Below are 139,910 nucleotides of genomic sequence, written 5' to 3'. Positions count from 1 at the left end.
GTAAGAAATACATGATGTTCTGTTATTCAGTTCCGATGTGCGGATCGATCCCAAATAAGGATAGTATCGATACCAAGTTGGTGTCAGTATTGGATCGACACTAGCACAATGGTATTGATATTTTCGCTGTTCTATTTCTTTACCACGTTCCAAATGAAATATAAATACTGCTCCTCACAAATTAAAGCGACTCGGTGACGTCACAGCAGCACTCACTCTCACACACTAGTTTTTTTTGTATAAAGCATCAGTAATGGTTGTTTGCGGATTCGATTGGTTGATTCGAATCCTCATGGTGAACGATTCAAAAGACTCGGATCACTTGGACGGAATCCGGTAACGTTGTGTTGCGCATGCGCACACGTGTGACGCCACCGGAAACGGGAAGCGAAGTGGCGGACGTTTTGGACTGCTGTTACCGTGTGGCTGGCTGACCTGTTCAAATGATATTTTTTTTATTATTAACCGGTATTTGCTTATTATGTAACATCAGCCCCACCTCACAAACATTACATGGGCACCCAAGAGGGCGAGCGCCGCGTTATGAATGAATTTGAAATAATTTAAACATCCGACACTTGTTCCACATGAACTGTACAGCGTGGTCGTCAGACGCAGCAATGCTCATTAGATTCCTGATGAGCTGTGCTGTCTTCATTCGTTGCTTGCGTGCCTGGGGTCCGGACACCCACCGTGGCTGTGCGCTAGAAGAGCCTTTGTGTGGATTAGTTGTCTGAAATATGGATGACTCGGACCAGGACTTCGCGGACCTCTGTTCCAGGCTCCTGAAACGGAAGGTGCGGAAGAAAGCGGGCGATTCCGGAGAAGAGAAGGAGCCCGAAACCCAGTGTCCCCCCCAGAACCCGCTCCCGGTAAAGAGGAGACGGAGAAAGGATGATGTCGTCACGACAGGTTCTGCAGACAGGGAGGTGGAACAGGAGAGAACAGTTGCAGATATCGTGTGCAGCAAAATGCAGCAATTCAGATGGCTCAGTCCACAGAGGCTGCAGCGCCAGGACCCCACCGCCCTGACCCCTGACCCTTACCCTGCGTCTGTGCTGCAGCGGCGTGAAGGTTCGTGTTGACCCCATTGCATTGTTACAATCGGTGCGTTTTCTTTTCTCAACCTTCTTCGTGCATGTGTAGAGCCTACCGGTGACACGGGTGGGGACGAGGAGCTGGCCCTCCGGCTGCAGCGAGAGCTGGACAGCGAGGCAGACGAGTCTGGTGGCCCGTTCCTCTGCCAGCTTTGCCAGAGGGACCTGTCAGCTATGACCCCACAACTCCGGGCACAGCACATCAACAGGTCTGGTCTGTTCTATATTTTACTCTACTGTCATAGAGTGGAAATATGGTACGTGTCAGGGAATCAAATACACGGCATAACAGGAAGTGCATAGGATGTACAGCACAGCACACGGTGACACAATGAAATGTGTCCTCTGCTTTTAACCAGAACCCTTGGTGAGCAGTGGGCAGCCATGACAGGTACCTGGGGAGCACTTTGTGGGGACGATACTTTGTTCAGTGGCACCTTGGTGGCACGGTATTCGAACTGGCAACCTTCTGATTACGGGGCCGCTTCCTTAACCGCTAGGCCACCACTGCCAAGAAATTACCTAAATACCTAAATTCTGTGAATTTCATCATTAAAAATTTTCATGTTTCGACCAGTGCACAGAATTAGAGATTAATTTAATAAACTCTGTGATTATTTGGGTATTTTAATGAATTAAATCAGTAATTTAATACCAGACAACCGAAAGAGTTGTGCATGTGTGCAAAATATCTATTTATTATTGTTCCTTACACTTACTGCTCAGGGTTTTTAAGGGTATCTTCAGGCTATAATGCTGGGTTCCTGGTTTCTGCATTTTGTCTGCTGTGTGAATGGAATTGGCAGCTGGAAAGCACAAGCTGACTCTTTTTCCCAAAAGGTGCCTGGATGAGAGTGAGGGCAGCGGCATCCCTGCTCCTCATTCTCGACCCGTGGTCCATGAATGTCCCATCTGCGGAAAATCCTTCAAGTCCCTCAAGAGCCGCGCTAAGCATGTGAAACAGTGCTCTGCCGAAATGGGAGTGCCCACAGCCGTCCTGCTCCAGGCTCTGCAGAAACAGACCCCTGAGGTCACGGGTGAGGGGGCAACTGACCCACAGTGAGTGACTGCAGTATCTCCCAAATTTTCTCTGAAAAGCACTAATTTCATGTCAGGGCAGGAAAAAAAAAACAAAACATTAGTTTGTACAAACTATAAGAATCAAAATAAGTGAAATGTGTTGGCAAATAGGTGTTTATGTGTGCAGGTAATGAGAGGTAGTTTATATCAAAATTCCATGTTAATTTCTAAATATTTAATATTCAATAATATTCAGAACTTTATTTAGGATTGTCAGCATACTGTGATTCAGTTGTAATGTATATGATAAAAAATATCATAAGATACCACATTATTCACGTTGTCACAATGGCTTTACAAAAAAGTGTAGACCAAATAAATGGCAAAAACAGCCACTCAGAACTGTCCAGTGTCATTTTCTGAAATAAAAGTATTTTGTTTTTAACAGAACTCAAGCCAAAGGACAAAAGAAGAATAATAAGAAAAAGAAACATGGAAGGAAGGCCGAGCCCCTTGATGAAGACACCATGGTGGCCCTGGCCCTCTCACGCTCTCTAGTAGAACAGGAGCGTAAGGAGCGAGGAGGTCTGTTCGAAGGGACGGATCTTCAGCCTGATGCTGGACCAGCCTTACAGGCCAAATCGGTACCAGGTAACGTTTAACCACTCGGCGATTGTCACATGTGATACACAGCAGCACAGCACACCTCTGCATTTAACCCATCACCCTGAGTGAGCTGTGGGCAGCCATGACAGGCACCCGGGGAGCAGTGTGTGGGTTGTTCAGGAAAGAGCAGGGCCGGCCTGTGGCGTAGACAATATAGGCAAAGGGCGCCATGCATCCAGGGGGCACTACAAACTGAGGAAGTGTAGCTTTCCAGTATTTTTAAAAGTAGTTGGTATTAATGTGTTTTAATATGAAAGGAACATACCACATGCATTTATCTGCTGCGTAGCAAAGCCTATTAAGTAGTAGTAACTCCTGGACGGTCATAATAATAATAATAATATGTAACTTTCTCCCCTGTCCTACACGTAATCATGCTAATAATAAAACAGTGTATTTATTTATTTATTTTGGGGGGGTTCTGGGGTAAAAATCTAGAAAGGAAACAGCAAAATGTTTCCTGAGATTGATCCCACAACCTCTCGGTTACAAGTCAGCTTCCTTACCCACTAGGCCACCGCTGCCACTGTGTGTAGGTGGTAGTAGCCTAGTGGGTAACACACTCGCTTATGAACCAGAAGACCCAGGTTCAAATCCCACTTACTACCATTGTGTCCCTGAGCAAGACACTTAACCCTGAGTCGCTCCGGGGGGACTGTCCCTGTAACTACTGATTGTAAGTCACTCTGGATAAGGCATATGGTAAATGCTGTAAATGTATAAGGTAAATGTATATACTGTATATGGCTATATGTACTTATAAATGACTTTTAGGTAAAGGGAAGAAGAGAACAAAGAAGGGTGCTGTCGACGTCCCCCCTCCCCTGCTCCTGAGACAGAGCCTGGAAGAAGCCCTGAGACGTCAGCAGGAGCGGGTTGCCCTCATCCTGCTGTGCCCTCGGGCTCCCACGCCACCTGCTAACATCATTTTGGCCACCAACGCCCTGCTGCCCTCGTCTGCAGGCAGCGACGCTGCCCCCCTGTGGCACAAGACGGCACTCCCTGCAGCTGATGCCCACAATATGCATGAATTCTACGCACCTGAGCTCCAGGCCTTCATCCAGCCCTGGGTGAACACACTGGTGAGTGTGCTGTCTGTCTTACAGATAATGCAGAAATGCACTGGTTTTGAACCACATCTTTCACACTTTTGATGTTTGGTCCTCCCAGAACGCCCCTTTACCCTGTGCTGTGCAGTCCCCAGCAACGCTGCGGTTTGATTCCCCCTTCCTGCCACCCACTTCTAGTCTCTCAGACTGTGGTTCAGAGCCCCAGTTGCAGACATGCTCCCAGTCATCATCAACCACTGTGCAGGGCAGTCAGAGATTGTCCAATGTGCTGGAGGCTGCTGACCGGGGTCCACCAGTCGGGGAGTCCGACGGCGCTCCTGGTGAGTCCCACAGAATATCACTGTCTGTTTAAATGTCCACAAGCACACATTAGCTCACAAGCCCACACATGCTGCTTCATAAATGTTCAAAATTGAACATTTATATGCTCAACATTTGCATCGTTTCTTCTACTATTAAGTGAAGTGAACTGAAGTGATTGTCACATGTGATACACAGCAGCACAGCACACGATGCACACAGTAAAATTTGTCCTCTGCATTTAACCCATCACCCTGAGTGAGCAGTGGGCAGCCATGACAAGCTCCCGGGGAGCAGCGTGTGGGGACAGTGCTTTGCTCAGTGGCACCTTGGCGGATCGGGAATCGAACCGGCAACCTTCTGATTACAGGGCCACTTCCTTAACCGCTAGGCCACCACTGCCCCCTATGGATGATATTAACTTTTAATATCTAAGACACTCATACAGTTGCTTTGTGGTCTTAATATAAATGGAAAATATCTTTAAAAAGCTATTGATCTTCAGGATTATGAGCAGATTTGTATGGGTATGATAAGTAAGAATGGGTGTGGATGCAAGTTTTTTTTTTTTTTTTTGATAGCCCAGTTTATCCATGTATAGTCAGTGTCATGGTTAAGTATATGTTTTCCTGAAAATGTGATGTATATCGTATGGTAAAAGCACAGTTTCTTTACAGAACAACATTCCTTCAGCCTCAGTGGCTTCATCGCGGCTCCCTCAAAGCCCAAGAAACATGCTGAGAGCTTCGTGAGTAACCCTCGGCTGCCCCTCTCCTCATCGCTGGAGTTCACCTCCACAATCAGGACTGGGTTGTCTTTATCTATATGAGTTGTGACCAGCAGTTACAACTATGTTTGTGTGTATGTTGTGCTTCTTTCCATGTGAACAGATTTTTGTGTTGATCTTATTGGATTTGGCCTGATGTTTTCACTCCCATCCCTAACCTTGATTTTTGTGTTGCAGAAGTCCCTTTCCAGGCTGTCTGCAGACCTGGGGTCAATGGCGAACAATCCTCAGCTGAGTGATGTCCAGCTGCAGGTGGACAGCGGGGATGTCTTCTTTGCCCATTCCTTCATTTTGTATTCTCGATGCCCCCTGCTGGCTGAGCTGGTTAGTGCATGTAGAGCGGATGCACCCAAATTCAACACAAACCTTTTCTCATTATAGAGTAGGTAAAACATATATAATTACTACAATTAAAATGTTTTAATACATTAAAATAAACTGTGTACATGTTCTACGAAGATACATCATAACAGGATCGACAATATGATATACAGTATATAGCATGTATGCTGCACAAAGGTTCCAGACCAGGATGTGGATTTATTCAGTTTGCAAATATTTTTTTTAATAAAAACTGATGAAACATGAAACAATTATTTTCAGAATTCCCATTTGTAAGGCAAATAATACTATGTCAAATGTATTATTTAATTATGGAAGACTTTCCTCATATTACACAGTCACTGTTTTTAATTCTGTAATTCCTGTTTAAATTTGTTAATTTTTAAGACTGCTGAGATTTTAGATTTCGCAGCCATTATGTTTCATACTGGAATATTTATTTCTATTTGTTGTATTTATGCGCAGGTGAATTCTTCTTTGTTTCTGTCTCTGCACAGGTGCATACCAGTGGCTTTGGTGTGCAGGAGGATGGGATGCCCTCTGCTCAGCGGGTGTTAATGGGAAATGTTCCTTCTGATGCACTGCTGGCCCTGCTTCAGTACCTCTACACTTCCCACTGTCTGCTAACACCCACACTGGCACCAATTCTTCAAGACCTAGCAACCAGGTCAGCATTTCTGGCCTTCAGAACAGTGCTTTGAATGTCAGACAGAGGGTGATGATTCACTCTACCTGCCACCAACCTACAAGAGTTGTCGTCCATGAATTCTGAAGAGGTTGTTTATGTTGTATTCTCACAGATTTTGCTTGGACGAGCTGCAGGAGCAGTGTGAGTTGTACATAAGGGGGGAGGAGACGGAGGACATGAACCAAGAGGATGAGGCGTGGGATGAAGAGGAGGAGCAGAACGACGCCCAGGCAGAACAAAATTTCCTGAAACTGCTGCGCTCCATGTGGAACCATGAAGAAGATACAGATGATTCTGATGAGGAGGAGTCAGAAAGAAGAGAACAAAATGAAGGTATGAAGGAAGATGGACATGAAGGGGAGGGCAAAGGAAAGGAGGACCATGTTGATGAAGAGGAGCTGGAGGAGATCTACGAGTTTGCTGCTACTCAGAAAAGATCTGAGCCAGAAGATCAAGAGACATACAGCAAAAATGAGGAGGACAACTGCGATGAAGAAACACCTGACTGTCCTACAGTGGCTGATATTTGTGATTGTGGACCAGAGGAGAGCTCTGCTGAAGAAATACCTGACTGTCCTACAGTGGCTGATCGTCATGATTCAAGGAGAAGTGAGACAAGGACAGAAGAACTGGGCGAGGGGCACATTTCTCCCCACTTGGAAGTGGCTGCAACTCCAAACAGGGGCTACAGCTGGCTGTTCTCTCAATCCTATGGGGAATTCAAGGAACCTTCTCAGATAGCCAATGCAGGAAGCCCTCGTGGCAGTCCAACTCACCCAACCAGCAAACATCTCAGACCACAGCAGGATGCTGTTTTGCAGGCTGTAGAGGATGAAACCATTGACTTGTCCATCAGCCCCCCCTTACTTCCTGAGGTGTCCGTTGATGTATATTTTCCACAGACAAAAGATCTGCAAGTAAAAGGACTTGCCACTGGGAAAAGGACTTGCACCACAGGCCAGCAGTTCATGGTGATTTCTGACTCTAGTGATGAGGAGAACGTTGCCCCTGACGACCGCTGTGTGCTTCAGCAACCTTCGTCTTTGCAAGCATTTACCTCCATCCGAGATTCAGAAGATGCAAAAGGCTTCAACACTTTGAAGGGGATGTCCCAGCTCTCTCAGTCTGACTCCAAAACCACTACTCCAAGGGTGCAGACTGTCCATGTTGAGTCTCCCAGTACCAGCCTCTGGTTTGAGGAGAGCAGAGACCACTCAGGCCAACTGGACACCTCAGACAAGGTGTCCTGGTTGATCCCAGCCACACCAGTTCTCTCCAACAAGTCAGGTACCATTCAGACAAGCCTTGCTGCAGATCACCAGAGCATGCGCCGCAAACAGCTCTTCACCATGTCAAGCTCTTCATCTTCCTCATCGTCAGTTCCTGGAGCTCTGAAATCCAACAGCTGCCTCCTCAGAACCAGTCCATGTCAATCAGACATGGCTTTGAACCACAAAGCAGCTTGTTCTCTGACCCAGTCTAGAATTGCTAGAACTTTGGGGGTAGATTCATCTGCTCATCTGACACCTTCCAGAATGGTCCATCTGGGAGGCACCATCCATCATTTCTCCCAACCTACCAGCAGCACTCCTCTGCATTCAGGGTCAGAAGCGTCTTTGAGTTGTCCTCTGGGATCCTCCCACTTCAGTAAAGCAGAGAGGAGCAGCTCCTCTGCATCTAGCCCAGAACGAACAGGGACACAAGAGCTGGAAGGCTTCAGCAGGACTTCATCAAAAAGCCTTGACCTCCAGACAGAGAAGACTGAGAGGATAGAGCAAATGGAGGGGGAGAAAAGGTCGTTGTTTGATAAAAGTAAAACTAAAAGCTCCACGGATGAAGAGGAGGCTGAAGACTTTCCACAGCAGAGCGTCTGTTTTTACGATGAGCCGCCCATGGCGTTTAATGACTCATGGGGTCTGGACGCGCCCTGCCAAGAGGTTGAAGAACGTCTGCACTTCACCCTAAATGTTAGCGGTCATTCCAGCCCCTCTCCATCAAGCCCACCGAGCCACACAAATCCAGCGCACCCTTCACCACAGACCGCCACCAAAGACCCCTCTGGCCAGTTGAGCAGTAGCCTGCTCAACTCCAAGATCTGGAATGACTGGGAAGAAGAGGAGGAAGCGTCAGCTCCTCTTTCTCAGAGGCTGCAGCAGGTTGCGCCAGCAAAAAGAGTGGCACAGCTTCGGACTCCAGGTACCGACTTAATGCAGGAAGCAGGATTTTTCTAGAACAGAGGTTCAAATACCGCCATCATGCACAATTATTATAGTACTGCAGTCAAACACACAGCACATGAGGCTAGTAACTGTACATTGTAGATATTAAGAATAAGAACAGAATAAGAATAAGAGGGGGTGGTAGTAGCCTAGTGGGTAACAAACTCGCCTATGAGCCAGAAGACCCAGGTTCAAATCCCACTTACTACCATTGTGTCCCTGAGCAAGACACTTAACCCTAAGTTGCTCCAGGGGGACTGTCCTCTGTAACTACTGATTGTAAGTCGATCTGGATAAGGGCGTTTGATAAATGCTGTAAACAGACTCAGAGACTCCCGGTGTACAACCAGTTTGTGCCATGATTATCCTCACTCTGCCCACAAGTGTAGTGCTCTGTATAATCCGGCCCTTTAAAAGATTTTGAGGTTTGGTTAAAATTCCCTTTTAGCTCATTTAATCATTTTTTTCTTGTTTTTAACGTAAACAGTGGCATCTCACAGGAAGGACCTGGGCCCTCTGGTGTCCATCACGCCCATGCCAAACTACTCTGTCATGGAAACCCCTGAGCTGAAGAATAGATTAAACAGGTATGGAGGAAGGTTTTGTTTTTTTTTGATGAATGTGAACCAACAGATGACCATGGGATTTTTCTGAGCTTCATCACTGTGGAAATGATCTGTTATATCGGTCAGTATTATGAATCACATCTCTGGAATTACTGGGAATTTTTAATTTTTTTTTTTTTTCTCTGATTTCTCGGTTTCTGTAGCAATCTCACCAGTGTGTGTCTTTGCAGGTTTGGGGTTCGTCCCTTACCCAAACGCCAGATGGTGCTGAAACTGAAGGAGATCCACCAGTACACACACCAAGTGCTCACGTCTGACTCCGAGGAGGAAGAAGCAGCAGCCACGCTGGGCTGTTCTGCTCTGCCTCTGTCTCCAACTCGACCACAGCTCCTCAAACAGCCTCAGGCTCCCTCGGCCACGTCCTCCCAGGGACAGGGTCTCGGCCAAGGTGACACAGAGACTCTGTCAGTCTCCCAAGGATCTAGCACCAGTGACGACACTCAGAGGTCAGGGTTTTTATGTGTTTGTGTATGTGATCTATACTCAGGAACAGTATGCGTTTTTGAAGAGTAATCACAGAACGAACACTGTAAATATTCTATTTATTTACGAAGACAGTACTTGCTGCCCTTGGTTACGGAATGCCGTCTTTCTGATTGCTCGTCTCAGGTCGAACCCGGAGCTGCCCCTGACTGAAGACTCTTCGGGAGACGAGGAGGGCATTACCTTGTCGCAGGCCGCCACTCGGCACGCGGACAAGCTGAAAGCCGTTCGCAGCTTCATCCTGTCCGACCCAGAGCTGTACGGCCGCGTGCTGCAGTACCGGCCTCTGGTGCTGTCGCAGCTGCAGGCTCAGCTCAAGGCTGCTGGCATCCGCCTGGGCGCCGCGAAGCTGCTGGATTTCCTGGACTCGCAGTGCATCACCTTCACCACGGCCAGAGCCGGGCAGAGCGCGCCCGTGCGCAGGAGGGGCGCTGGCACTAATCGACCTGCGAAGGGCGCTACGAGAGGAAGGGGCCGGAGAAAGGCTGCAGCCCAAAATCCCTGACTGGGAAGATCCAGAGAAACACACGATGACAGAGACATTTCACGGTGTCATCTGAAGCTTGAAATGGAAGCTAATAAATGAATTCAAGCTGTTGAATTTTATGTTGTAAAAATGATAATGGAATGTTTTTTTTTATGTCTTTGAAATGTTATTTGATGTACAAAAAATTAACTTTTAACATTGTTAATGAGAATTTTATTACTATAAAAAAAAGACAATATTGTGCTGAAATGTATTGGCAACATGCTCACCACAAATAAAATCTTTATTGCTCTAATATAAAGAGAGCTAAATACATCCTTTCAAAAATGCTGCTGAATAGAACTTTTTGAAATTTGACAACTACGCGGCTTAGTGGAATGGCATTGAGTCTTTAAAGAATAAGTACAAAAGCAACTCAAATGAAAATGATTTTAATAATGAATGCAAAAATTCACATAATTAACACATACCCATTTCATTTTTCATTAAATATATTATGGAGATTATGTCTATTGCATACATTTTAAAAATAATTTACTGAAACAAAGCAATGACGAGATTCTACGTGGATGGTAGTTATTGATAAAATACCCTTTTTTGTTTCAGGAACGGTTTCACTTGCAGCAGCTATTCAGTTTCTTCCATTTATTGCTGTTCATCCTTTATCTTGTGACAGGGTTCACAGTTGAATATTCTATGCACCCACAGTCATAGTAAAGGCTGAAATAAATAATAATAATAATAAAAAAAGCCTTAAACTGAGAACTAGAAGTTATCTACTATTACAACATCCTAAGAGGTTTCGTTCTTAAATAATACATTCACACGGTCAATTACGCTTAATCTGAAATGCTCCTGGCACCACACATACAGAAATATAAAAATCATTTAACGTTTTACACATTAGTGTCAAGTACGACTGAGTGCACCTGTGAGTTACAGTACAGACGATATTCCGATTTCCATTTCATTTCACTGCAGGGATGATTTTTTTTTTTTTTTTTTACACCATTATGCCCTTCTGCAGCAAACGTGTACAGGATGTTCCTTGGCACTTGAGCATTTCAGTAGTGTGGACTGCAATCTTCCTTCAAGCTATCGGTGATGTAGTTGATCTTGAGCAGTGACTGGAAGTACTGCTTCTCCACAGCAGAGTTGGTTGTCCAGGCCACAACCTCCACGCCCCGATTTGCCCAATATTGCACATAGTCTCTGTCAGGGAAAGACAAAGTTTCGTGAGAAACGTAAATTGTGCAAGACAAGATATAATTAACGAGACAAAATGTATATTTTAAACTAATTTGAACAATAAAAAAATGCATATTGGATTACTGACAATTAGGAATTTGAAGGTGTCAATACTAATCAGAAATTAATCTACCACTGTGTCCCTGAGCAAGACACTTGAGTGTCTCCAGGGGGACTGTCCCTGTAACTACTGATTGTAAGTCGCTCTGTATAAGAGTGTCTGCTAAATATAAATATTTCTAGCTCATCAGGGTTAATAAAACAGCAGCAAATAAACATTGTTCAGAGTACATAAGGAATGAGGAATTGTTTCATTTGTGATGCTGCCACGTAGCACTCACATTGAGACAAAGTTCTTCTGGACCAGGAAGGCCGACACACCGCAGAGGTTCCAAAGTACGTGGTGGTGCGCCCAGTCCAGCAGCACATCCAAAACCTGGTAGAAGCTCTTCTTCCACAGAGAGGAGAACCTTGGCGTCCCGTCACCAAAGTGGCTAAGGCTCCATGGCCGGTGTGTTAGAGCAGTCACCACCGCAGGGTCAGCCTGCCTCATCTGGGACGCGGAGAAAATTAAGATGTTACCAAGATTAATACCATCCTTTATTTATTATTACTTGCATAATATTTTCCATAAACCTGGTTGTTCAGTGCAATGTCTTACCCTGTAGATGACTTTCGGCTCAAAGGAGCAAACAATGCTACTGTTGTAGAGTACTGGGTGCTTCTCATAGAGCTTCTTCAAAGCAGTAGCCGCCTGAAGAAGCATTATGAAAATATGATTGTGACAGGAAAAGAAAAGGCTTTGTGGCTTTTAATCATTTTGAAAACCAATGGCAGAATATTCACAGGAGGCCCAGTGATGTACCTCATCTGGATGACCTTTGACATCAAAGTAGATGATCAACTGGAGCTTAATGCATTCCTCCACGGCCTCATGTAGAGTGGGGATCTTCGCCCCACGGAATTTATCACTAGATGTATGTGGCAGACAAGATTAGTCAGGCAAGTTTTCGGTCCAACCATTGCATAAACCAAATGAGGCCAAAACACTCCACCAGGGGGCACCAGGATCTGGACTGGGAACCTAGAAGAAGGTTTGGGATGGACCAAAACATGAAAGATGCTCTTCATCTTCATAAATGCGTCACCTGAGTCTGTGTTTGGCCGCAGCATCCAGCTGGCTGAGTTCCGAGAAGCGCAGTTTGCTCAACGCTCCTGATCCGTTGGTGGTGCGGTCCACGGTCTCGTCGTGCATTAATACTGGAACTCCATCCGCTGTGAACTCCAGGTCCAGCTCCACAGCTGCTGCTCCATTTTGGCTCGCCTGGACAGGAACAACGCTACAGTGTCACAACGGCCACCAAACACTGGACATGCCTTACAACTGCCACCCTTTATGACTCATGATCTGGTGGCATTTCGTAATGTCAGCAAATATTATAAAAGAACCTTATTGTGTACTTTTATCGCGCTTCTCCACTATAAGGGCGCCCATTAAAGCACTCGCTTTTCTTTATGCCTATTAGAGAACAGGTGACCGGTGACAGCACAGTCGCCTGGAGTCACCAGGGTGGTAGTAGCCCAGTGGTTAACACACTCGCCTATGAACCAGAAGACCCAGGTTCAAATCCCACTGACTACCATTGTGTCCCTGAGCAAGACACTTAACCCTTAGTTGCTCCAGGAGGGACTGTCCCTGTAAAATACTGATTGTAAGTCTGCCAAATGCCTTAAATGTAAATGTAAATGTCACAGCCGTGACCCACCTCGCGAATAGCTGCGATCGTGTTCTCCGGGGCATCGTGCCCTCCACCCCGGTGCGCGATCACCGAAACGCCGGCGCTCAGCCTCGAAGGCCGCAGCACCTGCTGTGCGCGACCGGCCGGCACCTGGGGGAAGCGGAACGTCGCCACGAGCACGTAGAGGGACGCGGTGACGGCGGCGGGCCACACCGCGCTCCGCGACACCAGGAGAACGGCGACGAACACCGCCGAGCAGCAGGCGAGGCCGTCCCCGAGCTGCAACATGCCGACGACGACGGAGCTGCAGACGCCGAGGATGATGCGCAGAGCTCATCCAGAGGCTCCCGCGCCGCTTCCGGTGCAGGCAGCCGCAGGGGCGTCACGTGACGCGCGGCCGCGGAACACGTGACCTCCTCACGAACCTGTTCAAAATTAGAGTCGCCAGTCATTTACAGCATTTATCAGACGCCCTTATCCAGAGCAACTTACAATCAGTTACAGGGACAGTCTCCCTGGAGCAACTTAGGGTTAAGTGTCTTGCTCAGGGACACAATGGTAGTAAGTGGGATTCGAACCCGGGTCTTCTGGTTCATAGGGGAGTGTGTTACGGCGCACTGTCAGTCGCGGCGCACTGACAGCTTTGCGGTGAAGGAACCTGAATCAACACCTTTCCCACGTGACACCGATTAGCTGGCTGCCTATGAATAATATGTATTATTGTGCAAAATCGGTCTTCAAATAAATCACATATATACCCTATCACATATTCTTATGCTTCCGGGATATGATGGTTTAAATACAATGCTGCTCCCGGCCGAACGTCAAACTTTCGTAACGTTTTCTTTTTACTCACAAATAATTTGGTAAAGTGCGAACTTTCTGAACTGGTTGATGACGTCACGTCTCTGAGCAGTTTTCTCAGAATACTCAAGTTCTGAGTTGTTGCTGTTTGGTATCTGATTCCTTTTGTTTGTTGTTATTTAATTCCCAGTTATGTCCACCAGAGGTCATAAAATACTTTTTTTTTGTTACCCTTTACATTACATTTATGTCAATTAACAACATAACTGTTAGTAGAAGCCCGCTATTTCACTGTTCATATATGTTTTTATGTATTTCATCCACTCTTTATTAAATGTAATGTTGGTAAATGAAATAATTATTATTTTGTTACAATTATCAACCATTCCCATGGTGTTAAAACAGATTTACAGAACATTTGTTCAACTCCTCCCTGGGCCCTGGGAGGCAGTGGTGGCCCTAGCGGATAAGGAAGCGGCCCTATAATGAAAAGGTTTCCTGATCTGCCAAGGTGCCACTGAGGTGTAACTGAGCAAAGAACAGTCGCCTGTCATGGCTGCCACTGCTCACCAAGGGTGATGGTTAAAAGCAGAGGATACATTTCGTTGTGTCACCCTGTGCTGTGCAGCAGTGTTTCACAATCACTTCACTTTCTTCTTCCTTCAGAGGGATAATAAATTCCCTGAAGGTGGGGCATTAAGCATGTGATTGCTTACCACAGGAGCACCACCAATATGCCATGTGATGTTTCATATTCTTCTTACTGTCATTCATTCATTTTTCATCATCAGGTCACATTGAACGTTCACTGAAGAAGCAGACACTGTTTCTCAGATGCTTTTCACAAAGGTCTAATGCTTTTTATGACAACTCAACACACATCTTGTTTTGTAGATACTATGGCCACCAACCTTCTGGGAAAGCTCTGGAATGTGTCATCCAGAACAGCATTTGTTGGAGAAGAAGGCCCGGCCCGACCTGCAGTCTCTATTCTAGGTCATCCCAAAAGTGTTCAATGGGGTTGAGGTCAGGACTCTATGAGGGTAAATTCCACACAAAACTCACCCAGCCATGTCTTTATAGACCTTGCTTTGTTCGCTGGGGCACAGTCATGGTGGAACACAAAAGGGCCTTTGCCAAACTGCACCGAACTATCCAGAAATCCTTGATATGTCAGAGTACCCCACCCCTCTCCCACCAAACTTTCCATTTGGCACAATGCAATGCAGGTAACATTCTCCTACTATCCACGAATCATATTTTATACGTGTCTACATTAAACATCCAAATTCAGGGATGAATATGTGTGCACCAATATGGTCAACAGAGGGTTTCACATTGACTTTAAGGCTAATATTTCAGTGGAACCTGGATTTTTATTTTTCCTCAAAATGCATTTATTGTTCCTGGTATTTTAATATGCTTTCCATGTCCTCAAAAGCCCCCGAGTCCCTTGTTTGCATAGGAAGCACAGTGCTTTTTATTAATATTTTCTATCGCCAGTCCGCCCAGTCATTGTATCAGGGACCAGCTTCCTTTGATCAACAATATTGCATTGACCTTGACTGCGCGGCCGAGCTGTGCTCTAATGAATACAACTTCCCGTGTTTCTCCTCTCTTCAAATGCATTGGGTTCCTGTGGTATTAATAGCCTATTTGCCACACGTACTGTATTTATAATCCATGCCACGTTCCGTGCTAATTAAGGTCCCCTGAGAGCCTCCTTGCAAGAGCTCCATGTGCCAACCCATGTAATGTTTCCATAAGGCCAGGCACCTTCTAACGGTTCTGCTGCATAAAAGGGAAACATTCCTGTCTACTGAGGATTTCCCCTTGTTTTGAGCGCAAGAACAATTTATCCAAAATAATCCTGCAGCACAGTCAGCCGCAGTCATCCGTTGTCCTTCAGATATGCATGTCGCAGCAGTGTTGTCAGTTGTGGTGACTGTCACTTCGGGCAACGTGGGAAATCATGAATCCAAAAAAACAACGAGGGTGAGAATTTAAAATGCACTGCCAGGGTTTACAGCCACGTTCAAGAACATATATTTACATTCATTTTCAATACCAGCCTCAAGGCTGACGGTGCTTGGTGCCATAAAAGAGCACTTATCAGCTAGAACACTGCTGTGAAAGTGGCAAAGTAGGCAGTTAGATGGTTACTCCAGGGGTGACTTTACACTCTCATTAAAACCCCGTGTTCTTTTTATTATAAACCTTAATTCAGCTCAAATTTGTCCAAGACGATAATGAAACAGAATGTGGTGTTTCCAGACCATGTGTTGTTCTGATGCTGTTCTGCTTTTGTAACCCCTGGGCTGGGAGGAAACTCCACTTTACAGTATGATGACCTTAACACTGAGCCCTAAAATGCAAACAGCAGTGGGGCTGAACACCGGGGCCACGCCGCAGAAGCGGCCCGCCGAGTCAACTCTTATAATCAGAAACACACTCTGCGGAACCGAACAAAAAAACAAACAGAGAGGGACGGATAACACCTCAGACAGGCATCAGCTCAGTAATTGTGCCGCGGCTTTTCCAAGTGCACCCCAGAGTGCAGCGCTGACTGTACCGGGAGGAAAAAAAGGGACTGGATGTTTTGCGGCTGATTCATTGCTGTAGCATGCCGAGATGAAATATTAATCTAGCTCTGCCGCAAGAGCTCATCTTGATTTTTTTTTTTTTTTTTTTAGAAAAAATCAAGATTTATGTACTGTAGAGTACATAAGATACAAAGATGCACGGCAGCGCTGACCCTGCATTGTAATGGATACTGAGTGAGTGAGTGATGCTCGCAGCACAGTTGATTTGAAGAGTAGCTTTAGGGACATCAAATAATGACATTCGAATATCCGCACAAAGTAAAATAAGATCTGAAGCCACTGTTTTTCTTTTGGTTGTTTTGGTTGTTGAATTAGAGGCAGTTAAGTAAAACGTAGAATCAACCTAAACAGAGATTTTTCAGCACGGAATATGGGTTTGCTCCATGTATTTCTTTCTGTGAGTTAATTACTCATATTAATAAGTTCAAATAAGGTCAAACTTACCAAGCATTTTTAAAAGCAAAATGGGGCAGTGATGGCCTAGCGGTTAAGGAAGCGGCCCCGTAATCAGAAGGTTGCTGATTCGAATCCCGATCTGCCAAAGTGCCACTGAGGTGCCACTGAGCAAAGTACCGTCCCCACACGCTGCTCCCCGGGCGCCTGTCATGGCTGCCCACTGCTCACTCAGGGTGATGGGTTAAATGCAGAGGACAAATTTCACTGTGTGCACCGTGTGCTGTGCTGCTGTGTATCACATGACAATCACTTCACTTTCACTTCACTTCATTAAACACTGAACTTCCTAAGCAAGGCAAGATAACACAAGAGTTTGATTGGAAAAATTAAAAATTTGAATAATTTAAATTAAGTATGTAAGTTAAAATTAAAATTAAGTTAATTTAACTGAAACAGTATTAAAAGAATAATAACGAACTAAAGTAATTAGTTAATCAAACTATAAAAAACACTTGTGGTATATATATATATATAGTGGAATTACAATGGATCAAATTTTTTTTTGCAACAATCGTGGGGTATGGGTTCGAATCCTGACTCCAGCTTTGTGTGTGTGTGTGTGTGTGTGTGTGTATTTTGCATGCTCTCCCCGTGTTGGCGCAGCTTTTCTCTGAGTTCTCCACAACGGAATAGTTCCTGCCACCATTGTTGCCAGTTTTTACTCAACTGTAATAATGTATTTATATTTTACAGCTGTACTCCTTTTAATTCCTTGTGGAATCCATGCTTTGAGGGCTTAGAGCAATTTACGTGTCACAAAGGGACTTACACAATATGAGGCAGGTGGCTTTAATGTTAAGGCTGATGGGTGTAAGTGATGTCATGCCGTCCACACCACCGCTCTCTGTTCCCAGTTCAGCCTAAAGAGGACCTGTGCTTCTCTGTACATGTGAACTCTATAGTGCGAGCCAATGGCACAGCAGGGGTTTTTACGAATGAATAGAATTGGCCCGGCTTTGTGAAATGTCTGAGCGCGCAGGATGGCGGCGGAATGAAGTCCCAGCGTCACAGGTGTTCCTGCTCCTCGCTGCAGAGCCCACCGCCATCCGCCCACGAAGAGGAGGCCGCTGATGTGTGGTATTTGGCTTGGCTCGCAGCCCTGAGACAACAGGTCTCCATTAACAGCTAATAGGGATTTCCAAAATACCACGGCCATGAAGAGTCAACAATACCCGCAGTCGAGTGGAAGAAAGGGAAAATACCAAGGTGGCCACTGTTAGTGACAGACGTGTGGTCATCAGTGCACTTTTACTCTCAACAAAGAGATTTTTACAGTGGCTTAGAATTAGTCAGTGTGTCGTTGTATTATATGTATGTATTTTATAATTTAAGCCTAAATTTACAGTGTGGATGTATGTGATCAGCCCATAAAAAGGTAGCTTCTGGCATAGTACCCATATTTTTACAGAATGTTATATTCATCAGTGGTTTTCCTTTCAACACCCTCCCTCTGTTTTGCAAAGGCATAAATATAAGTAAGAAATATAATGTTGCTGAGGTGCAAATTTGGGAACAAAGTGATTATAAAAAGTGAAAGACATGATGGCAGTAGGTATATTTTGACCTGTGACATGATCCATCACTAGGCTACCACCTGTCCACCTTTATCCACCAGTATGGTGAGAAACTTTCACTTCATTAGTCCAGAGGTTATCTTACATCGACAAATCTAATCAAGTCTGATGTCCTTGAAATAAAAAAATCATATTAATATTAAAAAAAATTTAGAAATAGTCTGAAATGGAATATAGGTGCACCCATTTGCCCTAAAAATACCTGTGTGAATCATGCTCCTTGTCCCTAATGTCAGACCTTTGTCATTTTATGGTGCATTTACAGCGCTGTAGGGTGCTAAGAGTCTCCAGCCGTGTCTCATGGCATAATGGAGGTTCCTGTATTTGTGTATGTTCCTGTCTCCCGCTGTCACCGCTTAGTCGTCGCCATTGTTTCCGCAGCGCCACGCTCTTCCGCCTGTGCTGCACCCAGTCTTTGGATGCAGGCCTCAGCTCGGAATCGGCTGTCCACACACACCCGTCACACACACACCCGTCTAGCGGACTTATTGTGGAGAAAGCCTGCTGTTTGCTGGTCTGTCTCCAAAAGTGAACACAATGTTACAGCGATCGGGGATGTCCCGCCGCAGTAAACACACGTCCAGGTAAACACCCTGCTAACGTGCCAGATGTCAACTTTCACAGGACCATGAAAGCAATACCTAAAATAAATACACACCGAGTGACCATTGCAAGCTCCAAATAATCATGCAACCAAATTCAGGTCTGACCTTTGACCTATTCAAGAAACCAAGCAATTTTCCAAGCAACACATTTGGTCCAAATTGTTGACTGTGTTCTTTGGGATACTGGCCTGTTGTGTTATATTTGATTTTGGTGTTGAGAGCCACTGAGCTCAACTTGAACCATTTTTTAGGTTCTGTCAGTTAACATGATCCAGGTGACAATGTTGACTTCTGGTTCCCTACAGTGAATATGGAAACTATTCAGACCCCTTATGTTTTTTTCACTCTTTGTTATTTTGCAGTTATTAGCTAAAATCATTTTAGTTGTTTTGTTCCCTCATTAAATGTACACACAGCACCCCATTTTGATAGAAAACACAGAATTAACAAAGGAAAACTGAAATATCACATGGTACCATGTTGTGAAAGATGTTTTTTGTGAAAGATGCCACAGGTTTTTCACACCTGGATTTGTGGATCTTCTGTCATTCCTTCTTGCAGATCTTCTCCAGTTCTGGCAGGTTGGATGGTAAATGTTGGTGGACAGCCATTTTTAGGTCTCTCCAGAGATGCTGAATTGGGTTTAAGTCACGGCTCTGGCTGGGTCATTCAAGAACAGTCACAGAGTTGTTGTGAAGCTTATGGTACTTGTCTTGTTGGAAGGTAAACCTTTGGCCCAGTCTGGGGTTCTGATCACTCTGGAGAAGGTTGTCCCTGTACTTGGGATATTCATCTTTCCCTTGATTGCCACCAGTAATCCTGTCCCTGCAGCTGCAAAACACCCCCACAGCATGATGCTGCCACCACCATGCTTCACTGTTGGGACTGTATTGGACAGGTGATGAGCAGTGCCTGGAATTACGTCCAAAAGGTTCTATCTTTGTCTCATCAGACCAGAGAATCTTATTTCTTTCTTCCTTAGAGTCCTTCAGGTGTTTAACAAACTCCATGCAAGCTTTCATGTGTCTTGCACTGAGGAGAGGCTTTTGTTGGGCTACTCTGCCATAAAGCCCAGACTGGTGGAGGGCTGGGGCTCAGCCGCAGTGATCTTTGGGTTCTTCTTTACCTCTCTCACCATAGCTCTCCCTTGATAGCTCAGTTTGGCCAGACGGCCAGCTCTAGGAAGGGTTCTGGTCATCCCAAACATCTTCCATTTAAAGATTACTGACTGATTTTATTATGAACCTTAGGCAGAATTTTTTTGTAACCTTGGCCAGATCTGTGCCTCGCCACAATTCTGTCTCTGAGCTCTTCAGGCAGTTCTTTTGACCTCATGATTCTCATTTTGTCCAACATGCATTGTGAGCTGAAAGGTCTTATATAGACAGGTGTGTGGATCAAGTTCAATCAGTATGATCAAACAAAGCTGGACTAGAATCATCTCAAGGATGATCAGAAGAAATGGAAAGAACCTTAGTTAAATATACGAGTGTCACTGCAAAGGGTCTGAATACTTAGGACCATGTGATATTTTAGGTTTTCTTAGTTAATAAATCTGCAAAAATGTCAACAATTCTGTTGTTTTCTGTTAATATGAGGTGCTGTGTGTACATTAATGAGGAAAAAATAACTTCAATTTTAGCAAATGGCTGCAATGTAACAAAGAGTTATACAAAACCCAAACACACACACATGCACACTTTTGTCTCTCCAGCTGTTGCATTTGTGGCATTACATTGTCAAAAATGTTCTGACACAGGAGACAAAACAACCAGTTGTCTTTCAGTTCCAGTGTATTTCGGAGACCACTGAACCACCAACAGGTTATGTTTAATTTGAACGAAATGGTTTATACCCGAACATTAAATAAGTTGTCTGTGAATCACCTTCCGTGAGTAAATGGTCAGAATGGGGGTCAGAAAATGAAGTATTGTGTGTTAATGTGTTCTAATGTGTGCAACTGTGATGTATTTGTGACAGTGATGCTCTCTGCAATAAACCAAATCTCCTTTGTGGACCTGACCCTTTTTTGAAACCAAATGCTCTGGTGCTCACCAGAGAGCAGCCAAGGCTCACTTGTACTCACCGGGTCAGTATCCGTGGTGTCAGTTGGTGCAGTCACCATGGCGTTTTGGAGTTTTTTTGTTCCGATCGGATTTTCTGTTTCCAGCAGTTTACTGACTCACGTTACCACTGATTCGTCTAAGCTCTTTTTTCTGAAGCCTCAGAGGTCACGCCCTTCGCTGGCTCGGTGACAGGCGAAAATCATGAAGAGGCTCTTCCTCCCTACATGTCTGGTCTTTTTCAGCAATGACCTTGATCCCTGATGTCCCCACAGAGATCCATTAGTTTTATTTGTAATCCTTTTAAAAATGATAAATAGGGTTGGAGACGTTGGCAGACAGAAATACAATTTCAACACACCACTGTACGATGCACAGATCGACCATGGAAATGGTCATTTTTAGCTTGATGTCCTTCGAGGGTTTGAAATGTGCCCCACAGGCCCACAATCACCTTTCCCTGCGTTGTCAAGGAAATGCAAATGACGAACATGAACTTTTAAATGCATCAGCCACAATGGCACAAACAATTCTTGGTGTTTTCCAGTGTCTTAACAAGGACACACTGTAGGTTTTCTGCAAGTGAACTGGTTGCAGCCAAATAGAGTTCCAAGTCCACTGCTTTTCAGAAAGTAGACAGATTTAATGTTATATTAAAATACCGCCTTCGTCTTGAATGAAGGTTGCAACATGAGACCAGCCTCACCGAATCTAAACATTCTGACACTGCAATCAGCCCCATTTGTAACGTGTCAAAGACGCGGACAACAAAGATCAAAGAGTCTTCTCCCGGCTCACGGGAGCTCCTTGCTCGAACATTTCGCCAAGTCATTCCTCTCCTTGACACCCTGCCCTTCAACTTCAGCCGATCCCCCCCCCCACACACACACACTTTACAAAAACACGGCAATGATGAACCACTTAAAAAAAAAGAAATTCCCATTTAGCTTTATCTTGACGGTGACCTCGCAAAGGTTAAAGCAACATTGTGCCCGCCACGACTAATGGATCTCAGGACACTTTAGATCTGTTTACATTTAGGCCCGGCACTCTTAAACATAGGCAGGCACGATGAAGCCCTCCATTCAGGCCACTGCTGGTGCTCTTTACCCGATATAGCCGTGGGTTCTGCTCCACCCTCATCATCTTATTGTGCACTTCATTTATTTGCCCATTGCTCTTCTAATATGCATTTTGGCCATTAAAGAGAGAGTCATTTATCCACGCAGACTGTATTGAAATGCTCCATGCCAATCTGGTGACAGCTAATTTTATTTGGCATGTCCTGATATGGAAATTCCTAACCTATATCACCCTGTTGTGTTGAATGATAAAAAAAACAAAAAGCAGGAAAATGCCCTGATTAATTGAGGCCATTTTTATCGTGTGGAGGCCAATAATTCAGGGAAATTGTACAGGCGTTGTGTTTAAACAACATGTGTCTGGGAGGAAGCGTTGCAGGAAGTAAAACACAAAACCGAGAGAAAGGCATGTGTGTTGACCCTGAGCGATCCTGACAGTAACTGACAGGATCTGTGGCATTGCTGGTCAGATTTCATCATGAAAATCCAACATAACATTTTGTTCTAGCATTAAAAAGGCTTTCCCTTCAGTGTTCACTGGTCCCACATGTTTTCCATTAAAGACATATAAATGGACCCTGGCTTCTAGTCCTTCAGGTCTCTATGCTGTGGGGCCTAAATCATACATTATTATTCTCTGTCCCAAGAGCCTGAACCATATAAGCAATGGACTGTCCAGCTTGCTTGTGTTAGCCATGTCTGAAGATCCGATCTGACGGCCTGCAATTAGGTGTGAGGAAACGTCTTGATTGTAAATTTGATACCGGATTTCATGCTTGACAAATATACTTTTTTGAGCTGCGTTAATCCTTCCACGAGTGGAAACTAGGTTCTCTGAAGCTGAAAGCACTTTCAAAATGAAAGGTGGCTGTGGTTACCTTTGTCATGTCTGATGCGCAGGGGATTGTGGGTCATGTTGCTGAGACTTATTTTTTTATATTCCATGAGGTTGATCTTGGACGTTTGGTGCCCTCTGTTTTCGCCCCCAGCTGGAACTCCTGAACCAGGTCCATCAATCTCCTCAAACAATATGAAATGCTAAACCATGTGAACCTATTTCATCTCTCGTCGTTCAGAAATCTTCTGCTAGTGTGAACGTAGTCTAATACGAGCCCAGTGGAGATGGAAAACTCTGGGACCACGTAGTCGATATTCTCAGAATAACATTTGAAACAGAACCGATTCCCAGCAGCTGCAGATCCGTGGTGAAATTGTGGCCATATTAAAAGCTGGAGCTGCTTGTTAACTCCTTTCTAACGACTTTTTTCTCTGTCGCAAGGGTAAGAGATCGGTTCCACCATTTGTTTTTTTTTTAAAGAGACATGGTCAAGTGTCAACTCACATTATTAACAGCAATAAAACAGTCCTGTGCTCTCATATGGCGTTACAAAAACACAACATTTTATAGCCTTTTTTTCGTTACAAACAGGTTTATTTAAAAAAAATCAGTGATTTTGCAAAATGTAATGAAGTGCATGTTAACAAACAAGTGAAAGTACAGAGCTTTAAAAAAATACAATATAGCACCCAACTTGAAGATTGCATTTTTTAAAAAAGCACTATATATCCCCCCTAAAAAAACAAGATTCTGCATGGCTTTCCATCCATGAAACAGCTTAAAACATTGTTGCTCAACCTGCGACTGGTAAAAGTAACACGAGAACAAGCTACTCATGCTAGGGGCCATGATGCTAGAAGTCTAAATACAAAAAAAGGAAATACTTTTACTTCATATTTCATTATGTCTATAACAGCAAGATGGCTGGAGGCAAGAACCCCCCGACCCGTATGCTGCTGCTTTAATGGGACCTAATAAATACTCGGCAACACTGAAATATAATAGAAATACACATCAGCCAAGTGCCCACTGGAGCAGCTTGATTAAAAGCAAATGCAGAATATGATTCCCTGATTTTGCTCTGAGGTACTAAAAAAAAATGAAAACAAAAAGAAATGTTCACTGACGAAACTACGGTCCAAGGATCCAAAACATTGTTTCAAATTTTATTATGTATTTACCATGTGATTCATTTACTAGGCATCTCACACTGCATATCATTTACTTCATTTAACATCAGGGAGCAAACATTTGTCAAATTTGATTATTAGCATTTATATTTATCTGATGCATTCTCGCTTGTGTGGTTGTTCTGCATCTGGTGCATTATCTATGTTTGAAATGCACTATTTTAAGCTGAATGCATGAACTGATTGGTGCAGACCTTGCTGTTACTGCGGCCATTGAATTGAATAAAGAAATACAGAGTTCAATGACACTGAATATAATGTAATAAATGCTCTAACCAGACCCAGAGCGCCACTGAAACTAAAGAATTATAATAATTTCTTGTGCTGAACTGAAAAAGTTCAGTGCCAATTGAAGTCAGTATGGCCTTCCTTGTCATTCTAAGCACATTCGTCTTTCAATATTGCTTCACAGTCTCACACAATGGTGAGGGCTTGACATTCAATGATTCAGGCATTTTACACAAAGCTTGAAAACTGGCTGCAGTAGTGCTAACGGCAGAAGTAGAGGCAATTAGTGAAGAAGGCTTTAAACCGCGTGTGCATTTGCATCTCCTGAGTGTCTCATTAGAAAACGATGCTGTGGCTTTAAAAACCGTCTGTGCAGAACTACAGGGGTGGGGTGGGGGGGGGGGGGGGTCATTTTAAGCATTAAAAAAAAAAAGTGATCAGATGCGATGCATGGTTCTCAATGTAGGAGACATCAGTGTCAGATCTGCATGCTCTAATTTTTTTTTTTTAACCTCCCGGTGGTCTACATCATGTGCCACCAACATGTCCCTTAAATGTTGACCACATCCTGGCTCAGGTCCTCGTGCTTAGCAAGGCTGAAAGAGTGAAACCAAGTGCCAAACTCTGTATCACACGAACTGACTAAAGTTCTCTCTGTCTCTCTCTCCCTCACATACACACACACGCACACACACACATACTACATGCATATACACATATGCATTCCGACATCCCATAATGTTTCAGAAAGGAAGATTGTAGCTGAAATGGAGACTAAGAGTCATCAGCAGGTTCACCGCTGGCGAGGTCACAGTCTGGCGCTGGTGAGGTCCTTTGTGTGAGCGATCCACAGAGTGAGAGTGAGAGTGAGAGTGAGCCTACGCTTCTGTGTGGGGTCCAGGCCAGCGGCTTTAATCAGAACGCTTCCTCGACTTCTTAATCCTAAAGCGGTGAAAGAGAGAGAAAAACATTTCATCAAAAATGTATTATATCAATAAATCAAACAGCACAGGTTCTAAATGTCTTCACGCCCCCACACTGGAAAAATCCTTTAACTTGTACCGTTTACTTTAAAGAATGGGTTATTCCAACCTAGATGCCTTTTTATCTGATAGATTGCAATATAAAACAGATATACGCAGAAATAAAAAAATTAAGTAATTAATATTGGAAAGATTTGTGTCAGGTTAATAATTTGTCGAAAATGTGAAATTTTTTCTGCATATTTTCCATCTGGCATGTAAATAAGCTCAGCAAATGGTGAATAGAGATGAAATGATTGTTGAAATTAAAGAGAAAAAAAAAGAATGATTTTCCATTTGAGAATGATTGGATTACTGATGTGAATTAGCTACTTTACAACACCCCACTGATTATAATTGTTTCTGAGGGCAGCGCTAAGAACCCCTTCTCAAAAATGACCTTGTTTCTGTCTCGCTCTCTGCATGTATTTCTAATTGCTCTGACCTCTGGCACGACCCATGACTAAGCTTACAGTAAAAAAAAAATAAAAGGCAATTATTCATAATCATACTGATGCAATCGGGAATGGAATAATCACAATCCGGTCTGATCCATCACCCCACAGTGCAACTGTGCCGCGATTAAAGTGGTGTGTTTGGCATTCCTCTGTTCAGTCTGGCTGTGTTTAATTTGACTGAGCATGAAAACTAAATCTGGGCTTTGATTGCAAGGTGACTACCTGAATTTTGGATTACTGAAAACTTCATTTTTATATATTTTTAAATCATGCACATTGTCAGGTAAACTCTTCTACTCGGTTTCCCCTCCTTACTTGCTGATGGCGTTCTTCAAATACTGCTGAAGCCATTTGGTCTTGGGGTTGATGCAGACCTCGCGGTTGTTCTTGAGCTTCGCTCTGTGTGACAGAGGGAGAGGTTCATGTCTGTCGTCTACACAGCGCGAAAGCATTTTCCGGCTCCCTGACTCTCTGAAATGCGCTTATCAGATACAGAGTCCTGGGCCTGGTGTACATTTCAGCCTATTAACTCTGTCCACACTGTACATGAGGCCAGAGCCTCGTGTTGGAATGTTTTATTGAGAGAGGAAATCGGGGTGGACCTCGTGAGATCCCCCTGGTTAAGTCGGGTTAACCGCACGCGCACACCTTCTGGGAAAGCGAGCGGCCGTGAGTTCTGCTAAATCGCATCGCTCTGAGAGCCCCGGCCGGAGTGTTAGCGAGTCGCCTCTAACAACCAACGCAGACATGCGAAATCCCACACGACGAATCGGCGGCTGGTCCTTCTCCTTTTTATTTGCTTTGAACAAATGCGCCCATGAACAAGACACCTGTTTCTAATAAATCGACCCTGTTTCCTGCAATAAATAAGGTCAAAAGAAAGCCAGGGCGTATTCGACCACGTGCGGTTTTTGGTATTGGGAGTTTTTGTGTGTGTGTGTGTGTGTGTTTTGAGGGGAAGCATCTCGTCTTATCTGTGTTGACTGAGCCCACAGATGCTTTGGTGGCCCACGTGGGAAGCAGCAGGTAGTAATTAGGTTGTGATGTGATGCCAAATAAATGAGCTTCAAGTCAGAGGGGGGGTTAAAAGTTTGGAGATGGTCGGGGTCGATCCCGTCCTGCTTTTCCTGAGGGGGGCAGGGTGTTAGAATAAACGATCCCTGCCATTCCTCGGGGGGATTTTAGAGGGAAAACAAAAAGGGAAAATTTCCTCCGGCCAAATTTGGGTGGCTTGACACTATGACATCGCATAATTTAGAACAGGGAGAGTCTTTAGGGACATACCAACACAACAAGAAGCCACGCTGCTGTCTGATTCTTTCAATTCTGAGCAAAAGAAGTGCGCCACACCAACGTGAAGTCATGAAAGAAGGACATTTGGCCCCAAACTTGTCTCCCTCTGACCTGGTGAGATAAGCCATCGCGCCCCCCCCCCACTTTTAGCCACTTATCTCTTTTTCTCAGCAAGTCCTGACCGATGCACATTACCGCTCGGCAGGGCAGCGCTGTCACTCATCCACTCACATGACTTGGAAGGGGCAGTTGGGCGTGTGGAGGAACTTGATCTCACGGATGCTGCGCTGGGGCACGGTGTGCAAGGTGGAGCGACACCAGCAGCGCTCCACCAGGCTGATGGGCTTCGCTGCAGCGGAGAGAGAGCAGAGAGAGAGGGTCAGAGGGGTAAGAAAAACCAAATGCAAAATTCGACGCCAGTTCAAGGAAACTGATGAATTATTAATCTCAGATGGGACGGTTGTCGCCTTTTATTACCAGAATAATAATTCAATAAAGAAAAAAAAAAGAAGTGATCGTTATTCTTTTGGAGAAGAAGATTGTCATGTCACACATTTTCTCGTCATGATAAATGTGCCCTCGTATAGATTTTTTTTGCCGTGGCATCATTAAAAAAAGATTAGGCAGGGCCAAGCCTCTTTTGTTCATTGTTACACAGCAGTGGTTCTGCCTTTTTCACTCTCGGCCATGCGAATGAAAGACATTTTTTTTCCCCCCAGAAGGGTCCTCAGAGTTAGTCCTCCTCTCCCTCTTCCCGACCTGCCGCTGCAGCTCAAGCATCTTCTTTCAGTGGTTAAAAGTTGCAGACGAAACCCCCCACCCTCAATTAAACATATTAAAGAACTACTTCAAATGTGTGTAATGTACATGCCATACTTATACTTCTCAGTTACACAGCATTGTGGACATCATTAACCAAGCCATTAATCAGCACTTGTTCATTTCCTTAAACCAGATCTAAAATTAATAAATCAAATGAAACAAGCAGCAATTACTTAAAAAAATTACAGAGCGTAACACTCGGTATGGATTTTTGCTGCAATCTTGCTGAATGCAACGGCAGACAGATCCCTCCAAAATTAAATCTCCGCGCCTTTACTCATGAATGCAGCATCGAATGGACACGTGTCATCCTGCCTGAACGAGTCTCTCTGTACTTATTAAATAATAAGGAATTAAGGAATAACATGCTGGATACAACCTCACATTTAAAGTCTTGTTGGTGTAAAAGAATAAAGGTTATATGACCTTGTCATTAAACTTTTAATTGGCTTTTCTGAGGCCATTGACCTACTTGTTTTCTGTTTTTTGCTAAGTACATAGAAATTAGATCAATGTTATCTCGGCTTATGAGCTATTAATTAACATCCCGTTAAGGGCTTTTGAAACAAACACCAATGCAATTTACTTTAAACTAGTAAACTTAACTTTTGGAGATTTTTTAAGATTAAGAAAAGTTTAAAAAGTTTACCTACAGCTCATCACGAGAACATTCACATGAAAGATCTGTGAGAGGCAGCTGGCAGAAAGACCACCTAGGCGCTGCAGCAGGGGGGAAAATCCACTCACCAGTGTATCTTGGTGTGTACAGGACCATGGTTAGAAGGGCCAACAGGGCCAGAACTTTGACGTCCATGACGGCCGTGGGCGAGGGACGTGACTTTGCGTCAGCGCGGGTAGATTCCAGGGCAGTGTGGTGTGCTGAGCTCAGAGTAGCGTTAAATGCGAGGAGACTGCCGAGGAAGCAACTCCCACTTTCTCTCAGGAAAGAGGGTGGGGGGTGGGTCGGGTTGGGTTGGGGGGTGAGTGAGGAGTCCCAGTACAGCCTTCATCAGCATGACAACAACTCTTCCCAGATAAAAATAAATCAGCTTTTATGGAAAGATCTAATTATCACGACCCTGTTATTTTTCCCATAATTAGATTTTACTACCAATCTATCTATCTATCTATCTTTCAAATTTGAAATACAGATTAATCAAAGTAATCAAAATGAGAAGGTCTTATTCTCACTTCCCTGTTTTTTTCCCCTGATATTTTATTTCACTATATTTTACTATCTACCTATACACTAACATGTGTGTTGGAATCGAATTTGAAATTTAGAACGTACTCCAACCTTTTTTTTTATTTTCAGGATCAAGTGAATTTTTTCCACCCAGCGAACTCCTTTAAGTTTTAATTAGTTAGCAGAACGCTGTGATTGATCTGACGTTCTCCAGCCTTCCTTCCCATCTTTTCACACGAGTCCTTACAGCCTGTTTAGAGAGCAGCATTCCTGCTGTTTGGCTGAATATTGTTGTATTCAGCCGAGTGAGGTGTTATTGTTTACCGCCTCATTTACTCCTTCTGGTCTGTCGACTTTCTACTATTTTTCTCGGCTTCGCGTCTTCCTGTCCCTTTTTTCCGTCGAGTTCTTACATCTTTTCATTTTGCTGATCTTTTTTCAAAGCCCCTGTTACACTCCTTATGTCCAGACCTAATCCTTTGTGTCGTTGTACTTTTATCCAAAGAAAACTTTCGGGCCAGGCAAGGGGAAGCACATGGTTGCTTTATTTGAGGAAAATTTAACCAGAAATCATATCCTAAAGTAGGTGTAATAGAACACAGATGTCTGCTTTTTCTCATTTTTTTTTGTATAAGCCGACATTTATTTTTGTTTCCCTTCACAAATTGTCACATTTCAGACTGGCAATCTAGTCTGTGCCATGCTGGGGGAAATGGAGCCAGACGAGTGTTGTTGATGACATGCTGAAGACTGCAGGGAGAGAGAGAGAGAGACTTCATTAAAGGGAAGACAGTATTGCAGTACAGGACAGAGAGCGGTAGTTTAAATGGTCCTGGAGATAAGCAGTGCTGCACATTGTCATTCGTGTTTAAATTTAAGGAGCAGGGGGAAAAAAATCATACGTTCATATTCCTGCCAGAATCCTGAAACTGGGATAGGAACCAGTTAAACCTTCAGAGAAGAGACATGGAGCCCAATGTAAAAAAATGCACGCCCTCAGCCGTATAAAATATTTCACGTTCACAAATTGGCAAAAATATTTCTTAACTTTTCTATTAGGTCCAGAGCATGTCCAACTCATAAATGCTGTCCAGTTCATCACTGTCTATACTCCTGCATTAAATTTGATGTATTAAACATGATTGCATCAGTCTTTGAAAAAAAAAAGTCCAGTGTTATTTGTATCCTGGAGTGATACCCTGTGCACCAAAATATATGATAAATATGACCATATACAATCTCTGTATGTAATATAGGAACACTAAAAAACTAGGCAAACGGAAATGATGGTGTTAATATATTTATTATTTTGCAGTTACCTTCAATTTTTTATAAGATCCGTCTGCCATGAAGTGTGCCTTGTGAAGTTTAGAGGCGCGTTGACACATTTATAGCCTTCCGCACACAGGAAAAAAAGGGGAAATTTGGACTATTTTTTAAAAAATGAAATTTGGAATTAGTTAAATGTTTCAGAGCCATTCCTGATTTTGAGACTATAGAAATGAAGTTGATGTACCTTTGCACAATTACTCAACAAAACATTTTTTTTTTTTTTTGCAGATTCGAAGTAGCTTTTTTTTTGTGTTATTCTCCTGAGGGGCTTTGTTGGGGGTTAGAATGAGGGGAGAGGGGTGTATTGGGGACATTTTCTTTGTCTTTGTTCTAGGAACATCTCAGGATGACAGCCTACTATTAAGATGTGCCCTGATCCCTGGCATGTGGCTTCACTAAGGGCACTTAGTTTTCCTCTATTCAAAAACATTATTCTTGAGTCTTTCATTCCAAAAGTGTGCGGTTCTGTCTTCACTGGCTCCTTAACTGTGCATTTATCTCGTTTTAACATTAATGCTGACAAATCCAAAAGGAACCAGAGGAAAATAACACTTTACAATAATATACACTGGCAATCAATTATAAATGCAATAATATACAATAAATGTGAATGTGGCTTAAAAACAACATAATTCTATAAGCTTATATAGGAGTTCTAGATTGTCTCTATCTGCCTTCACATGCTGTAATTTCCATTTTCAGGCCAAGAGCTTAATGCATTTACTGCCTTTGCGGCGAACCTCTGATGAAATACTGATATGGAAGGTTTCCCCCTGCTGGTCCCAGCTGTGCTTTATGAAAATAGGAAGTGCTGCGAACCTCTGAGAACAAAACCGCTTTCCTCATTCATCATTTTAAAAGACAACGAATGTGAGATAATAATATTAACAAATATTATTATGTTATATGCCGTAATGCTGTGGCCAAAGGAAGTAGACTCGTAAACAAAAGGTTGCCGGTTCGAATCCCGATCCGCCAAGGTGCCACTGAGCAAAGCACCGTCCCCACACACTGCTCATGGATGCTCACTGCTCACCAATGGTGATGGGTTAAAAGCAGAGGAGACATTTTGTTGTGTTGTGGATTTTAGTGCATAACCAGGTCATTGGTATGATTGGGAGTGTTTTACAATCTGTACACTAGTGGGGAGGATACTGCCTTTTAAACTGAACAACAGTTTCTGTGAAACACACGCGTGAGTCCCCTTGAGAGACGCACATAGAGATGGTGTAGTTCAGTTTCCGCTGGTCCGAACTCACTTGTGGAAGTAAGTGTAACGTGGTAATGTGTCGAAGTAGCTTTTTTTGTGCGTACCTCTACTCTCCTACCTTATATATTCGATAAATATGAAACCAATACCAACATTGTGAAGATATTTCGAAACCGTGTTTATGATAAGAGTCTCGTTCCAAAAATAGAATAGTAAATTTCAATACTTTTGATACTTGAGTACATTTGAACATGACATTTTGTGCTTTTACAGGAATAACATTTTACCGTGGATTTTAACTGTATTTCATCCACCACTGCATCATTGAAAAATTGAAACGCAGTGTTCAAAGATTCTGGAAACTTCCCAAGAAATTGTCAGTGGATGCTTCTTCTTCCTTTCCCAACCATCCCAGCACGTATGTTCAAACATCCTCAGACCCCGATTATTTGTCAAGAGCATAGTTTGTATTGAGGGTGGTCACCATGGTCCCCCATTCCATGGCAGTCGAGGGGGACCAAGGGTCTCTGTTTTTCATCTTGCCCAGTTTAAGGGTCTGGGAGGGGTGGAGCTGTCTCTCACGGGTCCCCCCTGTATACCAGCTGCAGAGGTCAGGCTTGGGTGGGGGGCAAGGCGAGTCCCACTGATGGCTCGCCAAACAATGCCGGGGAACGGGCACGTTCCTGTCCCACAGAGAGAAATCATAGCTCGTGTTTTGTGTTCTGCTTGAAGCCCCTTGGCAACTGGAGACGAGGATTTGACTTTACGTTGACTAGTCTGGTTTGCACAAGTCAATTGTGTGAGACAGGTTTGGCATGGATTAGGAATATTCCACAAGAGGTGAATTTGAGCAGCTGGGAAGCTTCCCGTATTGAATATCTCCCATTAGAATTTTCCAGCTCCAGGAAAAGTTTTGTTTTCTTTTCTAAATGCATTTTCCAAATCTTAAAACTATCGAACTTAATACCAGTCAAAACATTCTTGCAGTTTGACGTGAAAACGAACTCTTCAAACAGTGTGTGTGAAGAGTACTCATTGTTTTTTTTTACACCAGACAAATAGCTGGTGTCCAGGGACATCTTGAAAATTGGTGCAGTGCGTTTGTGCCTAAGGGTCATGACCTTTAGCAGATTTGTCATGATCCCAGTATAACCCCAGCGGGGTTCAAACTTCTGTCTGTCTCTCTCATACTTCACAATACGGAAAAGGTTGGCGCGGTACAGGGTGGTCTTACAACAATCAGAACAACAACAGAAATATCTCCCAGATGAAAGTGGCGACATTCAGCAGAACCCAGAGAGGGAGCGTTAGTAGGAGGGAGCAAAAGGACATACTGAAGGGGCAGATGAACAGGCTGAGAGATAACAAGAGACAGACGGTTTGCAGTTTTAGAGGAAGGGGTTTGGCTGACAGCAGCAATCCCAGAGTGCAACAGCATGGTTCAGCAGTTCAGCAGAGCCATGGAGCCGGCATGAACCTTTCCAAATGACTCCCAATGGGTGCCTTCAGAATGCCACACATCTGAAAATGCCACGGCAAGTCACTCAGATATGGACAGGCCAGTAGATGCACTTTTCACATCATCTATGAATAAAACAGAGAAAATGCTATCAGACGACACAGTTACAATCATGTAGAATGTATAAGTGCTCAAATGCTCATAAGCATAAAAATGTTCACATTTCCAGCTACAACGGGCCAATTGTGGTAATTTATGGTTACTTCTCTTGCTGAAGTTTGATATAATGAAGACACATGGCTCCTCCACGTATGGAAACCAATTATAAATCAGGAGCATTGCTGAGAAATTGCAGCACTTCATATTTATTAAAAAGAACCCAATTAATCACTCTGCATGGAATTTTAAGGGAAGCTTTAAAAAAAAGTATTTTAGCCTATTTCAGATGCATTTTTTTTTATCACAAACATTATGTGGTGTCACTTTCGAACACTGAATGTCCTTATGGCCTCAGCCACACGCAGTTGTAATTCCTCACAGCTCAAGGAGTAATCAGAGAGGGCCCTGACAGAGCAGGACTGACTCAGTGTCTGCATGGGCCTTTGAAGTGGGAAGGGGTCATGTGGTGGTGCCATTGTCCGCTGGCATTTGGAGTGACCTTTTACACTCACTTCTCAGATGGCGCAAGTTAATATTAGCAGCTGGTTGAGAACAGCATCAAGTTAGACATGCATGAAGAACGGGAATAAAAAGCTGTCATCTGAACATTTGCCTTGCTGCGTGGCCAACAAAATGACTTTTGATATTTGTTATGCCTTTCGACCAAAAATGGCTCTTCTCAAATCACTTTTCTGCATCAGTTTTCATGTGTGATAACTCCACACACCTCCACATCAGGTCCAAAAAACCACGGTGCAATTATGGTTCCTGTCAACATCGATTAAATGAAGCTATTTAGTGTTAAGAGTATGTGAAAGTGCCGAGACATTAAAATGTATTTACCTTAATGTTTTATGCACTTTGTAATATTTTGCTTTTCTTTGGGTACCGAAATAAGCCTAAAGTGCACTTTATTCACAAATAAAGAATATTTAGCGATACTGGTAATCCGTGATTTTTGTGGCCTGCATTGTTATTTATTTGGAAAAAAAAGTCCACAGAAGATCCTGCAAAACCCTGGCCTGATCAAAGCCCGAGAGGGACATCTTAGACTCCGCCAGCTCTCAGCGGCTCTCCTCACCGCTGCGCCCATGCCAGGGCTTCTAAGTGAGGCACAGCCTGCCCACAGCAGGATTTTGTAAATGTGTGCAGAAGCTGGCCAGGTTTTGGGAAGGACGGGCCGTTTGTTTTTCGGTTTTGGAGTAAGTCAACACCGTGAGGGTGGTGTTGGGCTACCTGCTGACAGCAGGAGTCACCACAGTTGGGTTAGAGGGTCACGGAGGTTAGGATGCAGAGGGTGTTGGTTGAGTGACCAGAGGTCCACCACCCTTTAACGCCTCTCAACCCCCCAAGCTAAACCTGGAGGAATGCAGTCAACAAGCAGCCAAGGACAAGAGAAGGATGCAAAAACAAACAAGCCGAGACCCTGCCAGACCCTGAACAGATGAAGCTTTCTAATTTCCTCAATGTACACACTGAAATAACACGAGGAACATCCCAGAGCCTCAGCAAGTGATGTAAACGCTGCCCATTGCCCCCTTTTGCAGGAGAAGGGACCATCCCACCCTATTCTACTGCAAAGCTCCAGCAGCTGCCTGAAGGTCAGTGGGACAGGGACTGAGCAAACCGCAAAATTAGTTTGTTCTGCCTTTGAAAATAAACGCTCTGAAACGAGGGCATATTGGCTCAATGTGTAGCTGTCAGTTGTGACGTTTTGATTGTAGTCAGAAATTCTTCCACCAAGAAATTGAAATAGAAGTTGCTCAGACTTAATTGCAGCAATAACAGCACATACACAAACTGAGAAATATTAAAGGAGTTTGTAATTTTATTGGACTCTTCAAATGTAATCTCCCATGGAAGAGAAAATGGAAATGATCAGGTGTCTACAAATAACCAACAAAGTGAAGAATGACTGAACAAAAATTTAACAAAGCATTTTGTTCAATTTTGTGTATTCCCTACAAGGAATTTCCATATAATATTCTTGACACGAGTGTTCAAATGAAACTATGCCTCATTCTGTTTATAGCATGAAGAGTGCAACGCTGGCCAGTATAAATAATAATAACTTAATAATCATAATAATGTTCTTAATTGACCCTCCTGGTTAAATAAACAGCTATTGTGTTATGTTAAGGAAGATCATGGTGTCGCCCATATCGCCCCATAATCTCATCATGACGGAGCGGCTTCGGCTCTTTAACACCCAGACCTGCACAGCATGGCTCCTTTCACAAGCAATCATGGGAGGCTGTAAATTAGAGGCTACTTTGCCGAACCTGTGTTTGTCTTTGAGTGAGTGCGTGTCTGTGTGCTGTTTGCCCTCTTGATCTGTGCAAAGATGTAGTGAAACTCAAAATACAGTTTGTCTTGCGCAGTGTTTGATTTTGAGAATTTTTATACCTCTTTCCTTCCTTAAATCAGACACATGATAATCTCATTTGGGGTTTTAGTTCAGTTCACATCAAATCAAATAGAAAATAAATGGAAATAAAATGCTTTTAAATGCTTTTGTGAAAAAATAAAAGATCAATGATACACAAACGGTGACAAGAAAGACAACTTTTCAGTCTGACTAGACTCATTAAAACCCAATAAATCTTCATTGCCAACAGCCCTGCAAGACAGGCAGACAAATAGAAAGTGTCCGCCGCTCGCTGAGCGTCTGCCGTCTGTGGCGAAGTTCCGCGGCACTTTTACAAATCCTGTCATGCCTCTTAGGGGGGATTAGGCCTCTATTGGCATGCAGGCTTCTATTCTGTTTCCTGTCACCCCTCTGTTCCCATAGACACTTGGCTGGCTGCAGTGACCCCCCCAGACCCCATACTGATCAAGTGACATCCCAAAAGCTGCGTCCTGTCACCATCACCACGTAACAGCTTCATCAAGCTGCTTTGCTAGTGTTAAAAAATTAAATAAAACTTGATAAATGAACAAATGCCTAATAAATTCGTTATTAAACTGAATCAATTTTTTTTATCTTTCCTTTTCTCATGTTAATGTAAATTAAACAAATCTTTATTATCTATTTTAAAGGAAAAGTAGAATTATTGTAAAATTATTGCATTTTATGTGAGACCACTATAAATCTTTATTAAACACACACAGAAATTAAAAACACCACATAATGAAGTTGAGAAAAAGACCAACGACCCTGAAACTTTACTTTACTCGACTTTAACTTTACTTTACTCATTTGAGACGTAAAGAGAAGTAAAGCTGCATTTTACAGCCTGGTCTGTGAGAGGCACCTGGTGAGGACACTGAGGATCTAGTTAAGGACTTTCTCAGACTAATTATGGGCTTTTGAAGTTCCAAGTGTGAAATTGTTTGGAATTTTCTCTTGTTGTTTCACAGATCCCCCGAACCATGATTTAAAAAACAGCCATACCCCAGCCAATCGCAATACGATTGCTGAGATATTTTTGTTTGATGAGAATTGGTCTTGCTGCTTGGCACGGAAAATGTTCCGGTTCTGAAATGGTGAGCACTTTAGTAAAATGTGAGGCTCCTCTTTCCATTTCTGCTGGTTCTTCACATTCAAAGGCATCTGGTGCATGAACACCCAGATAGATAGCGAGACAGAAATTACATTTGGGCTGAACTGAGGTCTCATCAGATACCCAGATGTCACTGAAACTGTGATAACATCTTGTGTAGTCCACTTCAAGGCTTTGCAGGGTTAAGCTGTATAAGCCAGGCTCTTATTGGGGAAGGAGCTGTTCATAAATTGTACTGATAGCAAACCATGATACCATGACAGCACTGTGTTGTTTGCTTTTATCAATTTTTCATCATGCAGAAAACACATATTGTTTAACAGATGTGACTTTGTGACCCTTTACCCTGTCGCCAGAGCAGCAGTAGTAGGCAGATTCACAGTCACAGATCATGAACAAAATAGTTTTTGCAACTGATAAACGGTGCAACACATTTTTGCAACAACTCATAGTAAGCAGTTGTTGAACCGTACCTTTTTTGTTTTAAACTTTTTTATCCTGCTGTTGTTGTTGTTTGATTAACACAAGAATATTTCAGAAATTTGAAAGAAAAAAACTGACAAGCTAAGACAGACAGAATTATTTCTGTACGAAGATTTCTTATTATGGCTGACTGCAGTTCCATATCTGACCACAGATTTGTTGTGCATAAATGGTGGCGCTGTGGAGTTTCTTTAGGCAGAACAATCCGCAGGTAGTGTGCCAATATCTTGTTTTAGGATATATGCAATTACTGCAATGACAGAATTTTGGATCTTGTTTAAGTGAGTGAATTTTTGGATGACCATATGGATGAGCCCAATCTGTGTCATCGTCAAAACGAACCTTTATTATATAACTGGATCCTGTTTCACACTAAACAGGAGTTTCCCTCTGAGATGAACCACATGGGAGACACGCTGAGTCTCCTTTCCTCACAGCACAGAACGTCCCACCGAGGCAAGTCATGTTCTGTAATTCCAGCGACGCCACTTAACACAGCCAGGCTAAAACAGCACAGTGGCCCTGTGGTAATCAGTGAACCACACAATTTGGAGCTCATTCCTCATCCCGCAGCACGTCGTGACGTGAACTGTACAGAGTCCCCTATCATCATCCAATTCATATTTGTACAGCTGCTGACACAATGAGTCACAGAGCTTTTGGGCACCCGAGTGCAGTCATTAAAGCGCAATTAGTTAGAAGAGCTGTCAATTGCTCTTGCTGTGTGAACAGGAGAATTAAATCATTACATGTGGTTAACACCAAGACAAATAAAGCAATAAGCACATCTAGGGAACTTGTTATCATCTTGCACGTGACGTTCATTGGTGCTGTGAGGCAGTACTGGGATATGCACACAGGTTGTAAAAATAACTTCTATCAGATTGCCTTTAGTTCCTTGTGTATAAAGAAATTAATTTTCTGGACTAATATCTGAATTTAATTTATCCTTGTTCAGGGTAAATGTTATGGTCACCAAATGTTAGGTTCAACAAATACTTTGTTACCTTGACTTATGACTCTCTTTGGTCCCCTGTCCATAGAGAGGAAGAGTTGTCCGTTCCTGAGACGTCCTGCGCACACTGTCCTGCTGGTGATGGATGCTGTGCTGAAGCAGCCACATCACCACAGGATTAGATATATGCATGGTACCAACCCGGTTGCGATGTTTGTGGTTTTATCTATGGACCATATTCAGTTATGCAGGTCTGATTCAGCTCAGCAGGAAACGCAGTGTTTGTCTTCTAGCACAGGTTTCACAGGTCAGCCACCATAAACTGACCATGGCACGCTTTCAATGGTGTGTTCCAAACACGTGTGAGGGGAATGGGGTTAAATTTAGGGTAGCATAAATGTTGATAAATTTCACATCTTTGTGTAAAGGATCCGCTGAATTTACTTCTGTAAATGCCTAATTTGGACTTTATAGGCTCTTGAAGCAGCAGCAGGTTTGGAGTATTAAGTGGCACTTTAGTGAAGAAAGGACAGGAGCCCCGGGCTTCTGAAAGTCAGCAGTCCATTATTAGTACCATTAAATCCCCCCATGATCTGAGAATGGGTGGGTGGGCCATAGGCCATTAAGCCTAGGCTGAATGTGCGCGGGATGTTGGCCTTCTGTTGTTGCCTCCGAGGCCTGATGGTGAAAGGGCACCTTCAAGTCAGACACTTTAACAACTGCCCTCTCACCTCCACAAGAAAAGAGGGGTCGCCCGGGAGGATTCAGTTCCTGACTATCCAAACAGGATGTCAGACCCCAGTGATCCAGAACCACTGGAATCAGATGGAGAGTTAGAGGGGGAGGTGGTTAGAGGTGGGATGTTTGCTTCAACACACCATTGCACCACTTTTGTGCTCTTGTCGGCCACGCAGCCCTGGACACAGTTGACCAAGGAGTCCCCCACATCAGATGCAGACCCACTTTCCAACATAAAGGCACATTTGTGTGTGAGCAGAGCTGCGCAGACTGAGCACAGACACCCATAGAAGTGAATCTTTCAAGCTGTAGAACAATTAAAGGGGGGGAATCAACAGCCACCAACCATGCAGAAACATATGCATGGAGGCTTGAACCCAGATACCGGAAAGGCTCATGAGAAAGTGAACTTCTGTCACCTTTTTGGGTATTGCTTACATGGACAGATGTACTCAAGTGTCGTTTTTCATTAAGTCCAAAAATATTGTAATACCAAAATTTTAATTTATCTAAGAAAAAAATTTCATTTAAGTTATCATGAACATTCATTTAATGTCTTTGTTATGTAAAATATATTGGCTGTACTCCAGAGTGAGATAGTTTTTCACACTTTTTACACAAAGCCGATTCCAGTTCATTTCAGCTGTATGAGGTGCATTGTGATTTCTGAGAAGAATCTCACAGGGAGTATCTGTTACCTGGTATATGCCAATTAGCAGGACAATTGGGATTTATAAAGGAAAAATGATGATGTGTCATCTGTATAAATTAGAAAACATAAGCAGAAACATGTGCATTATATTATATCCATGTTAATGGTAACCATAACATACAACATATAATAATGTACTTTTGAATTAGACAATTAATCCTTCAAAAAGATCAATTATCATCAATTTACTCTTTATTTGCCTGTTGATTCAGTTGCTATGATATTAGTATGGGGTCATTGTGTGTTAAGCATATTGAATGTATAAATCAAAATCTTATAATATCTAATATTATCTATTATCAACTTTGTTCTGTTTGGAGTTCTTCTCACGGGGTCCTTTGAAACATGAGGATTTCACAATAGGTGCTTGAACAATAGACAGGCAAGTGAACTGAACTGACGGGGCCAACACCTCCTCCTTAGACATTTCTGCGCACTACATACCTTAATAGCAAGCAGATGTTTCCTCAGCCAGTTTCTCATGGCTTGGGATAAATCATTCCATTCTGTTACAACCGCGCCAAGCAACAGCTCATTGAGTTTCATGGCAACCCTCTCAACACTATCTATTCATGATCGATTAGGCCTCAGCATTTGGCAACAGAGATGCCTGCCCGCAATCAGCCTTTCAACCAGAAGCAAGTAGAAGGTCCATTTCATGTACATGCATCTGCTGTGGCCAAGGCCATTAATCAACTTGCTGGGGCTGAAACATCAGTGTGTGTGTGTGTATGATTATGGTCATGTCAAAGCCTATTGAGACATACTGTATGTGGTCTCGGACTATATAAGAAATAAATGTTGTTATGATTATAATGCGGTTTATGAACACTTATCATTATTTGGTAAAATCTACGATATACTAATAATGAAAAAATACAGACCTACTTGGTATCGACCTACTTGGTGTTCTGTTTTCTCTCCAACTACCAACTTATACCAACTCATTAACCACAAGGAAAATTAACTGTACATTTTACCTACCAAGTGTAAGATATTTTCACAGAAGTAAAAACTGATTTATTTAATACTTCTTTAATACTTCTATTTATTTAATATTTAATATTTGAGTCCTCTGAAAATTTCCCTATAAAGACTTTGCAAAGCTTTGCAAGATGTATTTAAGCTAACCCTGGATCTTCATCCTGAGAAACATCTGAGTGTAAGACCCTTGCAGAAGTTGACAGACTTCATTAGCAGACTAGACCGTCGTAATTGTTACAAACGCCGGGCTGCCAGAAGAGATTACGGCACCACAGAGCAGCTCGGTGTTTAACCAGAGTGAAAAGCGAGTTTACACAACCCCAGTTGTACCTGCTAATTTAACATGTCGGGACTTTTATGGTGCCTATAAGTCGCTCACATCTTGTAGAATTTCGGTCATAATCAATCCAAGAGCTATTGACGTGCTTTCACGGTGTCGTTGCTCTGCACGTCCCCGAATATGATGCAGAGCAGCACAAAGCATTCACTTTTTTCCATTGAAAATGTAATTTGATCCCAATTCAGATTAATTTAATATTGAACCACTATAAACATACCAAAACCTTCACATTAATTAAGTACGTCAAATATACATTTAATTGTGGGTGAATAAATGAATAAAACAAAATTTGGTTAGTAAATATAATGCACAACTTTCATTAATTTTCTATTCATATCTCAGTATGAGAGTTGAAATAAAAAGCTATTTTGATTTATTGTTTACATTTATTGTTATTATGACATGAATGAGGGGAAACAAAGAATCTTCCAGTGTTGCAACCAATCCCATGAGCCCCTACAGAACATCAGCAATCTATGTAGACAAGGTAATAGCAAAAGCAACATCTTCTAGTAAAATCAGCCTGACCTCCACTGACCACCCAATTTATGGGGTCAGAAAGCTGGTCGGAGACAAGTTCACAGTTCACTGGTGACTTCCACAAAACGCGCTGAAGCACGTCCTTTCAGCTCTTGAAAAATAATGCTAATGCACGTCTTTTCACTGCTCGGCTGGGCCACCGATGAATGGCAACAGAACTTTTATTCTTTGCTCTCCTGCGCTCTACATGACCTTGTTCTGTTTTGGGGGGGGGGGGTCCCTGGACCCAGCATGCTCGGCTGCTTTTTAATGAAATGAATGTCACCGCAGTTAGGTTAACCCCAAAGGTTTTGCCTGCGTTGTGTTTTTTTCTTACGCTGCCGGGGCACCATGAAAGTGCCTCTGTTATGTCATTCTGGTCCATTCTGGACATTTTAATGAAGTCATCAGTGGAAACGAATACTCCCTGGCTCAGTTAAAGTCCATTAATGGCTCATTAGATGAATCCAGTGTGTCTTTATTTAGCTGTTTCTTATTTTAAAACCCTTCCCCCAAAAGGGGGGGTTGATAATCAGATTAACTGCTGCACAGTTGTGGACTATGTGTGGACGATCCCGTCGAGGAAAATCTGCCCAAAATCATTAGCGGAAGACGCCAGCGTGCTGCAGGAATCCTGGACGTGATGGTGTTCACAGTTGGGTGTGGTGCACTCAAGGGGTCCAGAACCTCATTTGAAAAAAAGGTGAAGTGCAGTCAAGAAATGTGTCAGCTCTGGATGGAGGAGGCCATTAGTGAGTATGGGGATGTCTGAGCACTGCAGTTCTGCTTTACAAGTTGGCTTTGGATTATGGTAGAATGTTCTGGAAAGTCAGAGATCATCTTGATCCCATACAGATCTTTGTTGTTCATGTGTAGGTGAGTAATTAAAAAGTTTCAGGCACTCCATGTGAAGTAAATCCATATATGTAAACAGACAAGATGATGTCCAATTAAAACAGACGTCATGTTGAACGATGCTTCTTGTCACGTCCCACACCCCGGTGCCCCCTGGTGGCTCCACCAATCATTTTCTCATGTTTAAACAGCCACCATCCTTTCATTTGGTATTGTCTTATGTGTTTCGTGTTTTTCTCAGATCCTCTTCAGAATATTTTTTAGAATTTCACCGAATTTCACTGATCATGTACTGTAGAATCACTTCTTAAAGAAAAACAGTTGTAATTCCTTTATTTCTGAATCCCAGGAACTGTAGTAAAACCTTGTGCATAAATTAAATACTTGTAAACAACACACACAGTTGAGAAGTAATAGACGAGAGCAGAAGCCCAAGTGAACCACCGTCATCCTGCAGCTGGCAGGAGGCTTTCACTGGGCGGCCTGACTGCACAGTCTCCCTCAGGAGACAGAATGTGGAGCTGCTCCCTTTCCCTTATCCACGCTTGGAAGGCCGTGGTTAATATACCATGAACTTCACTATGTGCAATTTCTCTGTTTGCTTTGGCAAATCGTAGGAAACCTGTTCCGTCCTACAAGAAAGCACAGTTGTGTCGAAGCAACATGTTTCAGTCCCTTCAGAATAAAAATGTTCTGACCCTGTTTCACGGTGCAGACACAGTATAGATGTTGCCACGTAATAATTCATAGACCCCCAGTGCAAAGGCACTGGACACGGAGATATTTGTCTGGTCTGGACGTTCCGAGGTGAATGTTGAGCTGAGACATCCTGCCTGCTTTCTGTCTTAATCTCCTGTGAAACTACGAGTCAGGGGCACATTTTTCCAAACGTCGCCATGTGAGAGTTGTCAGCCTATTTTTGGGTCTTTCTCCTGCTTTTGTCCCCACATACAACATTCCCCAGGAGTGTCTGAGCCATCTTTCCCAGCGATCTATGTATATGTCTGAATTCAAGAAAGAGACCTTACTTTGCGCTCGCTCACATCAAACACGCATTCCCACTGGGAAGTGGACCAATTCATCTGACACTTGGCAGAAACAGTCAACATCCATGCCAGTTCGGGGGCTTTTCAGGTTTTATGGGTGCCTGTACCAAGGCAAGGAAAAATTTGTGGGACCTCACAATTACATGCTGCACTGCTTTGGAAAAGCAAAGGTGAGAAAGTGTTTATAGATCGAAAGAGAGGACCAAAAGCCAAGAGTAGAACAGATTCATGTTCTCACTCCAGACATTTGGTTGAAACATGCCAACATTAATTATTTGGATTTGCCGCAAATCAAAGTTTTACACTTTGCTCATTTTCAAAGGACGTGACCAGAGAGGAACCAAATACCACAACTGGTCTGGGGATTCTCTCGGGAGCGCTGAACTCTGCACATTGTTTTTTTGTCGTCTTTTCCTTCCAAAAGTTCATTTTTATGCCATGTGTCCAGAATGACCTGTATATTCAAGCTATGAAACTTACAAAGAAAAGAGAAAGTCGCAACTTTATGGCTTTTAAAATTACAACTGAACAGATGGATCTGTTGCTTTTTATGTGTTTATGTTGTAGGTGTTAACACATAAGATGAACATTACTAATACTAACTAAAATAGGCAAGCGGAACTACCTTGTGGTGACTTCTTGCTGGTTCCCAGAAATTTATTTTTAGAAAAAACAAGATTTATTTTTTAAAACTGAAAAAACAGAGACATTTCGTTTGGTTGGTTGAAGGTTAGGGTCAGGGTTAGGTTGGGGATTAAACATTGATGATGTCAAGCCTTAAAGCAATGAAAAAACACTTTTGTGTTTACGTTTGTGTGCATGGATGAATGTGTGCATTAAAAGTTACATTTTTCTATTCTGGCGAGGAAAAAAACAGCAATTGAAAAGCATGTCTGTCACCCAGGTTAATGCGAGAGTTAGGGTTAAGGTTAGGGTGAGGTGTGCTTTCATACCCTTTAGTACCTTTGTTCCTAATAATAATTTCAGCTAATATTCATTTTACTCTCTATTTGATTTAATTTTGATTCAAATTGTTGGTGTTTTTGATAGATTACAAATAATATAATAATGGAATTATCAAAATACAATTTAAAGACTAAATCTAAAATATAAAAAAATATGTTTTAGTCAAAAAAAAAAAATTAATTACTGAGTTTTAAGGATTTCATTATAATGAGAACTGCAATACAATCTATACTGCAAAGTATAGTTACGTGTAGTTAATATTCTCCTCTTTAATACAGTATGTGAGTGTATGTGTGTGCATGAGAGAGAGTGACAAAGCCTGTGCTCATGTATGGTTGAAACTGGCCCATCAGGTTATGAATCTGATTTTGTACTTTGAGTCTCTACGCAACACAACACAGCATCCATTAAACATGGTGTATCTTCTTGTAGGATCTACAAGAACTATAACCATTCATCCACCTACATTCCTGAATACTGGGGTTCTGTCTCATTTACTCTAAGGTGAACAGAAAGGCCACTTTCTAGTCTGATGGTGTATTTAACAAAAGGAATTTGAACAGCCGCCATTGTGAGAGACCATTTCAGCTTTCAACTTAACACAGGCACACTTCATATTCTGGGTAACTCTCTTGAGTGTCTGTATTTTGTACAGAGTATGTGAATTTCAACCAATTGCCACCACTTGACCCTCCTTTAATACGTCAATAGGTCAGTTCTGAAAATAACAATATAAATAACTTCTTTGTTAACGTTAACGTTAATTGATTCTTTCTTGTTTGGGTTTGTTTGGGTAACTACACACTGTAAAGAAAAGTTATTAAACAGTCAACCAAACTGAAGTGATTCTAAAAAATCTCTAGCTACATAAAATGGGGGACATGTCGGCTGAAACCACGCCCCTTTCTCACAGCTACTCAATGAAAAATGGATCTCCATCTTGCAGATTTGCTGGAGCAGTACAGCCATCCTTGTTTGAACAGCCATCGATTAATTGATTCAGGACCAGAGGACAAGGACAGTCAATATCACACTCAGCGAAGTTCCTCTCAGTCTACAACAGAATTGTAATTGTTTTGCATGTTACCAATTAGCATAAACTAGCCGAATACAGTTAGACAGAGGTGGAAAGAGTACTGAAAAAATGTAATAAAGTAAAAGTATCTTAACTTTGTTTAAATTGTACTCAAGTAAAAGTACCCATTTAAAAGTATTACTTCATTTAGAATTTACTTTGAGTAAAAGTTATTTTCAATTACGTGATGTAAAAAAAGGACTAGTCATAAATCGTCATTTCTAAAAAATTCTAATTCAAATTCTAATTTTATTTGTCACATACATAGTCATACACGGTATGATATGCAGTGAAATGCTTTTAGCGACTGCTACAGACCAGATTATTAAAAATATTGCAATAATGTCTTTAACATAAAATATGTGTAACAGGTAAAGTGAAGGTGTGCACAAGAGTAAAAGTCAATGTATAAAGATTAAAAAAAGCAAAAAAAAACAAAAATAAAAGAGTAAAAGGAGCAAAGATTTTATGCAAAGAGTAAAAAGAGCAGAGATTTTGTGCAAAGTGTCCAGAGTGATTGAAAGTGAAAGTGCTGGAGTGTATTGGAGTTCTATGCAGTGTTGTGGTTGAGAACTCGTATAACCTGCAGGAAGAAGCTCCTCCTCATTCTCTCTGTGTTGGACTTCAGGGAGTGAAAGTGCTTCCCTTATCGCAGCAGAGAGACCAGTCCATTGTTGGGGTGGCTGAGGTCCTTCACTATCTTCCTGGCCCTGGACCAGCACCGTTTGCTGTAGATGGATTGAAGATCAGGGAGCTTGGTACAGATGATGCGTTCAGCTGATCGAACCACCCTCTGTAGGGCTCGCCTGTCCTGCATGGTGCTGTTCCCGAACCAGGTTGAGATGGATCCATAATCCCGAACCACCACTGAGCAAAGTAGCGTCCCCACACACTGCTCCCCAGGAGCCTGTCATCTTTCACCATGCACCGCTCATCACCAGGCCAATACCATCTCTATAGTGAAGCATGGTGGTGGCAACATCATGCTGTGGGGAGTTTTTTCAGCTGCAGGACCCGGGAGACGAGTCAGGATAGAAGGAAACATGACTGTGACATTGTTGATGAAAACCTACTCTAGTCCTGTGCTATTAAACTCTGGGACGATGGGTCATCTTTCAGCAGGACAACGACCCTAAGCACCCATCCCATATATCAAAGGAGTGGCTTCAGGACAACTCTGTGAATGTCCTTGAGTGGCCCAGCCAGAGCCCAGACTTGAATCTGATCAAACGCCTCTGGAGAGATTTTAAAATGGCTTTGCAGACACACTTCCCATTCAACCTGATGGATCTTGAGAGGTGCTGGAAAGAGGAATGGGCTAAACTGGCCAAGGATATGTAGCCAAGCTTATGGCATTATATTTAAAAAGACTTGAGACTGTAATTTCTGCCAAAAGGTGCATCGAAAAAGGTTTGACCAAAGTCTGTGAATATATGTGATGTACATGTGCTTTCTCAGTTTTTTTATTTATAATAAATTCGCCAATATCTCAAGTAAAGAAAATATATAGAGTATAGAAAAATGCATTTAATCCATTTTGGAATAAGGCTGTAACATAACAAAATGTGGAAAAAATGATCCGGATGCACCGTATAGGCTATTCTACTTACTACCACATGCTTTCATGCTGAAGGATGTAAAAGTTTAGGTTACAGACACTCAGACACAATTATCTGGTCAACATGACAGCCATCAAGCTGTCGTTTTGTTGGGATCAACAACCCATTTGGTAGATTTCATTAGAAGTAGGAGAATAACTTGAAGAAATCCTGTATACCCTTGGCTGCCCACTGCTACCCACTGCTGCCCAGAGTGATGGGTTAAAAGCAGAGGATATTTTATTGTGTGCACCCTGTGCTGTGCTGCAGTGTTTCACAATCACTTCACTTTCATTTTCGACTAGCTAGCAAATTCTCTAATCCAATGGAGGGTGAAATAAAAGATGCTGGAAAACCGCATCTATACTTTACAGTGTTGAGGGCAAAACCCCCAAAATTCAGCTATGTTGAACGTCAACATATATAATTTTGTTCTCACAGCCTGTTCTCACAGCGGAATCCTGTGCTTCCTTCTCTCCTTGAAGGAATGACCTTCACGACATGACCTTCATGTCGTAAAGGTCTGTTCATCAGATGCAGACAGCTTTTTGGGTCTTCCACTGCATTTTCTGTCATCTCGCTCTTCGGAGTACTTTGGTCTTGTCTTCTGCACGCGGCCACCCAAAACACTGACTTGTTTGAAAAAATGTCCAGTTCTGTTTGTTCTAATGTTGAATTGTGCTTTTCTTTCTCCAGGGCAAATACACTTGCTGCCCAGTTAAATATCTTTGCACATGATGTTGTTTTGGCACCCAGCGACTCTCTGTGCAGTAAACATGTTCAAGCGCGCATACTTGCACAGTCATGTCATTAAATACGTCAAAACAGCTTAACAGCCGAACGGCAGGGAACAGGACGACTGCTTCTGCGATGCTGTGGTGCGGCAAGGAGGAATGTCAGGGTTATAAAGGTTGCTTTAACAGATAGTACCACAGCGGGATACCACCTCCTGCGTGAAGACCCATCCTCCGTATTATTGCACTGAAAAACTCCCCGTTCACACACGTACAGTTTATGAACATACAAAATGAAGCTGAATCCGTCTAGATAACAGCAGCACTAAAGCCGTTCATCACTTTCACGAAGCACCCTGTCGGTGTTCTGGTGAAAAGTCCCCTAGCTGATGTTAAGCAGCGCAGAGCTTTCTTATCTCCCCCGCAGATGAATTGACTCATGGACTCGCGGGGGGGGGGTGTTCAACAAGCAGATTCTCTGTCTGCCCTCAGCGCCCAGATAAACGTCTCCGTGTTCAGGGGTTCCTACGTGGCTGAGTGTGGAGGACACGGCGATTGTTTCTGATAGCGAGATCTTACGGCGTGATAATAACACCGTGGTACAATGGAGCGGTTCTTTCTGCTGCCTCACAACAATGAGGTTCGGCTTTTTCTTGCTGTCTGCGCTGCTTTTTGCACGTACAGTAAAGGCCAAAAGTTTGGACACACCTTCTTATTCAATGTGTTTTCTTTATTTTCATGACCATTTACGTTGGTAGATTCTCACTGAAGGCATCAAAACTATAAATGAACACATGTGGAGTTATGTTCTTTACGAAAAAAGGTGAAACAACTGAAAACATGTTTTATATTCTAGTTTCTTCAAAATAGCTTTAATTTACTTTACTTGGCAGATGCTTTTATCCAAAGCGACTTACAAGAAGAATATTTTGAGTTACAAAACTAAGAACCCTGATAAGGTCTAACTTGTCAAGAATAGAACATGCTATGGAATTGTTAAGTGCGAGACAAATTATTATTATTATTTTTTTTTTTGTGAGGGTGTGTGCATGTGTCAGTGTTAGACTCGTTTGAAGTGTTGTGGAAGAAAGGGTCTAATCTTGCGAATATTGTAGAGAGTGAACCTGCAGGATCTGGAGATTGCAGCAACATGATGGTTCATACTCAGTTTGTCATCAATCCAGACTCCAAGACTTTTTGCAGATGCCGTAGGTGTTAACAGTAGCGAGCCAATTTGAACTGAGGGGAGTTGTTGCCCAGAAAGATCAGAATCTCAGTTTTGGATTCTCTTGGCATTCTCTCAATGAGCTTCAAGAGGTCATCACCTGAAATGCTTTTCCAACAGTCTTGAAGGAGTTCCCAGAGGTGCTTAGCACTTGTTGGCCCCTTTGCCTTCACTCTGTGGTCCAGCTCACCCCACAAAATCTCGATTGGGTTCAGGTCCAGTGACTGTGGAGGTCAGGTCTCCACTGTGCAAGGTACTGTCTATGTCTAACCGTTGCCTCCTCATTGGTAGATCTCGTGGCGCAACGGATTCCAGATCAGAAGGTTGCGTGCTCAAATGGCAGTGGTGGTCTAGCGGTTAAGGAAGCGGCCCCGTAATCAGAAGGTTGCCGTTTCGAATCCCGATCCGCCAAGGTGCTACTGAGGTGCCACTGAGCAAAGTACCGTCCCCACACACTGCTCCCCGGGCGCCTGTCATGGCTGCCCACTGCTCACTAAGGGTGATGGGTTAAATGCAGAGGACACATTTCACTGTGTACACCATGTGCTGTGCTGCTGTGTATCACAATGACAATCACTTCACTTTGAACTGTCCTACAGGCATGTTACTAACTGTCCGGGTGAGTTGTGTGTCTGTTAACCCTGGAGTCAACTGGTGGGCAGCGATTTTTACAACTAGATGGATGGGTGACTGGATCTTTGTGGCCTTTCCTCAAGTGCTTAGTTTAGTTTAACATTTTTTACATTTTCAAAAATGAAATTTTCTCATTTTTATGGCAACAAAATAGAACAAGCTTTTTTTTTCTCTCCTCCCCAATCTAAAGAGCTTTGTCATATGACCCTACATTTGAAGACAGACACAATCTTTACATACGCACTCACTCACATCCTCTCACTCTCCACTGCCATTATATGTGGCCCAAGATTGTTGCTGTTTACAAATAATCAAATAAAAATGAGAAATTATATTTATCTTTTAACATGAAACTTGGCTCAGCCATTATGTTATGTATTCTCCTGCTTCCTTGATGTAACTTTCGCCTTTAGTTTTTTCCTTTGCCTCTTTCCTCTGTATGTTATCCAGGCCAGTACTAATACTCATCGGATGAGCTTTGCTCAGATAACAGCCATGACTTTGCAGCGAAGCACCATTAAGTAGCAGCTGTGCCTGTGTCTCGCTCCATCTTTTCAGCTCTGAGTTCATCATGTGGACAGCCCTGTGTGTGTGTTTGGACAAGTAAAAAGCATGAGCTGTGTGATATGAGGCGCTGATGAGAATGCTTTAATGCACTGACCTGCCATGGATGTGTAGTTCTGTCCGATCCCCCTCATGAATGCGCAAACAGTCCATCTGAGAGAGTGGAATCGCATATCAAGATAAAAGCGTGTGGAGCAGTTTTGGCTGATTCTTTTAATACTACTGCTGACATTGGAGAAATTGTTAATGTAATAACAATTACAATACGTGTGTGTGTGTGTGTGTGTGTGTGTTAATCAATGTCTCTTCATTTTTCCATCCATCCAGTTCCAAGTTGGCTTATACGGGGTCAATGGGCCACGTGAGTCTGTCCCATGTATTTTCTGGCATGAGGCAGGAAGAACCCGATCCAGTTCATTTCTACCTATGCACACAACATGGCCAGGTCACCTAAAATGCATGCCTAAAGGTCACTTATAAGAACCCAAAACTCCAACTTTCACCTGACCCATACCTGAATAAATGTCTTGACCAGATGGTTCACTGTGGCTATTTTAAACCTGGGGCTGAATGAGAAGAATTTGTTAACATGATAAATAAAAGAGCATAGAAATAGATATATAGATCTCTTGGGGTGAAAGTGGTTCCCACAGTGACTGCCCAGCTCCCTGGCCAAACTCTGCCTCTCAAACCAATCTAAAATAAGTCTTGTCTTAATTTCATGCCTCATCTCAGGGATGTCAGTTTCAGCAAGGGGCCTTAGTAATGAAGGAGCAGCCCTCGCAGAGACGGGACATCTTGCAAATAGGATGTATTAAGCACAAATAAAACGGCACGAGGGCGAAAAACAGAGGAAACAAAGGGAGAACAAAACTAACCCGCCGACGTGTAGCGGTTCATACACCAAACAACACAACGTAAGGGAAGCAACCACATAAATCCCGGACAAGCCCATTTAAAAAAAAACTAAATGAGATGGTTGCCGGTTCGAATTCCGATCCGCCAAGGTGCAACTGAGCAAAGCACAGACAACTTTTCATTTGTTTAATTTCCATATATGATTTTTTTTAATTTCCAGTTGACACACCAAAAAATGCTGTGGTTCTGATGCAGGTGTCCAGACAGGTGCATCATGGTCACTGTAAAGGCCTGTGGCTCCCGTGAAAATGTAAATGCACTTGCTAAAAAACCAACATGCGTCATAAAACCCTACAACATCTGTCTCCTCCATTTTATTGGGATTGTCTCTGGCAAGGATGGATTTCACATCTGTGTCATAGGTCAGACCCCACAAAACAAACAAAACATAAACAAAGTATATTCTTATTATATTGTGTCAAACCTTTATATAACTATAATTTAAAGATGTCAGAGGACAAAGTGGAATGTGTTGAACTGATGAAATATTAGAAAACACAGTTTACTCGCTCTCAGTAGTTCCTATCTAATGTATCACAATTTTAAACATAGAGATCATAGAAGAGGAGAGACGTCTGAAGGCATCTGGAGAAGCATGGGCACGTCTTCCCTCATGTAGTAAAGTGAACCCATCTCCAAGTAATTGACATGAACAATAAATCAGTGGCGGTCTCTCATTGAACCACATCAAAACAAACACACCAGCAAATTCCCCACCATTCGTAGCATAAACAGTACTAGGTGGTCATCTACAGACCTAAATAGTTTGCCTTCCACCATGTCATAGTTGGCACACAAGCAAGAACTGGGCTTATTTGTTTAAGAAGAACGATGAAGAAGAACAAGAGCACAATTAAAACAAACAATTAAGCAAGACCCTTTTGTTTCTCTTCACAAAACAATTTTCTGCCTCAATTCCAGCCAGATACATTAATATTTCCCACAGACACTAATCATCCATGTGCTAAATGTCACATTCCTATTTATTAATCAGCCATTAACATCCATAACTTCGGAGCCTGAATATAAACACACTATGCATTTAATTTCATTTAAGCCTACAGACATTCCTCTCATGCAAGGGAATCACCTCCAGGCCAGTGTCTAGCGAAATTGCAGTCATGTGTCCTCACGCCCTGCAGTATTTTAGAAACCTGTAGCAATGTCCAGGAATCCCTTAGAAGGGATGTGTGTTGTGTTGGACGTGCAGTTATCCGGCCCTGTATCTGGCCCACGGTGCGAGGACTACTGGTGACATCTAGCGGTAGGCAGAGGGCATGTCAGATTGAACACGATTTCAAAATTCTTGAGGAGAGACTGAAGAAATCGGTGACAGTGAAGCAAGGCAATTCAGGATGTTAATGTGATCAGTTTAAACTGCGGTAGTAGTTTAAGGTAGTTCGGTTTTCAATTTTATGTAAGGAGTCTGTTTTATCTAGATTTTTAATACATTTCTTCTACTTTATTTTTGCTTTGTTTTGGGTGAAAGCTGAAACTGAAATAAAAAGCCTCAGCTCTGTCCCGAGTGGGGTGAGATGTGGGGGACACTGAAAGAATGCACGCTTTGTTGTTGGCCGTGTCCACTGTCAGGCCTCTCTGAATCTGTGTCACATTAGACCACCACTGTGGCCTACATCTACAGACCTTCTGAGTGGAGTAAACTCCCTGTAAACCAGAGCTTAAAGAAGACCTCACAGAATTATTATTTCAAACCAGCGATAAACAAAGAGAAGGGGTGCGAGGAGATGGGGGCAAAGCAAGGGGGACAAAAGAGGGTTGCCCAGCAACCTGGGATGGGATGTCACATGACCGCAATGGAAATGCCTAAGCCTAGATGTGCCTCAATCCTTTCCACATTCGGCAACATGAGCGACAACAACAAGACAGAGAGCGCCCACCATAACCAGAGTTCCATCCACGGTGAGTGAAACTCAAGGGGGAATCACACATGACTGAGCGTGTTGATTCAAATGTGGTTCATGGGACAACTAATGTGTAGGTTACATTTCTGCCAGAAGATCAGTCCATGATTCGTTCAGGAAAGTATCTTTGTTCACTTTTTTTTTTTTTTGTACTCTTTAGAAGGCTTTAGATGGCTAATACTAATAAACTCTCTGCAAGAATGTAATTGCCTCCCAATACACATTTAATGCAAAACTAATCAGTTACTAAATTATTTAAATACCAGAGTTGAAAGTTTTCAACATCACCATCCTGACACTGGCCCTCTGCATCCTCGCAGTAACTGGCATCGCCTGTGGCATCTCCATCCTCAAGCGCGGGAGGTAAGATGAGTATGAACTTGAATGCATTCTTTGTTGTATAAATGTAATCGCAGATCTCAGACATTTCAGCCGATTAGGGGCCTTATATGGTAATTTGCCACAAATACACAAAGTTCCTTTCTGTATACAGTAACGCTAAACGCCAGAACCGGCTCAATACCGGATTAATATTCAAAAGACCATGTCAGCCTCTCACTGAAGTCGAAGACTGAGGAAATATTTAACAAATGCCTGCTGTCACCGCTGAAAAGTGGCCAACGGTTCCAGTGCCCAGAACAACCATTATGTTGTTCTGAATGTAACGTGACACCAGTCTTGCAGGTCGACCTGGATGAAGTAGACAGATCTTACATTTTCATCGCCTTCTCCTCACCTTTGTCCCTAAGACGGTCCAAGAGCATTCGTGCGTATGAGAGCACTGTGGGGATGTGCGAGGCACCCACCACGGAGCCTCTGCTGAGCCTGAAGAGAGTGAGAGGACGAGGTGACCGCAGCCATCATCAAGGGGACAGGGAGGACCGGGAGGACTCCTACATCTTCTACATATACACCAACCCACTGCCTCTGAGCCAGAGTCCTACTCAAAACGCAGTGAAGGAGCACTGCGCTGTAACTGTACCATGAGACGTGGCAGCGAGAGAACAGCAGGAGCCAGGACATGAGGGTGAGAAGAGTTTAGGTTTTATTATTTAAAAAATGAAGGGGAACAACATTTTTTCTTCCATTTCACTCCGATGTTTTAGAGAGATTTGCATCACTAGAGGCAGGTTTACAGAGAAGCACACTGGGAAACACGCTGCATGAGAGAAGAGCTTCTATTCGCAAGACATGAGACACTGAATGGATGAATAGAAAGTCCCACTGCAAACAAAATTTAGAGGATTGGCTGAGTCTCCCTGATCAGCCAGTCCAGACCGTCCTTCCGTCCTTGCCTCTCCAGCTCAGTGCCAACCACCTCCCGGCACTTCCTGTGGTACTCATTCACCCAATCACGCTGCAGGAAAAAAACATATGCGTCATGGGAAGCTTGAAGGCCTTAAAAACAACATTCACATTTACAGCATTTATCAGACGCCCTTATCCAGAGCAACTTACAATCAGTAGTTACAGGGACAGTCCCCCTGGAGACTATCAGGGTTAAGTGTCTTGCTCAGGGACACAATGGTAGTAAGTGGGATTTGAAGCATGTCAACATGGTAATAATGTATGTGTAACATCAGCATTTTGATAGAAAGACATCTGCTTTGTGCTGTTCAGGTTGTACAGGTTTTCAACTTTGGTTGTTTGTACAAATTAAAAGCCATTTCATTGGCTGAGGTCCTTACACAAGTCTAAACCCCACCTTTTTACAGTGCATACAGGGTAAACCAGACACTATGCCATGTCCTTTTTTGCATTGATGGTAAAAATATAACTAAGGCACAATTATTAGACCCAATATAAAGAAACGTGAGAAACACACCTCCCTCTTTGTGAGCTGGTCTGTGTCGATCATCTTCAACTGAATAGGAACCAGTGTGAGGGGCTCAAATGTCAGGCTTCCTCGGTTTCGGTAATTGTGCTGCAGATTTTCATGAAAAACACATGTCAACACTGTGAACTTTTCTTCTGTGTGGCAAGTTTAGGGTTGACTTCAATCAAACTTTTACAGATATTTTAAAGATATCACTTATTGATGTTAGTATGCTTGTACCTGTCGCTCAGTTAATTTCTATCAGTAGTAAAATGATTTCTGATGTATTTCAAAGAATAAAAGCTACTTAGTCTAATTTGTGAAAGCATCTTTACAAAAATCCAGTTGTTAGTAACACAATAATATTCTTGCATCTCCTAATACTCACTTTGGTTTTTGTGGGCACAACTAAGACAACATTCTCTATACGAATTCCAAATGATCCATCTTCATAGTACCCAGGCTCTGAATTTGACAAAAAAAAATTACTAAGCAGATGTAGAGTGTATAGATTGCAGTCTAAAATGTTAAAACTTTGCCTTTTCATACCATCACTAACAATCATCCCAGCCTCCAGTGGCTCATCTGCAAAGGTCTTGTAGCTGATCCCACAAGGCCCTTCATGCACATTGAGGAAACAGCCTACCCCATGTCCTGTACCATGAAGGTAATCTAAGCCTGAGTCCCACAGTGCTGCCCGAGCAAAGGAGTCCAGAAGGTGACCTGTGGGATAGACATGCACTCAGTTAGATAATAAAAATAAAGGGTCATTTCCTTCAGTGTTATTTCATTAACGACATTTAATATGTTCAAGATGGATGAGGGAAATCTGTGCATGGGAAATTAGGGAATTTGGTCAATTTCACCTTTTGTCCCATTGGGGAAAACGGCAGCACTCACAGCGATGTGACCCTTCAGGACTGAGGTGAAGCATTCCTGAGAACACATAAGATGCCAACAAATTCTTTTGCAGATATGGTGCCATTGTCTTTCCCCAACAGTTACGGTTTGTTTTGTAATTAAAGGAGGCCTCATTTGACTAAGATGGCAGAACTAGTTATTAAGAAGTCTAAAAAGGCTGGTTTCTTTTTCACATGGGATATCAGCAATAAAAAAAATGTGTTAAATTGTTCAGTCATGAAGTATCCGCACTTGATTAACAACCTATTGACTAAACAATAGGTTGTTAATCAATTAAGGAGATTCTTACCTTCTCAAAAGCAGAAGGTGTCCCAAAGTGTACTGTACGAGTCACATCTGTTGTCCCATCCCTGTGGATAAGACAACCTCCTTTAGACCACCAGTTAAAAGGATAATAATGTATGTTTTTAAAGAGAGAAACCTTACATATACTGGGCACCAGAGTCAATTAGGTAGAGCTCATTTAAGGATAAGGTTCTGTTCGTCTCTGGCAGAGGTCTAAAAAATAAGGTAGGTGGGTTAAATACATTAATGCTATGGAGTTATCGCTCAATTTTATAGATAAATTGCATAATTATTACAATCAACATATATTCACTCAACAAAGAACAGTACAGTAAACTGAATCTATTATAAAGAATAAAAGTATTATAAATACCTGTAATGTATGATTGCTCCATTGGGTCCAACACTAGATATAGTGGGGAAACTGAGCCCCACAAAGTCTTTCTGTTGGCTGAAGCAAAAGGCAATGCATGAATGAATCACTTATGAAAAGTGTATAAAAGTTGACAACAGATGTATGAGTTTAGGTCCGAATAACAGGCTTACCAATGACATATCTGCAGTCAGATTACACAACCGTAAACCTTATTCAGATGTAAGGGATGTAACATTCCCAAGATCAAACGTGATGTTATGACATTGGTCGAGAGACCAACTGATGGCTCACCTGTCATTGACAACTTTTATTCAGGAACACAATTCAGCCTCAACCCAAACAATGGGAAAGAAGTCAGTGAGGACATTATGCAACAATAGTGATCAAATTTGTTATACGACAGGGTTACACCTGTATTTTCAACTTCAGTAAATCAAAACGGCCAGGTCACATCTCAGCTTGCATCACATTAGAACTCTTTTATAAAAACTCTCAGATAACCAACCGGACCTGCCAGACACAAAGTATGCTTAAGACAGGATTAACGACAACTGTTTCCAAAAGAATACTTTTAAAGGAATGGTGGAATAACGACATTACATTTACGGCATTTATCAGACACCCTTATCCAGAGTGACTTTGTTACAGGGACAATCACCATGGTGACACTCAGGGTTAAGTGTCTTGCTCAGGGGCACAATCATAGATGAGTGTGTTACCCCACTGGGCTACTCCACTTTGTAGTAGCATAGATTTGAATTTTAAAATGAAATTTAACAGATCATTAAGACTGGATGTTTCATGGTGGAATACATAGCTAGGTCTGTATGTCCTAGAAAATTTGGGGTGAAAGAAAAACTGAGTGGTGAAATAGAATAAATAATGTCAGCTGGTAGAACCTTCCAACAATCCAGCCCTTCCTGCCCTGTGCAATTGCAATTGCTAAATGCACATGTGGTTACTGAAAATTGTCAAATGTCAATCTCAATGGCAATGCCCCACATCTCAAAGACATTTAAACTGTTTCCAGATTTCTACAAGTTATTTCCAAGGCCTATGGGGCTGATCCACAAGACTTATAGTGTTCATCATAAAGAGGAAACATCTCCATGCAGAGCACATAAAAAATAAATCATATTTAATATATATCATTAAAAAAAATAGAATATTCCAAAAAAATGTTAAATTCAATGTTAAATCATCTTTCAAATGATATCTGTAGATAATGGTATCTGTAGAGAATTAGATCCAGATGCCGCTCATCAGGTGGAGATGATTAGAACATCTTTACGGGGCGTTTTGGTGGAGCCGGTCTTATTTATTTTCGTTTGCTCTTGATTGTTGAATTGAGTGGCTTCACCAAAGAGCCCTCTATGGCAGATGAGTCTGGGAAGGGATTAGAAAATCTGAGCTGTCCAACCAGATTTATTGAGCACCTTATTTTAAACGGTCCAAGACAAATTGGGGCTAAACGTTAGAATGTGGACAATTCCTAAAAAATGTACTTCTTCATTTGCCATTCAAAGATGGATTTCAGGTATTAATTCCATCTAGTTACCACATTAATAACATGTAGAACTAAATAATAAACGGTTATACAGTAAAATGTATAATTGCATTATTTATTTGTTCAGTTATACCAAAGGGCACCATAAGTTCATAAGACACCATATTCGTACCCATTGTCCCTGGCGCTTATCATGAACTTTCTATCAGGAAAAAGAGCAGACCATATTTGCTTACAAGCACAGGCAAATATGATCGTATATGGTTTCATGCTGATGTCTCACAAAACGTATCAATGCTGAAACAAGAATAAAAAAGATGTACCATTAACACTGTAAAAAAAACCAAAATCCTTTATCAGCAAAATAATTGAGATATTTTGTTACCCAAAACCATCCAGTTCCTGTAATGGAACCATTTCTTGAAAATAGACGACGACAGATGAGAAAGATTTCTTTCTATGAGACTGCAATTAAAAGTGGTGTCATAATTTCATCTGGGTGACCCTTCAGCACTCACCTGCGGTATTCCTCTGCCTTATCAGCTGCTGATATTTCTGTGACCATGCCTTTTGGTATCTGCAGGTTAATAAAATGAACATCCTAAATGTGCAGTTTGAAAAACTGATTCAAGATGCATCAAAATAACCATTCTAACGAACTATGAAATATATTTAAAAATCTATGTAAACAATACAATAGCAAAAGATATTTTTCAATTAAAAAAATGCTTTTTAGACAGATAGGCCAAGACTTTGCATCTTGTTGTACTTCAGAATTTGTTTACAGTGACCACAGTTGAGAGCAAGATATTTTAATGAATTTGATTTGATGTAATTGACTGGATGAAATAGTTTAAGAAGCAGCGAAGGGAGGAGAGGGGATGGGTCCTCATGTCAAAGAGGGTAACATTAATTCATTTTAACACATTTAACCTCAAAGTATCATTACTTGTTAAAAACTATTATATTCACTTAAAAAAAAGATTCTGTAATATGAGTTAAGCGAACACATAATGTATTGAGTAATGAGTAATTGTGCTGGATACCATCCTGAAACCTAACAGGTTCACAGCAGGCTTCCTTGCTTCCTTGAGAATCAGAAACAAAATGATGATTGTCAGGTACCTCTTTCTCCAGCCAGGCAAACAGTTCACAGAGAGCAACAGCATCTTTGATCTGGTGAGAGAAACGCGGCATGAGGCCCTTTACGTAAAAGGCAAATGGCAGTTGAATATTTTGTTTTTCTTAAGTGCACTCACATGGGCCATTTTCATTCCTTCTATCTCAGTGGCATTTTTGACTGCTTTTGCTAGGCAGATAGGGGTGTATGGGATGAGTGTTCTGTGAGCCTGAAATTTCAGAATGAAAATTAAACACTGCTGCCCAAGCCCAAGTCTAAGACTTAGCAGCACATTGTAAGTAATTTGACAATATCGATTATACACACAGTGACACATGGCTCATATATTCCCACAGTAAGATGTTATGGTTGGAGGTAACGGTCTCCTGACCATCTTCGCTCACCTTGGGAATGACCTGTGTGAGGGCACAGCTGGCCTTGTCACTGATCCACACTTTGTCTTTGGGACCCAGAGCTGCACAGATGGCCAGCAGTTCTGTGTACACAGACTCATAGGGAGCTGCCTGGATGCTCATCTCTGGCTGGCTTGTCGTATCCAGCTGCAGGTGTTCCCTCACTGCTGGGTCAGCCAGGCGCTTCTGGTCCACAAACAGCCTGGAGAACAATAATAACAATAGGAGAAGACTGAGCTGAAAGAGAGAATCATAGAGAATCAATTAAGTGTTACACGTGTATGTTACTTTGTGATGCCAGACAAACTGGAGTGAGCATTTCCATTACATTTACAGCATTTATCAGACGCCCTTATCCAGAGCTACTTACAATCAGTAGTTACAAGGACAGTCCCCCCTGGAGCAACTTAAGTTTAAGTGTCTTGCTCAGGGACACAATGGTAGTAAGTGGGATTTGAACCTGGGTCTTCTGGTTCTTAGGCTAGTGTGTTACCCACTAGGCTACTACCACCCTACCATTACAACCAACCATTACAACCAGCTTCTGTATTTTGCTTGATCTTACCTTAAAGTACTTAGTCCAACGATGGCATAGGCAAAGAAAACTGGGTTGTACTCAATGTCTGAGCCACGAAGGTTGAAAAGCCCTACAAAAAAAAATTGTTGCTTAAAAGGACAGTATTTTAATCAAAAGAATATCCAGCTACATACGCAAGTCATTCTTCTGGGTAAATCCCCACACCACAACATTGCGAGTCATAAGCCACTTGATGGAAAATGACCTGCTTATACTCAAAATCAGGGCTAATTAACAACCTTGCCTTCAGCCAAACAACCTGCCCTAAAGATCCATTACTACAGATCCACTGTTATTAATCAGATGCTTCAAGAGATTATCTGGAAAAGCCCTTCATGGAAGTTAATCCATGTTTATAATGAATGACTGATTCCTAATGACATTTTCATATCAAATATGTTATAATTAACTAAAAGTAGAAATGCGTTATGATTCAGTTTCACTACAAATGCTTACATGCAATTTCATCCAGGGCTGTGACAACAAACCAGGAGATCTTTCTCTCTGACATCTTTGCTCTGAGTGCTGTTACCTTGTCCTGCCAGGTCAAACCTGTGTCCATGTACAAATTTTAGAATTACAACAAAGTGATTACGTATTAATTACAACAAAATTATAGAGTAATGTCAAACAATACAATATGAATACTGAGAATACAGTGGGACTGACCAGTATATCTGAGTCCCAGTGTGATCAGCTGTGTGCTGGGCCGGTGTGGTCGGCCATCCCAAATGGCATCAATGAGGTTGTCTTGTACTGCCACCAGTGAATGTCCTGCACCAGCAAGTGCCTTGAACATATTTTTCCACTGATCTGAAATAAACAAGGGTCAATTGTCTAAAGAATAACCAGCATGATTAATGTGGCTAATGCACATAACCATAATCAGTTACCGGCAGCAATAATCCAAGGGTCAACCCCAACTCTGGAGTTCTCTGGTAGAATGCCAATGAGCCAGTCCTCTTGGGAGGGTGTCTCCTTCAGGCCTGGAAGAGTTATGGAAATGGGAGGAGGGAATTACAAATCTCACAGACTAACCAAATACTCACATCTGTTTGAATATGTAATGTTCATCAAAAGAAAGAGTAAGAGGCACAACCACCGTCATAATAATATTTTCCATACAATATTCAACCTCATTGTAGCAAATTATGCATACAATACATTTATTTCATTTATCAGATGCCCTTATCCAGAGCGCCTTACAATCGGTAGTTACAGGGACAGTCCCCCTGGAGACACTCAGGGTTAAGTGTCTTGCTCAGGGACACAAGGGTAGTAAGTGGGGTTTGAACCTGGGTCTTCTGGTTCATAGGTGAGTGTCTTACCCACTAGGCTACTACCAGCCTAGCCATGCATGTCTGTATCTGTACCTCCACATCTTATCTGAACTTCTCTGTAGACTTGTGTATAAACCCCTTATGTAATGTTTGTCACTGGTTATGATGAACAGACGGTCTAATCTGCTGAATGTGAGACTGTAAATGTGGCCATTATTTTACCCATCTTCATGAGGGTCCAGTTGTTGTCCATTTGTTGACTCGCCTGGAGGAAGTATCGACCATCAGTCCACATGGCAGCATGCTGTTCTGTAACTATAGCAATACCTGTACAAATGCAAAAAGGCAACAGCACACCTTTAATGTGGACTCATTCTGCTATTTTTTTTTTTGTTTTATTTTTTTTTTAATATGAAAATGGCTACTACTACTGAAAGCAAACACACACACACATATGCAGACAGTGTACCTGCAGAGCCATTGAAGCCACAGATGAATTCACGTCTGCAGTCACAGGGAGAAATGTATTCGCTCTGTAAGAAATTGAGGGAGGTGGTGAGCAGGAAACAGCTTCAACAAGACACTCCACAACACACAACGTCAGCAGTGATAGGACCTTTAGTTTGCAACATAGGTAGCTCTCCTGACACTCGTTTATTTCATGGAATCAATGAGGCAGCAAAAAAAAAAGCCACAGAATTAATTCAATTAAAATAACAACGCACAGCTAAGGTAAATGGAGGACATTTTACAGCCAGTTATTATTAAGATTAGAGACACAGGTCCCGTGGTTTCTACAGCCTTTATGGGCATTGTGATAAAAAATTATCAAACATTTTTATCATGAAAAAAAGCTACACTAGGATAGACATTTTTTTAACCATGTTGTCATTTTCTCCTGTTCATTATCATATACTAATGTAGAAATAAACTTTATTGTTCCCCTCATCATCTTACATAAATCCAAAATACCGGTGTCAGAGAGGCAGAGACTTCAGTAACAAAAAAAATCTAAATCTGTATCTGTACTTTGCATCTGTATTATTTACTTTTCTGTAAAAGACTACTGAAATTCTAAAGAAGACAACATCTAATCAATGTGGCGTTGCAGAGTATCTGTAAGAACACTCACAATAACCTTAATGGCAAAATTATTTCAGCTTTCCATGACACCAGCATCCATTATTAATGGATCATACAGTCACATTTGCCAACTATAAGACCGTGACAGCATGCAGATCTTGATATTAACAGGCATGTGCTGTAACTTATTAATCAGCTGCGTTGTTTTATCTTTCATCAAAAAGAACATGCATCAGCACAAATCATGAACGAGAGTGACTGAAGGTGCATTATGATACATCAAAACGATTGGAAAAAAATAATAAATCAGTGGCCATCAATGGCCGGTCAACGTGTTGGGTCTAGCAAGGCTGACCTGGTGAGCATCTCCAGATGGCACTATGTAGGCCTGAATGGGCTCTGCGATGTACTTGCTGTTCTTCATGGCCTGCCGGAGTTGCCTCAGCAGCTCCACTGTGATCTTTGGGGACATCTCACTGTCTGTCGGGGCACATAGTAAAACCGGTTAATGAAACTGGTCACCGTGATCGTTCCCTGAATACTTACTACGATTACAGAAGAAACAGGTTTAGACACACTGGCTTGTGTTGTATCAAATGAAAGCAAATCAACACCCGGAATACAATCTAAATTGATAAATCGTGTGTGTTCATACACATACACACACACACATATATATATATATATATTTTTTTTTTGCAAGATATCAAATTACCTGAGCTCATGATTTTCCTGCGAGTTGCGTGGTACCCAAAGCAATGTGACTAAGACCTTTAACCTTAACAACAAGATAATCCAGCGAGAAGACACACCTTGGGTTAAAGATCGACTTTAACTCGAGATGTGTCAGAATCAGCCCACTGACACTCGCACGGAGCACGTAAATTATGGAGGACGTGCGCGGTTCTGTCACGAACGCTTCGCAGCATCGCTTATCCCAGCAAAAAAGAAAAGACAAAAGACTTTGATTTTGTTGTTTGCAGGGGTATCGTGAAATCGTGGGTTGTGAAGTAATGCAGGGCCACTCCCACCCGTCTTACGCCCGCGTAAACGACGCGCTTTCTGCGTCTCCGCACAAGGCACGCAACACGTGCGGAAGGGACGACGCTACTTGTAGCTTAGCGCGCCGCCACAAAACGGCGTCACGGCCGCGACAAGCAACAAAGGAGAACGGCGCCACGCCGCCGGCCGCGTCCTCCTTCCCGCGGCCGCGACGGCGCGACGCCGGAGGTGTTGGGCTCATTTACCTTCGCTGCTGTGACAGTTTTCGCCCGAAAACGACGTGCAAAACTGTAATGCTGCGTGGCGAGGGCGCTGCCATTACGACGTCAGCGTGCGCGCTCACGTGACCCGCCGGCCCCGCCCCTCCTTCCTCTTCTTCACTCTTTATTTTTTACACTCGTCCTAACCTCTTTTAACTAATTGAGTAACTGCAGGGTTAGATGATCCACATTTACACCAACTGGCACCTAAACCTACAGCTGAAAAAACCCACATCTGAAGACCAGATTCACGTTCCAGCCACGATAAATACCTCCGTTTGTAAATATGCAGGTGATTTGATAGATGTTGCCTTTCTATTCAGTTGCATGCAGAGAGATAGAAGCAAATATGTGGGACACTAATGGAGAGAAGAGAAATAGCAATAACAGCAAAGCAGGCGGAGATGGTCAGAAAGGTCGACAGGTAGGTGGTCAGGTTGGTTGGCAGGTTGGTTGGCAGGTAGGTGGTCAGGTTGGTTGGCAGGTTGGTTGGCAGGTAGGTGGTCAGGTAGGTGGTCAGGTTGGTTGGCAGGTAGGTGGTCAGGTTGGTTGGCAGGTAGGTGGTCAGGTAGGTGGTCAGGCTGATGGTCAGGTAGGTGGTCAGGTTGGTTGGCAGGTAGGTGGTCAGGTAGGTGGTCAGGCTGATGGTCAGGTAGGTGGTCAGGTTGGTTGGCAGGTAGGTGGTCAGGTAGGTGGTCAGGTTGGTCGACAGGTCAGGAAGGTTGACAGGTAGGTTGTCAGGTAGGTCATGTTGCTTGGGAATCTGCCAGCAGCTAGGTGAGATCATGGGTACCAGAGAGTTACCCGATGAAATAGACAGTGCCAAAGAACACAAAGCCAAGAACCAATCCGAAGTAACTGTCATTTACTGCAGTAACTCTACACAGAGGGGGCTCGAAATATGTGCTGCCTTTACTGCAAAATTTATGAACTGACAATTCTTTTATTAAAGCACAGGTCCTTTTCCACAAACCTCTTTTAACTGAGACATTGCATTGGAGGCGGAAGTTGCCTCCTCAACCACCAGTAGGTGAAATTATCACATTAAATTATATATGCAGACACCACAGATACACTCTGGCCCAATCCCAGACTGTTCAGAACGGATGTCTCGTGGCAACGACATCAGCAACGTGTTTTGTTAATAGCTTCCACACTAAAATATGTATGAGCAGTATGTGAGTTGTCCACATAAAATGAGCTCTTTCAGCCAAGGAACTGATGGCAAGTAAATGTATTATGTTTTATCAAAACAAATTGAGCTGTACAGACTTTATTGATACTGTATGCTTTCACTGCATGGATGTAGAAACTAGACAATTGAAATGGAAAGGAAAGTTTTCCAGATGGACTGCTCTTTGGGGTTAATGTGGAACTCACTTGGTAGAAATCGAGTGATCTTTAGCATGTTGCAAACATTGCATAAATGAAATTAAAACAAATGTTTAACTGCATCAATGCTAATAGTAGTAGATAACGAAATTCAACCATTTTTAAGGGGTGTGTTGATTAGAAGCACTTTTAATTTATCTTACATCATACACCTTCTGAATACTACATATATCACAAAATATGTATATTTTTAAAGGAGACAAAATAATAAATCATTGTTTACAGGCACACTAAATACAGAAATTTAGGTCAAATGTACAATGTGTATTTTTCATATAATGCATATAGAAAAAGCAATAAAAAGTTATATTTCAACAAACACGAGGTACAGTCCTCTAATACCTGACTCATACAAGTGCTTTCTGCAGCTCCGATGCATAAAAAGAAATATCCACATTGCTTTTAAGCTCCGAAAAGACAGCCCCCCACAGCCCAACAGTATTTACATTGCAGGTACTGAGTAAAAAAGTACAGAATTACACCGAACAGAACAGCAGATGGTGTTATGGCATAGGTGTGCACAGTCATGGCAGAAGGCAAAGGGACACACTGGCTAGTGCTGGATCAACATCTGGAGGGCAAGGACAGCTCCAACATGGAACACCATGAGGTGCTGAGATGCTAGCATCCCAGCACCAGAACCTGAAGTAAGGGAGATGTTATATTAAAAATCAAGGCAAATACAGATATGGAGTGGTTATGCGTGTCAAATAGCGGAATACTTGAAATCCACTTACTTCTGAAACACTCCTGTGACTGCTGGAAACGGCCCATCAGTGGGCTATCTTTAACCGAGTTGAGTGCAACGGCACTCACGTCCCCTGTCAAGAAAAAAAGCAAAGCGTTTGTTTTTTTAGTAAAAACTAACATCATTTATAAGAAAGATATTGCAATTTCACGTAAATTACATGAAATTCTTTCTTTGTGTCCTTCTCGTACATCCCACAGCTATAGTGCTATAGACTGCTGCCCTGCTCTCACTGTGCAGGAAGATAGCAGGTTCACCGAGAATCTCAAAGTCAGCATTAGGTTACACTTTGACTTTCCATTTTTTTGTCCCTTTGAAAGGGGAAGAAGTGTTCATTGTGCTCTACTTCTTTCTCCCAGAAGGGGGACAGGGGGTAAAGATACGGAACATGAGAACCAAAAGTCTATGCAGGGCTAGATGATCTACGTTTACACCAACACCAACTGGCACCTAAACTTACACCTGAAAAGACCCACATCTGAAGACCGTATTCACATTCCTGATCATCTAATCCAGCCACGATAAATGCCTCCATTTGTAAATATGCATGTGATTTGATAGATGTTGCCTTTATATTCAGCTGCATGCAGAGAGATAGAAGCAAATATGTGGGACACTAATGGAGAGAAGAGAAATGGCAATAACAGCCAAGCAGGCGGAGTCAGGCTGGTGGTCAGGTAGGTCTTGTTGCTTGGGAATCTGCCAGCAGCTAGGTGGGATCATGGGTAACAGAGATTTACCCGATGAAATAGACAGTGCCAAAGAACACGAAGCCAAGAACCAATCCAAAGTAACTGTGTCATTTACTGCAGTAACTCTACACAGAGGGGGCTGGAAATATGTGCTGCCTTTACTGCAACATTAATAAACAGACAATTATTTTATTAAAGCACAGTTCATTCATTTACCCACAGAACCACCTGCCCCAAAAAGAGGAGAAGCCTAAAGCAATGACAAAACCTAAAATCTCTATGCTGGTTTTGTTGGTTCTTGTTCTAGAAAGCCATAGACACAGAATATAATCTTGCTTTTGAAAAAAGCGAAAACATATATTAAGTGCTCCAGCCAATATCAGATTGCCAGACTACCTGACACTACGAAGGTGACCTGCTGGCATCTGCCGTCGGCTTCAGATGAAAGAGCCCCAGGGAGTATGGTAACTCTTGATGTGTCCACACCGAGAACACTCGCCACTCTTGAGCGGAAGTCGTACCTAAATGAACAAACAACACAGGAGACCAAACTTGACCCTGTTGAAGCAGTATTCCAGAACAGGTACAGGAAGCATCTGTTCATGACAATTAACAGCAATTTTCTTTTTGAAGTTAAATATATTGTAATAAATCCTTAAGAGAAAGGGCAGAACAGCTCATTTTCATGTAGGTGCAGGTTAAAGGTCAGTCTCAACCTGCTGAATGAGGCCACTTTGAGGAAGATTTGCTGCTTTGCGGGGGACTCTGGATTAATCGTAGCGCAGCCTAAGATGTCATTTCCTTGGCGGAGGACCAGTGACCTGTAGATAACTGCAGAGCAACAGCGTGAGATTATTCCTCAAAAATGTATTTCACATAAAAAAAGTCATTCAGTTTGTAGTTGTAATACTATTATATCGGCAACTGGGTCAAGCTCTGAACAAACAGAGCAAAAAGTCTCTGCACTTTAGGAACACAAAGCAATTTTCAATGGTAAATAAATTAAAAATGAGGAAAATAATCGAGAAGTGCCACCAGTCATCCACGTATGAAATAATAGATAGATTATGGAATGCAATTTGTCAGTTGCAGATTAATAGCAGGTATCATGCATCAACGTAGCACCGGATTTATTTTTACCTGTAAAATCCCCGGCCAGCTGCAGGCTGCTGTCTGTGAACAGCTGTCTCAAGCTCAGGCTGACCATTCCATGTCTGGCTTTCAGGTCGCCCACCGCACAGTTTAGAAAGCTTTGAGGAGAACAGGTGGAACTCTGACAGAAGGGAAAGAACATGACCTTCACTCTTACCTCCCCTAACCAGGCTGCTTGTGTTTGACACCCAGATGTACACAGCATTTGCCCTTAAATGCATTTTATCTCACAAAGCAGCATTAAAACAAACATCATAAAACAGTGCCATACATTAATTTTCTTTCTAAATCTGTGACTACATTTTATTTGTGCAGTAACAGCATGGCCGTTAATTCATGAAACCGATATCTAGATGAACAGGTTAAGTCAGAGGTAAAATAACCACAAGATTATAAAACAGATTTGAAGGCAGTATGGGGAGTTTGATGGACTAACCTCCTCAGTCATGTTAAAAGGATTGTAAATGTCACCAGCTCCTTTACACACGGTTTCACCTTCAGCAACATGAGTATACGTTATGTACCAGGAAGCTTCTGAAACCTACAAAAACAAAATTACTTTACTTCACTAAAATGGCTAAAAAATTAACACAGATTCTCTAGAGTCTAGACAGCAACTTACATTAATTTTTGGAGACGTCCCAAGGTTCACTTCCAAAACAGTATCACTGTAACTTGCATCTTGAAAGCTCTGTTGTGACTAAAGGAAAAATGTTTTTTTTTTTTATAAATTGTATTTGTATAAATAACTCATAAAAAATGTTTCTGTTACATTCCCAACAGGCCTGTTTTGACCTCAAAATCCGGGTTCCAGAGAAAATCACGTATTAGCACCAAATTTGTACTGTAAGTTGTATTTTAACTTTGACACGTGAGACATTAACTCACACAGTTAATGAGTGTGCACGACTTTTTGAAATTGTTTTCCACAGGCAACACGTTAACCTCACGTTGCTAAATACTGCCTGCACCCGTTCTTGCAGCGAAGAAAGCTTGACTCAGCCTGGGCTACATGTGCGTACATGACTGGCACCAAAAGTAGTGTTAAAACAAGACCAGGAAATACATTTCAAAGCTCCTGTGGCTAAAAGTGGTTGAAAGAGTACATACATAAGCTGAGTTGTTCTCGGTCACGTGTAAGATACACAAAATGATTCTCTTTTTTTTTTTTGTTTTTTTTTTCCAGCATAAGCCCTATGCACCAAAAAACTCAAAGGGAGCCTTTAATCAGTGTGTCAAAGCCATCTGCCTGCACTAGAGAAGCATCACAAAAACCCCAACTCGGTGAAACCAGCACTACAGTCCTCTGCATGCCCCCCCCCCCGCCGATAAACAGCAACCGGGACTGTGTCATCTTTTTGTGGCAGCTTTTAAATCTTTCCACAAAAATGAATGTGGTGGCCATGCTCATTGTATCATTGTGGAGGTAAATGTAGTGTTTTTGCCTGAAAAATCTGCAAAACTGTAGCAAAACCCCTTCGCTTAAGAATTGGTTTTGATACAAATCTGCCAAAATTGTTACAAAATGGGGCTACTGAGATAAAAGCCTTACTAGCTTCACTGTTCCTGACACTGCACCTCTGAAGGTGGCTCGCGCAGTCACCCACTCACCCCCAACTGAGTTTTCGGCTGTGATATCAGTACACTGCAACCTGAAATGAAGAACAATAGTTATGGAAAATGGAGACATATTATAGGTTCACTTAATCATACGGCTTAATATTAGACATATACACTTATACAGAACAGGCCAAAAGTTTGGGGTGAGCTGGACCGCAGAGTGAAGGCAAAGGGGCCAACAAGTGCTAAACACCTCTGGAAAACCATTTCAGGTGACGACCTCTTGAAGCTCATCAAGAGAATGCCAAGAGGGTGCAAAGCAGTAATCAGAGCAAAGGGCGGCTATTTTGAAGAAACTAGAATATAAAACGTTTTCAGTTATTTCACGTTTTTTTGTTACGTACATAACTCCACATGTGTTCATTCATAGTTTTGATGCCTTCAGTGAGAACCTACCAATGTAAATATTCATGAAAATAAAGAAAACACATTGAATGAGAAGGTGTGTCCAATCTTTTGGCCTCTACTGCATATGATGATCTACAAAGAAAGCCTTTTTGGATTGCTTGAATAAATATAAAAAAAAATGTAGTTAACCTTGATCCATTTGTATAGTGAATAACCAAAGAGCGGCCAATGATACTGTTGGGTCCTAACAGTGGCATGTTACTGTCCATATAATATCCCTGCTGCTCGTTCAGGTTCGTCAGCATTCCAAACTTTCCACTGATGTCTCCAATTTCATACTGATCCGTTGTTCCAGCCGTGGGGGGTGGTCCAGCCGATATGTTAATTGAGAAAGGGTTGTAGTGGCCCATGATGTTGTCATTGGAGCATGGCATTGTCTTATTTAGGATTGGTAAGATGTGGACATGATAGCCCCCTGCCATTGATCCCAGGTTGGACAAAGACACATTCAGGGCAGTCAAACCCTGGGCAGACACTTGAGAGAATTTAATCTGTCCAGTGGAATGGCCGTCCCCAAACCACACTGTAGTTTTTGCTGAGGGGAATCGTAAAAGTGTAAGGTTGGCACATGCAATTCGGCTGCTGCCACCTTCTGCTGCATGTATCACTACTGATCGACCAATAATGGAGTTGGTCCCATACAGCCAGGACGTGGTGTCAGTGAAGAAGTTCTTTGCAGCAACCACACCCACCTCTGGTCCGAGTTTTATGGTTTGATGTTTGGAGGAAAAGTCACCAATCTCACAGGCAAATGGGCTGTTCGGTTTACAATTCATTGCATAGCTGCTGTCACTAGTATTCATGGTAAATGGGTTCCAGTGTCCCCCTGTGGTATCGCATCGCATGGTATCGTTGTCAGTCTCTGAACTTATTGGGTACATGTGAACGTGCCAGTTGTGCTTTTGTGTACCAGCTGTGGAAGGCCGTCCATAGGAGAGGTCTAAGTAGACTGAAACATCTGAGTAAGGGTCACTAGTCATTTGGGTAAAGAGGATACTGCCCACTACAGGAGAACGAAAGACAGCCTTAGCCACTGCTACCTCTCCGGGATAGCCAATACTCGCACAGACAAACCGTGCCCCATTTGGCTCATGGATGACCATGGATCGGCCCACAATACTGTTTTGCCCAAACAGCGGCAAATTCCAGTCCACAAATGTCCCCTCAAATTTGGTCATGTTTGACAAAAATCCATGCTTACAGCTGAGATCTCCAATTTCATAGAAGTCATGAGTTGCCCCAGGACCTGAAGGGTAGGATGAGCTGGAAGTGTTCACATTAAAGGGGTTCCAGTGTCCACCTACTTTGTCATTGGTGCAGCGACCTTGTGACGAGGTTTCAGATAAAGGAAAGTGATGCACATGGTATGGTCCAACCTTGTTCATCAAATTTGCAAGGCTTACCTTGATGGACGTGGTATGGAAAGGAGATGTTTGGCTAAAAAGAAAATAGCCTTTGATTCCTCTCATGTCAACTATGGACTGCACCTTCTTCTCCTCAAGTACAAGGATCTGTGCACATGCAAAGTCATTGCCCAGGTTGAAAATGGCAAAACGCGCTGTGCTAATGTTGACGTTGTTTAAATCCAGGCGGGACTTGACAGGTGTGATGGGGGAACCGATGTTCAGTTGTCCCACTGTCGTCAAACCTGCTGGCTTCAGGACGCCCATCAGTGAGGTACAGCTCAGAGCGGTGCTTGGAGACATAAAGACACTGACATTGGTAAATGAGGCAGCACTTTGCTTTACATAGTACAGGTCTGCCAGAATCCTTGCACCTGTCTCTTCCAAAGTTTGTCGGAAGTACACGTTGCCAGCAATGGGAGAAAAGAGTCGAGCCCTCCATGTTCTCACTGGAGTTTCTTCTCTTACAACAGTGCAGGACGTTGCTCCATTGCATGTTGTTACCTTTAGGGAAAGCGCATCGAGACTTGACCGCTGAGCAAACAGGCTGGACATGTCGACTTCAGCACTGGGTCCAGCAGTAGTGAAGTTGAAGATGCTTTTCCCAATATTTTTCTCCAGACAAGGCTCAGCAAAATGGCCAAACATGACAGGGAACAAAGTAAGAGAGAAGTTCAGTGGGCCACAAGTTCCCGTGCCTGTGAGGTTTACAGTTGCTGTCTGCTGTATGGCATTAAACCGGACGTAGCCCACAACTTCAGCCATGTTAAAATCTGCATGATACAGTGCAGTAGAAGTCGAGCCTGTAGAAGCAGAACAGAACAGGAGGGACATCACTGAACTGCTCTATAACAAGCCTAGACTCATTTCAAGTCTTGAAATGTCCTGTGTGCAGATCACTTTAAATCTGAATTCATTGCGATAGACAGTTTTACCCACATTTATCAAGTTGGTGCTAAGTGCATTGATATGCAAGGATGGGGCTTTTATTCAGCAGTATATGGACAATGATATCCTCATGAAAATAAAATTAAAGATCATGTTTTGGGTGACAGACGTACATACACACCAGTTAATTACTGTTCTTCCAGATAACTACAAATACCAGTCATGTTTAGTTTAGTTTACTTCCTTAGGAAGTCCAGAGTAACATGCTTAGTGCCATTTGAATCAATTACATATAATACTGGGTTATATTTTGATATTAGATTATGATCAATTTCAGTGAACATTACAGAGGTTGCTCCTGCCTTGAGGATACTGATTGCTGTTGTGGCTCCTACACACAAGGCATTAAAAGTAAGTATTTCAAATTAATATTCTGGTTGCAGGAACACACACCTTTCAAACTGTTGCAGTTGTCGGCAGCCATGAACAGTTATTATGGAATAAATTCTGCTGATCAGATCTTCAGTTAACGTACTCTACACAACATACACAAATGTGTCCACAGTATTTGAAAGTATTTGAAACAAACAACAATCTAGGACTATATGTTTAAAAATGGCTGTCATTTTTGTAATATAGGCCGAACTGGCAAGGAACTAAATAAACCTCTTCTAGTGCTTTTGACTGAAGGGTCCTTCAAAGCACATGAATGACCAGCGACTGCCTCACTGTAGGCAAAGAGAACACACTGCTCACCTGATGCCAGCTCAGACAAAATGAGGTTGGGCAAGACAAAAAATGAACTGGTTACACATTCATTTGACTTTTTTTTTTTTTCTTCTCGCCAAGAACTGTGTGATTTGAATTTACTGAGACCTGCACAAAGCATTCTGCCAATTTGCAATTTGTACAAGTGATCACAGTTTTCTGTGGTCTAATTAATACAAATGAAAAAGAAAGAATTATATCCAATAAACACACTAGAACAATGACGACACAAAATTCTCCACTTACCCCAAAGTACTAACAGCAGCAGGACCGGAGAAAGGCACATGGTGGTAGGTGTATGCAGAGAGACGTGAGAATTATGTGTACAGTTTTAGGCTGGATGACCCTCTCTGTCCGCTCCCCACTTCCTTGGTGTGCGTGTGTGTGTGACTCATAAGCCGCACATAGGAAAGGTGTGTGCGCGCATGTATGTGTGTGTCCAGGGGTGTGCAGAGTCCCTAGTGCTGTGCTCTCGGTCTCAGGCTCAGTCCCTGACTGCCTCCTTGCCAGACTTGGCTGCCTTTTCTATGGGCTTGGGCAAGAGGGAGGTGTCTGAAAGGAGGACGGAGAACAGGGAACTGACCTGCCCGCGCACACTCCGTTACCACGCTAACTCATCAGAGAGGGCAGACCACATTTCAGGAAGTCCAGTTATCATTGCATGCCACATTTGGAAGTCACAATTCTATAACAAAATCTAGTCTTTCCATGTTCTAGTTCCCCTTGAATGTATTTGAGTAATGTCACATATTCCCTATTCCGAAAATAAGGTGCAGTGTTATTTCTGGTGACGGCAAGAGGTATTTACGGGTCATTTGTTTGTTTCAAAGGACCCTTTAGTCAGAAGTGCAACAAGTGGACTATTTTGGTACCCATGATTGCACCCAGGGGGGATGTGGCTTTGTAGTCATGTGTTGTCTAGCAAGGACAGTCACTTATTAGAATTATTAGCAATAATAAAAACTGCTTTCAAAGGCGTCTGGAGCTACATGTATGGGTCAGGAATAAAACAATCCCTTATCGTGATTACAGGATAAGGTGTTAACAATGTACTGTGCTCAGCCAGGGCAGTGGTGGCCTATCATCGAAGGAAGTGGACTTGTGACCGGAAGGTTGCAGGTTTGAATCCACAACTGTCAGGGTGTCACCGAGGTACCCTTGAAAAAGGCATACTGCACCCCAGGCAGTGTCTCCTGGCTGCCCACTGCTCACAATGGGTCGTGGGTTACATACCCCACCTCACTATGATTTTGAACTGTACGTAAACATGAGCATAACTATGTTTTTTTATACATGCTTACAGCACCTCGGTTCCGCCACGCCATGTCGGGAACCGCTCGTACATGAGACGGGGACATTACATGCACCAAACGTTACTGCTTTTATGTAATACAAAATGAGATAATAAAGGGACCACAGGAGCTTGGACCAGTCTCCTCGGTTCCTCTACTTGGTGGAGAGTCGATCTGCATCAGGACCGGGGCAGAGGACTAACTCCGCCCACAGCAAAGTGCCGTGTGCATTTAAAGGAGAACTACCAGTATATACCACTGTTACAAGGTGAGCGTGGACTGAACGCCGATAGTTTTTCTGCTCATTGTAGGAAACCAAAGCGTCCACACATGCATATGAGACCTTAACTCTTGTATTGGAAAACATCGTGTGACCATGTAGAAAATTTATGGGATGCATCGATATCGAGGCATTGACAATCGTAAACAAATCGATTTGTGGGACCTGTGAAGGTTCACATCTCTTATCTTCACCATCACCTAAAGGGCCTCAGGCTGTGGGTGGGCAATAAATTGTACTGAACATACAATACATAGCACCTGTACAAAAAAGGGCCAAAGCTGACTGTACTTCCTGAGTACAACATATACAGGAAGCTCCTGTGGATGTTCTACCAGCCTGAGGTTGTCAGCGTCCTCTTCTTTGATGTGGGAGCAGCACAGCAAAAAAGGACTCATCCAGGCTGGAGAAGCTGATCAAGAGGGATGGCTCTGTGGTCGGCATGAAGGTGGATACGAAGGTCACAGTGGCAGGCAAGAGGACTTGTAACAAACCACTAGCCATTATGGACAATCTCAGCATCCTGTCAGTGAACAGGCAGCTCTGGTTGTGTATGACAGTGTGCAGAAGGTACCTGCACACTGTCATACACAACCAGAGCAGCCTGTTCATTGACAGAATGCTTCTCCTCAAGTCCAGAACCAACAGACTTGTTTGTCCTCAGCATCATTTTCCTTATGTCACATCAAACGTCTTACGTTTGTAAGGACATAGGAGCACAGGCAGGAAAAGGCACAATTAGTCTAACCAAAGACAACAGACTCGACTGACTCCAATCCATTACTGATAATAATGACTGTGCAATTAACACATGCAATAATTATTTAATTGTTACTTTGAAATTTTATTACTGTGTGATTCCTGCTATTTTTATATTATATTTTAAATATTTTTATTGTATTTCTTATATCGCTTTACATATGCCGGTGTACTGCTTTCCCTTCCCAAGGGATTTGTCATGCCACATCAGCGAGTGACATAGACACAGGCACACAACAAAAAAGGGGGTTTACTAATTAATGTCAAATATGGATAAATGGCCTAAAAAGACATGCAGCATAATATCTAGAAATCTAGAATAAAGCTTGACAGGGGAGTGTGGGCACTCCTCTGATCTTAAAGGGCCCTAATCACTCAGCTCCGAAGCTATGGAACTTTGGAACTAAATGTTAAGGTCTTTTCAGCATAGTAATGATACAAAGGTGATACTGGCATTTATAGGGTTGAGGGGTACAATAGCACTTCATCCCAGTTTTTGAGAAACAAAGTTGTGAAAATGAAATGAGGGTGAACATGATCATAATTACAAATGAGTCAAGGATAAAGATGACAGAATAAAAACGATTCTCACCTTAGCCATTACTTAATAGTGCCATCTTGTGTCTGATTTGCCCCCTCTCCATTTTTAAAATATAGAACACGTCAACAGTTTTAAGTAAAAACTGGTCTAGCTAAACAATTGAGGAATACTGGGGAATTAAATTCATGGATTAATTAATCTGCTCTCACACATGCTATGGTACGCATCCCTTGTTGCTCAGATCATTTACAGAGCTAAATAATAAGATATAAACTGATGTGATTACACAATGAAAATTTCAGAACATGCATACAAACAATTGAAGGGTATAAGAAGAGTTTATGGGATATTTTTATTAAATAACTTATTATTTCCCACCAGATAACTGGAAATGAACGGCCAAGCTTTGCTATCAACACCATTGTTGATCTCTTAAGAAGACTTTTCCAGCATGACTCCCACACCAAACTGCAGGTATTGCTGGTATTGTCTAAGATGACGCAAACCGGAGCCTCGTGAAAATCCCCCTGTGGGACGCCGTGGGAACACGCCCTGTATCGGGTTGCATGTCTTGGGTGTAGCTCTGTTCGTTTTGATTTCTTTCAAGTAATGAGATGTTCTGCAATTTTTCCATTAACAATTACTCATGAAAATCAAATGTATACATTTGGATATAGAATTTGTCATATGCATTACAAATGTCCTTTTTGTTTTGACACAAATTCATTACCAATTACACAAAATTTCTTATTTGTGCTGGGCATTAAACAGTGAAAAAACCAGGTATAATACTAGTGTAAGCTTATACAACATGTCTGTCTGTATTTTGTATTTGTTCTGCTGCCGGTTCTGTGTAATGCCCTTTCACATGTTGAATCCAACACATGATCTTATTTCCGTTTTGTGCAATCCAGTGCACCTACAATTACCAGACAAATACTTGTGTAAGTAGCAAACAAATAGTTTGAAAGTGCTTACTGGGGCATATGGATCTCAAGAAAGTGGTTTTGCTATTAGTCAAGGAAGAACAAAGCTACTAAGTAATATAAAAAAAAAAATCTTAAAATCACTTTAAAGGACATTTTTGATGAAATTGCACACACACAAGACAGCTGGTAAATTCTGGAATAAGATCAGTAGTGTTTCCAAGGGTTACGTTTAGATGTTCAAGGCTTGTGTGATTCAGAGATGAACATGTCCGTATTCTTGGAGAAGGCGGTCACATTTATACCAACCGTGTGCTCTGGCCTCGCTTTTATTTCATTTCAGAGCATGCCATGAGCAGGCATCTCCTCAAGTGCAGGGCTGGATTGGCGGATTGTGAGGATTATAACTCATATTTAAAGACAATAATAAAGTATGAGTTTTACCAACAGAGGGCGCGCTTGTCTTACTTTAAATAGTCCTTCGGGTCTTGAACATACAATAAAATCAAGGGCGTTTGTAAGTGACCCCAAACCCCTGAATGGCAGGAGTTTATTTAAATGAAACTTATAATGGGTGATGGCATATATGATGGTCTGCACGTGTTTTGCAGTTCCGCCGCAGCATGTTGCACGAACATGGGCGCAAACGCGGCGCCGGTGTCAGCGTGTAAAAAACGGAGATGACGGACCGTGCACCGTCGCGGGTAAAAAAAGAAAAAAAAAGAACGAAAGCAACATTCGTGTGAAATCCGGCTCGGCGTCGTTTTCCTTACGTCACGCCAGACGTTAAAAAGGCCCCCTTATCTCCATCAGCCGGGCATCTGCCAGATAGTGATCTCATGGGACCGCGTCGCGACTCGGAACGACTTCCTGCCACATAATGAGCGGCGCCGCGCGGATTGCGCCGCGTGTTCGCGCCGGGGCGCGGTAGAGCAGGATTCCCCTCCAGGTTTTCGTCAGCGCCGGTTTGGGCGGGGCCGTGGGAGGTGGGGGGACCCTCGTGTGATCCGCGAACTCCGCGCCAGTGAGAAGACCCGAGGACGCTGCGCGGGGGACTGTCTGCACCGAATGAGGGCGTCCGGTCCGAGGCTCGTCCAACTCGGCGTCGCGGGTAAGCGGCGGTTATGTAATAGCCGCTTATAAACGCGCACGGCGTGTCGCTGGATCGCCACGCTGCGCAACGCGGGTTACATGCTTGTTTACTTGCGTGACGTTGTCGAGGGAGAACTGACGTAGATGGAGTTGGGACATGCGACATCCCCATGTGCAGGTGCATGTCCCCAAAGCATGCACAAAACACACACACACACACACACACACACACACAGATGAAAGGGGGTTAAGTTGCGTTATAAACACCACGTGTGGTGAGGGGATGTTGCCTTTGGTTGGACTGACGTGTGTCTGTGTGTGTCTGTGTGTGTTGCCTCTGTAACCCCCCCAGTGGTTGTACTGGGACGTTGGGGTCACCAAGAAGTACCTGGTAGGCGTAAATAATCATAGCATTGTTATAACTTTGTTATTGTCTTCATTTATGAAGTACAAGTTTGCCACGAATTGAGTCAGAGGACGGTATATTGATTTATTGTGGGAACTCAGAACCTCTGCCAAATTTCGGTGGCAGGTGGCCAGGGCCTTGCTCCTTAGATGATAGATCTTGTGATCCAGGTTCTGTTTCGTACCTGGGGCACATCGGCTCCGCACACCTCCAGTAATAACATAAAAGCGCGTCTGCGGAACAGGGCTGCCTGTATTTCAGAATCGTTCGTATGGCTCAGCGGCGCTCTGCCCCTGAGGAGTCCTGTCAGAAAGCCAATCCCGCGAGTATCAGGGTGAACAATTCACTCTTCATCAAATGCAAGTGACTCAGCGGATTTCCACTGACCGCCTTTTTTAAACAACGATTTGACATTTGTTGGCGCTCTTATACCTTCTTCACATACAAATCAGTGCTCTCAGTGTAGCATTTGTTCCCTTATCAAGTTTCTGAACTTCATTGATTGGCTGGAGTTTAGCAGTCAATCTTAAGTAACCTGGGTTTGACATAAGTCATTCAAATCTGCACCGCAAGTTTGTAATCGTATTTGGGCTCAGGAGAATTCAAATTTTTCTAATGTGAAGTGTTTGTGATAAATTACATTGTGCTGGGCGACTGCTGAGTTGGCGCCACTGGTATTGATGTGGGCTGACTGGTTTATTTGGTGGCAGATCTCTTGGCCGCTTTTCAAACTCCTGACAGCTTGGCCTGGCTTCGTTTTCTTGATGAGACCAGAATGTATGGTTGGTTTGTTAAGTTTTGACTTTTACATTTTAGAAAGTTTAGAAAGATGCTCCCCGAAACCTGGTTCTACATCGGAGCATGCTCTTTAAAAGCGGCAATATACCCTTCTTTTTTTCCCCGAACGGTTCATGGGCGTGTTCCATAATCCTGCAGTAAGCGAATTGGCTTTTGCAGGTGGACCCAAGGCCTAGTGCTTGAGCGGTGCCCGCTGGGGCTGTGCCGGAAGATCGTGATAGAGTACAAAATGCCCCACTGTTGCAAGCAACCTTCAGCCTTGTGGTGACGTAGCTGGAATGTTGAAGTGTGTTGCAGTGGCCCGCAAAGCTGTGGCTGTGGCTGTGACAGCTGTGGCTCCGCCCTGATCAGTGTGGGCCATGTAGTACGTCACCTGGGTGTCTTAAACGTGATGGAGATACTTGTGTTGTGCATTCATCATCACAACATTTGCCAAGATAAGATTTTACTGTCTATAGATAGGGATGTTGAATTTGAATTATAATACTAATAAGAAGAAAAACTGAAAGTTGCGTGATATTGAAAATATCTGATGTGATAAGTGCACAAGTAACAGAGACTATTTTTTCTTGTCTCAACAGACTGACAAACCTCACAGTGCATTTCTGTGGTTTTGTAAATCCGACAGTCCCAGACAAGCAGACAAATGTTAACAATTTCTGAATATAGCTTTGACTAAAATCATTGTAACTTAGTGCACTGAAGAAAAGAAAAAAGTAAATGAAGCACCACAAACATGACCTCATCATTACTTCACTGCTCTCGGTTATGCTTATGAAAAACACATGGCCTGCATCCCCATTCGCACTACAAATGATTTGAGTTTTGAAATGGAAAGTCCCCCCTCCACCCACCCATGTGTTTAATTTGACATATGGTTCCTTTTTGCTATTGGGGGGGGGGGGTCACTTTTTCCTTCATTTGGTCATATAAATTATTCCTTAGCTGTGGTGCTCTTAATAGCTTTAATGTTCTTTACCTTAACTGTTGTTTGTTCTGTTGTGTGTTTGGTTTTGTCTGTTTGGTCCTGTTGAGTGTTTGGGTTCGTTTAGAAAGGGTGTAAGAACATGCTTCTTGGCTGAGCTTGGCATAAACATGAATTCATATTACTTTGTAGGGTTGCAAAATATGGAATTTTAGCATTGTCGAGGCAGCTATAAAGTCACATTGCAATCTCCAGTAAGAAATCACGCAGTAGGTTACATACCTTTTTGCTATTTGTATTAGAAAGGAAATGTCTCATGTTATTTTTTGACCAAGCAACATGCACTACTAATATTCATAAGTCAACCACGTATTACACCCCAAACAGTTCCTTTAATTAAAGGCTGGAGAGTAAAAGTAATTTTTCACCTTTTGTATTTATATATTGTATCTAGAAAATTAAAAGATTTGAAAATTTGTATGTATTTCATATTGGCAATATCATGCAGCCTTATTTCTTAGTATACTGAAGAGTAGGACTTGTCGTAATATTGGCAAAATATGTGTGATATGTAACAATCTTGTAACATATATATTCACATCTCGGGGGAAGAAAAGTGGACATTTTGTGCACGGTTGACAGTGGAAACTGTCGGTTCAAATCCCGATCCACCAAGGTGCCTCTGAGGTGACACTGAGCAAAGCAGCGTCCCCACACACTGCTCCCCGGGAGCCTGTCATGGCTGCCCACTGTTCACTCAGGGTGATGGGTTAAACGCAGAGGACAAATTTCACTGTGTGCACCATGTGCTGTGCTGCTGTGTATCACATGTGACAATCACTTCACTTTAAGAAACACACGGGCCAAACCGACGTGCATTAAAAGTGTATTTATTTACAGTGCGGGAATTGATCTGTACAACCAACCCAACTAGTGCTATATACACCACCACAAAACCATCAACCAAACACACACAGACCATATACAACACTGGCACAGAGCAACACACTAACAGAGGGGAATTCACGCACATACACACACGGGCAGAGGAGGTTACACATAGGAGGGAGAACCAACACTAGTCAAGAACAAAGCACAATAAACAGTAAGTCCAACACCGTCTTTCTCTCTAAACCACACAACTCCACTACAAACTCAGTCAGCATTAGGCCACTCTCTTCCCGTCTCAGGTCTCCTCATATGCTGCATCAGACAAATCACCAGACAGTGGGTGGAGCCAGCAAGAGCTCCTCCCCTGTCAGTTTTCCTGAAATTGGACACAGAGGTACTGGATTGTGCATCTGGGGTTGAATTTGATCTCTGTGAATGAATAAGTGGATCTGCAGATTACTTGTGTTACAATTAATTAATCTGTTATTGCCATTATTGGACAATGCCTAAACCCAAGATGATAATGTAATCACCAAAAGTACCTGATGACATGTCTGTGTTTTTCTCTTTCGGATAACTAATGATCTACTTGAGTTTACATCTTACATCTATAATAAATGTACAATTAAGTGTTTGAGTCTTGTTTGATTCTAAAATGAAAATTTTGCGATGTTGCAATTGCCTTTAGGCAACCTTTATGCAAAATGTCATGTCATTAAAGAGAGGCTGTTGTCACTACCACAGCTCTGACAATGCATGCAAGGAAGGGAGTTGGAGTTCCCAAAGAAAAACCTTTATAAGGTAATAAAAAATGTAATCAAAATATTTACTCGAGTGCTGTTCCCACATGCTCCACACAAGGCAAAAGGGACTGATTAGAACATGTTTTTGTATGTAATTATATCAGCCTCATATAAAATGCACTGGATATACTGTGTATATAACCCAGTGGGCACACTGCTCCGTAAATATTAGAACCAGACTTTAAAAACCGCCTGTATCGGCTGACGAATCACATTGTGCTTCTGTGTGAAACTCGCTATGAAAGGCGTTGATTCTTTTTTTCTGCATGGGTCGTTAGTCCCAAATCTCGCCTCTGCCGCAGGATCAGCCAGAACGCTGTGGTGCTGGACAGTGGACTCTGTGGTATGCCACCGAGAACTTGGCCTCACTTGAAAAATGTGGTTCTGTTTGCCCTGCTGGCAGCGTGCTATTACTGGCCATTTTATTTTGTCGCCCCAAACGTTCTATTCGATTAATGGGAAACAAATGTCAGCATAGGCTGTAAATGTAGTGACATTGGTGAAGAACTAGACAGTCAGTCGTTTGGATCAGGCCTGATTCCGATACTGTAAAGGGTTTGTTGTCTGTTTAGGCTTTCCTCTTAATCTTTGTGTGGTGTTCGGGTCTTTGGGATCCGTTTTGGTATTTTTACTAAACGTTCAATGACTTCACACTGTACCCTTGACTGGACCCACTATTTTTTTTTTGGTAAGAGTCATAGAAGTAATTTTGGATTTAGAGTTTAGATTCCTGTGTTAGATGGTTTTGTCGAACCATGACAAAACCACCAAGCCAATCTGGCATCTAACAAAATGCTTAGTTCATTGCTGCATTACTACATTACTAAAACTACACCAATACACACAAAACAAAGAGGATCAGAAGAAAAAAGGCCAGATGTCACGGTGGGGGCTCGTCCTCAAAGGCCCTGTATGCTGTATGTGTGTGTTGGTTTGTTTGTTGCTATAGTCTGGGAATATATTTTATTTGAACTTGTTAGGACAACCGAAGAAGGGCTAAACAAGCATTTTCTACCAAGCCACAGAATGAAAACAGAACCTCATAGTAGCTGCTTTATGATATGAATAGCCCGAGATGGGTAGATGGGTAGTGTTCCTAACAGAGTCCCGCCTTGGTCAAGCAGAGTCAAGCAAAGTCAACACAAACTAGATTAGGAGCATTTTACTCTAGAGCTGCAGCACAGACAGAGTGGACACCAAAAACTGCTGCTGTAGGGGGTTTTTTTTGGATGGGGGAGCAGGGTGAATCTGTACATTTAATAGCTTGTAAAATCTCAGATTGTAATATTCCAGTCAATAATATGAAGTTTGTATGAGGAAAAATAAAATAAGTGAACTACCCCCACGGAGCCATCTCTACTCCTTTTTGCTCCTGGAGAGGAATACATCAACGCTTCCCTAGCCACATACGGCCCTCCATGTCACCTGCAGTGGCTCCACTCCTCTTTGTGGGGAAGAAAGATGGCGGCTTGAGGTCCTGAATCGATTAGCGCAAACTAAATGCTGTAGCCAAAAAGAACCATACTAGGGCTGGGGAAAAAATCGATTTAATCGATTTATCGATTTTGTAGTTTAAAACGATTTTTATTTAGCAAACTCGAGTTTTTTGCCACAATAGTTTATTCGGACTTTCCCGCGTTTCGTCCTTGTTGGTTACTGTAGCGTGATATGAGCCAGCCCCCGCCTCGCGCAAACCGGGTCAAAACAACATGGCAGCAAACTACTTCCAAAGAAATGTGCAGGTAATTCCGTCATTTGGAACTGGTTTGGTTTTGATGCAGCAGAAAGACAGACGAAGCCTTGCTGCAAAATATGTTTCAAGGCTGTTGCTGCTGGGAGCAGCAGTACAACAAATCTTTTCCAGCACCTGAGGAATAGAGATCCCGAAGAAAATGGCTCCTCTAGCACACCTGCTAAAAAGCAAACTACACTTCCTGACAGCTTTACAAACTGTGTGCCTTATGATAAGAACGGAGCGCGATGGAAAGCGATTACAGAGGCGATCGCGTTTTATATTGCCACAGACATGCTGCCAATTTAGTCTGTCGAAAAGCGAGGCTTTAATCACACGCTGAAAGTATTAGAGGTGGGGTACGTTGTCCCCAGTCGCAAGTATTTCGCCGATGTACCGCTGCCTCACCTGTACAATACAACTCGGGAAAAGATGCATGCAAACACAGGCATGTTTCAGTTTTTATGTTCACACTATACTAAGAAGAGTTAATTTTCTTTTTAATTGTAATGTTATATGTTACAAAATTTGTAATTATCTGATTTCTTAAATAGAAAATTTAAGCTACTGTGAAGCTTTTGCACTTTTGCTTAAACCTGGGTTAAAGCTTGAAATTATTGAATGACAGAGCCTCATTTACTTTTTGTTTTGGGATTCTATGCATTTTAACTCTTGAGGACAATCATAGCAATAAAGTTGCACTTTTGATACTATATATGATGTCTGCAGCCATTTTTTAAGTGCATTGGGAAAAAAAAAAAAATTGAAGTTTTTTTTTAAGGCAAAATCGCCCAGCCCTAAACCATACCCTCTTCCCCTCCTCAACATCACATTCAACCTCCTGGCCGGGGCTAAAATCTTCACCAAACTCTGTTGGGTGGGGGATCTGTGAAAAACGGGTTTTGTCACCCCAACAGGCCACTATGAATACTGTGTGATGCCTTTTGGACTTTCCAACAGCCTCGCTGCCAGTGACGTCCTGAGAGATCTGTTCAACCTATTCATCATCGTGTATTTGGATGATTTCCTCATCTTCTACCCTGACCGACATTCATCACGTTCGTTCTGGCTTACAATGCCTTTATGGAGAACAGACTGTTTGTGAAACTGGAGAAACTGGCTGTGCCCCTGATTCATTGGTCCCTTCAGGGTGCACTGGCGCATCAACCCGGTCTCTTATTAACTCTCCCTGCCTTGTTCTCTCCGAAAAAGCCCCGGCTTCCATGTTTCCCACCAGCATAAAACCCACACGTTACCTCTCCTCCTGGCCACCTTGACTGGTGGATGGCACAGTAATCTTCAGAGGCTGCGGGTTTGAGTTCCTGGTGGATTAGGAGGGGTATGGCCATGAGGAGCACTTCTGGGTTCCATGTCAGGACATCCTGGACCCGGCCCACCTCTAGGAGTTCCGCGACTCCCATCTATCGGCTCCTGGTCCGTCCAGTGCCAGGCCTGAAGTGGGGGGAGTCATGAGTGCCAGAGCGACCCCAACTCCAGAAAGAGCGACCCCAACTCCGGTGATCCAGAAGAACCCCAGGACCAGGACAACAAACCCCATAAAATAGCGGCGCCTGGAACTCATTGTGAACTTATATGCTGACAAGTCCCGTATTTGTACACTGTTTTGTGGATAGATATTACCTCATACGACTACGTCTACAGATTACCTCTGCCTAACTAAAGCTTAACTGTACAATGATCAAGACTGTTTCTAAACCTCAAATAAACAGACAAATCTCTGTCATGGTGGGATATGGATGGCACACTCGCAGACTTGGCGGGGGGGGGGGTGAAATGATTAGTTAGCAACATCCTTGGAGAACAAGAACAGGCGAGGGGTGTGGAGTGAAAGTTGAAGGTGACAAGTTACAAAGTGACAAAATCATCAATGAGCGAACAACATCCAACATTGTGGCAGGTTTTTATCTGAGCTGCTGAACCCGTCTCCTTCCGCTTCTGGGTCGCCGGCTTCTTGGATGTTGCTATGCCCCCTGTGGGCCTGGAGGAGTAATGGTGGCTGTGACAATCTCTTAAAAGTAATAACTGATATATCAGACTGTAAAAACCATAAGAATGTATGCCAAAGTTACATAAAGTGTACCAAAGATATTATCCATTTAGAACACAGCATGCATTTTTGTTAATTGTTTCTTAGAAATTTGCACGGTAGAGAGGATTTCTTGTAGTGCTTTGAGGTACTGCAGCCGCGGTAGCACCGTGATCATGTTATCTACCATTGTTGTATGTATGATGCGTTCGGGGATATAAGTTAAGTTGGAGTTTTCTTTCTCACCTTTCATTTTATCATCATGCAAAAACAACTTTTACAGTCGAGTCAGGTGCTGCTAGAGGCCAGAGGAGCCTTTTATTAAGGATTGTAAGTGAACTTCATTGGATAGTCAGGGCCAGTCATGGGGCGAAAAGCAATATCCTCTGAGCAGAATCTGCTTTGAAGTAGTTGCTTTGTTTGTGTCCTTCAGGTTTGATTCCAGTGACGTAAGTGTGGTTTTCAGAATCTTGCTCTCTACATGCACCTGGGCAGGTGTCTGTTTCTGCCAGGATAAACAATGATGAAATTCTCTGCCTGCCAGATCTTAACAGAACTAACATGGTAGCCCTGCTGCATGACTTCACCGGTTTAGATTGATAACACTGATTACACTGACTTTTAATAGTTCTTCAAGGACACTGATGGTGGAAGTGTGAGTTTTGCTTGCAGCTGCTCAGGAGCCACACTAGTCCCGGTTCAAATGAAAGTAAGTGTTGAGCTGAGGTTTTTTCCTTTCACTCTGACTTATGCATGAGCTGTCTTGCCTGACAAAGCCAGAATAAATCAGACTAGTGATTTGTTGTTGTGTAAGTGTTCCGCTGGAAGTACATCCTTAAATTTTGACTAAAGAGAATCTCTGTAGTCGTCTGCCAAAAGAAAAGATTGAACTGTTTAGTTGTGTTGAAACTGTGGCCATATGTCAACAGCCTAGTTGTAATTTTTTGCATCAGTTCAGAGACATTGTTTCACACCATTTCATTGTGTCCTTTTAACATTTATTTCAGAGGATAAGCGTTGAATTTCTTTGTCATTTTCATCATTGTAATCGAATTGTACCTATTTTACATATGTACCTGTGTTGTGTGTAAACACCTAGTTTTTGAACCATCTTTATTATTTTATGTTGTTTCAGACTCTTAACTCCTCCCATCATAAAATTCAGTGACCTCTGTATAATTCAGTGATTGCATAATCATAATTGTCCAGGTTGGAGCATCTGTACTCTATAAGCTCTGCTGTCAATGACGTGTTGAATGCACATCTGCAGACCAGCATGCATGTCACACTGCATGACAGAAGTATGAAAGCATAGCTGGTACTGGCAGCGGGACATGATCTGTTATTTTTCACATTAAAATACTCATAGTTTTTGTCTGATTCTGTGGAGTTGGCTTTTTTTATGCAAAGACCATTTCCACAACATTGCTCTTTATAGATTAGTCTATACCCCTCCAATCGATTCAGTGGCTTCATTGAAAGTGAAAGTTTTTTTTGCTGGTGGGTTTATTTGTTGCAGTGGATCTTTGCCGCTCAGTCGAAGGATTACTCCACAAACTCAAGAGAGGTTCTTTGTCTCTTTGTTCCTTTGTCTCCATTCACTTACCTTTCCTTTGCATTGCTCAGTGTAGTGTGATTAATGCATCCCATTCCTCTGAGGCAGTGTCATGTGACTAATGTCTCAGGAGAGGCCACAGTCAGTGGCGATGTGTGGTGAGGTGTTCACATACCCAGTCCAGTGACTGCTAAACCTTTCACCGTCTGGATGAGTAAAGGTTTCATATCTTGCCTGCCAGACCTTCTCTGCTTCTCACTAGACAGCCGCCCACTTTCCTTTGCTGTCTGGTTAGGGGATAAAAGGGGTCTTATGTCGTCCTCAAGAGGCTGGCAAACTTGCGTCATTTCCCACAAACCTGTCTTCTTCTGCTGTGAAATCAGGTCAAATAGCGCCAAGGCTGACCTAGTGTCTTCTGTCCCCCCGTCAGGTCTATATTTTCTCTTTCTTAGTGATTAAAAAAGAAAGTAATTAACTAGAAAAGGGAAGTTTGTGAACAAACTTCAATTTTGGCTTGGAAAGCTGTAAAAAGGTTACATGAAATCATTGTTAAATTAGTTAAATTTGTGAAATTGGTGAAAAAAGATATTTGGACTTTAATTGACATTAACAGGAAATTTGGTGACATTTACAGCATGATCCAAAATTTGCATGTTAGCATGCTACTGCTGGCATGCTAAACTTAATAAATGTTAATGGGCCATTGTCACGATGTGTTGCATGAAATTTGGTGAGTATAAAACTGTGGAGAATAGTAAAAACACTCTCTACACACAAAAGCACTGTATTCAAACCACTTCAACTTGATGTTACCTGGCAGAAAGAGGCATGGCACAATAGAGGTTAAAAGGATGAACATTTTCTAATTTATTAACACCAGTAAATTATTATTGCAGTTACATGTAAATATTGTATGTAAAAAAGGTACCAATATTACAGAGAAAATCAAAATAAAGAGAAAAGTTATAGAGAGAGAAAAAGAGAGAAACAGAGAAAGATGAAAAGGCTCAGGAGCTAGAAGGCCCAGTTCCCGATGGAAAAGAAATTGGAAGTCCCCAGACCACAAGTGAACATTCCTTTATTCATTTGACCCACAGGAAGTTGTCACGATGTGTCACGTGAAATCTGGTGATGTTTGAAACCTGTCTAAAAATTTGCATTAAAATTAGCATGCTAACATCAAAAGTGCTAACAGGGTGTTGCCACAATGACTTAACATTAAATTTGGTGAAATTTTAGTTGGATGACTGAAAATGTAACCATTATTCCTCCGTAAAATGAATGGGCTTCAATGGAAGGATGGAGGAATGAAAAGGAGAAGTGGAGGTAAAGGGCATGAGTGGAGAAAGGTTGATTGTGGTTGAATTGCATACATTGGTTGAATGGGTGAAATGTGTGGTGGTTGGAGGGCTGAAAGTGTGACCACTGTTTCTGTGTAAAATGCATGAAGGTGAATTGGTGGATGGAGGGATAAAAAGAGGTGGGGAGGATAGGGGGATTAGGGTAAACAAGTTGATTGTGGTTGAATTGGTTACATTGTTTAAATGGGTGAATTGTGTGGTGGTTGGAATGCTGAAAGTGTGACCACTGTTGCTGTGTAAAATGCATGAGAGTGAATGGGAGGATGGAGGGATAAAAAAAGAGTGAAAATAAAGTGAAAGGTTTATACCAAGTTTCATGTCAATATGTTGAAATGTGAGGAAACAAGGACAGGTTAAATGTCCCATTGAAAGTGAATGGGGAAAAAAGAAGGGATGTTTGGGCGTGGTCACTTGGGAAAAAAGTGAATGAACTTAAAGAGTGGATAATGGACTCTCGGTATATTGAGTTACAGGTGTCTACGATAAAAATTGTGGACATGAGAGCTTGTCAAAAAATGGTCCCCTGTTAAGTCAACGGGAAAAAATGCTCAGAAAAACGGGTGTGGCTTGCAGGCAGAGTAGCGGATTGCTTATAAAAGCCGTAGCACAACCCGTGGCTATGGGGGCATGTGAAGTTTGGAGGTTGTACGATGAAGACTGTAGGAGGAGATGCATATAGACAATTTTTCGGACATGAAGAATAAGAATAAATGGAAGATTAAGATTTTGCCTTTACAAGCCAAACTAGATATTACGACTTGGAACAATGACCAAAGCATGCAGAGAGCACAGCAGCGACCTTTGCCATTAGAAAGCAGTGATGTCACCCATGGTCACCCGTGGTTCAAATAACAATATTTAAAGAATCACTAAAGTATTTGCCATATTGAGCATGCAAAGGCAGACCTGAGCAATATTCACGCTGTCCAATCAGCACCTTGATATGCCACACCTGTGAGGTGGAATGGATTATCATGAAATTATCAGCTCATGAAAAATGTTGTGTTTAATTTTTGTTCAGTGCATAAATGAATTATATGAATGTATATGAGGGGGTTAATAAAGGAAATTAAATGTGAATGAAAGATTTTCCTTTTTTGGACCTCTCAATTACAAGTGGATTTAAAAAAAGAGAGATAAGTCACTTGAAAATCCTGCTGATTGCATCATTTTTACATTATTATTTTGACCAGGCTGGCTGTTTCTCCCCTAATCGCTGGAGCTTTCCACTGCGGACCTTATCTCCAGATAACAACTGACATATGACATCTTGACTTTCCCCAACCCCCAGACCCGTTGCCCTAATCCCTCCGACTTCCCTCCGACCCTTAAAACTGCTTTCAGTAAACCCACCATGAAGGCTGCAGCTCCTTGGATTGCAGAGGTCTTGATTTGTAGAGATGACCTATAGCAGCACTGCTGGGGAGAAGATGCTTCGAAAGGCCGAGTTGTTGTGGTCATTAAAGTGTCGCTGTTAATTATTCCAGGCAGTTGGATTAAGGTGTGTGTGTGTGTGTGTGTGTGTGTGTGTGTGTGAAGCTGAAAGTAATGCTTCTCAGGTCAAGCTACTCACAGTCTGTGAGCAGTCCACATTGGGGGGGGGGGAGTCTTTCTGTCTGCCTCGTTCACATGGTGGTTCTCCTTTACTGAAGACCCACTTTGAACACTTTATTGCTGGCTATCTAGTGCTCCATAAAATGCACTGAATGTGGACTTCTCTTTTGTTACTTTAAACTGCAGACACTTTTTGCACAGATATATAAAATAACTAAATGGATAGTTGAATTTTTTTCTCATTAATGCGACTTTGTAGGGCAGAAACTGAGCACCGAAAAATCTATAGATTAAAAATTCCTCACGGTGGCGCAGTGGTTAACATTGTGGCCAAGGTTGTGAGTTTGAACCCTGCCTCTGTGTGTGTGTGTGTGTGTGTGTGTGTGTGGTTAGCCTTCTCTCCCTGTGTTGCTGTGGGTTTCCTCTGGGTTTTCCAGTTTCCTCCTGCTGTCCAAAGGCATGTACACTAGGTGAATTGGTGTGTGTTTGTGTTTGTGTGTGTGTGTGTGTGTGTGCGTGTGCATGTGTGTCTTGCCCTGGGTGAGTCTCCGTCCTGCACCCAGTGTCCTGGGATGGGCTCCAGCAGCCGCAACCCTGAGTAATAGGACTAAGCAGTTATGGAAACATGAGAGTGAGTGAGTATTTGAAAGTGAGGCAGGAAAAAGTATTCATTTGTATTTATTTATAATGTTCTCATTAAATAACAATAACAGTTTAATACTCATCTCCCACTGACAGGTACAATAAGATCCAAAACAAACAAAAAACAATAGTATGAAGAAATGAATGGTTTCCACCTTTTAATTAAAAAAAAGGCCTTCCTTGATTGTACACGTTGGTAAAAAATGTTTTAAACCATAGTGTCTTCCTTCATGCTATTAAGAGGTACCAGGAACACCAAAAACAGTAATAAATGGACTTTAACTTTACAAATTGACCCTATGTGAGGCCAACAAAAAAAAGATCTTGACTGTTTGCTTTTGGTCAGTTTATTTCTCCAAACTCTTGTTGATATTATTTTGCCTGCTCATTTAGAGGTTTGTACTGATGCACAGCTGATAAAAAAAATCATATGTAAAATATTGTTAATTGGGTTAATGGTTGGGCATATACAAAGTCTGGCATCTTGTAGAGAGGCGTGGCAACATTGTGCTTACAGAAATTAGTTATAGACTGTAACTACACTGAATATGAGACAGTAGTAGTGGTGGAAAGTACTATAAAACTATATTAATGCAGATGTTTTGTAATTATGTAGAGTATTTGATGAGACGTGTGAATTGTGAGAAAAAGGAAGTGTATGTCAAGGAATTGACCTTGTACAGACTCAGGTCCACTGTCAGAGAATGTAATTTTTCACTTCCTAAATTTTTTAACATTGTGCTGATGTTAGTGTTCTATAGAAATATGAAACTTATTTATCTAGTCCTCCCATAGGCCTTTCAGCTTGGTGTCTCCACAGTCTCGGTTCTACCCCGTTATTATTCTGCTTCCTCTGTCCAGTGATTGATTGTCATCTTTTTCTCGGAAGAAGTTATACACCCTGATGCATCTGGATATATTTCTCGACAAGTCAGCCTAGCTTGAAGTTCTGTTATGAAAAATCGAGAAATATAGCATTGGCTAGCAGCCATATGCGTACTACTGATGCATCTGATTCGTCCGGTTTAGGGAGGATGAGGAGGGTGGGGGTCACACAGGCAGCTGCAATTCCACTGGACTAAGCAGTGAATGGTTCAAGGTCTGCAATCAGATCAGTTAAAAGCGGGCTAGAAACTGGATCAGATGACTTACCAGAATGCAAGAGTGGGCAGGACTTTTAAACATTTAATTAATGCAACAGAGGGGTTATACACTAATGTGTTTCTTTCCCTTTGGTTCAAAAAGCAAACACAGTTTATATTAATTGATTAGTATTTTCTAATTTATCACAAATTTTTCCAGTGATTTCATCACAATTTTACGGGGCAGTGGTGGCCTAGTGGTTAAGGAAGCGGCCCCGTAATCAGAAGGTTGCCGGTTCGAATCCCGATCTGCCAAGGTACCACTGAGGTGCCACTGAGCAAAGCACCGTCCCCACACACTGCTCCCCCGGGCGCCTGTCATGGCTGCCCACTGCTCACTCAGGGTGATGGGTTAAATGCAGAGGACAAATTTCACTGTGTGCACTGTGTGCTGTGCTGCTGTGTATTACGTGTGACAATCACTTCACTTTCACTTTTCACAATTAATTGCAATTAATTCAGAAACCTAAAGTTTGCTATGTATTTAAAACTATGACAGACAGATGTGGGAGTGATGTGCAGTCATTTTTTAAATACTTTTTATCTGGTCGTACCTGATTTTCACCCACTGGCAACTGATATGGAAGAAAATATACTGTTGTCTTATATGTCACAACCAAGTTAAGAGGTCTTCAATATGAAAATTGCCAAGCACATATCAAGCTTTCTTTGAACACTAACACACACCATTCTATCCATTCCCTCTAGCCAATCTAGTCCTGAAACTCATAAATAATCAATTCTGCCATCCTGCTTTAAAGTGCAAAATGCCAAGAGAATCCGTCTCTTCCACACAACCACACAAAAATGCGCTAATTCTAGTCCAACATGACCCATCAGTGGTTGAGTGTGAGCGAATTCAAGTTATTCTGGGCAGGTATGGTATCACACACCCTTGTAAAAACTAAATATTTAATAAATCTTGATGTGTCCTTTAAGTGTCCTGTCCTATGGTATGTATAATTCACAGCAAACACAACTACTACTCTGGTTTAATCTGCTCTAATGAAGGCTAGTCTCAGTCATTGTATAAAAGCATTATCCAACCCCCAGATTCTATGCCATCACATCTGTACTCATCTGAATACTGTAATTCTCAAATTTCCTTAAATTATACAGGGATAAAACTGAAATACATTATTGGTTCTAAAGCAACATTAAAACTGACAGTACTTGAATTTAAATTGATAGTTTCGTTATCAATAACTGTTTCTCCCCGTATCAGCAGGTTAAGAGTCTGGGTGTCATCCTCAACAGTACACTTTCTTTTCATATCAACAACATTACCCAGTCTGCATACTGTCATCTTCATAATATCAATCTCCTCCTTCCCTCCCTCACCTACTGCCATCCTGGTTCACAGTCTTGTCACTTCTCGTTTGGATTATTGTAACTCCCTAATTTCATCACAAAACTCTCCATAAGCTTCAACTGGTTCAGAATTCAGCCACCCGCATCATTATCATATAACTCCGGTTTGGCAGCAACGCCACTGGCTCTCTGGTTGAATTCAAAATGATTTTGTTAGAGTTTAAGGCCATTCACGGCCTTGCCCCTCCATATCTGTCTGACATTCTCCAGGTTGAAACTTCCTCTCACATGCTCAGTTCATCCTTTTCCATCCATTTGAATGTCCCTTCAGCCTGTCTTACCTCTATGGGGAACAGAGCTTTTAGCAGCTCCGCACCCAGGTTCTGGAATTACTATCACCCAAGCTCAGACATATAAAACCACTCTCGCCCTTTAAATAGTCACTCAAAACCCATCTGTTCAAGTGCACTTTCTCTCTCTGAGTCATTTGCACTGTCTAATTGAATTGTAGTATAAATGCCTTTTAATCTGGTCTTTTATTGGAGTTTTGCTGTGTGTTGTATTGTTGATTGTACGGTATCCTTATGTGCCAGAAAGACATATTACTCGACAATTTGGTTTCAGCGAGTGATCCGCTCACTGAACTGAATATCTCACATGTGTTTCCTTGCAAACTGTCAGAATGAGAGTCTTGCATTTCCTCAAACTGCGGGTTTTCTACACTACTTACTACCTGCTGTGTGATACTGTACGTGAGTTGTTGCGCTGGCAGTTTACCAGAGTTTTCCCTTCTTTAGCAGTTTGTTTTCTCTGGGGTGAACTTGAACACAACACCGGGACATGCCACCACACCTCACACATTTACATTTACAGCATTTATCAGACGCCCTTATCCGGAGCAACTTACAACCAGTAGTTACAGGGACAGTCCCCCCTGGAGACACTTGGGGTTAAGTGTCTTGCTCAGGGACACAATGGTAGTTAGTAGGATTTGAACCTGGGCCTTCTGGTTCACAGGCGAGTGTGTTACCCACTAGGCTACGACCATCCATCACTGATCAACCATCTGAATGTTCACTGTTGTTGACTGCTCATTTAATCACTACCCTGCATTCTATTACTGTTACACTGGTCACTGAACAATCTATTCACAGTGCACTTAAGCAGAATCCTTATTCTTTTATTCTGTTTTATTTTCCCCTTTATTCTATTTTATTTATTTCTATAAGTATTACTTTAACTATACACCGTCAAAACAGAGTGGTTCAGGATACATTTCACCATGCGTTGTATTGCTATAACTATGCATGTGACAAATATCAATCTTGAATCTTAAACCCCTCTCTCCCTCCGCCACGCCTGCTAGTGCCTGTTACAGCTAGTGAGTCTCACTCTCGTCTCATTACTGCCAGTCTAATGTTTTAGGTTTGTTAATCTGGAAACTAAATCTGTTAAAAAAAAATACGGAGAACAACGGTCGCCCTCAGAGTAAAATGACTCAGGATAGTGTGAATCACAGAGTCATTCGTTCATTCAGTATCCCTCTCTCCAGCGGCACGCTGGCTGACAGCTCAACTGAACTGAGAAACGAACAAATTGGTTGGGAAAGTTATTCTTAAAGGATCTGTGCTTTTGAACGATTCGTTCGTGAACGACACAACACTAACACACACAAATATACTTGCTCTTCTCTCCATTCCCTCTAGCCAATCTAGTCCTGAAACTCATAAATAATCCATTCTGGCGTCCTGCTTTAAAGTGCAAAATGCCAAGAGAATCCGTCTCTTCCACACAACCATGCAAAAATGCGCTATAGCTAGCCCAACATGATCATCAGTGGTTGAGTGTGAGCGAATTCAAGTTATTCTGGGCAGGTATGTGGTCTCCGCTAGCCTTGGCCTCGAAAACATTTTCATTGAAGCTTTTTTGGCCAGGAAAGGAGCGGCCCAGCGTTTATGATGTCAGCTGACTGCTTCACGCGTTACACAGCCGAGACTCCTCTTCTGTTGCATGAATAAATTATTTGAGAAAGACTTCTGCTCCCCTGTTTCACTCATTACATTGAGGGCAGCTTTTAAGATGAGCTTTTTAGTCTGGTATACGAGGCTTGGGGGAGGTGTCCGCCTGTTTTGCCTTTTTTTTTTCAGTATGCTGAACTACAATTATTGTTTCCCTTCTTTCTTCTGTGTCAGCAGTCTGCACCTCCATCAGTGATGAACACGCTTATAGCAGAGAGACATTTTGAGGCCACCAACTGCCCTATGAATGTCATGGAGTCTTAAATGTTCAGCGGAACTATAAATCTGCAGGCTCAGTGTCTGCTCTAAAGAAAAGGAGCGGGGTGTTGGGCCATTTTTAAACTTCTCCAACTGGAGAGGAAGAAAGGTCAAGCTGTTCTCAGATAGGTTCAGCAAGAAAGCTCTTGGAAACCTCTGGGAATTTAATTAGGCCATGACAAATGGTGTTTTTGTATGATGTGGGCTGTAAAATGTGTGGAGCATGGAATAGAGATGATTCATACATAGATGTAGATTTAACTAAACAGTCATACTGATTGTCTTGTTTTTGGGATGTTTTTGAGGCACTATGTAAGATGTAGTGCATCAGAACTTTTCATGAATGTCATTGTCGCACGTTTGCAGGTCAGAAGGTTTCAACAATGAAAGTGCTGATCATCTGTCTGCATGTTTGGTATCGTACATGGTCCCGAAGCAACTACAAAGAGCCATCGTGGGCACTATTTTCAAACTGGCGAGCGCACACAATTAGGGACGTGTTCACTAGTGGATTTACATAAATAAATATAAGAAGAAAGGAGCGCTTGGTAGATGTCTGTATCTTGAAATAAAACCTACAACTAATCTTTGCATGTGTGTTGTTGTATTGATGGGAGCAGGTTTATATCATCCAAAAATGAGAAAGTATGCTTCTCCTATTTGTAATTTTGGCTTACAAAAAAAATCATGAAAAAATCATCTGGTTGACAGAAATAATCAAACAGCAATTAAAATGCTTGATAGGTAGTTAGTACATATTGTGGATATATACGGTGCCCACTTGCTATGGCTATTAAGCTTAAAGAAATGGATTAAAGGTCTATTCTACTGCACTAAAGACGACTGGAGGTGGATGAATTTGTTAGCGTTTTTTTTTTTTTTTTTTTTTTTTTTCCGTGTCCTGTGCTTCCCCAACTTGAATTTCAGCTTATGGGTCCTTCATTGTTCCCTTTTTGTGTTGGGATTCCTTTTCTGAGGACGTGCAGCTCAAAAGAAAAAGCTGGGGCTTTGGGTGGAGGGACTGGATAACATTAGCATGTCCTCATGCTCGTCCTGAACCCTCCCTGCCTCTTTGCACAGAGAGTGCAGAGGGTCCAACTAAATGCTCCCGGATGGTCACCAAACAAACAATTGCTCCTGAAGAGAGAGATGTGCACAGTCAGGTCCTGCTGTCAGAACTGAGGATCACCTTCACCTGTTTTTACTTTGGCAAATTTTTCACTTGCGATGTCAAGGGGTCTTGCCTTCAGGGAAACTTCCTCTTGGCTCATTTCTCCAAACCAGGGGATGGATGAATTTCAGCATGGGTCAGGGGTGGGTTTGCAGTCACTCTTCAAGTTTGAAGGCAAAAGATCGCTGCCAGATGTGTGCGCATGCTGAAGGAAGCGGCTGAGTTTGGGAGGGTGGGAGGGATATGCTGAATCTGCGCCAGACTGATGGGGAGGAAACCTTGAGGATTTGGAAAGGCGAGGATATTTTGTTCTTATTGCCTTTTCTTCTCAATTCGCTTTCTCCTGTGCTGCTGTCGAGTGATCAAATGTGAATGCTGAGTTGACTTATCAAAGGGGGTATTTGTCTGTCACACAGCTTCACTTAATCCATGAAGAAAAGCCAGGAACAGCATGTCCCTTTTTTGCTTTTCAGACGGGTCTCAGACGGGTGAATCTTTCTCAGGTGTAGTTTAAAATGTGTCTGTGCTGCATTTGTCCTGTGCTTAAACCCTGACATGTGTTTCTAGCTGGAGCTGGATTGATGTTACCATGATGGAAAGTGTATTTAGTAGTGCTGTCAAAATGAACTATTGGGAAAAACAAAGTCAATTTTAGTCAATAAAATGGTGCATCAGCCTATTTCCCACACTTATCACAGTTATTTAGGGCTCTAGCCTGGGTCTAAAGGTGCACCAGCACCAAAGTTAGGTGCACCACATTCCCGCCCTTAACAATCTCTGATTGGTTTGAATCACTGGGAGTTTATGGAGACTTCCCCCCCAAATGGCTGGTTGTGATTTTTTTTTATCACTCCATTGAGAAATTAGGTTGCATGTGCAACCAAATTGGTGGCACTCTTTGTCCAGTTGCAGTTCATGTTTACTTCTACACCTTTTTGTCTTTTGTAATGTTTAAACCTGAGAAAGTTCCACAGGTCACTTTCCAGACAGCCACCAGTGTCGGTTATCAGCACGATATGGTCACTTTTGCTCCTGGAATGTCTCACAGCTGTATAGTTCCTTATCACATGGTGGTGTGGTGGTCATATGTGTGCAGAGTTCAAGGCCATTCAACGCGAAGTATCTAGTAGGTATGAGCCATTCCGATACGTTATCAGATATCGTTAAACAATGATTTAAATAACTGGATTGGTATTGGTATGAAATCGAAGGTTATTTATGCACACTAAATCCTGGATGTGTGCTCTCCATGATGCGTTCGCAGTGCGCAGGCCTAACTGCTTACAACACCACCAGTACGGAGGTATTTCATGCTCGGTCCATGTTCTACGGGTACTTGCACGATCAAGGGGTGGCTGCAAAATTTAACACAACCAATTTAATGCCATGGCAATGGCAGAGAACATGAGGAGAGTGGACAGTTCAGAGCACTGTATGCATATATTGGTGTAATTATTATACTGTTTTACAAGTAAACAAAAGTATTCAAATTATTACGTCTGATGTTTCCTTGAACATTACAGAGTTATCACCGTCTCCTCCCCACATTAAGACAGTTTATTCAGTAACTGCTCAGGATCAATCCAATAGCAGTGTTACCTGGCACTGGTAGCCCTAGTACATAGCAACATCCTGTTGGTCGGTTCTGATGATGGGATTTTAACTCATTTGTAAGTTCATTATGTTTTACAATTTTTAGACTAAAATTTTGGGCAGTGGTGGCCCAGCGACTAAGGAAGCGGCCTTGTAACCAAAGGGATGGGGTAGAAATCCCAAACTGCCAAGCTGCCACTGAGCAAAGTACCGTCCCGTCCCACTGCTCCTTATAACGACCCACTGCTCCTTACCCACTGTATCGTCCCGAACCCACTGTGGTGGGTTTAATGCAGAGAACACATCTCATTGTGTGCACCTTGTGCTGTGTATCACAATGACAAGAACATTTTCATTTAGGGCACTGTTTTTGAACTGCCACTAACCACAGAGCAATGTGCAAAGCACTACTGTTTACTATTGCTTGTTCACTAGTGTAGCATAGCTCAAAAAGAGTTCCCTTAAAGTTGCAGATGACCTGCTGTATACATTTAGTAATGGTCATTTTGGTACCATAATTCTTTGGTACCATAATATCCCTGTTGTATCCGCTAGGATTGATTTTTTTTGTTTTTATCCTAAACGCGGCTTTAGGGTAGGTAGTACGAGTGATTGCTCTCCTGATGTCTCAGTCCAAATGGGAGTTGACTTGTTGGCAGAGAAGCAAGGCTGTGCCCTGCTAGGCTCACATAATTTGTGGTTTAAAGGAAATATCTTATTTTGTGCGGTTGCCTCTGTAAAACAGACGAAAGTGTGGCTTGGCGTGTTAGCCTGTCTTCTGTTTTTTTTATTTTTTTTATCTTTGATAACTTTATTACAGTAGCATGACAGAGCCACTTCATCTTTGCTGTACACACATGCAGTTTGGTCTTTCTCGGTGAAACATGTGAAAATGAATTCCGATTCTTCTAAAAGAAATGGAAAATGCAATGCCGACATAGTTTTACTAATCAGCTACAAACATGTCTCTCGCAAACCAAACTTGTGAATGGGCCGTATTTGGAAAAGATTCCCAGACTGGCGGGTTTATGGGCACAAAAGAATCAGTGCCATGCCAATCAACTGGGTTTATGTAATGTCTGTACTGCTGCCATGCCTGCGCTTGGGGCCTTTAACTCTGGTGTCCGGAATGATGTCACTCGACAGCATGTCTTCCAGCTGTTGAGGTCAGCAGCACAGGCTTAACTCACACTCACTTTGAGAAGTGTTCGGTGTGTGTGTGTGTGTGTGTGTGTGTGGTATCGTAGACTCCAGATTGTAAACAATTTGTGTTTTGCGGATTTTGGGCGGGTCACCAACCCTACATTGATTTTTGCTGTGGGAAACAACAAAAGAAATGCACTTGGACCATGAAACCGAGTGACACTGAACAGAGTATAGTCCACATTAAATTCTGCCTAAAGTCAGTGTGATTACCCTGAGATGCCATTTTTTTCATGGGCTTTTCCTGAACATACTGCACATTTTTTCATGTGTGACTTGGGTTGTGCAGTTTTGTAAAGTACACTAGTACAGCATTCATTACAAAAGGAATAGTTTACCTATCGATTAGGTACTTACTGATCTGCCAGAGTCTGTAAATGATTGATTCACTTTTTGTGTAGCTTGCTTTTAAAATGACTACAAGAAGAAGAATTTGCTGAATTTGGACTAGGGTGCGTCTTAGATTAAGTATACTGGACCCAGCCCTTCTGTCTATTCGAGGATTTCTGGACTTCTTTTGATTTAAAGTCCTTCTTCCAAACAACTTTGCACAGCCCACTTATAATCATTTCAGAATATCACAAAAGGTGACTGGGACTCCAATGCATATCAAATGTTATTTCTAGCTATAAATTAAGATAATTTTATTCATTGAACAATGAACTTTCATACTTTTTTGTGCACACTGCTTTCTTAAAGTGGACAGAAAAAAAACCTGCTTTAATGCTGTTCTTTAACATGTTCCTACCAGCCAATGGGTGTTTACCATTGGATTATTAACTATATGTATTGGGGTACATGGTAGTGACTATTGGCTTCCTGTGTGATAGGATCATGTGCTTGGCCACTGGATTGGGGGAACTATTCCACTTCTACTGTGTTACAGTTACACTCCCATCTAGAGCCACTATTAGCCCCAATATCAGCTGGTATAATTTTGTACCCAAATATTTCCCACTGTTAAGATTTTATGCAGATTTATGCAGCATATTGTTCCATGTAGGATTGGGCAGATCGTCAATAATTGCTTATTCTGAGTTCCATGACTATCCTTGTTTTTCCAATGTCAATTAAATAAAACAATCTGCTTTTGTTTTTCATGGGCAACCACAGCCAATTGCTCTTTAATTTGTCCACACATATTAATGGGCAAATAAACATACAAACAAATAAGGTACCTCATGGGTTCTGTAGGTCGGTGCTACACAAATGAGGCCAAGCTGTTGTAAGTCTTAAACTGCAAAGCATTTTTCCCAAATGTTCCAGTTTCCATTTCCATGCAGTGACCTCATGCTTGATATCTTTTCCTTTTAACGTGATGCTTAAGAGAAGTCTGGCGATGGGAACACTGAAGATAAACAGAGGGGACACAGGAAGAAGGATATTGCTTTCTGTGCCCTGGCCTTGTAATTTTCTGGACAACAATGGATTCGCCCCCTGTTCCACGGGTCTTGGACCATGGGTCACGCACCCCAGCTCGTCTGTTAAAAAAAAAAAAAACAGAATGGCACTGTGGGGAATCAAACTTTGTCAAATATCGACCCTTTAGTTACTTCCCATTTATTGCATGTGTATCCCCACAGGCCAACATTTCCTGTTCCACGGCTTGAGCTTTGAAGTTGCTCCAGTTGAATACGTGATTGTGTATCTTGTGTATCGGCTGAAGAGAAGATGGCAGGGCTGGCTTTGTCATGAACATTCCTCCTCCTTCCTCTTTTAAACGTTCTGTTTGTCTTTCAAGCGGTAGGCTTCTTGATAGGAAATGAGGGTCCAAAGGATCTCAACACACGGCATGCATGGCATGAGAAGCATCGAGTACATTTCAGGTAAATGAAGAAAAGCAAGCTGGGCCCCATCTGTGAGGATTTGGTAAAAAGGGAAGTGACCTCAGCTCAAGACAGAGACTTCGTAGTCTCTGCTTTATTTCATTGCGCCGCGTTCCTCTCTCCAAGTGCTTTCCTGCACGGTCCGTGTGTTGGGCCCTGCCTGATCAGCCGCCCCCCCACTTTGATAAGAGAAGTAGAGCAGAGGGGCGGCGGCAGACGTCAGAGAGGGAGGGAGTGGGGCGTCATTGAATGCAGAGCTGCGCTCGCTCTTGTTTTTCCTAGCATTGTCATTTCCTTTGCAGCTGGCCTGGGTTGAAAGGGATAGGACAACACCGCAGAGTGGGTTTGGAAATCCAAACATTTGTACAGCATGTGCCGAGGTTTTCCCATCTGCAGCATCCAGCCCTCTCCCACCAGAGCATTTTGCCATCGGGAGGGCCGCATTTGTCGCATTTGTCAGTCGTCTAGCCCGCGGTGGGCATGTTGTATTTATTTATTTAGCACGGTTAGTTACCAGTTCATTTGTTTTATGTGTAGTACAGACTACACAAAGTTGTCAGATCACTGTACGGTACAGATATTGCAATAAATGACTGACGGGTCATAAGGGTTCATACTACATGAATGACAGGCACTAAAACAGAGAGGGAGTAGTTTATAATTATTTTTTGTCAGTTTAAGTTAATTATTTTCTTAATGTTCGACCAGCCATGTTATGGGTTACCTCATCTTGGCTCGTTGACGGAGTTGTGTTTGCACGCTTGGTCATCGTGCCCCTCAGTTCTGCATGTTCCTCCTCCCCCACCATTTTTTGTGGGACCAGCAGCCGCCCTGCTTTTGATCGCTCCGGCTCGTTTTACACATCTGGCAGGTAAAGTGCAGAGCTACGGAGTCATTAAAATTCCGGAGCAACATATGGAAGGCTGTTTATTTTTCTGTGTGTGGGAGGAGCCTGCTGGGACGTTGCACTCCGCTCCACTGTACAGAAAGTGAGATAAGAGGTCTGGAAAGGATGTGGGGGGGTGGGGTGAAAAGATGCGTAAAACTGACTGACTGGACGTGAGAGAACGTTACAGATGCCAATCAATGGCTTAAGAAAGGGTTAGCAATCTAGATGCTTTTCTCTGCTTTGTTAAAGTTTGCCTTAAGGTTCACTTTTCCCCATTATTCTATGTGTGTGTATATAACCCTGTTGTACACACTAACTTAAGCATTTGTGGAGGCAGTCAGAGACATAACCTTAACCCCTAACCCTGATTCTGCAGAGAATTCCCAACTGCATAAGTAATGCCGGTTGTGCAATGAAGTCTTCCAGGTTTCCCATTGATTTTTTTCTCTTCTCACTCCCTCTCCTCCATTATCATTAGAACTTGTGCAGAAATCTTGCACAATGTGATCATCACCAGAGGCTCTTTAAAATGACCCGGGTTTCCGGTTTCTCAGGGGTTTCACTTTTACAGGAAATCTGGTGAATTTAAGAAGTGGTTGACTTGTGTACCTCATTTTTTTTTATTTAATATATTGGCCCTTGGTCATCATTTACTAGAATCATATGGCCCAGGTGTGATGTCAGGGGAAGAGGTTTGTTAGTGGGTTTTGTCCATACGTACGTTTATGTCTACATGCATTTTCAGTGGCCAGTCGAGCTATTGATTTAACAGCAGTCCAGTCCAGTCTGCCTCACTCACAAAGAATCTCCAGCTTTCCTTTTCCATCTCTTTTTGCTCTACCTTTCCTGCTTCAACCAGTCTGTCTGGGTTTTTGGTTTCTCTGTCTCCTTTTTTTCTCTCCCATTCTCATTTTCTGAATCCTTCTATATGTCTTAATTATTGTTGCTCAACAACAGTTGCTCAATTTTATCAAACCTCTGGGGTCTGGCTTATTGTCTTGTCTTGTCAATATATTAATAGCAGCTAATATATTGTGTAATAACTACTAACTAACTGTTGCAGTGTTATTTTTTTTAAAGGAAACTGTAGTGTGTGTGTGTGTGTGTGTGTGTGTAAATGTCCAAGTATTTTTAGAGTAGTGCTCTGGTTACAGCACTGAACACATGGAACCAAGGCCACACCGAACGTCATTAACTCTCTATTGTCTTATGGGTCAAGGGTGGGTTGCTTGGGGGAGGCTAGACTTGAACATCTGAGAAGAACTAATTCTGAACCTTAAACTTTCAACCTGGGCACACCAGTGAGAGGAAATATTGAGACTTAACACTTGGGTGTGTTCGCTGTTCAACACAAAAGGCTAACAACAACAGAGATTGTCTGCCTTTAATGCTTGAGGGCAAACCTTTAATCTGTGGACTGTCAAAGTAATGCTCTTATTATTAATTGTACTTTGGGATATATATATCTCCTAGGAAGGTTTGGAAGGTGTCACTCTGTAAAGAATAAAATACCATTTTAAAACTACACTTCTATTTCTATAGTAGACATTTCCATGTTGTATTTGTTGTATTTCAACACCAACACACCTTCTTAATCATAATGCACTGCTGATTATATAATCAGATCAACCAAATCTCACCAAAAAAGGAGAACCACTGATGTGGATTTAACCATGAATTAAAGCATTATTATAAATATTATGATCATTATGATGATGATGATTATTATTATATAATGTAATTGTCTGTGTTAATTTTTGTAGTAAGTTGTTTAGCATTATTTTAATGAATGAATGATTCACTGGAATTGATTAAAATATGATCAGTAGTTTGTTGAACAAAACAGTGAACATATTTTACAGTTACTATCCCATCAATTGAGAAATAAAGAGTGAAAATGTCTTCTAGTCTCTTTTCCAGTGCTGTAGATATATAATTTGTAACGCATTTTCCCAATTGTTTATATACATTAGCATATTACATGGATATGATAATGTAGCAGAACTATAAATGTACAAATATCAGAAATGAAAAGGTGCAAATAAATAGACAAACCCTATCAGTGCTGTTTTATATAAGGAAGCACCACTAGGTGGCACGGCCTGATTGTGTAAATCATGGCCGACAGCTATGTCGCCCCCTTTTGGTCCTCCATACCTATTATGTAATGTAAGGGCAACTGACTAAATATGACATTACACCCTTTTGAATGTAATGACTGGATCAAAAGATGATATATCTATACTTGTAATAAATAACGCCATTGCCATTTGTGCTTGGCGGATGAAATTTTTGACTTTGATCTGCTTGATGAAAATGAATTGTAACAATGGTTAATAATGCTTATTTCCACATATCCCCCTCCCTCCCTCTGGCTCAGTGGGATGTTTCTAGTGGACAGGACACTCCTGGTCCAGTGCCCTTGTCTCCACAGTGGGACTCTGTTTCCTGACAGGAAGTCCCTGCTCCTTTCTCTGCCATTCATCATTGCACAGAGATCCGGCTGTAGCCCAACAATGGTCATTTTGCAGCTTTCCAGCTCTGGCTTTTCACAAGAGCTGACAAAAGTCAGCAGTGTCCCTCTCTCTTCTTCCTCTCTTTCTGTCTCCGTCTCTACACTCTCCCACTCGCACACACTCCCTCTCCCTCCTCTGGGTCGCTGGCCTTTATCTTTTTGCCCCCCTCCTGGTGGTTCTGTGGAGCTGGTTCAGATGCACGTGTGACCCTCTGGAACCTACCACCATGGGGCTCTGTGGGGTGTTCCGGCCAGTTCTGGCTTGTCAGCCTCCCCTGCACGTCCACCACTCCATATATCTGATGGATACAGGGTTTTAAAGACTTAAACGTGTATGTACTTATTCACTGAAACATTCACTGTAGATGTATTGGTCATGAATGTCACAATTATGGACATCTGCTAGTAACAACATCAACAACAACATATTTCTTATATAGCCCATAATCACATACAGTATGTCTCAATGGGCTTTTGACAATTGATCCTAGGAGGGTGCATTTATTAATGTTTGGGTACAGTTGGAAGTCACCCATCCTTTCCCATTGTTCCTCATATAGTTTCCTGTGTTGAGTGCTGCCTTGAAGGCAGAGGAGTATTTAAGGAACCCTAGAAGTAGGCACTCTTTTCACAAGCCTAGCCAAACTTTAGTAGTTTTTGTACCAGGCACAGTTGGTAGGTGGTCCTCTGCAAAAAAAGTTATCACAAATGGTTTCTGTACTTGTGTACTACACAAATGGTTTCTGTACATAACTATGGGTATGACAAACAGTGATACATTCAGAATATGCTATCCAGAATCCATTTATTTATTGTACTTAGTTTCTCTGAATTTACAGTATTCCTATATAATTACTGTCTTTGACAGCATATTGATATTATATCATATTGTTGGACTTGCTGTGATCACAATAATCACACTAATAGCTCAGTAATAAATTGTAAATAATATGCCTTGTTTAATATATTTAATAGATTTGTAAAACTAAGTTGACTAAATAGATATAATACAAGCATGAAAAGTGTGGTGGTTTGCTAAAATGCTATATAGCATTACTGTGTTTAGCAATAGAGAAAAACACTGATTGGTCTGGGAAATTTTTCATTCAAGTTGAGCCAGTGCAGTCTAGGGCTGTAATCAGGCCTGGTCAGGTGATTTGATTAATTGATTAATCATCTGACAACAGTAACAGAGAATTGTAAATCAAATGAAAATTTTTATTGAAGAATTTATTCTGGTCTCCTCGTCCGGTTCTGGGTGACTTCCCTCTGGGGTGCTTGTGTCTCCTCTGGGAGCTCAGCGGTGTGGTGGCGGCTGTGACAGTTATGTAATTTTTTGGAGCGCGAGGTGAGGAGGGTGGGAGTTTGTTTGTGGTGTCCAGTGTACTTTGTAGGCTTTGGTTGTTGCTGTATTGCATCTGGAGGGTTCCTGTTGACAGCTTGCAAAATGTGGTTTCCTTACATACTGCCTGGTTTATTTTTACATGTTGAACAGGTCGCCATGATGACAATTGCTTGGTCTGTCATGTTTGCAATTTCACTCTGCCTGAAATGCCAGGCAGTAATTCAAAGTACCCAGCTGCACAGCGCCATCTACAGGACTGGAGGTTGTAGTTGCATGCTGACTTGCACCTCTGCCAGCCAACTAAAGACAACACTTGACAGCACCCCACGGGGGACTAAATTTGTATACAAAAATATTGATATATGGTGTCCCTGTATCAATACAATATCATCATGTAAAACACCCCTAATAATACCCGACCTCACCTCATTTGCAGCTCTACTTTAATCTATCAGCACAAGTTTTGTTTAGGCATGCACTGATCTGACTCGTGTATTTGATATCAATCAAATAATGATTCAAAACATTTACAATTACGGCATTTGGCAGAAGCCCTTATCCAGAGCGACTTACAACGTGCTTAAGTTACCATCGAACTATTATCAAAATATTGTATCGGGTAATCCAAATAAATAACAGTGTGTCTAGAAACCGATCAATTTGGTTAAACTGTAAATTATTAAAAATGTTATATGTGTGTGTGGAACAGGGCAGAGATAATTATAATACATTATAATTTTTTTATGCCGGCCTTGGTAGCGTGTTTTTAACAGCGTTTTACTACTAAGCAGCATAAAAAGCGGCATTTTAGAGTTTCTGAATGCCTTTTTCTTAAAGTTTCTTGTTGTGAACCTAGAAATAATTGGATGGATGGCTTGCCATATCAAACCAACGTGGAGGAGAGGTTTATTATTGCAGTGATTATAAGTTGATTATAGCGATTTAAGGGTGGTACCATGCCTACTTAATGCATTTAGGTGAGCAGTCAGAGCAACAGGTCACATTTTTTTTTTGCTGATGCTTTGTGTTGGTTCTAATTTGTAATTGGTTCTTGATTGTATGTTTTGTTTATGCAAACAATTACATTTTTGATTAATCATGTTTCTTTGCTCCAGTTTGTGATATGGATTTTTATCGTTTGCATTTTAATTTCTCACATTTGTTGCACTTTTCTATTGTTGGAATCCTGTTAATTTTGGACATGTAACCAAAAATATTGTGTATAATATTGTTTGTTTAATAAGTGTATTCTGTACATAATTTTGTTTAATTGTTTTCTTGTCTTCTAAATACAGAAAACAGTATTTAAGCGAATATTTAGGCCTCATGTTCTTTAAACGTAACAGATTAACAGTCTCCTCCCCTCAATGTTTTCCCATTCCGTCTTATCCCTATTTACCAGGGTTTGGGAATGGCACCAATGAACGAACGTCACATTACAGTCCAGTGACTGGGTTGGTCTCCTCTCAAAATAAGACAGTTTATCTATTAAATACTGGGTCAGTACTCTGGATCGGCTGTTATATAAACCCAATTGGTATTGGCATCAGAACTGCATCCGGGCATGCCTAGTTTTGTTCATATAATTTTTCATTTCATATATGTTCATGTCCACTACTCAAAGTCAGCCTGAATTGAAACTGTAATGGATGATTTGTCAACTCTCTTACATACAACACTTTGCTACAAACCAGCTTCCCGAACTATTTATTTATGCCCTCATTTTCCTCCTGAACTTTTTCTCTCACTTTTATTCTGTCACACTTGTTATCAAAAAAAAAAACCTCCTGAGGAAAATATAACACGTTGGCTTATTGTCCCTGAAGCTGGGAATGGCCTCTTCCCTCACCCCAGCCCCATTCTATAAATGAGCCTTTCACGAGGAACTAGTAGACTGGGATCATGTCACGGAGCAGGGTGTCACTTTGAAATTAATTTTTCATCTCAAAAGCACACTCAAGCTACTGTTTGCAAAAGCATTAAATCCAGCCTGAGTGGACATGAAAGGGACATGTGGTATCTTGCACATGTTATGCGATTGCAGAAGGGACCAAACCTCTAATGTTTCCATCGCTGCATTATTTACAACACACACACAATGAAAGTAAAAAAATAAAAATTAATTATGCCATGCTCAGCATGCATAAAAGCAAGAGTCTTATTTAATGTTGTTGAAATTAGCCACCCTTTTCCTTGACAGCAGATTTGCACACCCTTGGTTTCCTCTGAGTTGGCTTCCGTTTCATGAGGTACCCTGCAGGACACGTTTACCTCCGTTCTCACATATGCCGAGTCCATCTCATTTGTTCATCAGGTCACACTTGCAGTGGTTGGCCTAGTGGGTTAGGAAATGGACCCATAATCTGAAGGTTCGAATCCCAAACCACCAAAGTGAGGTGCCACTGTTTCTACTGGGCTTGAACACCAACAAGATAAAAGTGAAATTTTGCTTTGCTTTAGTATAACATTTCCTGTAAGCTTTTCCTGTGAGCGTTGCTGTCAGTAAATGTACAATTATGGACAAAGTCAACAAATGATGGGCAAAATTTGACTTTATTGCTGAAGAGTTACCATGCCTGTAAGAATTGTTTTGCGTGTTTGGCAGCAGTGTGAAGGCTTGACAACTGTTGGCAAATGCTTGTTGTTTTTTCGGTGCCTTTTGATATCACACGGTGTAATGTATGTTACAGTGAGGCCTGCGAGTGTGAAACGAACCATATGTGGGGAAAATGAAGGACCCTCCCATGGTGCACGCAGTCCCAGGGAGTGGAGAGGCTTCATTGCGCAATACGTGTTTGTTATGGGTTGCCATGGAAATTGACAAAAGTGAACTGACCACAGGGTGTGTGGTAAACTTGTGCACATTGTAAGAAAGAGGGACTTTATATGCATGTGTATATGCCTCTGTTTTGCATTTTGACAGAATTCTATCACAATTGCAGCTATTATCTCAGCTAATAATGACATGGACCTCCAATTTTATTTTTCTCAATGAAGCAGTTATAGAATATACAGACCTTTGTCTTTCCTCCTGCCACACAATGGAAGAATGAATGAAGTTATTTGACAGGCTTGGCTTTTTTATTGTTATCAAATGACAGTCATAATGTTTGTTGCCCTTAGAGACATTTCTCTATATTCTGGTAATGGTGCTTCATGCTTAAAGTCCAGGCTTCCCAACTTGTGACATTAATGTAGATTGTTTATATATAATTAAATTATTAGTATTTCATTGTATTTTTGTCATAGATATTTTTAATCACTTTTCAATCATATTGTCACCTATCCATTACTTTAGGGCTCTAGGCAGGTGCTGTCTATATAAAAACATTTGGATTCACCACACTGTTTAGAACAGCTTAATTTTGTTTGTGCAAGGTGGTGGATGTCTACGGACACATTCCAGGAAGGATTGTTTTGATTGGGATCTGAGCAATTGGTGGGGGAGCAGGTCAACTCCTTAAACCTTTTGAATGAAGAGGTGCAAATAAAAGGTTGCATGGTCAGTAATGCTCTGCAATTTAGGTAATATTCACATGAATGATAAGACCTATTTGTCTTATTTCATAAATGCATCCTGATGCCATTGTAATGGGTTCTTGGTTTAGAAGTTATGTTGAAATAAGAATTTGGATGTACAGTATCTAGACCTGACAGAATCTTGCATACCTGCATAATGTCACCCTTTAGTCTCATTTGTTTGAAGTTCACTTCAGCTAACCTTGGCTCTTAAGTCAAGCCTGTGTTGCAGGCAAGGTAACCAAGCCCGGACTCAGTATATAATGTAAGGTCTTTCAAGATAATATATAATATGTTAGCATTGCAAACCTTGATTTAAACTCTGGATAAGGGTGTCTGATAAATGCTGTAAATGTAAATGTAAATTGCAAGCCTGAGTCTGTCTGCTTCCCATTGTTGGTATGCATTGTTAGACCAGAAAAGTGAAAACAAAAAGACACAAATAACATGTACACATATGCTGCCTAATTTATATATGTTGTTAGCTTTGATTGTCATCTCCTGGTCATCTCTTTGCAGACCTACTTAAAAAAGTAATAAAAACATAGGGTTCATTTGGAACCCAAACTGGAAGCAGCCCATCTAATACCGTTTCAACATCACCTCTAAAGCTCAGCATATCTGATATGGGTCTGGCAATTGAAAACTATACAACTATACTTAAATGTAGATCAAATTTGCTAAAAAAAAATTAAAAAAAGAAAACTTTAAATCACCAGACCACAAAATTGCCCCTGCTAAAAACTGTCCAGACCTTTTGAAGTCATATTCTGCCGTGCAGCTCACTTTCAAAAATACAGAGGGACAAGTTAGCTGCCTAATCACATGAGATATAATTCACCATGTTATATTTAAAACATCATTAATACAAGGAGGATTTTGTGCTTTATGGGAACAGCCAACAAACATCTAAAACCACGAGGCAACATTGTGACCAGTTGTGGGCAAAAGTCTTATGAGACCAACTTACCATGCTTTATCAGATCTTCAACAACTGACATCATAATATTTAAACAAAAATGTGAATTTTTGTGTGAGGTTATCTTTTTTTCTTGGGAGGGCCAGGCAGGAGCACAAACTGTAGAAAGGTGGCACACTATAATGCTATGTGACTTGATCAGAGCATATACATGCAATTAAGCCCTAGATACTGATTATTGGTAACAGGAAAATCCTCAACTTAATAATTGCAACAGTTGCAATAAAGTATAAAGTATATAGGAGTATAAATATAAAATACAGATATTTTATGATCTCAACTAATGGAAGTTGATCACTTAGTGTAAATATTGACTCTTGTGAGATATGAATGCAGTCAAGAAGGCCAATAGGATGCTGAATAACATCTGTGCCAAGGTTAGCTGAAGTGAACTTCAAACAAATGAGACTAAAGGGTGACATTATGCAGGTATGCAAGATTCTGTCAGGTCTAGATACTGTACATCCAAATTCATGCTCGTCAGGTCCCGCCATCACTAAAGGCTTAAAGGAAGATATTCATCTAGACTCTTCTCGTCTTGGCCCCTCGGTGGTGGAATGAACTTCCCCTTGAGGTCAGAACAGCTCAGTCACTGAGTATTTTCAAACGGCAGCTCAAGACCTTCCTCTTTAGAGAATATTTAGATTAACTTGTCACGTTCTTATTGTCTAACTTATGTACAGAATCTACAACAAGAGTGAATAAAAAGATTGTATTAATCGTTGGGGGCCCTAATGAACCAGAACTGATCACTTCATCAATGGTATCATGAAAGCACGTTGTAAGTCGTCTTACAAATGCCTTAAATGTAAATGTAAATCTAAGTGGGATTTGAACCTGGGTCTTCTGATTCAAAAGCAAGTGTGCAGTAATTCTGCGCAATTCTAAGAAGCAACACTAAACAAATTAGTCACAGACTTCCTGGAAATCCAAATACTAAATATTACACATTCTCATTAACAGCTAGAACCAGAAGTGTTTTCATCCTGAGAGCAGTGAGGAATTATGAGGAATTAACGTGGGGATTAGTGAATGTGATTCATTATCAGATGTGACACACCACAGCACAGCGGCCAGTGCACACAGTAAAATGTAGTCTTGGCATTTAACCCATCCCCCGAGGGAGCAGTTGGCAGCCATGAAAGGCGTCCGGGGAGCTTTGTGTGGGGACGGTGCTTTGCTCAGTGGCACCATGGCAGTCCTGGATTTGAACCGGTAAACTTCCGATTACGGGTCCCCTTCCTTACCTGCTATACTACCACTGATATTTAAATTCGGGGACTTTTTAATGTCAGCTGGGGCAAACTTGTTCAGCTTTGCAGTTTTGTTGTTCATGGAGTTAAAGGCCGTCTGAAGTAGGTTTGTTTAAACCAAACTTAACCTTTGGCCTTTAACATATGGTCTCTTCACAGAAGTTCTCATTCTAGTAACTTCTGCTATACTTATTTGTAAGGTGGTGTGCTGATATTTTTCTTGCAGTTTTAATGATTTGTGAGTAGTCAAAAGTCTATGGGTATATCAGACATGGTCTAACCATTTTGATATGACTTGATTAGAGCCTCAGTGGTTGCAGAAGATTTTTGTATTAATTAGTAGTGAATGGTCAGTCAGGGGGAATATTCCCATTGCTTGGAATACTAGGGACTTTAAACAGTCAAAATGAAAGTGAATGATAGACAGTAGTGTAACTACATGCACAAGAACAAAGTAAATCCACAAACTCAAGGTGTCATTGTTTTTACTGTTTGTCATCCTGGAAATGTTGTGTGATGGCATGTACAACAGTGCCTTGTTTTGTTTCACCCTGGTTTAAATTAGAAACAGATTTAATGGTTTGACAAAAGTTTAATGGTTTTAAACGCAAATGCATAGGCTCAGGAAAAATTCTTACTATCATTTTATTGCAAGTGGTTTATTCATTTAACATCTGGTTTCTGAATGGCATTCTATTTATTGCCATAATTTGTTTGCCTGAAACACATTTCCAAATGCTTTAATATGTCCATACAGACTTTTGTTTGGCCTCAGCATTGACGTTACAGTACAGTGTTGGAGTACACCCTTTTTATACAAGATAAAGCCTCCTTTAATGTCTCCCTCAAAGGGCCCCACAGCTTGCTTGGTCAAAAAAGGTCACTTGTTTTGGGTTAGACTACAGTTGGCAGAAGATCAAGTTTCATTCCTACCTTCTGCTGTTTGTGTGTGTATTTTTATGTGGCGGGGCAGCACACATATCTGTCATCTAAAGAAACAGACAGGCAGCTGAAAAGTGGCCCAAATTTAGGGCTGCAGCTAAGGACTATTTAGATAGTCGAATAGTCACCTGTAATCCATTAGTCATGAACTAGTCAGATTATAGATTGTAAATATATAAATGACTTCTATTTAGCCACCAGCTTTTACATTTGCACAAGGTTATTTACATTTTATGGCAAATAATGACAAAGCTATTTCACTCAAAAACATATTTTAATAAATATTTGCCAAGGACAGGCACATTAGCAGCAGGAAATTGGACAAAAAAATAAGGCTGCAGTGTTGTTGGACGTATGACAATAATCGTATTCACACCATAATTTTACCCTCTGTACGGTCAATAATTCCACAAATACCATAATGTACGATCATTTTACCCCTTCATTTCATTAGCATGACACGGTACAGATCTTTGTTTTCATCTCGCAGACATTCTTGGCTGGTTTATGTGCAGTTGTCTCATGTGCCTTTACAGCCACATGATGTAACACTTAGTTCTCAAACGCGAGATCATTTAATATAGATCACTGATGACACACAAACTACAGATCCCAAAATGCAGTGCTTCAGTTACCTTGCTGGACGTGATCTTATATGTTTTTACAAACATTCTGTGGGTAAAAGTTGCATTATACACTATAATATGTACAGTTGTAGCCCAAAGTTTTTAAAATCTCAATGTTTTCATCCCTGAGCCATTATCACATTGGCTTAATGGCAAGGTGTGCCATCATGCTGAAAAAGGCATTGTTCTTCACCAAACTGCTCTTGAATGGTTGGGAGAAGTTTCTGTTGGAGGAAGATTTGGTACCATTCTTGGCTGTGTTCTAAGGCAAAATTGTGAGTGCGCCCACTCCCTTGGATGAGAAGCAGCTCCACACATGGGTGTCAGGATGCTTTACTGTTGGCATGAGACAGGACTGATGGTAGTGCTCACCTTTTATTCTCCAGACAATAACTTTACCCCAGACCTCAGCAGTCCAATCCTGGTACTTTTTGCAGAATATCAGTCTGTCCTTGAACCTTCTCTTGGAGAGAAGTGGCTTCTTTACTGCCCGTATTGACACCAGGCCATCCTCCAAAATTCTTGGCCTCGCTCTGCGTGAGATGCACTCACACCTGCCTGCTGCCATTCCTGAGCAAGTTCTACACTGGTGGCACCCCGATCCTGCAGCTGAGTCATCTTTAGGAGACTTTCTTGGGCAGCCTGAAACCTTCTTCACAACACTTGAACCTCTCTCCTTGATGATTGAAGCTCTCTCCTGATCAGCATGTGTTTCCTTGCAAGTAATTATTGTTAACAGAGGAAGAACAATGATTTCAAGCTTCACCCTCCTTTTAAAGCATCAAATCTGCTATTCAACTCAACCGGCATGACAGAATGATCTCCAGCCTTGTGCTCACCAACACATTACATTTTTACATTACATTACATTTTACATTTACAGCATTTATCAGACACCCTTATCCAGAGGGACTTACAATCAGTAGTTACAGGGACAGTCCCCCCTGGAGCAACTTACGGTTAAGTGTCTTGCTCAGGGACACAATGGTAGTAAGTGGGATTTGAACCTGGCTCTTCTGGTTCATTACCCACTAGGTTACTAACACCCTTTTAACACTCTCACTTGTGTTAATGAGAGGGTCACTAAAATGACCTTAAATGCAGTGGAAGTGTTGTTTTGAGGGATTAAGTTCATTTTCATGGCAAAAATGGACTTTGCAATTAATTTGCTCACTGTTCATAAAATTCTGGAGTATATACAAATTGGCGTAATAAAAACAGAAGCAGCAAACTTTGTGAAAACCAGTATTTCTGTCATTCTCCAAACTTTTGGCCACGACTGTACGATTTATGATGATATGTGTTGTTGGAGCAGATTTGCTGAGCAACATCATAATGGAAAATCCGCGTCAAAAAAATTAATTGATACTGCAAATTAGTATTGATTTCGATATCACTTAGCACTGGTACTTAAATGGCAGTTCTGCATATGCCGTTCACGGAAATCGCCGGCACACTACAACAATTCATAACAGGCATTGCAGCAGGCAGCCCCTCCCCCGACCAAATGTTTACGTGAGAGACACCAAGCTTTCTAAAAATGTAAAAAGCAAGAGCACTGTCTGGAAGTATTTCTATATGAACCAGATGAACGGGGAGAACCCCAAATGATGTGGACAAGCGCGATTGCAAGAAGTGCTTGGTTTTATTCTGCTGTGTATTTTCTAGCCTTGTTCGATTGCCGTTTTCTTGATGCGGTTTAATGCCAGTCTGTAGTTTTGTGTATTTACCTGTGGGGGTAATAATTACTCTCTCCAGAGTGTTTAAAAGTGGGTCATCTTGGTTTGTTTTTTTCATTGAAAACATGGATCCCTGTTGTTTCTTACATTTCCTACATTATTGTTTCAAAAACCCTTCTGATACAGCACCAAAGGGTTCGGTCATGGGACATATTAAGGATGTCAATTGAACACCATGTAAAAACAATTGCTACGTTTTCCGACAAAACACTGGAGCTGAACGCCTGTGTGGAAGCTTTGATTTGCTTCAATAAGCAGTAAAATGTCCTGTGTTCAGTCTGCCTCATGAACGCCTGGTTTAGATGTCTGTGCGAACGAGGCCTTACTGAGAAAGTTCCCATGTGTTGGCATCCCGTTTGTGTCTGTAAGCCACAGCCTCCAAGGAGACCCTCAACTCCCAGTGCAATGTGGCTAATGGGGCTTTATACTAACATTATTACATGAAGGGCAAAAGTGTTTTAATCTAAAGCAAGCAGGAAGCAAATCAATGCTTATTGCACCTGCTAATTAGAGTTGCCAGATCATGCTATTATATTTAATTTAGACGTACAGTATTTATCGGACGCCCTTATCCAGAGCGACTTATAATCAGTAGTGACAGGGCCAAGTCCCCCTGGAGTGTCTTGCTCCGGGACACAATGGTAGTAAGCGGGATTTGAACCTGGGTCTTCTGGTTTATAGGTGAGCGTGTTACCCACTGGGCTACTGCCACCATATTATACTCTTTTCTTATATGCTAATTGACTTAAACACAAAAAGAAAGCTAAAAATGTTTAAAGTAGGTCACGTTTATTTTTAGCTGTCAGACACAAGCAAACAGGCAGTTGTATTTCAAAACGGCCCGACTGCTGTGATGGAGAGAAGTCCCTTCTAATCAACATATCTGGCAACATTCCTGCTTCTGCCGGGCGTCCGCCGTGGGCCGGGCTTGTCCCGTCACGTGGTGCGCGGCTCCTCTCCATGGAAACACTCGAATGAATCTCGCGCTCCCTCTCTCGCTGGCCCCGCCCCTTACGTACTCACTAACGTACTCCGCATCACAGCTGTTGAAACCTCTCGGTGCGTCGAGCGGGGACGATCCGAGCGGAGCGGCGCGGCGCGGCGGGAACGACCGCGATTAACTGGGCTGTTCGGCGCGGACGAGGCGGCTCATGAAACGCGGAGACGGATAAAGCAGGTCCGTGCTGTTTGGTTTTTTTTTTCCCCAGCGTGCCGTTGCTGTTGTGGCCACGCTAGATGCGGGGTGTTTGGCGCCAACAGCGGACGGCGGCGTGCTTTTGTTATGCCCTCGCGTGTCCGACCGAGAAGCGCCGAACTTCGTCGGAAAGTGAGCAGGACGGGGCGCCTTTTGTTGGGGGGAAAAGGGCAGCGCGCGGCGTTCCCTCCCCCGGGATCGGACCGGACTGTTTACTTTTGCTGTGAGCGGCGCACTTTCTTCCTTTTTTACTTTTTTCATTCGCTGAGATTCTGCAGCTGAGCTTGAAACTCGACCTGAGACCCCGTGGTCGCTATTAATAGTGGCCGTGAGCTAAAAGATAGCAGGACGGGAGCCGCTTCGAGGTGGGGGAGAAAGAGTGTGGAGCCCGGCCTGACAGGGAGGTGGAGGGAGATGGGAATTCTTTTCTTTTTTGACTACAGCTGGAGAGCAGCAAAATAATGGTGGCCTTGTGAGCATCAGTGTGGAGGCTCCAAGAGATGAGGCTGTGGTCATTCCCAGCAGACGTCCTGGGGCTTGCTGCTTTCTCTCTCGCCGTCCACAGAAAGTCCACATGCGGCCCTTTTTAAATTTAAATCTGGCTTTCGAATTGATCAAGCCCTTTTGCGAAGACCCTCCATGTCTGGAAACGGCAGCTGTTGTATGTCCAGGACACGGATTTATTTTTGTTGTTGAGTGGACTAGCTGTGCGTTTGCATTTATTTTAATGCTGTTTATTCCAAATGATATGCTATCCGATTGCACTATATGGCCCTCTGCCCTGGCCATGCGTGTTACGCGCCACCAGATGAAAGGAAAGAGTCATGTGGCCCCCGAGTTTTTGGCTTCGATCGCGTGTTGCCATTCCCTGGATGCATTTGATGATATTATCTACGGGATCTCTCAGTACCAGGAACCATGTGTGCAAAGTTTTTTATTACGGTGGTTTTTATTACGTTTCTTTACATTTTGTGAAGAGGTTGTTTGCCCGAGCAGTGAAAATGAATTGTACCGGTATTAGGACCTCTTCTAGCCCGTTAAGGTCTTTTTGAAATTTGTCAGCATCTACATATAAAGTTGATAATGGCTTATGAATTAGTAAAAATTCTAAGTATTCACTTGTATATGGCGTTAAAAAAAGTATAAAACCAAACATTATATGATTTAGTGTTGCTTCCGACAAAAGATTACACCAGTTTTAGACATGTTGTGTACTCATTTCCTTGTTAAGCAGTGTTGTCACATGTCATTGCCCTGATGCCCTGAGTAGACCCAGCGAAGGGACCAGTTCCGGGTGTTAGTGGATGGTGAGAATGCCCTCCCTGTCTCATGTATTTACAGCATTTATCTGACTCCCTTACCCAGAGCGACTTACAATCAGTAGTTACAGGGACAGCCCCCCCCCCGGAGCAACTTAGGGTTAAGTGACTTGCTCAGGGACACAATGGTAGTAAGTGGGATTTGAACCTGGGTCTTCTGGTTCAAAGGCGAGTGTGTTACCCACTAGGCTACTACCACCCATTTTAATTTGTCTAATGAGCAGGCCTCCATGTATCACATGTGACAATCACTTCACTTTAAATGTATAGGTGATGCACATGGCACCCCCTTCCTGTCTGACCTCATCTAAAACCATCTGCTTCCTATTGTTGTCCCCGCGCGGGGCTCGGGGCTCTTGATAGTTAGTGTGGGCCGACGTTGACTGTATGCCTCCGTCTGCCCAGGTGAAGTGTTGAGACCCAGCTGAGAGGGCAGCGCCAGGCCGGGAGCTGAACGTGATGAGCGCCAAGGCCGGCCAGCAGGTGGTGACCACCCCGCCCACCGCGGGCCACAAGGAGCGCTACTTCGACCGCATCGACCCAAATGACCCAGAGTACCTGCGCACGCGCAACATGTCCCCCGACCTGCGGCAGGACTTCAACATGATGGAGCAGAAGAAGAGGGTGACCCAGATCCTGGAGAGCCCGGTGAGTTTTATTTCCTGCGCTTCCAGGCTTTTCACAAAACTGAAAAAGTTGGTGCTTGCTTTTCGACAGAAGTCTGAAGGAAACATTTGTGACTAAGAATGGATTTTTTTGTGGGTTTTTTGTTGTTTTACTTCACCCATTAACACACATTCATTACTTGCTTTTCCATCTTGGCAAGAGATTCAGGTTGTGTAATATTCCCCTCCCCTAGATGACACAAATTTCACCACCTTTTCAGGTTTCATATTCTTAGTCTTATCCATCTAGTTATCTGCTTACCTGTCTGGTTATTTCCTCAAGATTTATCGAGTCTGAAATGGCTCATGAGCGTGGCTGTGTAGAAATGACTCTCAAATGACTGGGCATAAAAAGAATCCGAATCTGTACCGTTGTCTCCGCCGCTGCAGGTGTGGACCTTTCTAGGCTGTCGACAAATAATATTTTGAATTACTCAAAAGTGAGGTTGTATACAACATATATAATTTATTACAGAGATTACAGTTATAAGGTTGTAATAACAAAACCCTTAACTTAACTCCTGTTCTCAACTCGTATGTGTGAGGGATCATTTGGAAACACTGCCTGCTTTGTCTGTGGTGTTACCTGAGTAGCAGGAAGTTTTTCAGGATCCACGCAAAACAGATGCAAACGCCAACGCAGGCGCTGCGGATGGAACCATGGGTTCAGATTTTACCATGTTGTAGAAGCGGCAGCGGCCGTACTAGTAGCAAGGAAAGTCGCCCTGGTCTCCAAAGTAAATATCTGCCCCTTTTGGGGAGAGTCTGCCGTGCTTGTTGGGGGGCCACCAGATTCTTCCTGATGCAGTTTGCGGAAGTGAAGACCCTTTCCGCCCATGCTCCTTCATCAACTTTTTTTAATTTCTGCTTTTTGCCCTTCAGTGCTTTGAAAGAGAAACGCCCTTCCTGAGGTCAGAGTTGGGGCAGATGTTGCAAATCGCTACAGAAGCCATAGGTGCTCCCCCAACCCTACTTCCTTATACGGCGCCAGTTACCACACCCTTGTGTTACACTCTCGTGTTTCCTGACCCCAGTTTTTAAGTGATTAGGAATGATCACAACAGGAAGTAGCACTAGTGTCACTGATCAAGCGCTGCCCTGCATAGGCAGATAGTATTGTGGGAAGAGGCCAGATGTCGTGTGTGTGAACTTTTTATTTTATTGTATGCACAGGTCGTGGGTTGAAAATAGTGCGGATGTCCAAGTATTTCACCATTTAGCGATTACCAGCAGAGTGCATTGAATGACTGATGCCTGTATTCTAAATACACCTTAACCGTTGAATAAATCTACTTAAATGGTCTTTTTGTCTGTTTTCTCACAATTGTCTACTAGGCCGGCTGAACTGCACAGTTATCTGTCATCCATTGTTGTGGCATCTGTAGGATCGGGTTAATATTGAGTTTGGCAAAATGAAAGATTCCCCACTAACTATTATTGCACGAGGTTGTAGATAGTCAGTGGAGTAGCATATGATCGAAAGGTATGTTCACAGCGCACCGGTGCTTGTTACGGACGATATCTACCTACCCCAGACACCATTAACAAAATCCAACCACAAGCCGCGCTGTGCTGAACTGCTGCGTTAAACTGTCCACGCTCCAGGCCGCTTCTGAAATCCGCGTAGGGAGCTTTAATAAACAGTTTTCATTTGTTCAGTGTAATAAAGTTAGTAGTTAGTAGTGTTTTTTAGATTATGGGTTAATTCTAGGCGGGAGAAGACGGGCACCGAGACGCATTTCTGCCGTTCCGCCGCTGCATTCTCTTGGCGGCCTGCACCACCAGCTGTCTGCAGTGTCGAACCGGCCACATGGTCGGAATATCTCCACACCTCATAGCAGATGGGCTTTTTGAGTGGATACCTTTTACAGTGCATGTCTGTGACACCCATAGGGTGGGATTTCTCCGTTAGCAGGTTTAGATCGTGACCGACCAATGGAAAGCCATCAGGTGCCATCCTGTTTTGGGTGCTGTGTTCAGTAAATGACATGGTTGATTGACACAATTCTAATTGAGTCCAGTGTCTCGGGGGTGTGGTTGATCTGTGCTGTCCTGGTCGTGTGTGTGAAGAGTCACGGCCCGTGTTTTAAGTGTGGACTAAGCCTGTTAGTGCCTATTATAGCGGGGGGGTGTTTTCCCTCGTTGACTGACCGCAGATGTCCGGATGTTTGTGAAATCACAGCATTTTTACCTCCAGGGGTTAAACTCATCCCAGGCTGATTACCTTCCCTACCACAATGTGTGGCAATTCCATTTCTTTTCAGCCAGCGTTTTTCTCTGGGGGGTTGGATCTGGGGAAAATCATTCTGTTTAACACCCGCAACCAATTAAAGTATCAGAGTATAAGGCATCGCACGTATACCGTTTAGTTAATGCAAGAAGAGAACCGTGCACAAGGTGGCAAGTCCATAATTTATTTCCCTGTTTTAAATAAAGCCGTTTGTGAACATGACTGTAGTTTGATGTATAATTGCAACAGATCCAGTCTTTTTTTTCCATTCTCACTGTAGCTGGGTCAGATTTTCCCACACATGTTCCAACATTTGTTTAATATAACATTAATCTGTAAAGGCTACATTCTAATAGCTAATAAATAGTTCATCCATTACACTTAACTTGATACGCTGCAATTCCACACAAAAACAACAATCAAATGCGTCACCTGATAAAGTGTGTCACTAATAGCAGCATGTCCTCTGGTGTCTTGTTTTGATTGGATAATGACTGGGTTTGGCTGGGACCGTGTCCTGTGGGGAGTTTGTGGGGAGCCGCTCAGTGTTCATTGCCGCAGAATCATCCGCGATGCCCTCACCACTCCCACAGCGGGGGAAATAACATGCCGGGCACCAGTCGACTCCGCTCACCTCTTACGCCCGCTCCCTCGCCGGCACGGTGACATGATACCGAAGGGTAACCACGTGTATGCCAGGGCTGCGCATGTTGTTGCAGGAATGAAAGAAATCTGTGACAAATGACAAAAGAATGGCTGAAGTAATTTTCCCCCGGTGTTTACACGGTCCAGCCAAGCTTCAACAGACCTGTTTGTTGGGTGGGTGGGTGGGTTGAAGGAGACATGATGTAATGGGTTCATGTTAAGTATATTAAGATGTTTGTGATAGGACACCCTCTCCCCCACCCTGTATGTAGTTAAAAACATCAGGACTGCAGGACATTAATTTTATTGATAACTTCATAATTATGTTTATATGTATTAGCCTAAAGTTCCTTTCCTCTTTCTGGTAGTTTGTTCATGCATTTGAATCTATATAAAGCATGGATTGCACGTGCAGTACTGAGTGATGTGTAGGGTTAGTTGGTGGTAGGTGGTGGTGGTAGCCTAGTGGGTTTCCCCCAGTGTTTACACACGTGTGTCTATGAACCAGAAGACCCAGGTTGAAACCCCACTTACCATTGTGTCCCTGAGCAAGACACGTAACCCTAAGTTGCTCCAGGGGGGGGCTGTCCCTGTAACTACTGATTGTAAGTCGCTCTGGATAAGGGAGTCAGATAAATGCTGTAAATGCTGCTGAAGAAGATGACTCCTCGACAGCTGCAGGACGGTGTTTCAGACAGGAAGGCCAAAGTCCTCATTGCAGAGATAAAGTGGCAATGAAGTTCTGCATTTATTTGTCTTGTGAAGTTCATGGTAGGGTGCAAACCCACTTTTACCAGCCATATTGACCAGCACTTGTCATGCTTGCTTGCTTTTTTTTTTTTTTTTGGTCAGATGTTGTAATTAGCATCAATTGCATGTTTTATTTTCTGTAAAAGTCATTACAGGGCTTTTTTTCTGATAAAGGGTTTGACATCTGAGAGCACAGCATGTGTTTTCCTCAGCAGATTCTTTAAATCTCTCTCACACACGTCATATGGGGCAGACCTCCTGCAACATGTAATCATTTTCTCCATAACTCACATTCTCACCGCAGCGCCCACTCTTCCCGCCTCACCACTCCACGCACAGATCTGCACACACGTAACGTTGAAGTGCTCCTCGTAAAAACTCGCAGTTACCAGCTCAGACACTGTAATTTGGACTTGGCACACACCTTAGCGCTAAAGTTGGCTTTAACAAACAAAAACGGACTGTGTGGTTTGTTTTTGGGGAGAAGCTCTGTGACCTTTTTTTTTTTTTCTGCTTCAGCAGCAGTCTGAAGGGGAGAGATTACAGTTCCAAATAGTAGTTTGTAGTATTGTTACCATGGTTATGACCACTTAAGAGTGGAATTTCAAACTTTCATGTTTCTATATTGCACACTTTTTGATGTGTTAAGGGACTAGGAAGGTTTTGAGTCATAAGCAGGAAATGAAGGTGGCGGCCTTTCTCTCAGTACTGTAAACAGTTTGTTTACATGACATCACTGTCATCCCAACAGCGAAACTGGAAGATGGCAGGTAAATAAAAGGTCTCTCTAATCTCTTGCCTGATCTGAGATTACCTTTTGGAAGTAGGCACCTTGTCCAGGTTTCTGTCAGATGTGTCACTGCAGATTTGAGTTGGTTGGCGAGTGTAACTGGAGTGATACTGTAATTATACTCCAACGAGCCTGTCAGACCAGAGCCTGTTGCCTCTCAGCATTCATTCCAAAGCAAATTTAATTTTTAGCAAAATGCCCTTGAAAGGAAAAATCTGTAGAACTACAGTATGAAGTGCAAAGTAGTATTAGTGGTGTGGGTGATGTGCATCTAGAAAATTATGTCTGTGTGTGTGTGTGTGTGTATATATACATACACACACACACACACACACACAGTAATGTGAGAAAATTTGGACACCCCTTGAAAGCCTGTATATTTTAAAATATATTTGGACACATGGATATGGGCTCCAGAGGCAAATTCGCCAATCTTTGTGTTCTCTGGAAAATGCCAAATTTGCAGCACAGGGTTTGGCTGTAAGCACAACTTCCACGTCGGGCCCTCATACCACCCTCATGGAGTCTGTTTCTGACCATCTGAGCACATTTGTGACCTACTGGAGGTTGTATTGCAGGGCTCTGGCAGTGCTCTTCCTGTTCCTTTTACAAAGGCAGAGGTAGCGGTCCTGCTGCAGGGTTTTTGCCCTCCTACGGCCTCCTCCACGTCTCCTGATGGACTCCTGATGTTGCGTCTTCATGCTCTGGACAATACGCTGACAGACACAGTAAACCTTCTTGCTGTGCCATCCTGGATGAGCTGCACTACCTGAGCCACTTGTGTGGGTTGTAGACTCTGTCTCATGCTTCCACCAGAGTGAAAGCAGCACCTGCATTCAAAAGTGACCAAAACATCAGCCAGGAAGCATAGGAACTGAGAAGTGGTCTGTGGTCCCCACCTGCAGAACCACGCCTTTATTGGGGATGTCTTGCTAATTGCGGATGATTTCCATCTGTTATCTCTTCCATTTACACAACAGCATGTGAAATATTATGTTCCTAAGTGGACAGTTTGATTTCACAGAAGTGTGATTTACTTGGAGTTACATTGTGTTAAGTGTTCCTTTTGTTTTTTTTCACTCACATCACCAATCTGTCCCGCACATGTAGATTCCTTCTCTACAATATCAGATGGATCCAACCGTATCTGTCAACACAGGCCACCCAGATACTGGTTCATTCCTTGGTAATGATCTATACTATACAGGTCTATACTATACTATCTCTCTGTGTACTTCTATATAGTGAGATGACAATAAAGTGGACTTTGCCTTTGAATGCCATCTGACCTCTACAACTAATACAAAATGCGGCATTTGTGGTTTTCATTCTTCCCAAATTCTCCCACACCACCCCACTTCTACTCACCCTTCTCTGGTTCCCAGTAGCTGCCTGAACCAGATTCAAAATATTGATGCTGGCCTATAAAGGCAAATGTGGGGGTTCACCATTATACCTTGCTCTGCACCTCACATTCTCCGACCCTCCAGTACTGCTCGACTGGTCCCTCCACTGCTGAAGGTACGAGGAAGACACTCGTCTAGACTCTTTTGTCTGAATGAACTTTCCCTCGAGGTCAGAACAGCACAGTCACGGAGTATCTTGAAACGGTAGCTTAAGATTTTCCTCTTTAGAGAATACTTAGAATGACTTGTAACTTTCATATAGTCTGACTTAAGCAAGAAAAACTACAACTGAATGAATAAAATTGATTTGTATTCATGGTTTGAGTCCTAGTGAAGCAATACTGATTTATGACAAAAAATATAACCATTGATGAGACCTCATATATCACAGCAATCTCAAATATCATGAACCACATCTATTGTGATTTATTAATTGGTGCAATCCGAGCTGAATACTAAGTGGCATATATACTTGAATATAATTTCATGAGCATGTCCGGTGATTGTGAGATGTTTTTCTTAATGCTGTTCTCAACGTTTCCTAACAAATTGCTGCAAGCTGTTACACAATTTTTTTTTACAAAATCACCCATTTTATTACAGAGAGTTTTGCTGTGTATCATAACCTCTTTTTATATAATATTTCACTATTTATAGGCATGTTATGTACACAGATTGATTGCTTGCCCCTTTGCTGTGAATTTTGTGGTCCTATCCAGTTTCATTTTATCCAAACCAACATGTTATGGTGAATCGTTTGCTGACTGGCCTTAGTGGATCTCAAATTTTGTTTCTAGGCAATTCCTGGGCTGGCAAAAAGATCACCTTCTTGCACCAATGTCAACCATATGCATCATAGTCTGCTTATGCTGTTATCTCTTTCTGTCTGTCCCATTGTTGTTTTTTTTTTTTTTTATGGATCTGTTCCTAATGAATTCCCAATGCTGCTATAAAAGTTTCCACTCATTGGATTTGGTCACTCTGGAGCAACCTTTACTTCTCCACAGCCCTGTTCCATATTTCATACTTTCGGTTATGAAGAGACAACTTTTGTCACATATTTTGTGTATATTACATTACTGATCAATTAGCCTTTTCTAACCTAATATTTAAAGCAATAATGGAAGTGTAAAAGGACATAAGAAATGAAAAAACACTGATTATTTAACTGCTGTAATCAGCTGAGCAGCTAATTGTTGTGGTTTGCCTTTTTATATTTCATGTTTCACTATTATGTCACGTTTTTTTGTTCTGTTGTGTTTCCTTCCAGTGAGATGAGCTTTCTCTTGAACATTCATTTGTCACTCACTTACGGTAACCGCTTAATAGACAGTAGGGTCGTAGGTGGCGGAGCCCATGCTAGGACACTGGGCGCAGGGCAGGGACCCGCCCTGGGTGGGGCAGCAGCCCAATGCAACAATACATATCTAAGCCTATAACAGAGCGGCATCTCACCCAGAGAACATGGTGTCTGCTTTCAGGTGTTCTGCTGGCAGCCTTCTGCTCAGGGTCAGCTTTTCTTCAACTGGAACAGTGGCTCTTGTCAAGATAGCGGGAGGATAATGGATGGCTCCGAAATTCAAGATATTTTGGCACAAAACTTGCTTTATCCCACCAGAAAGCAGGGGTTAAGAATGCATCAGACTGAAACACGCTCCCAGCTTCACTAAAAGAGGTTAATCAGAACACAAGAAAGGTCAGAGGCGAAAAGATGTGGAATGAAGTGAAAAATTATTACTTCAATGTTTGCAGGTAAACATATCTGGCAAAAGCATCTGTAGGCCCAGTTGTTGTGTACAAGCTCCTGTAAGCTGGGTGGCAACAGGTGTGTGTGTGTGTGTGTGTGAGAGAGTCTGAAAACATACTAATCTGCTGATAAGCGGCGCTCTCCGGCCAGGATTAGTTTGTGCTCAGCGACGCCGTACCTCTTTGGCCTCTTTAACGCTCATCCGCATGTGCCAAGACTCTCATTTGTTTCCTTCTCTCTCGCCACCTCCCTCCCTCTCAGGCATTTAAAGATGAGCTGGAGGGCCTGATCCAAGAACAGATGAACAAAGGCAACAACCCCAGTGGTCTGCTGGCCCTGAGACAGATTGCAGACTTCTTCATGGCCAGCTCTGTGGCAGGCATCTCCACAGCTCCTTTAAGTAAGTATTGACCCCCCCCCACCCTATGGGGAACATCTAGGAACATCTGTTCCAGACAACTGAGCTTTTGAATGTTATCATTCTCTTCAATCGCCCCTCACACTCCCCCCGATCGCATGATTATTTCCACATCGAGAGTCTGCTTTCTATCCTCACCAGGAATGCAGAACTAATCTAGTCCCTTCAGTAAGGTCCTGAGTTACAGTATAGAGATCATCTCCTTTCCAGAAACCTTGCGTCACTCTGTTCTCACTGCAGTGTCTCTGATAAAGCATTTGAAAGCAGATATTTTAGTAGAATATTTAGCTTTTCTCCCTCCTTTGACCATTTTCATCATACAGTGGCTTGAAAAAGTATTCACACCCCTTGAACAAAATGTAAATTTTATTGGGATTATATGTAGTATTTAGGGACATACCCAGCTGTAATTGCAGTCCAGTGGTTCTAAAGCAGAAGGAGGTCTTGAGGGGTGAATACAAATATATGGCACAGTTTTTCATTTGTAAAATAATTTTAATTTATAATGTTTCTTTGTGTTGGTCTATCAGATCAAATAAAAGTACATTTTGGTTTGTGGCTGTAACTTTATCAAATGTCTGAAAGTTCCAACGGATATGACGACTGCACTTTTAATTTTTTTTTACTTATCCGAACACCCACAGCCCATAATTAGGGAAGCAACATGTCAGTAACGCGATGTCTCTGTGCCTTCTAACCGCCTGTCTGTATGTTACTATAGGCCTTGGGATGGTGACTCCTATTAACGACATGTTTGGGGTGGAGTCGTCGGGGCTTCTTAAAGGAGAGAAACAGGCAAGGTGTAAACTGGCCAGCCTCTACCGGATAGTGGACCTGTTCAGTTGGTCCCACTTTAACAGCTCCTACGTCACAGTGAGTTCATGCCCTCCGTACATCACGTCGCTGCAACACTGTCCCCATAAAAGACAAAAGATTGGTGTGACACTGTCATGTTCATGTAAAAGTCTGTGCTTTTAGTTAACAAGTTCATAATTTGTCAATTTATGCCCGTTTACTCTAATATTATTCATGCTGCCTCATTCATGGAAGAACAGGACACTAGCTTTTTAACTTTTTTTCCCCTATTCTCTCTCCCAGTATGAGACACACACACTTGTAGCCGAGAAGCGCTTTCCATGTGCTTTTCCTGTGTATATTTATATTCTGTGACTAGTTTTGGTATGGGTATTAAGACTTTATTTTGCTTCCCTTAAGGTTCGTGTCAGCAAAGAGCAAGACCACATTCTCATCTCCCCCAGAGGACTGTCCTTCGCTGAGGCCTCTGCGTCCAATCTGGTAAGCGCTGCCCTCCCCGAGGATTAAGCTGGTGCCTCAACTCTCACACTCGAACCTATTATTAGCCAGTTTAGATAGTACAAGATAGCTGCACGTCTGCGTGTGGCAACCGGATCAGCTATTACAAATTAGGGTTTCCACTTGTGCTTTTCTGTCACCACACAAAACCACATTATTTAAATGATTACTTATTAACGTCAAAGAAGAAAAAAAGTGTACCATTGTGTAATAAAAAAATGATTTAATGAATTAAAGTTTTTGCATATATGCATTTGGCAGGTGTGGCACTAAAGCACTTTAGCTTGAGAATTGTAAATAGCTTAATGTAGCATCTATTTTTTTTATTTAACAAAAAGAAGCTTGACGTGCTTAGATGCATTTGCATTGGGGACATGGTTTTCCCAGATTGAAGTGTGCACTGCTGAAACCAAAAAAGTATCGAACTTCAACGCCTGGTGCTACGTTACACTGCCCATTGTCACTGTTACTGCTTCTCGAGCAAATGTGATAATGAAAGAATGCACAGTGCTGCGCATTCTTCCCTGCACTCACACGCTTTCAGCCCAATGAATGGAGTCAAAGTCCCGAGCGCACAATGTCCAGACGCTGCCCTCAACTTTAGGCATTTGCTGCCCAAGTGCTCTGGGAAATATATAGGGTTTGAGGGGATACACAGAAGTGTGCTTTTAGTCCGTTTCCATGGCTGCAGACAGTGTGACCGTCTGAGAGTTAGCACGATGCCTTTCCAACAAAACCTTCTTTTACATTTCCTGCCATTATCGTCGATGCGTGGTGTGAGCCGTGTCTCCGTTTATCTGTATATCTGTCTCCCTTCTCATTTTACAGCAGTTCCTCTACCTTCCCTTAGCCCAGGTGGAGGTGAGACAACCAGCTGGGAGTCTGCTAGCTTGCTTACCCCCAAATGAGCTCTATGCTGGCATTGTTTCATTTGCTGTCCAGATTTGTGCTATTGTCCTGTGCAGTTCCACCCAATGTGGAGTTATTATCTCTCGGAGCTGGACCGTGTCATCTGATAAAGAAAGGCAAGGTGCTTTCGGAAACCTGTCCCGTCACCTTTACTCGCAACTTTGTTAGGTTCTCGACCGCTGTGTTTAGGAGCTGTGTAGTGAAATATTTTCGACCTTGAGGTAGTCATGGATCCAAGCTGGAATTTTGGCTTCTTACACTTTTTCTTTTTCTCCTCCCTTCAGTTTCCAGGGTGAAGCAAAAGCTACTTTTGGAAAGCTGTTTTTCCTTTAATTTCTGTTTGCAGACAAATAGGAATACTTTATATGTAATTCAACAGTTAAGGAGACACAGACATATACATTTTTTTTTTATTTCTTGTATTTTTATTAATCAATTTAGCTTATTTTTTAGTGCTTGCACATTTGATTGAAGTGTATATGTATACACGTCAATCTGGGAAAACCATGTCCCCAATGCAAATGCATTTAAGCACATCAACCTTCTTTTTGTTAAATAAAAAAATGATTATTGCCATATTTAAAAATTTTCTGTCATTTCTCAGTTTGACACTGGGGAAAGGCCATTTCTCTATAGATTAACTAACAGCTCCCCCTTATGAACGGATGGGGCCTTGCACATTCTCTGAACCAATCAAAAGCTTCTGTAACCAAACCTCCAGTGTCCCTTGTTCTGAATGTCACCTTGCTTTTCAATTAGTGTCAGAGGTGCTTCGTTTGTGCCTCTGGGCTTTCTTTTATTTTTAGGCAAGTGGGGGCTGCTGTAATGAATGTCAAGCTAATAGTCTCTAGCCCATCATCATGAACTGAGTAGTGTGCCACTCAGGATGTCATTTCAGTATTTGGTCCCCCGCTGTTGTTGTGTTTTATTAGGTTTGGGGCTATTGATTAGTTTATGTATCAGTCTGTCTGCCTTTAGCTCTCTCCCAGACCTCATTTGGGATAGTTCAGACCTTTAGGCAGTAGTTTCCATGTGCACCCTCACTCTGATGCCATGGTCTGCATGTTAGCTTACACTCTCCATAAAGTCACTTTGATTTCAACTAATGATTCCAACAACATTTATTCTTGTGTTTTCTGAAATGAAATTATTTTCCTACCGTCAGTATGTAATCTCTTCTTTACAGACCTCTTTCCTGTTGTTATCCATGCCCGTTTCTGTTTGCATTGATCGTCTACTGTTTCTTTTTCCATTCCCTGGACATCCCTGTTGGCAATGCGAACCTTTCCATTAAGCTTTTATTTATGTGTGTGTGTGTTATATAAAGGGAACTCCTTATGGGATTTAACTCTGTGCCAATTTAACACTATGCGATTGAACCAGTCTCTTTTCTGCCATATGAATGTTTGTTAAATGATTAAGTAATGCTGCATGATATGAGCTTCACTGCCTTTTGCATCCATATCTCAAGGTTTGAAAATGAACCTAAAAAAGCAGTTTTCCTGATCAGCAGAACACAGCAGTGCACCATCCTGACCATCATGCAATATTCATGATGGCGTGTTGTTGGCATTATTGTATCACTGTATAGTTTCCATAACCCCATTCACCTGCATCTTGTCTCAGGTGAAAGTGAACATTATAGGGGATGTGGTGGACCAGGGCTCCACTAACCTGAGCGTAGACCACGCTGGCTTCAGCCCCCATGCTGCCATTTACTCCATGCGACCAGACGTCCGATGCATTGTCCACATCCGTACTCCAGCCACCTCTGCTGTAAGTGTTCCTGAGAGCAAATTAATCAGATGTTCTTCATGTACAGTACCAGTCAAAATTTTGTGATAAAGTGGTAGAGAGAAGCCTGTTTTGCAGACTTTTGCCTTTTTGCCAGACTTAAGTCCCGTGTCTTCAATTTCATCCTATGTAAAAAATGCAAGACCCATAAATGAATAGGCGCATCTAAACTGTGTTTGTTCTGTAATTATTCTTCTCCTAACACCACATCAGGTCTCCTCTATGAAATGCGGACTGCTTCCCATATCTCAAGAGGCTCTGATCTTGGGGGATATTGCATACTACAACTACCAAGGCTGCCTAGATGAACAGGAGGAGCGTGTTGAGCTCCAGAAGGCTCTGGGACCATCTGCCAAGGTACTGACAAAACCAATATACAGCATCCTGTCAATAGGCCCTCACTTATTAAAAAAAAATGAACAAGCATAAATGTCAAAAAAAACCTTTCAAATGTTACCATATAATTGGCATTATTTGTAATTGGCAAATTCTTTCTGAGGAAACATCTGGAAATTATTGTCTGTATTGTCGTGGGGACGCTGTGTAGGCTCAGGAGATAAACATGAATAATTTTCCAATAAAACTTTTAATTCTTTGTTGACTTGACCCAATGAAGTCACCCTTTTGTCACACATTCTAGAGAGTCTGGTGTGCTGAACTTGAATCATTGGCTGAACGCGGCATTAAAGTTCAAGAGGGGGATTTAATAGGGTGTTTGCTGCTATTTTGATTTAAATATCCATTTTGTTTCTATTGTGATCTGTTACTAGGTGCTGGTCCTGAGGAATCATGGGGTTGTTGCTCTTGGAGAAACTATAGAAGAAGCCTTTCACTACATCTACAATGCCCAGTTTGCTTGTGAGATACAAGTAAGTGATTTTGGAATATATATATAGCAGATAGCAGTACAACATAATCATTACCTGTAATGTAAATAACTATGTTGAATAAATATTTTTGGCATATATAGGCATATATTTGCATAGGCAAACAATTACATCAGATGATACATTTTATACAAAATTTGATACAAGTACTTTTCTTAACTTTTCTTAAGAATAAATACTTATTTCTTTTCCAGTAATTCATGCAATGTTCGAGAAACATTCCAGTCCTGCTCTCTTTTGTGAGGAACTCCACTGCGATCCTGCTAACAGGAATTATTACAGAAATTACACGAAAATATGATGTGCATCTAAAATCTCCACAGTGTAAACAAAGCATTACCCCTGACAGCGAAGCCTGCTTAATTTCTAAAAATAAATCCCCACGGAGTGCAGTTTGACTTGTGGTAAAAAGAATCTGGCCCATGATCCCTTTGCGATTACCAGAGACCACCTCTTCACCAGTTGATTCTGCCGTCTCCTGTGTCTGAATTCGACTTGTGGCCTTTCCGTCTCTTTTCTCAGGTGAACGTGTTCTGTGCAGGCGGTATGGACAACCTGATTGTGTTGGACCTGGAGAAGTACAAGCCACGAACACAAGCCGTAGCGGAGGCAGGGGTCAGCATGGGGGGGCAGCACAAGTGGAAGGTGGGCGAGCTGGAATTTGAGTCGCTCATGCGTATGCTGGACAACTTGGTGAGTTGGAGCACTGAGCAGCCAAAACGGAACCCACATGTAAACACACTTTTATTTGTGGTTCATCTAATGCACCCTGCCTCTGGTCATTATTTAGACCCTAAATAAAAAGCCCCATTATAACCCGCCGGTTTACAAGCGAGAGAAGTGCGGCCCAGCGCATCCTATTGTATTTCAGTGACTGTAACCTGACTTCCTGCGACTCTGTCCCCTCTGGGTTGTTTCCAGTTGAAAAATTCCGATTTGAACAATCCATACTGGATTAACTTTAACCCTTTTAGAATGCAGGACTCTGGCCATCCGCTGTTCCATGCTGCTGTTGCCATGGCGCTCCTCCCTTGACCTGTTGTGTAAGCAGATCAGTGTAAATCTGGCACAGGATTTGTGTGTCATCAGCTGCTGCACCGTCCAGATTACGGCCTGGAGCGGTGTGCTGTACCTCTGTGTGTGTGGGCGGGGGCAAGTTTAATAGAAATGCCAGATGCTGCCGACATTATCATATTGTTTACAGGCTGAAGTGTTGCAGTCTGTGATTGACAGTAAAACATCTGCTCCTCTCTTCCCCTTGCACATTCACTCTCGCTCATATTTCTACACGCGCACACACCCTTTTTCAGTGGTTGAAGCGTGAACCTCAGTGTGAGACGCATCAGGATTATAGTCGCAGCTTGGTAAATTCCCTGAAATGTGTTTTCTGATGTGTCTGGCACATGCTCAAGATGAGCATTTAAATCTATTAGTCATACTTACATATGCCGTGTATAGTATACACATGACAAAAGTCGTGTGTGTGTGTGTGTGTGTGTGTGTGTGTGTGTGTACAGAGGTGTTCCTGGAATATAGAAACTGGCCATTTGAACAGACGTGTTAAGGATTACGGTTGCATCACGGCCAAATTCAGCAACCCTGGTAGGCCACTGCAGTAGAAATCGTGCTGACCGCGAATAGGAGTCCACAGCCACAGTCACTCATGTGCGCACTGAGATATATGAGCGTCTTTATAAGAAAACAGCACTTCTGTGATAATTGGGGTTAATCAGTCATGATTGATGCTGAGATTTCTGCAGTAATGAGGGCAACTTTTTCCTTCCTTCTGCTTCTGGATTCTTCTTTTACTTACTGCTAATCCTAAAGGCTGGTTTTACATGATTCTATTTGGTATTTTATATTATTCTCTAGATATGCTGAGACAGACATTCAGATGAAATGCTTCAATATCAATCAGCATACTAAGTCTTTTCCATTTGGCATTGAAGTTGAAAATTGGTTTTGAATAGCATTTTTTTTTTTTTTAATAATAATAATAAAGATGTACAACATCTAAATGTATTGTTACATTGAACTTTTTTTTTTACAATTTAGATTGTACATTTCTCGGCCCAGACCTGTAATGCTTAAAAAGAGCTTGGTATAAATGTTCATGTTGTGTCCCTTTCTGCAGACTGTGACACTGCATTGCTGCAATTTCACAATACATTTTTTAAACAGGGCTACAGGACAGGATATGCATACCGACACCCAATAATAAGGGAGAAGCCCCGATACAAGAGCGAGGTTGAGATTCCAGCCACGGTCACAGCCTTTGCGTTTGACGATGACGAGGCAGCAGTGCGGCTTCCCTACAGGTTCCTGCAGCAGCGGCAGCAGCGGGAGAAAACACGCTGGCTCAACTCCCCCAACAGCTACACCAGGGTCTGCAGTGATGATAGCAGCACAAAGACCATGGTGTGTGTGTGTTCATGTGACTTTATTGGGTGGTATAGAACAAGTTAATTCTGAGTGTCAGAATGGTGTATGCTGATTTGAAAACCTGTCCTTTGTGGCTGTTTTAATTGTGTGAGTGCTCCTGCTGCTTAAGGACTGAAGTGACTGTAGGCCGTTTGCCCAGCATTTTTTCCAGGATGTAGGGTGTGGCTCAATTCCTGTCACAATAACCTAGAAATTAGGAAATTATCTACATATGTTAGTAACATGTTATGTTGATCATTTGCCTCATATTGTGAATTTATAGATTGCTTTTGCATTTGATGAGCTCTTCTGCCATCTTGTGGTGTGTAAGGGATCTCAAATTATTTGTTTTTGGCAATGCATAATTTACTTGAAACACAATGCAGCGTTTTTACACAACAGTATTTGCACTATTTTACTCTGCGCATTTATTATTTCAGTAGTTCAGCGCTGTCAGTCTCATTATTGTCTACATGTTTTTGTCAAATACCTGTGTCCCCTGTTTGCACTTTATGTAGCTCAGTTTGTCTGTCACACACACATGCACTTTGTCAGAATGTAATGTTGTTTAAATGTTACATGTAACACCAGGTTCACTATGTACTGTCTAATACGTATATAGCAGAAATGACAATAAAGTCAACTTTTTTATGACCCCTTTTCTCCTCTTGTAGTGGATGCGATCAGATGACTCCAGTAACAGCAGTGGAACCCCCATTAGAATTGAAGATCCCAACCAGTTTGTCCCCCTCAACACTAACCCCAGTGAAGTGCTGCAAAAGAGAATCAAAGTAAGTCTAGAATTGCCGTGCTGTTTCTGCTGTCTACTTTTTCTCTATGCCTATTTATACATATGGGTCTGATTTTGAATATGTGGGGTTCTGTTCTGCAAGATCCGGGAGCAGAATAGATATGACACGATGACACCTGGGCCCCAGTCTCACCTGCTTGCTGGCATTGTGGTGGAGAGACCACCGGTAAGTACCTCACTTTTGACTGGCCCTCAGCTTGTTTTTTTTAGTTCAATTGAAACGTAAGACATTGCATAAAATTCCACTCAATTGGTTTCTTTTTATTTTTGGTGATACCCAAATATGTTTCGATATTGGCTTAAAATAGATTTCCTTCAAATTCTACCAAAGGATATGTTGCCCAGTCAGATTCTATATAGTGCTTTTTGTGTTTATAATCTCAAATCACTTTATTCATCACTTTAAACTGACACCCAGATTTGCATAGTTCTTAGCTCATTGTCTTTCTTGATTTCTATTTTTCACAATTTTATCAAGTCTAATTATGCCAATGGCCCAAAAAGAGGATTTCCAGTAGGGCTGTGGTTTGTCCTCGGCCACTAGGTGGTGACAAAAGTCTTGTGCAAGAAACAATTTACATATTCAAACTGCAGTTTCCATAGTTCTCTCATTACGTTCTTGCTTTTCTCTCACTGTTTCATCATTAAGGGCGAAGTCTCAATGAAGGTAAAAGTGTGTTTCTGAATGCAGCCCATAATTTCTTTTTTTCCCCTCTGGGTTGATTGTGTTGCGTTATTTGCCTATAATTTTTTTTTTCATTGCATAGGATAATGTGTTGTTCAGTTTGGTTGCATTTTGATTTCTGTGTGGACAGTGGGTGTGACTGGCTGGGTGTGTACGTTCAGCACCTCTCCCAGCATACCTGCCTTTTGTATTGCAGGGATGATCCTCTGTAATAAAGTATTGTCTTGTAAAATGCATGGTTGTATACATTGTTGCAGTGTGCGTCATGCCTTGAACTTTTGACTCAGTGAGTGGGTGTGTGCGCGCACGTGTGTGCGTGTAAACGGTGGCGTCCCTGTGGCCATTGAGTTCATGTCAGCGTGATCTTTCACTACTACGCTACACAAAAGCGTTCCCTGTCACTGTGGATGGTTTTGTAAATGTATTCTCTTCTCAGCCCTACACAGGGACAGATGAAGAGCAGACCGGCCCTCTGCCCCCCAACCCCTTCAGCCAGCTGTCAGAGGAGCTGGACACCCATAAGAGGAGCACAGATCTGGGTACGCATGGCATCATTCACCTGTGTGAGATTTCATCCGGTCATGCAGTTGGTTGGTTTAGAGAGCGAGCCCGACTGTTGCCTGAAGACGAGGTCCGCATCTTGGTTGTGCAAATATATCTTGTGATGAGGCTTAATGAAACCTTTTAGCAAAAAAAAAAAAACGGTTCCCTCATACGTTTGACATAGCTCTAGTTTTCACAATGCTTTGTTTGAATCATTTTTGCATGCATTCGACAGGTTTTAACAGAATTGAACCAAAGCTTTTGTACAGAAAACGTTAAAACCCTTAGTACTTGCACAACTGGCATTTACTGCTTTAAATTTAAAACTGGGTAATGAATTGACATGAGCCAGTGCGTTTACTGCAGACCCACTCCTCGTGTTAATTAAACTATTAACATATCAAAGGACTATAGCATATGCTAAAGACTGTAACAGGCTGTGGTGGAGGTCACGTAAAGGTCAGATGAAATGAGCACCCACATGCGCACGCTGTTGTTCTGTCTGAAACCCCAGGCATTGATTCTCCGTTTCACAAGGGACATCTACGCAGACCATCGATGTTTAAGCTATTGTAGTGGTCTCCAGGCAATCTCTTTGTATTCATGTCATGTGACCTGTTATATTGCATGCAACTGAATTTTTGTAGTCTGTTGAAGCTGCTTGTCTTTGGCCACTGCTGAGTTGCATTAGTGGCATGTTTAATTGGTACTCTTGGAAAACGTGTCTGCCTGTCCTTTCCTCACTCTTACTTATTAAACTGTGTGCATGTAAATGTAGATTTATTTAAAGACAATTTGAATCATTCTTTTTGCATTCATCAACATTGCAGTTTGCGATTTTAATCACATGATTTGTAACGGCATGTGGATGCAAGGTCTTCGGGACACACGGTCTCTTTCATGGATTGTGCATTTGAAGTATTTTTCAGACAATTGAGTGTTTACTGGAAATCTGTTCTCCAAATATCATGAGGTATATCAGGATTTCCTTTTTCTTTCTTTAACCCTTCTTTGCCTACTGGTATAGTGCAACTTGGACACTGTCCTTCCAAGTCCTTACCGCTGCTTTGAGACTGTGCATGTCTTCCTCTAACCTGTGTTTTACTACACTGTCCCCGACCCCACCCCCTAAATCCCCTACAGATGGCGAGCACGAACTGCTAACTTCTGACAGCGCCTCCACACTCTCCCAATGTCTGTCCCTAACCCCGTCTTCACAATTCACTCCAGCTTCAGAAGGTACCTGAGAGAGAGAGAAAGAGACACAGGGGCACTGTTTTGCACAGAGGATGTATGTGTTGTATTGAATGAAAACGTAGGCATGTGACCTCTTCATTTGTTCTCAGATGGAGCTTCTCATTATTTTAATTTTTATTTTTTTTTGTCCTTCCAGGAATTTGAATGTATATATTTTGTTAGCACCCATGAGTGACATTGAAACATTGTCAAAACGCTTTAACTTTTCTGCGGGATATTTGATCTTCCACTACTACTCATTCGATTGTAGGGCAACAAACCGTAGTTCATGTTTCACTTTTATTAAAATAACCTAACATCTGTAATCATCGATGTATGATTTTATTTTTGTTACACAGTCCACCAGATGTCAAAATTACAGAGGTAGCACACATCACGTGTGAGACACGAATGTCTTATTTTTCCAACAAAAATGTTCTCATTGGAATAAATTGAATATTACAGCTTGCATTCCATTTTGCATTAATTTTTTTGCCAAATCAGACATTAGGCTGCAAAAGCCAAATGGAAACCAAATTTATGTCAGTGTCTGCAGCATTGTACTTCATGAGGAGAGAGTGTAGCAAACAAGAGGACCTGCTTCTCTGAATAGTTCATGTAATTAATGCCTTGTGATTTATTAAAAGCTGCAAATTTTATATTACAAATTGAATATTATGAAGATTCATATTATGACGTATGTTTTTTTTTTTTTTTTTTTTTTTTTTTTTTTTAATTGCACATTCATAGTTCTTAAAATGATTATCTTTTCTATCACAGAAAACCACACAGGCATCTTCCTGAATGGAAAAGACAAGGGCCACGATATGGAGGATGAGCTGGTCAAGCGTGTGAGTCAGCTGACCACCAGCGGGGAGAGCGAGGAGCTCGGTGTCAGACCCGGGGAGAAAATCGAAGAGGCGCTGCTGTCCGACAGCTCGCCCTCTAAGTCGCCCAACAAGAAGAAGAAGAAATTCCGCACCCCATCCTTCCTGAAAAAGAACAAAAAGAAGGAGAAGGCCGAGGTGTAGAAGGGGCCATGGGAACGACGGTTGCTGTTGCTTACTGGGGGATCTGAATTCATGCAGGTTGTTCAAACCTGAAATTGGGAAGCTGTTTAGTCTTTAGTCTTTAGTTTTAATACAATAGTAGTTTACATTGTACTGGATGATCTAATCTGATTTTCAGTTTCACGGTAGATTTACCGGTTTGAATACTACTTTTATTTTATTTTTTTTTTATGGTTTTTACAAATTCTTGGCACATTGTGAAAGAAATTCTGCATAGCGACTGTGGCGACAGAAGTCATTTTTTTGCACCAGTGCAGGTTATCAAAGAATTGTGGGAATCTTTTCAGTTGGTGACAAACTCCTGATAAACTGGCTCTTCCTGTAAGTGAATCTTTGATGGTTATCTGTGAAATCTGAAAAACTCAGTCACTAGCCTTAAGTATCGTCAGGCAATATAAGCATGAGCTGTACAATACTGTGCACCAAACCCAATTTTACTGCTCATTTCCACTTCCTCCACTGACCAGGTTGCCACCTTTGTTCACATTGAAGTGTCTTTAGTCTGTTGGACAATAGAATTAAAAGCCACACTGGTTCTCATTTTTATAGCCTGATAATCATTACTTCATTCTTTTTTTTTATGAAAAATTCCAGTGGGACACTAAGGCGTAGCATGAGGATCTATCTAATCCTGAGTCTATCAATGCTGAGGTTCACTGCCAGGCCTACACTCAATAATCAAAAATGGGAGGAAAAAAGGCTTTTGCTTTTGTGGAATGTGTGTGTGTGTGTGTGTGTGTGTGTGTGTGTGTGTGTGTGTGTGTGTGTGTGTGTGTGTGTGTGTGTATGTGTGTGTGCACTTTTAGGATAAGAAAAAATTATATCATCTCATCTTTTTGTTAAAATTGACCATGGAGGTTTTGTCAGCTTTTCTATGCTTTTGTGGAGCATTTGGAGGATACCTGGTTTCTCATTCTGCATTACTAAATTAGTTACTTACACAAAGAGAACATGTAAACTGGATAATGCTGCAAGCTATATTTAATTCTGTAATTCTTACTATTGTGCTGCACTTTTTCATGGTATATAAATCTAAACAATGGATGTTTTCAGAAGGGAGAAGCGGATAAATGAGTGGCACAAGGATGTGACATTTCTGCTATTAGAAAAGAACTACTATATACGACTGCGTAATGCATCCAATATATTATGTACGTGTAAACCGATTACAAAATAAGATCTGAGCCTGAAGACCATTGCATCTTTTAAAATCAAAAGAAAATAAAGCCAAAAAAAGTAAAGGCCCATCAGCATGGAGCAATGATGGTTTAAGCAAGAAAAAACCCATGTGGTTTGTTCTGTATGTATTAACACAGTATGAAGTATATATATGTTATGAACTATATGGAATTATGAGACAAGGGTTGGGAATTTGCCTGCAGCGGTGAGAGGGACCTGGTAGGCTTTGTCACAAGACCCCATATTGTACCTATAAGACACTATAATTAAACTCATTAGTCACTCCTAGCAGCCACTCCAAGTATCAGAGCTGCACCCCCCACCCTTATATCCTTTATGAATCTGACTAGTTCAATTCAAGTGTTTTTATACTGCTGCTTTCCTTTTTTCTTTATTATTATTACTTTTTGTAATGTTTGGTACTGCTTTCCCTTCCAATGCAAGCATCATGCCCAAGTTAAAGTGACTATTACATTACCTTGGTTATGCTGTATCTGTACATCAAAATATTACAGTGAGAGCAGTATGACTGAGCATGACCAGACAGAAGTAGACAGGACCGACATTTATAACGAAAGCAGTACAGGGTCTACAGGCTGACGTACTGGACTGAGCGTGGAGAGGCGAGTGGAAGATGTGTAAATAGCATGTGGCATTCAGGTGTTCGAATGGATGTTTCAATATGGATTGTGGGTCAGCTAGGAAACTTTAACATCACAAATTTTATGACCTGTAGTTATTACTTTTTTCCCCGGTATCCCCATCATCCCAATGTTTTGTTCGTTTTTGCAGTATATCAGATAATTGTGTCGTTTTCTTTAACCACTCATGAATTTATATTTTCTGCAATGAATACATTTTCACTATTACTTCTCTCTCTCTAACCAATTGCACCTTGTTTTTACTAATGCCTGTCACCATTTTGTTCATGTTCAAAGAAAAAACTGCTTTGGCATGCAACTGTCTGTGAAATTATACATAAATTGTTATCTAATGGAGTTGCTTTTAGATGTATGGCTAATCAATGTAAATTCAGAAATAAAAACTATTTTAAGAAACATCTGTGTTTGTGGACTTTTTACTCTGGTAAATTTAATGCATTCTCGTAAACCTGACTTGCCATCGGTGCTTTAATAATGGCCATTGTTTACGCTAATTTGGGTTGTCACTGTACTGGTTTAATGCTGCAGGGCTCAAATTGCCTTTATGTTATTAGAAATCTACAGTCACATTTTACCAACCAGTGGAGTAAATTTTAGTTTGATACTTGTTTGATTGGCTCTTGATAGTGATTACAACTACGCAAAGTTTCCCCCAATTCTTTTT

At 42.2% G+C, this 139,910-nt stretch overlaps 6 protein-coding genes across 11 annotated transcripts; 2 read left to right on the top strand and 4 right to left on the bottom strand.

Annotated features, from left to right (window-relative positions):
• The first annotated feature begins 387 nt into the window (after nt 1-387).
• slx4 (SLX4 structure-specific endonuclease subunit homolog (S. cerevisiae)) lies at nt 388-10,020 on the top strand. The gene is made up of 13 exons (XM_028975015.1): nt 388-1,074; nt 1,147-1,306; nt 1,938-2,156; nt 2,566-2,768; nt 3,558-3,865; nt 3,954-4,173; nt 4,831-4,901; nt 5,118-5,264; nt 5,780-5,949; nt 6,083-8,166; nt 8,677-8,776; nt 8,986-9,261; nt 9,425-10,020. The coding sequence occupies exons 1-13, from the start codon at nt 741-743 to the stop codon at nt 9,801-9,803; spliced, it is 4,671 nt and encodes a 1,556-aa protein (XP_028830848.1). The 5' UTR covers nt 388-740; the 3' UTR covers nt 9,804-10,020.
• A 180-nt stretch (nt 10,021-10,200) lies between these two features.
• Nucleotides 10,201-13,153, bottom strand: gde1 (glycerophosphodiester phosphodiesterase 1). Its single transcript, XM_028973947.1, has 6 exons — nt 12,800-13,153; nt 12,182-12,357; nt 11,899-12,004; nt 11,695-11,787; nt 11,375-11,586; nt 10,201-10,997 (listed from the first exon to the last, which is right to left on the bottom strand). The coding sequence occupies exons 1-6, from the start codon at nt 13,058-13,060 to the stop codon at nt 10,850-10,852; spliced, it is 996 nt and encodes a 331-aa protein (XP_028829780.1). The 5' UTR covers nt 13,061-13,153; the 3' UTR covers nt 10,201-10,849.
• Nucleotides 13,154-23,942: 10,789 nt separating this feature from the next.
• Nucleotides 23,943-28,717, bottom strand: cxcl12b (chemokine (C-X-C motif) ligand 12b (stromal cell-derived factor 1)). Its single transcript, XM_028973064.1, has 4 exons — nt 28,558-28,717; nt 27,220-27,337; nt 26,011-26,094; nt 23,943-25,157 (listed from the first exon to the last, which is right to left on the bottom strand). Exons 1-4 carry the CDS (start codon nt 28,622-28,624, stop codon nt 25,127-25,129), a joined length of 300 nt encoding a protein of 99 aa, XP_028828897.1. The 5' UTR covers nt 28,625-28,717; the 3' UTR covers nt 23,943-25,126.
• Nucleotides 28,718-53,948: 25,231 nt separating this feature from the next.
• Nucleotides 53,949-63,660, bottom strand: xpnpep1 (X-prolyl aminopeptidase (aminopeptidase P) 1, soluble). Of its 2 annotated transcripts, none has more exons than XM_028973113.1 (20): nt 63,552-63,660; nt 62,660-62,784; nt 61,691-61,754; nt 61,444-61,548; nt 60,835-60,927; nt 60,611-60,754; nt 60,398-60,493; nt 59,930-60,011; nt 59,356-59,566; nt 59,091-59,180; nt 58,957-59,007; nt 58,350-58,408; nt 56,322-56,399; nt 56,090-56,161; nt 55,953-56,013; nt 55,609-55,678; nt 55,292-55,465; nt 55,131-55,207; nt 54,752-54,850; nt 53,949-54,283 (listed from the first exon to the last, which is right to left on the bottom strand). In XM_028973113.1, the coding sequence occupies exons 2-20, from the start codon at nt 62,774-62,776 to the stop codon at nt 54,164-54,166; spliced, it is 1,863 nt and encodes a 620-aa protein (XP_028828946.1). In that variant the 5' UTR covers nt 62,777-62,784; nt 63,552-63,660; the 3' UTR covers nt 53,949-54,163. The 2 variants fall into 2 exon arrangements, with proteins under 2 accessions (XP_028828946.1, XP_028828945.1); XM_028973112.1 differs by lacking the exon at nt 63,552-63,660 and adding an exon at nt 63,020-63,477.
• Nucleotides 63,661-65,067: 1,407 nt separating this feature from the next.
• On the bottom strand, nt 65,068-73,153 carry cusr (Copper-only SOD repeat protein). The gene is made up of 10 exons (XM_028973111.1): nt 72,884-73,153; nt 69,708-71,784; nt 69,103-69,202; nt 68,173-68,250; nt 67,987-68,091; nt 67,539-67,671; nt 67,115-67,229; nt 66,795-66,919; nt 65,696-65,779; nt 65,068-65,600 (listed from the first exon to the last, which is right to left on the bottom strand). The coding sequence occupies exons 1-10, from the start codon at nt 72,921-72,923 to the stop codon at nt 65,512-65,514; spliced, it is 2,946 nt and encodes a 981-aa protein (XP_028828944.1). The 5' UTR covers nt 72,924-73,153; the 3' UTR covers nt 65,068-65,511.
• Nucleotides 73,154-77,338: 4,185 nt separating this feature from the next.
• add3a (adducin 3 (gamma) a) lies at nt 77,339-139,642 on the top strand. 5 transcript variants are annotated; one of them, XM_028972816.1, is made up of 16 exons: nt 77,339-77,546; nt 117,490-117,732; nt 125,579-125,717; nt 126,457-126,608; nt 126,951-127,031; nt 129,585-129,734; nt 129,966-130,109; nt 130,523-130,621; nt 131,162-131,332; nt 132,821-133,057; nt 133,735-133,851; nt 133,954-134,037; nt 134,521-134,538; nt 134,993-135,095; nt 136,243-136,338; nt 137,116-139,642. In XM_028972816.1, exons 2-16 carry the CDS (start codon nt 117,544-117,546, stop codon nt 137,364-137,366), a joined length of 2,031 nt encoding a protein of 676 aa, XP_028828649.1. In that variant the 5' UTR covers nt 77,339-77,546; nt 117,490-117,543; the 3' UTR covers nt 137,367-139,642. The 5 variants fall into 5 exon arrangements, with proteins under 5 accessions (XP_028828649.1, XP_028828648.1, XP_028828650.1 ...); XM_028972815.1 differs by lacking the exon at nt 77,339-77,546 and adding an exon at nt 115,583-115,747; XM_028972817.1 differs by lacking the exons at nt 77,339-77,546; nt 134,521-134,538 and adding an exon at nt 115,583-115,747.
• The last annotated feature ends 268 nt before the right edge of the window (nt 139,643-139,910 follow it).

The sequence above is a fragment of the Denticeps clupeoides genome, chromosome 3 (assembly GCF_900700375.1).
Source record: "Denticeps clupeoides chromosome 3, fDenClu1.1, whole genome shotgun sequence".
Lineage (NCBI taxonomy): Eukaryota > Metazoa > Chordata > Actinopteri > Clupeiformes > Denticipitidae > Denticeps > Denticeps clupeoides.
This window is presented reverse-complemented; position numbering and strand designations above follow the sequence as displayed.

Bases quoted from the DNA above. Each gene is read 5' to 3' on its own strand.
- slx4 (XM_028975015.1), top strand. From the start codon at position 741: ATGGATGACTCGGACCAGGACTTCGCGGACCTCTGTTCCAGGCTCCTG. The intron at 2,769-3,557 runs GTAACGTTTAAC...AATGACTTTTAG, and splicing joins ACAGGCCAAATCGGTACCAG to GTAAAGGGAAGAAGAGAACA. The intron at 4,174-4,830 runs GTGAGTCCCACA...GTTTCTTTACAG, and splicing joins GGAGTCCGACGGCGCTCCTG to AACAACATTCCTTCAGCCTC.
- gde1 (XM_028973947.1), bottom strand. From the start codon at position 13,060: ATGTTGCAGCTCGGGGACGGCCTCGCCTGCTGCTCGGCGGTGTTCGTC. The intron at 11,788-11,898 runs GTACATCACTGG...ATGCTTCTTCAG, and splicing joins TCAAAGGTCATCCAGATGAG to GCGGCTACTGCTTTGAAGAA. The intron at 10,998-11,374 runs GTGAGTGCTACG...TTTCCCTGACAG, and splicing joins CAGAAGAACTTTGTCTCAAT to AGACTATGTGCAATATTGGG.
- cxcl12b (XM_028973064.1), bottom strand. From the start codon at position 28,624: ATGGACGTCAAAGTTCTGGCCCTGTTGGCCCTTCTAACCATGGTCCTG. The intron at 27,338-28,557 runs GTGAGTGGATTT...TCTCCGCTGCAG, and splicing joins GTACACACCAAGATACACTG to CGAAGCCCATCAGCCTGGTG. The intron at 25,158-26,010 runs GTAAGGAGGGGA...TCACCGCTTTAG, and splicing joins TTGAAGAACGCCATCAGCAA to GATTAAGAAGTCGAGGAAGC.
- xpnpep1 (XM_028973112.1), bottom strand. The intron at 59,567-59,929 runs GTAAGATCAAGC...ATTGTTCTCCAG, and splicing joins GTTGGACTAAGTACTTTAAG to GCTGTTTGTGGACCAGAAGC. The intron at 54,284-54,751 runs GTGTGTTTCTCA...TTTTTCCTGCAG, and splicing joins ACCAGCTCACAAAGAGGGAG to CGTGATTGGGTGAATGAGTA.
- cusr (XM_028973111.1), bottom strand. From the start codon at position 72,923: ATGTGCCTTTCTCCGGTCCTGCTGCTGTTAGTACTTTGGG. The intron at 69,203-69,707 runs GTTAACTACATT...TCTTCATTTCAG, and splicing joins CACTATACAAATGGATCAAG to GTTGCAGTGTACTGATATCA. The intron at 65,601-65,695 runs GTAAGTGGATTT...CCCTTACTTCAG, and splicing joins GTCACAGGAGTGTTTCAGAA to GTTCTGGTGCTGGGATGCTA.
- add3a (XM_028972816.1), top strand. From the start codon at position 117,544: ATGAGCGCCAAGGCCGGCCAGCAGGTGGTGACCACCCCGCCCACCGCG. The intron at 126,609-126,950 runs GTGAGTTCATGC...GCTTCCCTTAAG, and splicing joins TTAACAGCTCCTACGTCACA to GTTCGTGTCAGCAAAGAGCA. The intron at 129,735-129,965 runs GTAAGTGTTCCT...ACACCACATCAG, and splicing joins GTACTCCAGCCACCTCTGCT to GTCTCCTCTATGAAATGCGG.